Source organism: Caloenas nicobarica, chromosome 5 (assembly GCF_036013445.1).
Source record: "Caloenas nicobarica isolate bCalNic1 chromosome 5, bCalNic1.hap1, whole genome shotgun sequence".
Classification (NCBI taxonomy): Eukaryota; Metazoa; Chordata; class Aves; order Columbiformes; family Columbidae; genus Caloenas; species Caloenas nicobarica.
Window position 1 is genome coordinate 39,518,773 of NC_088249.1, and position 113,055 is coordinate 39,631,827.

General features: G+C 40.6%; 3 protein-coding genes across 4 annotated transcripts; all 3 read left to right on the forward strand.

Annotated features, from left to right (window-relative positions):
- The first annotated feature begins 7,385 nt into the window (after nt 1-7,385).
- Nucleotides 7,386-42,409, forward strand: LOC135989938 (cytosolic phospholipase A2 epsilon-like). The gene is made up of 21 exons (XM_065637068.1): nt 7,386-7,432; nt 7,904-7,939; nt 14,082-14,154; nt 20,190-20,326; nt 21,035-21,166; nt 21,798-21,838; nt 27,751-27,793; nt 28,395-28,458; nt 29,775-29,917; nt 30,075-30,158; nt 30,969-31,006; nt 32,687-32,822; nt 34,293-34,429; nt 35,648-35,870; nt 36,787-36,901; nt 37,593-37,730; nt 38,006-38,113; nt 38,947-39,138; nt 39,615-39,784; nt 40,795-40,981; nt 41,697-42,409. The coding sequence occupies exons 1-21, from the start codon at nt 7,406-7,408 to the stop codon at nt 41,903-41,905; spliced, it is 2,433 nt and encodes an 810-aa protein (XP_065493140.1). The 5' UTR covers nt 7,386-7,405; the 3' UTR covers nt 41,906-42,409.
- A 4,524-nt stretch (nt 42,410-46,933) lies between these two features.
- Nucleotides 46,934-72,422, forward strand: LOC135989934 (cytosolic phospholipase A2 epsilon-like). The gene is made up of 19 exons (XM_065637064.1): nt 46,934-47,003; nt 55,035-55,171; nt 55,503-55,634; nt 56,860-56,900; nt 57,868-57,910; nt 58,454-58,517; nt 59,882-60,042; nt 60,491-60,583; nt 61,292-61,329; nt 61,992-62,148; nt 62,629-62,765; nt 63,327-63,549; nt 64,716-64,830; nt 66,132-66,269; nt 66,942-67,049; nt 68,184-68,375; nt 68,844-69,010; nt 70,502-70,685; nt 71,556-72,422. Exons 1-19 carry the CDS (start codon nt 46,976-46,978, stop codon nt 71,792-71,794), a joined length of 2,397 nt encoding a protein of 798 aa, XP_065493136.1. The 5' UTR covers nt 46,934-46,975; the 3' UTR covers nt 71,795-72,422.
- Nucleotides 72,423-75,933: 3,511 nt separating this feature from the next.
- Nucleotides 75,934-110,336, forward strand: LOC135989932 (cytosolic phospholipase A2 epsilon-like). Of its 2 annotated transcripts, XM_065637061.1 has the most exons (20): nt 75,934-76,006; nt 78,017-78,089; nt 90,773-90,909; nt 94,409-94,540; nt 95,633-95,673; nt 96,099-96,141; nt 96,899-96,962; nt 97,443-97,606; nt 97,877-97,969; nt 98,466-98,503; nt 99,154-99,289; nt 100,744-100,880; nt 101,358-101,580; nt 102,139-102,253; nt 102,797-102,934; nt 105,854-105,961; nt 107,016-107,210; nt 108,318-108,484; nt 109,605-109,791; nt 110,013-110,336. In XM_065637061.1, the coding sequence occupies exons 1-20, from the start codon at nt 75,980-75,982 to the stop codon at nt 110,219-110,221; spliced, it is 2,427 nt and encodes an 808-aa protein (XP_065493133.1). In that variant the 5' UTR covers nt 75,934-75,979; the 3' UTR covers nt 110,222-110,336. The 2 variants fall into 2 exon arrangements, with proteins under 2 accessions (XP_065493133.1, XP_065493134.1); XM_065637062.1 differs by lacking the exons at nt 99,154-99,289; nt 100,744-100,880.
- The last annotated feature ends 2,719 nt before the right edge of the window (nt 110,337-113,055 follow it).

A 113,055-nucleotide genomic window follows, 5' to 3' on the forward strand; every position in this document is an offset into this window, starting at 1 on the left:
TATGCCCAGTGATGTATCAGCTGAATTTTTCAAAGTGATTCAGAATCAGTGTAATTGTTCTATTTAAGACTCAGGTAGGTCAACAACAATTTCTTTTTTTGGAAATACCCATTTGTGACCTGTCACATGAGCTCTACTAAATATAATAGCATGATCCTGAAAGCAATTAGCTGTGAATCTTTACGGCCTCTGTTAGGACTCAAACATGTCTCAGGCTGACTATAAGTGAAGTTACCCCCTTAATTAGCTGGCGACATGAGGTGACTTCCTGATATTCTGGAAATTGGTTCGGATTCAAATTGGCTGTACATTTCCCTGTTAAGGTTCTGGACTGTGTGTATTGCCACATTTATGCCCAAGGAATTATTGGCTAATTAGCTGACATGGGCTGGTGCTGGTATTCCTGACACCTGTGGTCTGACGAGGTTAGGGAAGGGAAAAAGCTGCTTAAACAATTTCTGAAGTGTTGAATGAATCTGGAAAGGTCAGACAACCTCGGACTGTTCCTGCAAAAGCGAAGAGAGATGCCACTGGGTGCTCAGCCCTACAGAGCACAAGGAGAGTCGGAGATAAAGGTTGCGTGCTACTGCTTTTTTGAAACAAGTATTGGAAATTCTGTTGCAACAAAACTGAAGGCAGGATTGTGTATACAGGGAGCAGCTTGGCCAATATTTTACTGATTATTTTTGGATGGCAAATCTGTCAAATTTCTTCCAGTGAGTGAGTAGGAGGAGTGAGATCTTCATCTGTCCAAAATGTGTCAGAGGCATGTGGGATCATTTTTAATCAGGTTTCTTAATAGTCTTTTGAAGGCAGTAGTCCTCCTTCATGTGTGTCATAATCAGAATAGTGCCTTAAGCAAAAATATAATCCACCCTGCCCCACTTTGCTAGTGTGATCTCTCCAGTGACTGATTTTGTACCTTTCATTCTCAGGAATTTAAATTCAAATTCAGATTTAAGGTCTTTCCTGCTTACAAATGGATGATACAAAATTTTTCATTTTCTTCTCTAACCTGTGCCCCTTGTCACCTTTAGATGATTTGAATCATTTTTGTGAATTTGTTTCAGCAGGCTGTTTTGGTTAGAGAAGAAAGAAAAGGCCACACAGTACTAAAAGATCTAAATACTTTGACTTTGAAAAAAGCAAAACTTTTGCAATTTTTTTGCACAATTTTTGATGCAAAATGATTTGTTTAGAAACAACATCTTACAGGCATCTTCTAAATTAAAAACCCCCTTAAAATATCTTCCATTGAACAAATTATTTTGTCACTGATATTTTTAATTGGTTTGTCTCAAAGATTATATCCTTTGCAAAATTATGTATTCAGCTAATGTCTCCCCAAAATAAGTTTTTCACACATTTAGTGTAGCTTTCATCTCTCCTCCATTAAGATACACCTGTGATTCTATGTATTTTCAACTCAGACTTTAGTCCATGACACTGAAAAATCACAGTGATTCTGACAGCTGATTTCCTTTTAGTGAAGAGGCAGCCTTCATATCTCTCCTTTACAGTTGGACATCTCTGTAGACTTGTATGCAGTGTAGCATACAGATCCTAGGCTTCCCACCTGATGGAAGAGGAAACCGTGGACACTGAAGGCATAATTTCTGTGGCCCTCACCTGTTCTGTCACATCCTTCTCTAAGAATGCTTTCTCAAGAAGTCCTTTTTTGCATGTTATGTGATTTTTTTTTCTTTTTGGACCTACCGTGATATAAAACGTCAAGGATTTTGTAGAGTATTAAAGAACAGGTCTACTGAATATGTTGTACGTATAAACATGAAAATAAAATGCCATTGTGTTAATATGAAAGTTAGTTGTGTGTTTTGTTTTGTTTGTTCGTTTGAATACCAGGCATTTGCTTTAAATTAGTGGCAGGCCAAAAAGTACCGAGCCAAAGGTGAATTTTTCAGAGACTGAAATCTGATGCCATGGGGAAGGAAGTGACACTTTTCAACCATGGTAAATCTTCTTGTGTGCAGAGATTATTGAGCTTAGTTCCATTGTTTAACTGGAATTTGACTTGGACTGCTTGCTCTCTTGTTAGATCAGCAGGATGAGGTCTGTGTAGATTTTGTAGCTTATGGATTTTTTTTTTTTTTAAGAAAAAGGAAAACAAAGAAACTGAAAGGCTATAGCCAGGGAAAATCCTCAACTATAGATCTGACACTATATTTATCTGGTAATTTGATTTATTTTTTAATTCTGGGTATTTCTGTCCTAATATGATGTCTGACTATCATTTTATAACACCTCTAGCATGTTTTTTTAACCCTTTTTTAATGTGTTTTTATTTTAACCCTTGTTATGTTCGAGGTGTTTAAATGATGACTAGCTCCCGTTGTCATCCCAAAGGTGGCACAAGGATACTCTCCTCTTGCAATAATATGAAATTCCCCATTAGTCATATATTTCTGGAGTCCTGAATTATCAGAACATGACAAAGTACTACATAAGGTAATTGCGGGATATTAGATGCAGCTATTATTGCTAGCTGCAACCTATTGCACTTAGATATACAATTATCTGAATATCATGTTGGGGAAACTAGTGCTTGCAATAGGGTAGTTTAAATGAATTTTGACTGCCTCTAAACAGCAAGATATTTATATTTGCTCCACTTTGCTTCAATTAAGACACAGACAGAAAATCATGTGCATATAGATGCGCACTACAAAGTAGGTGAAGAGCAGAGGAAAATTGTGTCCTCCCTCTTACTTTCCTTGTCATTGCTCAGAGCTTTAAAGAGGCTGTCGTGTGTTCCCTCATCAGTAACAGTCTCTCTAGTCTTCAAAAAGCAAAGACTATAAGTAGCATGTATATGAAGTACACTACTGGTATAAAAATATTTACTCTGCAAATGTGATTGCTGAAAAGAGCCAATATATAGCTCTTTGGATAACTTCACCCATGAATTTACTTACTGCATGCTTGGTAATTATCTTTGAAATTCTTCCTGAATGGTGGAAGAACTAAGGAAAAATGCAAAGAAAACAGCAAGATACTTAACCTTTGAAGTAGTACTCTTTTTGAAATCATAATCCTAGGGATGTATTTCTACCTCTAAAATGCCAGTGAGACAAACTACAACATCATGATTTATTTTGAAGGAGATTGTCTAGTTGTTGTAGACATCAGTGAAAAAGCCATCAACAGCTAAAATTTTCTTAGTGATGACAAGGACTGCTCTGGGTGTTATGCACTTATTTTTATAATGAACCTACTGCATGAATGGAAAACTGTTGAGATTGTGATTCCCAACTTGCATGAAGCTTTTACAGATACTATATTCCAAAGCCTTCTTGTGTGACTTGACAAGAATCATAGAATCCAGGTTGAGTCTAACCATTAACCTACATTGGCATTAAACCATGTTCCTAAGAACCTAATCTATGTGTCTTTTAAATACCTTAAGGGGCAGTGACTCAACCACTTCCCTGGGCAGCCTGTTCCAATGCCCGACAACACTTTCTGTGAAGAAACTTTTCCTAATATCCAATCTAAACCTTCCCTGGTGCAACTTGAGGCCATTTCCTCTCATCCTATCACTTGTAACCTGAAAGAAGAGACCAACACCCTCCACGCTACAACCTCCTTTCACGGGGTTGTAGATAGCAATAAGGTCTCCCCTCAGCCTCGTTTTCTCCAGGATAAACAGCCCAAGTTCCCTCAGCCGTTCCTCATAGGACTTGTGCTCCAGACCATTCACCAGCTTTGTTGCCCTTCTCTCAACTCGGTAGAGCACCTCAGTGTCTTCCCTCTAGCGAGAGGCCCAAAACTGAACACAGGATTTGAGGTGCAGCCTCACCAGTGCTGAGTACAGGGGGACAATCACTTCCCTAGTCCTGCTGGCCACACTATTCCTGATACAAGCCAGGATGCTGTTGGCCTTTTTGGCCACCTGGGCACACTGCTGGCTCATGTTCAGCTGGCTGTCAATCAACATCCCCAGGTCCTTTTCCACCAGGCAGCTTTCCAGCCACTCTTCCCCGAGCCTGTACCATGCCTGGGGTTGTTGTGACGCAAGTGCAGCACCTGGCACTTGGCCTTGTTGGGCCTCATACAATTGGCCTCAGCCCATTGATCCAGCTGGTCCAGATCTCTCTATAAGGCCATCCTATCCTCCAGCAGGTCAACGCTCCCATCCAACTTGGTGTCATCTGCAAACTTACTCAGGGTGCACTTGATCCCCTCATCCAGACCATTGATTAAACAGAACTGGCCCCAATACTGCACCCTGGCGAGCACCACTCATGACTGGCCACCAATTGGATTTGACTCCACCACAACTCTTTGGGCCTGGCCATCCAGCCAGTTCTTTATCCATCGCAGAGTACACCCATCCAGCCATGAGCTGCAAGCTTCTCCAGGAGAATGCTGTGGGAAACAGTGTCAAAGGCTTTACTGAAGTCTAAATATACAACATCCACAACCTTTCCCTCATCCGCTAAGCAGGTCACCTTTTCACAGAAGGAGATCAGGTTAGTCAAGCAGGATCTGCCATCATACACCGATGCTGACTGGGCCTGATGGCTTGCTTGTCCTGTATGGGCTGCATGGTGGCACTCAGGCTGATCTGTTCCATGACCTTCCTTGACACCAATGTCAGACTGACAGGCCTGTAATTCCTCGGGTCCTCCTTCTGGCCCTTCTTGTAAATAGGCATCACATTTGCCAGCTTCCAGTCAACGGGGACCTCCTCACTTAGCCAGGATTGCTGATAAATAATTGAAAGGGGCTTGGTGAGCACCTCCACGAGCTCCCTCAGAACCCCTGGCTGGATCCCATCTGGCCCCATAAACTTGTGCATGTCTAAGTGGTGTGGCATTTCACTCACCATTTACCCTTGGATTATTTGGGCTTCATTCTGCTCCCCACCTCTGTCTTCTGGTTCAGGAGGCTGGGAACGTGGAGCACAACTGGTCTTACCATTAAAGACCGAGGTAAAGACGGCATTTAGTACTTCAGCGTTTCCCTCATCCTCTGTCGCTGCATTTGCCTCTGCATCCATCAGAGGGTGGAGATTCTACTTTGCCCTTCTTTTGTTGCTCACGCATTTCTAGAGACTTTTTTTTTTTTTACCTTTTACAACAGTAGCTAGGCTCAGCTCTAGTTGGGCTTTGGCCCTTCTAATTTTCTCCCTGCATAACTTGATGGCATTCTTGTAGTCCTCCTGAGTTGCTTGCCTCTTCTTCCAAAGGTTATAAACTCTCCTTTTATTCCTGAGCTCAAGCACTGGTTAAGGGAAGACAACATCAGCTACAAAACTTGGTCGTGGTTGTGAGGAGGAGAAAAAGAATTCTTTAGGAACATGTTTTGGGTATGGCAACGATGACATTATTTTGAGAAAGGGAAAATACAATCTGAACATCAGGAGCCATTCAGTGAGCAAGATGCACTGACGATGGAAATATGTTCTGAATTGTGAAGTGATATCTCATTTAGTGATGTAAATGAATGTAATGTCAGGCAGTCTTGTATTGGCTGTGAAAGAGCTGGGATAGTATAAATGTATATAGGTATATATATCCATTAGGAGAACTCAGAAAAGTCGAGCTGGATAACCCACACCCTTTCCTTTGATAGGACATTTTTAATTAAAGCAGGTTCCCGCTTCTAATTTTAATATTCTTTCAAAAGATGAAAAGATTAGTTTTGCAAGAGCACAAATAAATGATTCTCAGCTGTGACTGTTCCACCTGAATTTGTTCATAAGGATTTAACACAGATACAAATTAATAAAGATGGAAGTTAAGTGAAACATTTTGGTTTTGGGGGGAGATACACTTGTGTTCATTAGAAATATCTTTTGGTCTTTCTTTCAAGAAGCATTTCAGATGCTGCAGGTTTAGATCTATGAGACAATTTGCTTTGATTTCATATCTATTGAGAAGGCTGTGCGAAGTGTGGCTCTGGAGTGAGCAGCAGGTTATTAAATGCTTTAGAGGGAAACTACCAGATAGTAACACTGCATATTTTGCATAAGACCTTCTGAACAGTCATCACTTGTGCATCACATAGACATCAGCATAGAAGGAAGTGACTTCTGTGTAAAAAGAGGATTTTACTCTAGCGAAGTTCCTTGGACAATACCTACTCTCTCCCTCTGTGTAGAATTGCTTTGATACTGGCCTCTGTGGCACAGGAGAGTGCATTTAGGTGATGTCTGCTGTAGTTTGCAAGGTTGCTTTCTTCACCTGCATGAAGTGAATTATTCATCAATATCAACGATATTGATTTAAAAATAAGTGTAAGATAGCAAACCTTTCCCCATCATGTTTCCCATGACCTACTTGGATCTCGTGATGCAAGACTGAGTGCTAGCCATCTCCTGTCATCAAAGAGAAGCAGGAAAGTGTGGTAGAGCCAGAGTATGGTCTTGCACACTCCAAACTCTAGCAGCATGCACATATATGCTAATTTAGGGCTACTGTAACACACTGCTCCAGCAGGCAGTGAGTCACTGCACACCAGAGTAAAGAGGAGGCAGGGAGGGTTTTGTGGCCCCGTGTTTCCCGCATGGTGACTGCTGGCCCTGCTGTGAGGGCAAGCGCACACAAGATCCCTTTCAAATGAGCTCTGAGGATGGGTGAACGGTTTGTAGCACTCCCTGGGCCCACACAGGAGAGCACAACCCTCTCTCCCGCCCCACCCTTCCACCCCCAAGTTTCACCTACTGCTTATAGCTCCTCCCCACCCTCTCATTGCATTTAGACATCAAACTCCAAACTTTGCTGGACACAGATTCATTTTTTTTCTGGATATATGCTAAATGTCCAGGCAAAGAATACTGAGCATGTAGTGCGGTGACTAAGTGTAGCACAGAGATGCCCGAAGTAACATTAGAGTAGCACGGGTCCTGCAGTCACTTAGTTGTGGCACTGCAGTGGGCTCGCTCACCTTGCTGAACTGCGTGTGGCTACAGGAAGATTGCTACCAGGTATTTGAGGTTATTGTTTAGAAAGAAGCTGTTGAGATCTCTCTCAACTACCCTGCAGTGTTATGGTGGCCATATAGAGATGCTCTGACAGCTGTGATTTGTCACAAGCTCTTTGCCTGCATGTTAGAGTTGTTGCCTAAAGGAAGAACTTTTTATTAGCAGTAGTATTTTCAAAAAAGCAATCCCTAGGCTGAGAGGGGCTTCAGTGTTCCCCCCAAACATCACAGCAGGTAGAAAATAAATTGCTCTTCATTCTGCTGACTCAGTTGAGGTGCTCTAATAGGCTGCAGGAAGCAGGGAGGGGACTGCCTAATGACTGGAAATAATAAAGGGGTGGGGCAGGAGAGCCTCGTCATAAAATTGCTATTCCTCCACCCCTAATCTGCATGAGGAGTTCCTGTCAGCTGTACAACTTGGTGTCTTTTGACATTGGACTTACATGCAACTGGGGCTGCAATGGGATCAAATTTAAGTTCAAATGAGGTAAGGAAAAGAAGCCGATAGCAAGAATAAAGTGGGTAAAATTGTCTGATGTTCCAGTTCTGTTGATTACAGTGGAGACCAAGATGTTTAAGGTGTATGGGGAAACCATGGAAAGCGTATTTGCTGTTTGTCAGATCTCATGGTTGCATGGATAGTTTTCCTACTCTAGCCTTTTACGGAACCTTGTGGTATGTCTGCATTTTCAAGCTATGTTTTAGGGCTAACAACATTACTTATTGTGCTTTCTTAAAAAGAAAAAACCCCAAACCAAACAACTGTATGTCAAGGAAATAAGAAGCTGGCACAGAGTTGAGATTGGTTTGGTGATTGGTAAAGCACATAATAAGTGCAGTTAATGAGCATAGCTCTAAGTATGATTTTGAATGTGAGATGTTTTTAAAAGTCAGCCTAAAATAAGAGCTGAACATGTAGCTTAGTTTTCTTAACTTTGCCTTGTGTTGTTTTTCCTAGACTATTACGGGCACCACAGCACCAGCGGTGAGAACGGTAGGTGGTAATTAGCTGGCCCTTCATTAAATGCTGTTCAGTGCTGAATGTAGATCACAAGAAAAAAAAATCTTAGGAATTCAATGGCTCGAGGGAAAACTGTACTGCAATATTTACTGAACACTGAAAAGTTGACCGGTGACTTCAGCTCTGTAAATGAAATATTGCGTTGGCTTTCAGTAAACTCTAAATAGTCTGGCCTCTGTTGGTGTCTGATGCTTATGATGGTGTGAGTAGGTGTTGCACTGTATCTGGGCTGGTTTGTACTTCGTGAATATTCATTTTTTAATTCCTCCCTTTTTGTGTTTCGACATCTTTGGATGAAATACTTGTCTTTTATGTTATTTCTTTGTAAGAAGACTCTGTGTAAATGGATCTTGCAATTGTTCTCAGTGCTCTAGTAGTCCTTGTAGTCTTTCTTTGTGCTGTAACGATTGCTGTAGAGCCTGCAATTCTCTGTTTAACAAGGTGTTTAAAAACACAGTATCAGAACAGGTAGCACTGTGGAATAAATATATTGCATTCAGCCTCCTGACAAGCCCAATCTTATCAGCCCGGTAGGAGTGGGAGCAGTGCCCAAAGTTCTCTGAATGTGAAAAAAGAGGAACAAGGTTTTGTAAAGATTGAACTGAGGATGAATTCTTTGCACAGGCAAGTGAAAACTCCCTGGGCAATTAGCAGACGTTCACATTAACAGGTATTAGCATAAAGGAAAACATATCAGATAAGCTGCTGTGAGCCAGGGAATGGGAACAACGGCAGTGGCAACAGGATGGGGCTGTCTTCAGACACTTGCTATGGGTCTGGAGTTGCCAGTATCTGTTACAGCTCTCTGGGAACCTATAGTTGGAAAGATGGGCTCTTGCGCCTGCTTCAGTGATGTGGGGATTTCCCAGCCTGGTTTGCTTTGGGCTTTGGCTCCACATGTGGTATTGCAGTGATAGAGATTCTTCAAAACGGTGGTGTATTTAGTCTGCCTCAGGAAGGTTTGCTGTTATTCAAAGTATCTGATGCCTGACTGTGCCTGAGCGCCACTTGCCTTCTCTATTCAAAGTGAAATGCTGTGGTAAAGCAAAGACTTTGCAGAGTTTATTCAAGAAGTTGCTTTTAAAATGATGTTTATGTCTCTGTGTATAGTCTCACAGCCCCAAGAAAGTATGCTAGTATCATAAAAATTGTTACTTTTAATCCTGTAAACTTAACCTGTGTTTAGAGGATTAAGCTGTTTTTATCCTTAGTGCTTTATACATTGTTAGTAGATCTCCAGGTGTGAGACCAGTACAGTTCAGTGGCTTTAGTTGTGCTTCTTGTTTTTAGGATATTTAGGGTAGCAGAACAGACATGAATATAGTACATGCCATTTAGAGTAGGACCCAAAGCTCTTTCTTTCTGCCCTGACTCTTCAAGGCTCATAGAGGCAAAAATCAGGAAGGACCTGAGGTTTGTTTTGTTTTGGTGTTTCTTTTTTTTTCTATTTTTTTCATTGAAAGTTGGTATTTATGATGATAAATATAAAACCATAGTATATCTGAGTTATATATTGTTACTTAATGGCTCAGTTAAGGAAATTAGTTTTCATTACCAGAGGCAGTTTGAGTGGAAACCATGGGATGTATGAGATTGAAACTTGAGTGTCCATATAAATTAAAAGGAATATGTAAAATACTTGCTGAGAAAATGTTGGTAGTGCCCTTAAGCTGGCAGACGAAAAAGTAATATTTTTTTAGATTACCCAAATTGCTATATCATATTAAAATAATATAGGCAAGCATGGTCTTGAGAAAAAGCCGCACTGAACTGTAGAAATGCTTGACTTAGTTTCTCTTCTAAGAGTCAAATTTATTCTAACACGCGAGTCCAGCTGTGGAGCCGCAAACAGGAAAAGAAGAAAAATCACATGAAAATGGCAGTCTGAAGTCACACAAATTTTACCTAGCTCTTAGAAAGAAACAGGCATTGAGTCACTGCTGCTCCATTTGTTTTTATTCTAGAAAACCCTGGTGACTTCTGCTGACTTAGTAAGACCCAGCTATCGGATATTTTTAAATGGACGAAATAAATACAAAACATGTAGTACAAGCAAAAGTGTTTCTTAGGCATTTGACCTTGCCTAGAGGTGGTAGACATAGTAATGTAATGAAAACCTGCCTGCCTTGAGGCTCCAAAACTCTTTGAAGTTAAAAGGTGCCACATACCTGACCCAGGTCAGAAACAAGGCAATGATCTGTGTTTTAAAATCCTGCCACTCTTTCTGACAGGGCTGAGTGTTTTCCTTGTTGGTCTTCATAGTTTTTAAAGTAGTAGTGAGATTTCTATTCCTTTTTAAAGAGAAAGCTAAGAGAGGCATGCTCTGCTCCAAATAGATCTGATGCTCCTTTGCTTTGATGTTTGCTTTCTCTCTAGATGTAACTTAGGAATGTTGTATGTGTTTCACTCCTCGAGAAAAAAAAAAAAATCTATAAAAGAATTTTGTAGAAGTATAAGCTTGGAATTTACTGAAATAGAGCAGGTTTAGAGCCTAGTTATGTAACTTTTATTCATATGGATGAGCACTCACTTATGCGAACACTCCCATTGACTTCCCTGGGAACGGATATGTAAGGATTGCACAAGTGTGCCACAGCACTTAATTGAACTTTTATCTGACGTAGGACAGTGTGACCAAGTCTTGCATTTGCAATCTCACATATTTAAGTCGTTTCAACAGTGATTATTAAAATACCTGGCTTGTGTTTCCGGTTTATGAGTTGACAATCATGTCTCAGACGAAATAAATACAGAAGCTGAAAGTCAAAGTGTGCGTAATAGCTGACCTCAGTGTCTTCTGGCCTCAGAACTTATGCAGCCTGTGATATTGTCACATTAAAGGGAAAGAAGTGGATGTCATTGCCCATTACTAGCATATCCAGTTTAAGATATGCCCCTCATTAGTTTTCCTGTGTGACTTTGAGCAAGTCGCTGCCAGCTAAACCTGACAGAGCATTCAGGCATCTAGAAGTTAGGAACCATAAGGTCTGACTTCCAAATCACTCGTATGGGAAAGGACTCTACAACCCAGAGTGACACACTGAGGATTAATTCAATATGTTTGGAGAGCTGGATACACCAGAATGGGAATTGTAACACCTGAGCAGGGAACTGCAGAAGTAGGTACATCCAGCTACCAGGGACATCTGAGCACAGGAGCACCCTTCTTAGATCCTATCACTGTGTGCTGCTTAGGACTGCAGTGAGATACCACTATCTGCTTGAGATACTGGAAGCAGAGGTCTAGATGCTTGTTTTCAAAGAGCTGAGCAAAGGTTATTCCTTTAAAATGGTGTCTAGCCTAGTGGTTATAGCACTTGCCTGGGATGGGGAACTTCTGCTCAAGCCTGTTCTTCTGTATTCAAGGTATGTGAGCCCAGCCCCATCCTTCCTCAGTAAAGATATGCCCCACCTCTTCTGCCAAAATAGCACTGCCGAGGACAAAAACATTTAGGATTTATTGGGTGGGAAACAGAGACCAAGCATAAATGTAGCAAACATGTCAGTAGATTTGGCAAGGACAGACAAGCGTTGTCTGTTGATCGCTATGCCTAGGAGTGCTTCTGTGTTTTACCCAGTTCTGCCTAAGGCATACAGAAAAGCAGTTCTGGCAGTCTGACTATATCGTCTGAGTATGATGTCTTTTGGTTGTTTTTCATTGGAGACTGTAAAATATATATATATATATAATTTTCCACCCACAAAGAACTAGGTTTTTTTCTTTCAAGGTGTGTCTGTTTAAGTTCTCATTTGTGGCCATGTTTGGGATAATCGAGCGGGTAGAGATGTGAAATACTCTTCGAGACAAGCTGAAATGTCCCATGGCTGACAATTTAAGTGCTTGCAAACTGTGCACAATAAAACTGTTCCCTGTGCTAGACTCTGGACAGGTTATAATAATGTAGAACAAGTGTGCCCATATCAGTGACTATTCCAACCTTCCTGCTGCTGTCTCACTGACCTTCAACTCTGCATCTTCAGGCCCCTTGTTGGCCCAAAGGAAGTGCAAGATGACATGCTGGGGATTACCCAGACAGTTTCTTAGAGGTTGTTCTTCATCTCTGCTGCATTTTCAGAGGTGCTGAGGTTTTTGTTGGTGATGACAAGGGCTTGCTTCATTATGCTGTGTTAGCCCCCAGTGTCACGTCATGGTCCCAGTTGCTTAATGTTTTGTCAAAACATTATGAAACACTTCAGGACAAGCCTTGTGCTACAGCTGGAAAGATAAATGGTCTGGCAAAATGTATAGTATGTATGAGGGAAATGGTAGCAAGGTACATCTTATTAGTTAGCATCAGTACATTGTTTTTACTTTTGCTGCTTATGGTTGATACAAGTACTTCAGATACAAAGTAAGAAAACCCATGTGTTTGTGTTAGGGCTCTGTGTTAACTCTACTAGGGTACAGTATGCCTATGAACGCAGGAGTGAGAGGATTTGTGAGTTGAGTTAATACCTGTTCTGACAAGCTGGTATAGATAGAAAGATTAGACAAGTTTTTTGAACACAAACCCTGTTTCTGTTCTAAAACAGAATCGGTAGTCTCAAAGCTAAATATCAATTTTAAGCAAGTGATGAGAGAAATGATATTTGTACGTACATTGGTTTTAAAAAGAAAGATGGTGCCTATGAAACAGATGTTAGTGTGGAAGAGAGAAGAAATATGTTAAGTAGTTATTTCCAAGGTGAAATAGGGAAAGAGTTAATTTCATAGAATCATAGAATATCAGCTTGGAAGAGACCTCAAAGATCATCTAGTTCACCTTTCTTGCAAAAGCACAGTCTAGATAAGATGGTCCGGCACCCTGTCCAGCTGAATCTTGTAAGTGTCCAATGTTGGGGAATCCACCACTTCCCTGGGGAGATTATTCCAATGGCTGATTTTTCTCATCATGAAAAATTTCCCTCTTGTGTCAATCAGAATCTCCCCAGGAGTAACTTATACTCATTACCCCTTGTCTTTTCCATGTGACTCTTTGTAAAAAGGGAGTCTCCATCTTCTTTGTAACCACCCTTTAAATACTGGAACATGGTGATGAGGTCTCCCCTCATCCTTCTTTTCTCAAGGCTGAACAAACACAATTCTCTCAGCCTTTCCTCATATGGTGGCTTCCCGGTGCTTTGATTTTTCTTTGTGTCCCTTCTCTGGGCCCTCTCCAGCCTGTCCACATCTTTTGTGAAGAAACGAAACACAATATTCCAGGTGTGGCCTGACAAGTGCTGAGCAGAGTGGGGTAATGACTTCTTTGTCTCTGCTGGTGATGCCCTTGTTTATGCAAGCCAGTATCCTATTGTCTTTCTTTGCTGCAGCAGCACACTGTTCACTTATATGGAACTTGTCTTGCAGGACCCCGAGGTCCTTTTCCACAGAGCTGCTTCCAATACAAATAAATCCCAGCCTGGCTGGGTAGATCCCACCCTGTGCAATATGAAGTAATGAGTCATGGAAGTTATGAAGTATTACAGAATTAACATTTCTGAGCCCAAGGTGTCTGATATATAGCAGAGTTTTGAGTTAATTCCCAAGATCATGTCTGGAAAGAGTTTTGTAGCTTAATGCTGGCGATCAGAGATGAAGATCAGAGTCTTTACAAGATGTATTTTGTCACTGTCAGCTGCATTTTTTGCCTTTTAGGCTGTGCGTGGGAGGTTGTGCTGGTGCAGGAGCTTTTGCTGGTGCATGGTGGTTGCTTAGCTCTGTTAGCACAGCTACTGTGACAGTGTTTGGTGTCCCAGAGACAGCCTGCTCTGTTGCAGGCAGTGGTGACAAAAGGCGAGGACACCCATGTGTGTACTGTAGGGATGTTTAATGTGCTAATAATGGAGTGGTCTTAAAAAGAAGTGGTCTTTATCAAATCAAATTCTCAGCTCAAATGTGTTTTTGAAATCTGTTGCTTCTCTTTCAGATCTGAAAATGGTTCTGTGCCAAAAATTTGCATATTTTTTCCAGCTGCTGCAGTTGGTTTGATAAATGATATTGGCTTAACCTTAAAAACCTTGTTTTGTCTACATCCTTAGAACTTCAGGCTTGCAACAGTCTGTAAGTCTGTAACTATAGACTGTAATATTCATCTCAATTTTATCTTTTTTTTTTTTTTTCTTAATTCTCATGCAGAGACCAGTATCTCCTTTCAACTTGCTCACTGTAAAAATACTACGAGTGAGGAATGCCCGGAAAGCAGACTTGTGTGAGTATTTCTACTATTGTTGGAAGTTTCTTGTAATTTTTTAAAGTAATGAAAATATTTGATCAATGTTATTCTTAAATTGTATAGGAATAAAAATACATGTTGCTGCAAGTTTACAGTAATTATTTTTATTGTGATGGTGAAGTGTTGCTTTCTGATCTTAAGCGTAAGGAGAATAACTCAAGCAAGGTGGTGCATTTGATCTTTTGCTTTCATATCTTGCTGTATTAGATGTATTTCCTACCCTCGTCACATCAGACTTAGCTGCTGATCAGAGGGCTGCTCTTTAAATGACGAAAATTCTTGTACTTTCGAGTAAGAAACCTGAGTGTTTGCAACAGAATTTCTGTACAGAAGAGAGGAGAGGACTGGTGATGCAAATATAAAATCAGCAGTAGTAGGAAAACCTATGAAAATAACAGAAGTACAAGCAAAAACATTCTGTTTCTTCTGCAGAATTTATAAATATGCAAGAAAAGATGATAAAATCCAGTGTGTCTGGAAATGTGTTTAACCTAGAGAATGGACAATTTAAAAGTCAGAAAACCTTAAACGGAGCACTACCGTGAGAGATTTAAAGGGGTTTAAGTGGGGGATAGGAAGGGGAAGCAAGAAAAGGATACCTAGAATAGAGGCTGCAAGAGAAAAATGTCACAGCCAGATCACAGAACAAGAGTTCCTAATGAGAAGAGACCAAGATAGAAGAAATCTCTGCAGCAGGGGAGTCTACAGAGTCTGGTGATATTCAGCTGTGCAAGCCCTGTAATGATTCACCTTCTCTGCCTCTGCAGACTAGTGGGTATCAGCTTGTTGAACCAGTGTGCCAGCAAATGTAAAAAAGAAAATCTTCGGTGGAAGAATGAGTCTTGAACAGATAGAAAGAACAGTTTGTTCACTGTCCAGATGTGACACTGGGTCACCCAGGGGAGGGACTGGTTTAACTCTGAATTGTAGAATTTCCAATTAATTGAGGAGCTTCCTCACAGCTTCTGTTCCACAGATGTGGGTTCTCTTTAGCCCAGTCTCCTGGGTTTACTGGGGCTTGTCCAGGTGACTTTCAAAATGCAGTTATGTCACTGGGGAAGTTTGAATGGTGAAATGTCTATGTAAAGAAGTCGGACAGGCATGAAAGAAAAAGGCAAAGTAAAGACAAAGAGAATAAGGAAATTCAAATTGAAAGACTACAAGAATAAATTGGAAAGATGTAAAACAAAGAGGAAAATCCCACAATATTTTCACCAAAATATTTCTGAACTTTGCTTGAAATTAAATTTCTTTTGGCACACTCAGAATTTTGTGCAGCATACCATAGTTTCTAAGGAAACAAGATGTAAATTTCAGCTAATCTATATATTTTGATTTTTCAACGAATGTAATGGGTCAAGAGTAGAGGCAAAACCTCTGTCTTCTTACCTGAGGTTGGATTTAGTGGTTTCTGGCAGGAAGAATGTGGTTAGAACACATGGAAGTGGTGCTTAACAACAGTAATTTTGAATGAATTATGATTATCAGGTAACAAACCCCTACTGCACTTGAGATATTCTGGGTTACTCTTGCATCTTCTGCAATGTCATACTACTGTGCTTATTTATATTTTCCTTTTATTTTTTCAGCTTAAAAAAAATCTATGTTTTACTGCATGCTTTGTTTACTGTTTACGTCTTAATATTTCTTAGTCTAGAAATCACAGTTGATCAAACTACTTTGTTTACTGTGTCATTTTGGAAAAGGGATTTGATTCATTAGACAAAGTGAGGGCACCTTATAAGATGTAAAGTTCTGTGTTTTTCAAAGGTTAAATATCTATTTTAATGTGCAGAAACACACTTTGTGGGCTTATAGTTGTATGCACTGACTTTTTATTTAACAAAACCCGAATGTTCAAATGCCTACGTAGCGACTTGCATCAACCAAATATGCAATCTGACCAGGCAGTCACTGCAATTGCGTCTGCAGACCCGCATGCACAATTCTGTGTGCGTTTGTGTGCTCCAGCAGGTCGCCTGCTTATGCTTCAATTCACTGTGGTTGTCCTTCTCAGGAATTAATTGCTCACGGTTTTTCCTTGCCACAGTGAATCGTACAGTCTTTCTTCATGAAGTCTGTTGGCATGTCTGTTGGTATGTCATATTGCCTTACTTCCTGGAGTTCTGGTCTCAAGAACAGATGAATATCATATCTTTACCCCCTTGAGATGCCCTGAATTCAGAACTTGGGCTTCGCAAGGCTTTGTTTAAAGTGTATCTGGAAAGGAGATTTAAAACCTTTTCAGCAAGAATATTTACTCAGCAGAAAATTAATTTTCTGAGGAAACTCAAATTATTGTGGAAAAAAAGAAAATCAGTTTTTATTGGTAGTGGGAAGGATATGTCAGGCAGGCTTTACCTTTTCTGAGGCGTTAAAAAGGCATTTGAGAATCCAAACATTTCAGTTAGTTTTCCTCAAAACATCGGTATTTTCAACTATGAGAAAGTATCCCTTTTCTACCTGTTTGTAATGGTAACACTATGCTTCTTGTTACAATTCTGAGTTATTATTTATTTCCTTCACTTTAACTTCCCTGTTTTTCTGATTAAACCTTGGTGTTTCCTACTTCAATGGTATCCTTTCATATTTTCTTGCTGATGAAGAGTTTGTGCTTAATTTATTTAAGTGAATCTTTCTTCTTGGCCTTTGTCTCCCACATTCCTATTTAACAGTGGAAAATAAATATGCTTTAAAAGACTTTCTCCCCACTGTTGTTCCAGAGAAAAATAATTTTGATAGATTTGAGTATAGGCTTGAAAATCTAGACTGTGTTTTGGACCCCGCCATTGACTGTATTATGGGATCTTGGGGAAGTAATTCAAGTTTTCTCAATTTACTTATTTGCTTAAACCTTATGTTCACAGAATCACAGAATGTTAGGGATTGGAAAGGACCTCAAAAGATCATCTAGTCCAATCCCCCTGCCAGAGCAAGAACACCTAGATTAGGCTACACAGGAAGGCGTCCAGGAGGGTTTTCAATGTCTCCAGAGAAGGAGACTCCACAACTTCCTTAGGCAGCCTCTTCCAGTGCTCTGTCACCCTCACTGAGAAGAAGTTTCTTCTCAAATTTAAGTGGAACCTCCTGTGTTCCAGTTTGAACCCATTATCCCTTGTCTTACCATTGGCTGTCATCGAGAAGAGCCTGGCTCCATCCTCGTGACACTCACCCTTTATATATTTATAAAGGAGACCCAGTTCCCTCAGCCTTTCCTCATAAGGGAGATGCTCCACTCCCTTAATCATCTTTGTGGCTCTACGCTGGGCTCTCTCCAGCAGTTCCCTCTCCTTCTTGAACTGAGGGGCCCAGAACTGGACACAATATTCCAGATGAGGTCTCACCAGGGCAGAGTAGAGGGGGAGGAGAACCTCTCTCGACCTACTACCCACCCCCCTTCTAATACACCCCAGGATACCATTGGCCTTCTTGGCCACAAGGGCACAGTGCTGGCTCATGGTCATCCTGCTGTCCACCAGGACCCCCAGGTCCCTACACTGCTCTCTGACAGGTCATTCCCCAACTTATGCTGGAACCTGGGGTTGTTCCTACCCAGATGCAAGACTCTGCACTTGGCCTTGTTGTATTTCATTAAAGTTTTCCCTGTCCAACTCTCCAGCCTGTCCAGGTCTTGCTGGATGGCAGCACAGCCCTCTGGCGTGTCAGCCACCCCTCCCAACTTGGTGTCATCAGCAAACTTTCTGACAGTGCACTCTATTCCCTCATCCAAGTCATTGATGAATATATTGAATAGTACTGGTCCCAGTACTGACCCCTGAGGGACTCCACTAGATACAGGCCTCCAACCAGACTCCACTCCATTGACCACGACTCTCTGGCTTCTTTAGTCCAGCCAGTTCGCGGTCGACCTCACTACCCGATCATCCGGTCCACAGTTCCTCAGTTTAGCTGTGAGGATGCTGTGGGAAACGGTGTCAAATGCTTTACTGAAGTCAAGGTAGACCACATCCACTGCTCTGCCATCATCAATCCACCTGATTATGTCCTCATAAAAGGCTATGAGGTTGGTTAAGCATGACTTCTCCTTGGTGAAGCCATGTTGACTGCCCCTAATGACCCTCTTATCCTTGATATGCCTTGAGATGGCACCAAGGATAAGGTGTTTCATCACTTTCCCAGGGATGGAGGTGAGGCTGACCGGTCTGTAGTTGCCCGGGTCCTCCTTCTTGCCCTTTTTGAAGACCGGAGTGACATTTGCTTTCCTCCAGTCCTCAGGCACCTCCCCCGTTTCCCAAGACTTGGCAAAGATCATAGAGAGTGGCCCAGCAATGACTTCAGCCAGCTCCCTCAGCACCCGCGGGTGCATCCCATCTGGACCCATGGATTTATGGATGTCCAGATTGCTTAAATGCTCCCTAACCCAATCCTCATCAACTAAGGCAAACTCCTCCATTGTCCTGCCTTCCTCTGGGGCCTCAGGGGTACGGGGCTGCTCAGGACAGCCTCCGGCAGAGTAGACAGAGACAAAGAGGGCATTCAGTAACTCTGCCTTCTCTGCATCTTCTGTCACCAGGGCACCCACCCCATTCATCAGTGGGCCTACATTGCCTCTGGTGTTAGTTTTATCTGCCATGTATTTGAAGAAGCTCTTTCTGTTGTCGTGTGAAGTAAATCATCAGTGCCTCTCAAGCCCTTCGAAAATGGAAGCTCTAACATTAATCAATATTAACCATTTACGATTTCATCTGCCTACGCTTGTGCCTCTGCCAAATGTCTGATCGGTCCTGCTGTTCTGGTCAGATTTGGCTAAGGGAACTTTCTGGAAACACTTTCCTTCCTGCAGTCATTAGCAAGGTTTTGCTGATAGTGATAGCATGGTTGGCTACATTATAAAAGCACAACTTAGGAGAAATACAGTTAATAGAAAAATCTAAATCTGTAGTTGCTACTGAAAGATAAAAAGGAAATACACAAAGATAATTGTACTTATTATGATGTAATAACACTGTTACAGGTTTTAAGCATGATGCAGGGATTGACTAAGGGTTGAATTATTTGAATTTTTCTGACTCACAAGGCTGCATTAAGAACCAGATGACTGGTTGAGCATTGCTTATTTGAAATAGAGAGGATATATATTGCATTATATATGTGAGAGAAAGGCCATCGGTGCCTGTGTCAAGCTCTTGCAACTCTCACTCCCAGGCGGTTCTCCCTCCAAACATGGGGGGTCAGAATATGGAAGGAGACGACGTCTTCAATGGCACTTACGGTTTCCTTCCCCAGACTTGAGTGATGGCAAGATTTTTCTAGTCTGCAGAGACAGTGGTAGGAAGGGATAGGGTGAATTGCAACTTAATCCTGGTGCTGAGACTAATTTTGCTTTCTGAAAGACTTGCCGAGAAAGGCAGAACTTCTAAAATTTAATCAATGAATGAACATTAGATTGGCACATTCTGATTCGTGATAAGGAAATAAAACTTCTCAGCTTTGATGGGAGAGCACTTTACTTTTTGGCAAAAAACCCCTGTCATTCTTCATTGAAACCAGCAGTTTGATAAAGGTTTTCAACTAGTTAAGGTACCCAATCTGGGAAGGAAATGCTAGAAAACAAGTCTCTCTGTAGCCCAGATTGAAGGTTGTGTGGTGTGTTGCCTGAGTGACAGGGGAATCATCCTAGAGCTGATGTATGTGTGGCAGAGAGCATATACTGGTAGATATTACCATGTTTTGGCAATATTACCCTGCCTCAGTCATTTGGATAGTCATGAATATAAAGCTAAATGCAGCATGGATGGGTGTGCTTCCACTGCACGTGGAGTACGGTACTATTTCAAATGCAACTTTATGTTGGGAACGAGCATGGCAAATGTGTGAGGATGTTTCTGTTTTGCCTTGAGTGATTCGTTGTATTATTTATTCCTGACCCTGTTTATTTTAGGAAGAAATCCCCTACTGTGTTATCTATCTCTTATTACAGTTAAACATGCAAAGTTCAGTAATTCTTTCCCTGTATATGTTATCACTCCGCTCATCTTCTTGTTATACAGTCACCCTTTCAGATTGTTATGTGACACTGTGGCTGCCTACTGCCTCAACTGAGAAGGTTCGGACCAGAACCATCAAGAACAGCAAAAACCCTGTGTGGAATGAAGCTTTCTGCTATAAGATTGACCGCCGAATCAAGGTAGTGAAAATAAACAATTTTCACTACTCACTGTCTGCAGATAGTCAATAGATTATGCAAAATTATGATAAACCAATAAGTATATATCTAGTTTCCAAATACTGGCGGTCTTAAAGATTCATCAGAAAAACCTCTGTTGCTTACATCCTCCTTGGTATTGTCCATTTCCAGCTTGTTTTTACTTAAACGTTTGCTATACTGACGCAGTGAGAAGCAACTAAATGGCCTGCAGAGTATGGCCTTACTATCCTATTCCCGATCTTGACACATACAAGTGAAACCCAAGATAAAGATCACATTAAAATAACAGTAAGATCAGTTAGTTCTAGATATGGTGGAAAGGAAATCCTTTAAACATTCTTTCTGTACCTGTGCCTGTTTTATACACATGGAGCCAAAGGCCATTAAAATAAATGTAGAAACATTTAATACAGTTATTTATCACAAATTCATGAATGCTCTGTATGACCTGCCTGTTTTGTTTCATTTCCCCAGGCAGATAAGCCTGCCTCTTTGTGTACTGTTATCAGTAATGTGAAGTCTAATATTCCCAAATCTCTTTCCCTACTGTGTTTCTCGTTCTCCTTTTTCCTTCTTCCCCTAAAACTGGAGGAGGGAGGCAGGAAAATCTAGTCTTGAGATTTTCCTGCCTTATGGAGCTCTTAAGGATATAATGGAGTTACTTCTACATTTAACTTCTTTTTGCAGAATGTGCTGGAACTAAAGGTCTGTGATGAGGACACAATGTCTAGGGATGATGAACTCTGCACAGTTCTTTTTGACATAGATAAACTCACTGTAGGACGTACTGTTCGAGTGAAGTTTCAGCTGAATCCACAGGTGAGTAATGGAACTGGTGAGAACAAAAGCAAATTCTTTCCTTCCATCTAAATATATCCTTTTACTGTGTTTCATTATAGGAAAAAATCTACTTAAACTGTATTTTGCTGCTTTGACAAGACTTAAAATCCCTGTATGAGTGCTTCACTCTAGGTTTTGTTAAGAACTAATCTCTATCCTAAAAATCTAGGATGAAACCAGTTAGAACTAACTACCTGGTGCCTTAATTCTGAATATTTCTGGCATCTTTGTTGGTTCTTGACATGAGTTCTGAATTTTCAGCCACTTTAACCTGTAATAATATTAAAGCAGCTGATTATTTTTTGTTTTGAGAATTAAAATCTGAAAAAAGGCTGTTTCAGCAGAATAGCAGTTCCTATATCTTTATGCTTGTATGGCATTTAGATTTCAAAAAACTAGTTTTAGCAGCTGCTTTTTGGATATCTTAAAATTCAATATCCTCAGTTGGCACCATGGTTTGTTTGTTTGTTTTTTTAAATTATTAATATGTTCCGGTAATTTTCCTAAGTGCTATTCTAAAGATATATTTCACAAATTATGTGTAACTGGTATGATGAAAGCTATGAAGAAAAATAAGTAATATACCTTTTTCTTTTCTCTCTCTCTTCAGGCACGTGAGGAGCTGGAGGTGGAGTTCACATTGCAGAACACGTGAGTAGACTTCTAAATTCTATATAAACTGTTGTATTCAGCATAAAAATAGTCTGGTTCATATGTGACAGTGCTTCTTAAACCTAGTCTCTGAAAGAAATATCTAGAAGTTTTCATTCAAGTATAATAAATTGGAATTTCAGAAGAGATGTTTTTAGACTTTAAATATCTGAACATGTAATTTTACCATTTGACTGTTGCCTCCTGAGCGTCAACTCCCTTCTGTTCCTTTTGTCATTGGATGAGGAAATATGAGGACAACTGCAACACTGAGGAAGTTTTGACCCTTAGAAGAAAGAATGCCAAGCCTAAATGTCTTATGTTGCCCCTTCTTGGGGAATCTGGCTTTTCAAATCCACAGCACTATAAAATGCTCTCCTCTAAGCTGATCTGTTTAGCTAATCTAGCTACATGTGTGGAGCTGTGGTAGACTTGAGTATCGGTTCCAGCAGAGAGAGGAACTAAATGTTTTGCATAAAGAAAGGAGCAAGAATCACTGTGGGAAGCCTGGAACTGAGGAACCAGGAAAACTGGAGGAGCAGCAGTATCTTCACTTGGTGAGCTTGGAAGATGTTTTTGGAATTTGACTGTTTAGGGGATATGTTTGCTTCAGGTAATTCATGCTGTGGAGAAATCTGGGAGCCTGTCGCTCTAACAGCACCATGGGTATTCTAGTCTGTTTCTGTAATATGCTTTATGACTGAGGAAGTTACTTGAAAAGATTTCTGTTACCGATTTGATTGATGTTATTGGACTGGAAGTGTTGTTAAAGCAACCTTAGAGAAGTGATGGTATTGCTGGGACCTTCCCAAGGCATTCAGAGCACTTCAAGAACCCCAGCAGTATAGTATGTTAGTATGTTGGTGGAGAGTTTGAATAACATGTTTATTCCTGACAGAAGGGGAAATTGGGACTTGCTGGAGAAAGGGCAGTAGCTCAGTGTTATGAATGGAGAAGGAAAGATCTCCCAGTGTTTACAAGTAAAACCAAACCAAACAAACAAACAAAACCCAAAAACAGAGACAAAGCAGTCCCAGAATCTCCTATTACAAACCATGGAAGCTCACCAGGGAGGTTTGTTTGTTGTATGCTGTGCACCAAACCTGGCAGAAGGCCGAGTAACAGCAAGACAAATGGTTCCTGTCACAGCTTAGGAGTGTCACAAAATCAGTAACAGCAATGGGGAAGGAAGCCCCAGTAGACCTCCCAAATGCCCTGTCTACAGTATTCCTTTCTCTGCAAGTTAGAGGGTGGCTTGTGGTGTTGGTACATAGAATCATACTCTAGATAATCCTGTCTTCTGATGAGGGGGATTCAGGCAGGTTGTCTGGCTTTGATGTTGTACGTGAGTGGGTTTGCATATGGGTATGGAGGCTGGAATTCATCTTGGAGCACGTGTGCACCGACTCTGTGTCAAACTTTTCTCTTGGACCTTGCAACTAGTTGCATTTTCCTGGAGACACATGCAATAGATGAAAGTCAGGAATTTTGCAATTTCTACAGGTGCTGTCTGAGTAGGAATTGTACTGTTTGGAAAGAGATGGTTGGGGCTGTACAAATAAAAAGTAACCTGGGCAGTGCCAAGGAAGAGGTTTTAAAAAGAATCACAGTTGTGGCTTACTTGCTTCAGCAAGAACACATCTGATCCACTTTTGCATTCATAGTGTGGTACCTGGGTGACCAATGTAATAGTTGTGGCCTGAAGAACTCCATACGCAAAGAGTAGAAATTGCTGTATCATAAGTGAGTCAGAGAGGGAATGTCTCTGTGAGGTCCCAGAAGGCCTGAGAAAAGGGAAGACACCACTCTGGGAAAAAGGACTTCTTGTCAGAAGATGGATTTACATTTCCCCTACTATCCCTCATTTGCATTTCTTGCATATGTGTGGTGGTCAATGCTGTTCTTCCCATCAGTTGAGCCTGGAATAAAGGTGTAAACACATCTGAATTGATTAAATATTGTGATCTTAGTAGCATACTGAGAAAGTGGTGTGTTGTGTTTGTGGGGTTTTTTTTTTGAAACCCCTCAACATAAAAAAGTGTGATATCAGGAGTAATTGATGAAAGGGTTTGTGCACTAGGACTGGAGACAGTGGGTTGCATTACCTATGATAAACTAAAGAGCCCTGAAAGATCCAAAAGACTGAACTGAAGCAGCTGAGATGGGTCAGCAGAAAACTATGGATGAAACCGACCTCTCCTGTGTTGAACAAGCTCGGCAGGTTTTGGCAAGGGTTTTTGGTATTGCTGGATGGAAGAAGTGTTGACAGAGATTAGAGAGAATTTTCAGAGGAAGGGCCAACCATACTGCTAACAAGAAGTACAACTAACCACGCAGGACAATTCCTACAAATCTGGTATTGTGATGAGAACATACTTTTTTGGGGGAGAAATATGGCAGTTTACCTCTGAAATTAATAACTATTCCCACCAGCACATTTTGTCTGACACTATCTGAAGTAGTTTTTCATTCCTTCCTCATCTTCATTCCAGACTTCACCAACTGCAAGATTTACTGTATTAGTCTGTTCTTCTTTCCAGCATTTCACATGAATAATATCACACATGAACTGCAACCCCAGGCCAAGAAAGTTTCCTGGGTCGCACCTACGATAGTGGCTTTGTCACTCCTATTTTTGCTTGCCTATTGACCTCATTGCAAAAAATGTGTTTTGTGCTACTTTTACCAAAGAAGATCGTAAAAATTTCCTCATGATACACTGGTGGGCTGTATGAAATTGGTTCCCACATTCATTCCCACTATCTTTTATTTAAAATGGAAGAATGTCTTCATTTTGGTGGCTTGATTTCCAAAACTGCAAGACAAATACCCTCTCTAGTTTTGCCTCATTCTTACGCCTCTCCTGCAGTACCTGAAAATGCTCACCTCTCTGCTGCCATGACCTGTGGCAGACATTGAGAGCCAACCATTTGATCCTAAGGACATAGAGAGGAAGGCATGCTCCTTCCTCCTTTTCACCAACAACTGAGCCAAGGGATTGCAAACACCCGCCCAATGGTTTATGGGCCCATAACATGAGCCCAACTGGCGTGAGAGCTGCTGCCCTCGAGCAGCAGTGACTGAAAAGGTAAGGTCGTTGTACACAGGTTGCTGATTTGCATACTTTAGTGCTTTTATGTTATTTTCTGGTGATCATAAAAAGTAACGTGGGCTTTCTCCCTTGTATTTCCCCTGATAGAGTCCAGCGTGACCATGAGCCTCTAAGAGTTGATACAGGGACGGAGTCCCGCTGGACTAGGTGGCTTCGCTCACTCAACATCCCCCTCCCTTCTGACTTCTACTGAAGCTCATGCCTGATATTGAGCAGCCACAAAGAGACTTCTGATGAACTAGGAGGTACTTCAAGTTTCCAAGGAGAGGTCTAAGGGCCCCAGGGTATTTTGTGGGTCTGCTGATCTTCTTTTTGGCCTCTTCCTGTCTTTCAGATGTCCCAAGCTGAGGAGGTGCATCTCAAAAAACTCTTAGAAGAATGAAGGACCACTCTTACACAACTTTTCATCTCATCTCATCTCCCTCTCCCTTTTCTTTTTTTTCAAATGCGAAAGACAATTTTTAAAACAAAGCCCACTTAAAACAAATAAATGTAAATAGGTGTACAAAAATGTGTATAAAAGTTAATATTTAATTATTGAAATATGGCAAAAGCATGATTTTTAGAAAAATAAAAGTCTTTTTCTTCTTTCTGTAGTTCTGCTGTGTTATTTTGAGAAATTTCCCCGATGTGTGGGGGGACCAGCAGATCATGCTAGCAATTCAACTTGGGCACTGCTGAGGAAACTCTGAGTAGGCTGAATATCCATCCATTGGGGGCCAAATGTACTGTTTGTATTTGTGTCTGTGGCAGGAAGTGACAGGGCCCCAGAGGCACTGAAGGCAAAAGTTTTAATTCAAGAAATATGACAAAGAATCTTTGAGACAATTACTGTTTTCTTTATTTAAATAGAACCATCCTCCATGCTTCTCTTGGGTCATTAGAAAAGTCAGAAGAGTAGCTTGTGCTATGTGGAAGCTACTAAAAGAAGAGGAAGCTGGATCTGACCTGAAAGAATTAAAATTTTGTACATAGGTGTCAAAAAATCCAAATTCTCTGGTGAAATGGAGCACACTAGTCTACTCCAAATGCAAACTGCAATGTGACAATCTGTGTAACTGTAACTTCCCATACAATATTGCCCATTTCATTGTAAGCCAGGCATGATCTAAAAAGACTTCAAAAGACTTTTAGTGGAGAAGGATGCCCAGGGTCTCTGTTCCTGGCTTCCCCAGCCACAGGCCATGAAATGCTTCCAATTCTCATAGTAAAACTGAGGTCTGTATTGAAAAAGGCCACCAATCACAAACTGTGATGGAGAGGACAGGAGCATTAGTACGTGTAACAAGGGCTGTCTAATAGCAGTTCAGCTGTCAGGGAAATTACCAGCTAGTCCTGAGATGTGGATGTTACTCAGTGTTTCAAAGATAGGCAAAATATTCAAAGGTCCCTGCCAACCTGAATAGTAAGAGCTCTTCTGCACCCAGCTCAGCGTGCCTCTAGCCACAGCTGATCTCCAAAGCTTCAGCGAAAGGGGAGTGCCTTTGCTCTTTATGGATCACCAGGATAAAAAACCCTCAAAAGTAAAAACATCTGTCTTACATGGTGACAAGCAGAAACCTTGAAATTCAATATGTAGAAGTTGGAAGAGCAGTGTGGAGAGTAACCAACAAGTGACAGCAGCTGGGCTTCCTTACAGCAGTGACTGCAGAGGTGACACCTCAAGAGGGACTTCTTGGTTGTCAGAGCTCAATGCCTGTGTTGTCCTGGTTCTTCCCAGGAGCCTTCCAAGCTCTTCCATCCAATAGTGCAGGTTCTTCAACCCCGTTTGAAGGTCATGCCTTGGATCTCCTAACTATCAGTCTACCTTTATACTTTGCTGATGCCAGTGCCTCAAATGACATTACACTCTACTGGATATTTGCCTCCAAGAAGAGATATAATTTCCTGCCTTTCCATCTTAATTTCACTAGGCTATGCAGGCTGAGGTCTTTAACTATCCACCATGCTGTTTCTCTGCTTCTCTTAATTTATTTAATGAAGTATTTGAGGGTAGTGACACCATATGTCATGTAATGTTACACCTATTTGACTACAAAATAGTAATTAAGTGCAAAAATTTTTGTCTGAAACAAGACTTGAGTGGTACTTAAATGCATTTCCCTGCATGCAGGTTGAAACACTGAGTATTTTTTGCCCATTCCTGATCAATGTTCTTTGAACTCTTTAAAATACGCTTTAAAAAAAAAAATCCCACGAAATTCCTAAGTAAAATACTTTTTTCCAATGTTTAACTGGTGTGGTGTGTTTTTTTTTTTTTTTTTGGGGGGGGGTGGTGTCAGATAATTAGAAACACATCTAACCATGTAGTGATATGTTAAAATCTCACATGCATTTTGCAAATCACTTTGTCGAAGTACAATTTCTTCCTCTGTTATGGTAATTTTTGGAAAATTGTGGAAATCTAGACAAGTGTATTAGTTTTTCAAGTACAAAACCTTGGGTCAAACTGTGTAATGATCAAAATAATCAAGATAAATGTAACAGCCTCCAGGTCTCCTCAAACTCAGTATGCCATGTATCAGAATTCATTACATGGTTTACTAAAGCAAGTGTGAAAAACCACAGGACTAAAAGGTCAGCTTCATATTCTGTTGTGGGTGGATGGAAAAACTTGTAACTCAGCTCACCATGTAGATCTATGCTTGATAAAAGCTTTAAAGTATTTTTAAGTGAGAATGTTAAAATCAGAAATTTCAAAGTTGATGTGGGCCACATAAGTAATGTGTTAACTCAGCGACTTAAATATTTACCTGAGTTGTCCCACTCATGACATTATATTTTCTGTTTTGTTTTTCAGACTGGACTATCCTGATAGCATCATTACTAATGGAGTACTAGTGGTAATGTATATTCTTACAATCTTTCCTGTGCCTGCATAACAAGGGTTCATCTTTTTAACTCTGGAAACTTTGAGCTGTGTCCCAAAGCCAGTGCTATCAGCCACACTGTCCTACTGAGAAGAGGGATCTGTCGTTGGCACTAAGAATCCCTGTTCTTGCATCACTCCAGTGTGGTGCCCCCTTCTGCAAAGGCATGCTGTAAGGCTGCTGCCAGGATACCTGTGCCACCACTTTCTTCTATGAACTTGAATTTCCTACCCATTACTTCCACAGTACACCCAGAACTATCAGAGGTTAATGAAAAAAGTGATAAAATGCTCACAAGAAGAGTCTCATATTTCAGTACACCTATTATTTTGAATGTCTCATCTTCTTTACTTAACTGTCTCTCCAAGTTCAAGCAGCTCATGAGTTGTTCCTCTTTACTTTAAAACTTAGAAAAAACGCCATCACTATTACCCTTAAGTTATTCGAAGACATAGTAATAGATCATAATTGTGTTGCTCATTGATCAGTTAGAGCGCTTGGTTGCAAACAGTATAGATCACTTGCAATGTCATTTACACTTTCCTCAATCATCATTTGTCCTCTCTTGCTACAGGCACGTGACGTTTACTGTTTGGAGGTTAGAGTGGACACAGGGAAGCTGAAGCAGCAATCCACAAGTGAGGTTATTGCTTCATTAACCTATTGTTTTTGTGTCATGATTCAGCTGTTATAACAGATGTTGAAAAATTAATAATCTCTTGTGCTTCTTAGTCTAGCTGTATCACATAATACTTAGTTTTGCCATGCCCCATGTTACAGAAAGATTGTATCTATTGAAATTCAAGTTAGTCAAGTATTTAGTTCTAAGGCAAATCTTAAATTGATGCAAAAATAGAGCCATATATACTAGAATTAAAAAATTACAAAAATTATATTAGTTCTCTATTGCTTGTTCAAAATGAAAATTTATCTTATTTTAAAATTATAAATCTTATAATTAAATTAATATACAGAAATCTCATCCTGTACATTTAATTTGGGTTTGAGTATGTACAAAGTTTCTGCACATTCAGCGTTCTGAAAGAGATTGGGTTTTTTTGGTTGCATAAGCAGAAATAATAAACTTATGCTTTTAAGCTTAAATGTAAAATTGTATTGAAGTGGTCTGCACAAAATGCAAACCACTACCAAATTAGGACTTTGCCTGTAAAATGTAGCTCTAGTAAACATATCAGGAGTCTTCACTAGTTTTTAAATTAATTCAAATAAAGAGTAGCTTCTGCAAAGCTGCCCATGGGGCTAATCTCAGAAAAATCATGGCTGTTTTGAGACAATTCCTGAATGGAATATTGACCTTTATGAATAAAATGGTAGCAATGGCTGTGTTGCATTATAGGAAGTTTCAGACTGAAATGTAACATGGGATGGAAAGGTTAGTGACCTAAAATTATATGCCTCTTGGCCCTGATCTTGCAAACAAACAGCATGCTTTGTAAATGTAAAGGCTTTTCCTTGCAAGGAGCACAGCCCGGGGGTTGAACTGTTTGGTTTTTCAGTTTTGGTGACATGAGGGCACATGTCAAGTAGTCTGCTTGACTTTTGGGTTTTAATCATTTTAGTATTATAGCAGACACAGCATACAGTAAAATGTACACAATGAACTGAAACACACTCTCTTATTCAATGTGAATAATCCAAAATGCCTTTAAACTGATGCTCCTTTAAATCTAAATCTTGGTTTTATTTATTCATGGATAGCACCTACCAAATAGCACTCTATAGTATTTTAAAAATATGTGATTTCAGTATGTTAATGATTTATATAGACACACCCAGATGGTTTATATCAGTTTTCAATCTGTTTCTGACACTCAAAATCTACTTAATCATCGTGGTGTAAGGAAAATCAGAGGAGAAGAGGATTTTATTTATTAATGATGTGTGTTTACTTGAAATATTTAAAATCCTCTTTGTTCCCTGCCTCTGTGTTCAGGTCAGGAGCTTACATTTACAGTGAAAGGATCCCATGAAGGAAGCCAGACAATTTTGCTGGACTCTGAGCCCAGTCTTAGGATCATCGTATTTCACTGTGTCATAAATGACCAGACAAGACTGGATATCACTTTATCAGAAGAGGTATGTTCCCCTTCTGTACATTGACATTAACCTCAATGAAATTAGAAGAAGTAGTTAATGTAACCAGTGAACTGAACTAGCCCTCTTAGTAGGAGAAGTTCTAGAGATGACAAACCTTTCATGTGTGTGTCCCTACTAATTTTTCGTATTGTTTCAGCTGGCAGATGAAACAGAGAAGTCCAAGGTCCTTTCTTTTCCTCTGAATCCACTCCCTTTGCAGAAGGAAATAATAGTAGAAGAGGTGAGTGCTGTGAACCTTTCAAAACAAATATTTTCAAAATGTGCTTAATATTGTCCTGCCAGAAATAAAGTTACGAATAGAACAAAAATCACTCCGTAAAATTGTATGGCTATTTATTGAAAATGTTAAAAAAAAATTACGACCGTCATATTCACTTTTAAGGAAGCAGGTGTTAATAATTATAATATGAAAATAACTGCAAATTTGCATCCAAAAATTAGAATTAAATGGCTTCAAAGAACAAAAATGACTGTCATATGCACATGTATTTCAAAATTTCTTTTTTTGTGTATCAAGGTAATTCTTGAATGGCTAATAGTTTAAAACAAACAAACCAAAACCAAACAAAAAAGCACAACAAAAATACAACCAAAAAGCACCCACACCAAAGCCCCCACCACCAAAACAAACCCACAATCCAGAATAGGAGCTTAATTCAGATGTTGTCTAAATATTGATATTGAGAGGGCTTTTGTATGTAATTTTTTCTTTCCTTTTTTTTTTTTTTAATAAGGTAACTTGTCTCATTCCCGTTATTCCTTCTAAGTGTGCACACTGTGAGCAGGTGCGGTGTAGCATGCAAGCTTGTGGCACCCTAACTGCCCCAAACAGACAGGTTTGTTAGATAAGAGACAATTGGATTCCAGAGCAGGGAGTGAGACTTTGGTTAATTGTACCAAAATAATGTCCTTAGCCACATAAATTATTATTTGAGAACCTCCTCTCTTACTGAATGAGCCTTGCGTGAGCTTGAAGGAAAGAAATGTTTTAAAATTTGTTGGTAATTAGCTTTATTTTCTGGATTTCTAGGATCAGTCCTTTCACTTGTGCTTGACAGCAAGAAAATGGTAAGATAGCCTCTTTTTCTCCTGTCATCCAGGATTACTGTAAACTAGTTATCTAGGTTTTTTTCTATGATAGGTGGAGAGATGAACACGTACCACGTGAGTGCTTTGTCCTTTGCTCACGTGGTGCCTGAGGTAAGTGCAAGTCTGTGGCTGTTACAGCATCTTGCAGTTCAATATGAGTTTATGAGCCTTGGTAGGTTTCTTCAGAGTAAATTAACCTATTTTATTACTACTATTCTTAGACATGACTAAAACTGCACTACTCAGGTATTAATTTATTGCCCATTTATGCCAATAGTCAGATCTGTGTAATGACTGAAAAAAACTCTATTCCTCTTTAACTTTGGAAAGTCACCAAGACAAACATAGGGCAGCCTGTCTCCTGCCCCTTCTCCTGCTTCACTGAGCAGAAGGGGAGCCAAGATCCGACCAGCTGCACCACTGCCAGCCTTCTCGCAGGGACAGAATTACACCAGCAATGTGCAAAATTGAAGACAAGAAGGTTTTGTGGTACAGCTAAAAACTTCAGATGGTTCACAGCATCCTTACTCTTGGGTGATATACAGAAAGGAAGCAAGGTAGATTTACAGAGCATGGAGGCAGTTTGTGTAAAAGGAATACAGAGCTTAGGAAGAAGAGCTACCTGCTCTGTCTCAACCCGTAACAAAATGTATTGAAATATAAATCTAGCAGATACAGATTTACAGAGCAAGTGAGCAAGAGAAAAGTTAATCTACCACTAAAAAACAGTTTGCTTTTATAGGTAAGTTCAATCAATTGACCTTATTCTGTTTTCAAAATTAAACTGTGATATACCAAATTTGCTGGAGAACAGAAGTTACTAATATTAACCATTGAAACATTTGTGTTTGTGAAATACTGGTGAAAGTGATGTTCAGAATAGAGTTTGTAGCCACCAGAGGGTGATGTGACCCAGAAGATTCAGTGAATATTGAGTGCTTTTCTCAATAACAAATGTATTTGTGTTTTTGGAGGCACGAAACATTAGTTGCCATTTGATTGGCCTTGTACCTTTTTTTTCCTGCCTTTTTTTTTTTTTTTTTTTTTGCTTGTGTCTCATTTCTCAAGGGGGAAAATTCAGTGTTGTTACCCATGTGGAAAAATGATGGATATTCTTATATATTTGTAGGACGAAGCTTGCAAATGCTTATCTAGAAATCTGTTCAGCATGCAGGTGAAAGGCTGGATTTCACAGGACAGAAGCTGAACAGGGGGTGATGCTGCAGGACTTGCTCTGCAGTTGAAGGTCATTAGGACCTTCATTTTAAATACTGTTAGTGAGCTGTCAAAGCCTGAGAACAGGTGATGGTGATATCACTTGAGTTTTCCAGGATGTCACGGTAACAAAAAGGGATGGATACAGAAAAGATTACTCCTGAAAGTACCCCTGTTGGTGATCTTTCGCTGTCTTGTGTGTCTTGTCTTTGTGCCTGTGTTCACAAGGAACCTAAAGCACCTTGGAAACTCGTCTTCCTCCTCACTACTACTCCTTGCTGGCAATACAAATGCTCCTTTTTCTTCTGTTCCTTGATCAATATGCAGAATTGGAAATGGCTTGTTTTACAGAAAATTTGCGGAGTTTACTGATTACCTGCCCTGTGGGTCTTGAGATCAGCTGTAAATGACATGTGCATTGATTTGTCCCATTGTCTATTCCAGCTCAGGAGACCTGGATGTGCGCTTGGGGTTTAGCTTGTGCAAGGAAGAGCAGGACTTCCTGCAGAAAAGGAAGAAATATGTTGCTGCTGCTTTGAAAAAGATTCTTCATTTGGAGGAGGATCTGAAAGAGCATGAGGCAAGCCAGCACAGTCCCTGGTAGCAAGACCTCTCTGGGGATTGGGGCCTGGCTCACAAATTGAAACCACAAACGAAAAAACAGCTTAATTAACCTTGCTTGATATTGCTTATGGGTCTCAGGAGGAAAATTTATAGTGGGCGATATGTAACAGCTGGGAGATGGTGCCTGAGAAATAGTGTACCTTAACTCAGTAACAGAGGCAAGGTGATGGTCATGGCATTCGTAAATGATTTTGAGGGGAGGGAGCAAAAATTTTCACACAGATATCTGAATAAAAATACTCCAGGTGGTTTCTGCAGCAGGAAAAGTGTATTGTTGGTAAAACTGGCTACTAAAATAAAACGGTCAAGCTGGAAGAGTGAATATTACAACATTGTTGAGTTATATAGATGAAATAGCTGATTAAAACTGTTGTTTTATCACTGTAGCCCCTGCTCCTGCCTCCATAATTCAGTCACAAGTTTTGTAACTGCTTTTGCCTAGCTGGGTTGTTGAAAATCAGAAAAGTGCAAACATAAAACCAGCAGGAATCCTCTTTAGCTGACTTTTAAAAGAAATAGTGCTATGGGTAGGGTACAGATTAAAAAATAAAGTTATGGATTTCAGAGCAGAGAATAATGTAGGAAATAATGTTTTCAAGAAAGCTGGAAAGAACATTTTTGCATAGCTGTCTAAGAGTTTCCTGACACACAGAGAAGTGGCTGAAGTGGTAAGACCAAAGCTGTTTTTTGAAAAGGTCTAATTACTCTGGCTCTCCTATTCATGTATTTAACTTCAAAATTGTGGAAATAATCCCCTCTACCTTGTAAACTGACTTATATTTGAACTAAAAAGAGATATAAATAAACATTTTTGATAGAGCCTGTAAGCATCTGCAGAATGCAGGATGCTAACAGAAGCAAAGGGTGTACTAGATCAGGAAAAGACTAAGAGAAGAATAGTCTGTCTTTTCAATTACATTTGGACCTTGGAGGAGGAGGAGCCCTGTCAATGATTGTGCTTCAGGACATAAAGTAATTAGTGGCCTGAGGCCAGCAGGGCTTCAGCTATTGTGTGGTCTGGCTGATCACAGGGTGCTGTGCATTCTTCTGAGGCACTGGTCATTGTTAGAGGCAGGATCACAGATCCCTAATCTGCTCTGGCATGGTAAATGCTGTATTTTCTATGACAGTTTCTAATAATACACTTTGAGAAGAATTCCAAGGTGATGAGGTTTATTTCCAATTATATAACAAGTAAACAGCCTCCTGCCCACCCAATCTGAGCAGGTAAGACAGAAGCTTTCCCTCTCCCATCAGTCAGGTGGTGGCAATGGAAGCCTTTTAATACTATCACATCCTTTTTCCACAAGGTAACCTCACTGCTTATATCAACACCTGTAACCTGTTATCTGATTTCTGCAGTAAGAAGGATTGCTTGTCTCTAATACATGCGTGGCTTTCACTCCTGCCTTGCCGTGTTGGACAGGTGCCAGTGGTGGCCATCACGACAACTGGAGGAGGGACGAGATCGCTGACAGCGATGTATGGCAGCCTGTTGGGTCTCCAGAAACTCAACCTGTTAGACTGCATTTCTTACATCGGTGGTTTATCGGGTACCACATGGTGAGAATGACCCAAACAAGACTCATGTTTCCACTCTCTTTGCTTAATGCTGTTGACTATTTGCATAGCACCATCAGCTTATATGGCACTTAGTAAATCAAAAGCCTTTCCATTTTCCCCACAATATCCTCTATGTTCACCAAGAGCAAAGAAACAAAACATACTGAATAAGAGATCAATTGTGACTTATATCAGCTGCTTTTGTCACCACATTGACACAGTCCATGCCTGATATTTTCATGTAAATGCTCTATTACCTTTTCATATTTTATCAATTATACCTCAGACTGAATGCAACGAATCTGTCTTTAGACTGGAAATTGAAGAAAGATGGGAAGAAGAATTTATGCCTGCCATTTGCTGGTTATTCTGACTTCCATTTTGGACTTAGAGTGCATCTCCCTCTGGTAAAAGGTGTATTTGGGGCTAGTGGAATTAATACTGTTGCAGACAGTCCAACAAATGATGCCAAGTTACTGACCTCAGCGAAACTGTGGCTATGGTCATTCATTATAAAGTGCTCTCCTCTCCCAGTGGCATATTACAGATAATGTCATATTTAATATAACTTAAATATTTAATAATGTGGATTCCAGGTATCTCCACTCCTCTATACCTGATTGGATGTAGAGACAGGGTTTTTTTTTTTCACTGAATTATGTGTCAGCCCTTTAGATAAGTCCAAACCTTAATGGCAGGTTTGTATAAGTATTTGCCAAAATCCTTGTAAGCTCTCTGTATGTATGCAGAGATCTGAGTGTATCTGTCTGTGTTATGATTTTAAGGACACCAGTAAGAGTGACTGTACTGGGACATGCCCATGACCCAAGTACTGCCCAGTTCTCTTGCTTGTAGGAGCCAGCAGCAGATACTGGCAACAAACATGAGACTAGAGGGAACTAGTAGTGACTGCTCCCTAGAATACTTCCCACCTTTCAAGCAGTGGATTTTCTGAGAACTTGTGGAGTCTTTGTATTCAATAGCCTTGGGTGTTGTGTTTGGTTTTTTTTTTCCTCGCTTGAGTTTCTCAGATAATTTTTGAGCACACATAAACTTCTGGAGGTTCTGTTTGCTCTTGGAAGTATTTCAAGTGCATTTAATTTTCAGTTGTGAACCCCATAATAATTGAGAAACAGGCAAACAGGTTGCACAAAAATTTTTTAAGGCCAAACCACAGCATTACTTCTCTTGCATTATTTTCTTCTAATGTTTCTTCAGGACAATGGCAAAACTATATGAAGATGCTAATTGGTCACAAAAATATCTGGAGGATGCAATCAATGAAGCTCGCAAACAAGTAACCAAATCCAAGACCTGCTGTTTTTCTTTGGATTGTCTTAAGTACTATTATAATGACCTAATGGAGAGGACTAAAGAAGGACATAACACTTCTTTCATAGACCTTTGGGGGCTTGTCATTGAATCCATGCTACATGATAAGGTATTACTCCTTTTCTTCTTTTTTTTTTTCAGAAACCCGATGAACTTCTATAGCTAAAAAGAGGAAAAAAATCCTGGGATGTCATTCAGTACTACTAATGCAAATAATCAGTTTAATGGTTGATTAAATTCTGTATATTCAGATCCTGTATTAAAACACTACTCTTGCTTTAAAGTGAGGTTGACCTTGAACTGAAGAAGCCATGGCATTACAGTCAAAGGTATTCTTTCATCTTAAAGAAAGACAAATCCTGAGAAAAAAAATAATTTGAAATGTAAACTAATCACTTTGGACACGAAATATTCTGACCAGAAAGGGACTTAAAAATTTGGAAGAATTTACTTCACTAGCATAAATTAATATATGCATTTATAAAGTGACTTAGTTATAGATTGCACATGGAGATGATTAAAATAGTGGGAAGACCATTCTGTAAATATGTTATCAAGTTTTAAGAAAGAGTGATAGAAATTTTGGTACTTTAAAAACAGCATAACTTCAGTAGTTTCCTTCTGGTTTGTGTTTATACAAGGAAGTTCTAAATTGTCATGTGCAATAGAATATATTCTTGCAAAACACACCAAAAAATGATGAATTCTGTTCCCTGAGATCCAGCCAAGGAAAGTACCTTACCTTTCACTTAGCCACGTATTTCTTCCTGGGAATGTTTTTTTTCTCTGTTGAATCTACGGTCAACCTCTCTGCATATCTCAAAATCTGAGAACCCATATAGAGCATAGCTGCTGCTTATGGGATACTTGCCAAGTTTAGGATATCCCATGGCAGATGTTTCTGCGCAACCCAGTGAGCTCCGAACAGGAGGAGAACCTGGACAAAGCTCATAATTCACACTACATTATTTCAAGTGCAAGTTGTTTTTGACTTCATTCCATTAACCTTTTTAAATCAAAACCAGAAAGATGACCACAGACTCTCGGACCAACGGCAGGCTGTGGATAATGGTCAGAACCCATTGCCCATCTATGTGGCCATCAACCTCAAGTCCAACTATAGTGCTCAGGCATTCAGAGGTAATTGTTAGGATCCAGATTTCTTAACAACTTTATAATTCTAATACCAAAAAAACCTTCTAAAATTTCACAGAATAGTGACTAACACCTAAAAATAAAAAATCCAAATATGTTTAGTCTTTAGAATTTGATGTCACCAGAAGCAAAAAATATATTTATAACACAGAAGATGCCAAACTCACAACTTACCCTGGTTGCAAAAACCCTGTAACTAAACTAATTTTTACGATCATTCCACATAGTTTTATATTGAATAATAAAAGGGAATACTTGTAATTTGGGGGTCTAGTGGCAGGAAAATCACTATTTCCTCTAGTGTTTATTTTCTCAGTATTTCTTTAAAATGAGCAGCTGAGTACATGACACCAGGTAAATGCTAAGATGTCACTGGTGCCCTAAAGGGAACAAGTTTAACATGGCCAATACATATTTGTGTAAGATTAAATGCAGGCAACACTTCTAGTTTAATTCACACCAGGGCATTTCTGCTGGAGATTGCTGTATCAAAACATGTATGTTCTCTCAGAGCATTAGTGCTGCAGGTAATATGGATACAGCTATAGCTGGTGAGCAGCATATTATGAACTAGCCAGTGTCTTTCTCATTATTTTTTCCTGTTCTCTAGGACTCTTCTGTTTAGCAGTAGTTAACATGTTTTTGCCTTTTTATGGTCTGGCTGATGTTGCTGTAGAGTGGCTGGAGTTCACTCCTTATGAAGTTGGTCACCTGAAATACGGAGCATCTATTCGCGCAGAAGATTTTGGAAGTAAATTCTTTGTGGGAAGGCTGGTGAAGAGGCTCTCAGAAACTCGGATCTGCTACATGCAAGGTGACTATTGCCTAGAGGGAAAGATGGCCTACTCGAGAGGCAGCTGGTGTGAGTGAGCACATGGTCTGTGGTGCACAGCCCTGGGAAGACACCAGCAAACAGGTTGAACAGGTATGAGTTTGCATTAGCAAGGACATTCTTAGGAATATGCCCATGAAGACATCCATCAAGACAGAAAGGAAGTATCCAAGGGGAAAGACTGAAGGTATGTATCAATTAAAATTCTTCCAAGACTGCTCCATCAATCAGTTTCTATTCTCTCTTTCACATTACAGGCATGTGGAGTAGTATATTTTCCATAGATGCGATGTATGTCTGGAATTTGGCTACTGATTCAGAGGACTTCTGGTGTAGGTGGACCAGAGACAGAGTACAAGATATTGGTGAGATGTTTTTGTGGTGTTTTTTTCCTTTACTATCAGTATACACAGCTTATATTCTGTGCAGAGGCCTAATGCCTAAAGGTATGCTGTCAAAGTCAGGGAGAGAGAGATGAGGAAAGTAAAGCAGAGATGTCAGCTAAGCAATTTTTCTGCTTGATTTAGAAGAACGAAACCATCCTTCTTTGGTAAAGCTTTGGCAAATCTGTGCCTTTTTCTAAACAACATGCAGACACAAAAACAGTCTCCAGCAGAGATGTAAAAATAATGTTGTATTAAGAATGCATCTTAAGATTGTTAAGTTAGGATATGGTCCTCCTTGGCCACTAATACTGTCAGCAAATGTCTCTGGCAGAGTGCTGTTTTCTCCACTGAACTGCCTTTGGAGAAAGCTTGCTCTTGCAAGGTTAATTGCACAGAGAACCTGGAGCGGTGGGCCTCCTACCTTAGCTAACATTTGCAGCTGGGTGATATTCACGTGCTTTCTGATGGTGTCCTGTTCAAAGGCCAATGTTGTCCTCCTGTATGTTTTGGGACCCAAGTCTCCCCCACACCACACACTGCAGTAGAGGTGGGCATCATTCGAGGAAGCCTGGAGTGGGAGGTGGTGCTTAGTGCCTGGCAGCTTGCTGCCTGCAGGTAGCTGTCATTTAATTCGCTGTCTAATGCTGAGTTTTATTTGGTAGCATAGACCTTAAGGGCTTATTACTATGTTTGGTTTACCTTCGGGATGGGGGATGGTGACAACTTGGGTTATTAGTTACTCTTTTTTTAAAAAATATTGATCATTTCAGAAAACTGCCCTAAACTCCAAACTTTGTCTTTCCTTCTTACAGAGGAAGAACCCCTTCTGTCCATGAATCCCTACGAGATAGACACATGTCTACTCACTCCCTCGAGCATCCTCTCCTCTGCATTGCGAGATGTCTTAACAGGACGCCCAACCATTGCACAGTATCCCAATTTTATCAGAGGCTTCCAGATGCACAGCAAATACCTGGAGAGTGAAGGATTTTCTACCTGGAAAGGCACAGTAACACAGAATGTTTTTCAGTAACGTTTTGAGGAAGTTTAGGTTCAGGAATCCATTTAGGATTTCCAATGAAGAGGAAGAGACAGGATCAACTTCTTCCAAAATTCCACTTCTCCCTTCCCCAAATGGAAAATGTGGGAGCCAGACTGGAGTGACATTTCATTTTTAGGGGTGTTTGAGCAGTGAAATTGAATTTGGTTGTCTGGGTTTTGTGTTCTAGTGGGCAAGGCGAGCTCAGCCTGAGGAGGGAAGAGGGATTTACCCTTTAGGGTCAAAGCTGCTTGAGGTGTCCAGAAAGGAAGGAAAGAAAAAGATGTAGCATGTCACTCCTGTAAATCAGTGCTGCTAATGAGTCAAAGAAAAGCAGGGAAAATGAGGGGCAAAATTCTTAATTCATACCTCTTTAATTTTCTGAAGAGGAGCAGTCAATCTTCTTTGTTATTTGTTGTAATGAGAAATATTTTTTTTCAGACACAGTGATAGACTCCTTCCCAAATAAACTGATGGAAACAGCAAATGATGACCTCTCCCTAGTTGATACTGGATTTTTCATCAATACCAGCTACCCACCACTTTTGAGATTGAAGAGAAAGGTGGATGTCATTCTGCATTTAAATTACAGTGGAGGGTCACAAACACTGGTAAGAAAAGCCATAGTGTCTGAGATTTTTTTCCTTCATGATCTTTTGATCTCCAGCACTCACCAGTTAAACAAACTAACTTTCCAGTACTGGAATGTGAATTAGGTGATTATTATATGATTTATTATTTAGATTATCAGATGATATAACTCTCAGTAACTAAGATGGATATTTGAAGACAGTGATGGATATAGGCATATTAAAATCATCAAGGTCTTCACTGCAGTGGATCCAAGAGTTTTTGAAGAGCTGACTGAGGAGTGTTCTGGAGCTCTGATACCAATTTTGGTTATCCTTGAACTGAGCAAATTACAGAAGCAATGGAAAATCCTGGCCATATTTTAACAGATTAAATGGGAACACCTATGTGTGTCTCTGCCTATTCATCTCCTGTCAGTCTTAGGGAAATGCACTGCCTGATGCTGGACTTGATTAATAATGAAAAATGATATAATTAGTGTTGCATACATAATAGCATAAAAATAAACATAGGCTTATAGTAAACATAGCTGTTAATTTTTTTTTTTTTATGAGGTCATAAGGTATGCTGATAAATGTATTTGCTAATAAGGAGTCATTAAACAATCACAAACTATGCATTGGACAGAAAGATTGGGAAAGTGGTAAAAAATGAAGAAGTCAAGACAACCACACAGAATAATCTGGACTGATCTCTTCCTTCTTCATTCTTGTGGATTTTTTTGCCTTCCACTTCTGAACCAGTTTCACTGGAATTATAAAATCCATCCTCTGGCTTTTGGCTCCATTTGCAAGCTCAAAGAAAGTGACTGTTTTCTTGTTTTACCTAAAGCAATGCAGACAATAATATAAGCTGCAATTTCTGGGATGGTTATGGCTGTTTCTGTCCGAAACTTAACTTCTTCCCAGAGGAAGATTCAAACCTTAGAATACCCATGTTAGCTGCTGGAGTTTAAAAGAGCCAGGTCTCTGGATCTTTTTTGAGTTTTGATTCTTTATATTAATTTTATTTATTTTATTCATTCATCCAGCCTCTGGATCAGATTGCAAAGTACTTCTCAGGGCAAGGAATCCCATTTCCCAAAATTGAGATAAGTGAGGAAGACAGGGAAAACTTGAAGGAGTGCTATGTGTTTGAAGATGCTGACAGTCCACAAGCTCCAACGGTGCTCTTCTTCCCCCTAGTGAATGACACCTTCAAGAAATATAAAGCTCCTGGTGAGTCATCTGTGGCTATCAATTTTAATAAAAATTCGCTTGCCCAGTGCATCCTCTCTATTGCATATCTAACTTCTCACTGTCATCTGTGACCTTCTTTCCAATGCTGGCATTATCAGTCTCATCACTGACTAAAATAGCTGATATATGTCAGTAAGTCTGAAATGTGGGAACTCCAGAAGCTTTCCTAATACATTTGAGATGAAAATAGGCATTTACTCCACAAGACTTACAAGAGAAAGTATAAAGTTAAAACTCTTCAAATACATATAGCAAGGCTGGCAGGTCCTCAGCACAAGCTGTTACACCTACAAACATGCACTTGTTATGCACCGCTGCTTGCAAACAAAAATGGAGGCAAAACCATCTGGGCATTTCTGTAACAGCCTGTTCATTTGGGTTTTGTTCACATATTTAAAACTAATCTCCCAGATTGAGTACTCAGTAGACAGAGATCTTTGGTTTTAATATGAACTATGTTTTCTGAGTGCCATCATTTCTCCTGAACTTTCAGTGAGAGGGTTGTTATCTCATCCATTACAAGAGTAGCTTGTTTTCCTTTTTCTTGCACTTTTCTGATTCGAGTATCCCTCTGGCATATCATATCTTTCCCTCCAAATCTCCCTTTTCTACCTATAATTACCTAAATGACTGTTATGAGCCACATACTGCAAGAAAATCTTACTCGTGCCTCTATTTCTGGTTTGTCCCTCAGGTGTAGAAAGGACTCCTGAAGAGATGGATGAAGGCAAAGTTGATGTCTCCAGTGTCCTCTCCCCATTCACGACAAGGGAGGTGTGTTTCAGTGAAAAGAATTTTGATAAACTGGTGAAACTGACTGATTACAATGTCCTAAATAACGAGAAGTTGATAATTCGTGCCTTGAGCTTGGCAGTAGCACGGAGGAGGCAGCGGAATTATTAGCCACCACCTGCTAGCTTTAACCTTCACGTGCTATTTCTTGGGTTGTCTATTACCTGATGAGATTAAGGTGTTCGATGCTTGGCAGTGTTACTTGCAGTAAAAATTGCATCATCCTGAGGATGTGCTGGACTCCAATTCATCCAGTTTACGTGACTGTACAGATGAACAGATTGGAATTTACCAGTGGTTTAATTCAAAACAAACTTCAAAGCAACAAATTTGTGTCTAGTTTTTTACCTTGTTACTTTACCAACTGACATACATACACACTGTACAAATTAATATAATGTTGTGTAAGATAACAATGAAATATATAGCCCATTAAAATGTGAATCAAACAAGTATTTATCTGTTTCTTTTCAGTGGGACAGCAATCCCTTGAACTGAAATTTTTCTGGTAAATAGCTAATCCATTGTGTTGGTCATGCTTATCTTAATTATTGACAGACTGAAGGCTATCATCTCTGATTTGATTGTTTGTCCACTATGAGATTTTTATTGAACTGGCTTTCTTCACTAATCCTTGAAAATAAGTTTCTTACATTACTATCAGTGTTGTAGAAATCTATAAATTTTTTGTCATTAATAAAATATACCTGTAAATTAGTTTATCTTTGTTTCATGTGGTCAAATGAATCTTCTGAGCTGCTGTTCACAGAATCACCTATATTCAGCTAAAGTAGTAGTCATGTTGCCCAAGTTTCCTTTCATTTTCTCTTGGAGTTGTGGCCGACTGTCCTGTCTCACTCATCTTCACATGCCTTGACTGTTCCTGAAAGATTACCTTGCAATTTTTCCCAGTGTTTCATGGGAAGTGGCTGCTAGCTGTTTGCATAGAGCATGGCAATGCAAGAGGGCCTTTTTAGCTCCCTTCTAGCCATATTTTTGCAACTGTTCAACACTTGTCTGCAAATGGTCTTTTTGCAGGGGTTGTCCTGAGGGAATGGTTTCTCATCATCAGAAATCCTAGAGGTCTCCTGGGTGAAGGTAGTTGCCAAGACTCTCTTCTCGCAGCTCTGCAACAGGCAGATCACAAGCTCAGCCCTGCACTGTGGAGCTGCGATACACGAAAGGTTGCTCACAGCAGCTCATAAAATGCTTGGGATTATTTTCCTTTTGATAAAAGGCTTCTACTGTTGCAATGAACTTCAGACTGAGTCACCAGGGCAGAATTGGTGTTGAGATCAGAGTCTTGGTTATGCTCAGAAATGACAAATTTCTTTGTATGGAAAAAAGGTTGTAGGAAATGGAGGGGAGAAAAATATTTCTCTCCCATGGAAAAAGCAGCTGGTGATGCATCTTAGATTGATTTGGGTGGTGGAAGAGGAGGAGTGGGCTGTGTTCTTCACCTTATAAGCATATTTATTGTGTTCATGCACCTGAAACACTTGAAAGAGCATAGTATAACTCTGTTTCCAAGTATAGCATTGCATGTTTAAATCTAGATTATTAGCCCTCCATGTGTGAGGCAGCTGCAATGGTAGTTCAGCTCCAGAACTGTAGAATATCAGCTCATGGGATCCCTCTGGGTCTTTTCCAGAGATATCTTTGGGTTTGCTCCCATGTTTTCTAGACCTTTTTGCTGGAAATGAAATGGAGCAGGATGGAAGATATTTCAGTCTGTTTTACAGGGGAAACTCACTCAACAAAAGGATGGAAAAAAGCCACATAGGAGCATGACCCAGCCTGAGCCTGATTAACTCTGCTTTTCATCGGGGCTAATTAGCCCATTTTTTAACAATGACTAATTATTGTACTGACATCGCTGTGCTGTATTCCAAGTCAGCATTGGATATCTCTGCATTGTGTCCTGCTGTCTGATACGAAACTTGCCTTTCCTTCTCCAAGGGAGTTCTTCCTACTCTCAGATCACTCTGTGGCTCTTCCCTTCAGCTTACCTAATATTTCAATATCCTCTGTTTGAAACAGGGTGCCAATAGTGATTTTAAAAAAATTTCCAGATCATTAATAAAAAACATGCAGTAGGCTTAAAATTGAGCTGTTTGCCATCTCTTTGGGAATATTTTTCTCTGAGGGTACCTTCCTTTGGCTACTGGTTTTGTGATCTGTTAGTTACCCATCTTCATCTGTTCAACATCTGGATGACACTTGTTGCATCTAGTTCTTCAGTTAGTGTTTTCAAATGCCAAATGTTTTACAAAATTCAAATTATATAATGTCTGTGAAGTTATCTTTATCAATCAGTTCTCAGCTCATTACAAAGTGAAATGAGATTATTTTGACTTTGATTTTTCTGTTAAATTTCATAATAGCGAGGCTGATTTTTTTTTTTTTAAATCCCATCTTGTTACCTCTGTGTGCTACCTTATTGAGATTGGGACCACCTCACATGATGCTAGTAGTGCCCCACACAGTGAAGCCTTATAAACACGAGGACATAAAGAATAGGTGAGAACATAAAGAGTAATTAACACCGATTTCACCCTCCCAAATATATCATCTTTGAGGTCATTCACTTAAGCACCTTAATTCAGATGCACAAAGTAAAAAAAAAAATAAAATTGAGGAACTGAGTTTTTACAGCTTTGGCATTACAGCAGAAACTCTTATTTTCAACAGGTGACCGTGGAATTTTTAATGCAGAATTTGTCCTGCAATAGCTGCTTGGCTGAAAGACAACTTACTGCTGGAGTCAAGCAAAATGGAAGGTGAGATGGGGATAAAAAAATATTTCCAATGTGTCTTTAAGCAAAGACCCACCTACTCCCTATACGCAATAAAACCCTACAGAAGTATTTTCTATGCACATCTCTTTTTTCGGATGTCCTTGGCCGAAGAAGCCCTTGTTGCACACTCCTGGGCAGCCAGGTGGACCCCGGCTGGCCCCAGCCACCTCCACAGAAGGGGCTGCAGTTCAGCAGCCCTCCTGCGTGCAAAAGCACAGTGGCCTCCTCAAGAAGTGATGGGGATGCTCCGTGCCCATAGCTGTGAAGGGAAGATCTCGTTCAGGTCTTGATGTCCCTCTAACTACAGCTGCAAAGACCATCCTTCTGCAGTGCTGGAGCCTGGGTGTCTTCACCCTGGTGCAGGTGTGCAGCACACACTTACCTCCGGGCAGTGAGGAGGAGGAGGAAGAGGAGGAGGAGTTGGAGATTGCTCAAGTGGTGGTGGCGGGGTGAGGCGGTGCTGAGTCAGGCACTAACACACCTGCCTGCCCGCTCCCGGCAGCTTAAAGCAGGAGAAGCTGCCCGGCCAAGACTCCTCTGTGCTCATCTGCTGCTGCCTTTTGCACCTGGCTCCAGCGCGGAAAAGACCACGATGGGGCTGTTCTACAGTAAGATCCAGGTAACAAATGGAAAGAGGAGGGTCTGAGATGAGCTGAGCTGGCATTCCCTTGGCGGCAGAGGGGACGTGCTGTGGGAGGTGGTGTTCCACATCCTGTATCTTCAACTCTGAGGTTTCTTCTTCAGCACCAAGGCTGACAGCAAAATGAGGCTTCTGCCTTTTGTGCCTGCTTTGTGCTTTGGCCTTCAGGAATGGAAGGATTTTAATGCTGCAGTAATTTGACTATTTTGAAAATCCCCCATCGAAAACAAAATAAAACCCAAAAACCAAAACAAACCCCCAAACCAACACAACAAAATAAAAGGGAACTTTTTGTACACTGCTGTGTCCTTCACTTCCATCCAGCTGGGCTATGCAAAACAATTCACTGAAGGAAAAATAAGGAGGTATCACAAATGTTAATGAGTACATGGGGAAAACCAGGAAACATATTATGTGAGGTGTTAAATATAGCTCTCTTAAAAATTGTGGGAGCTTTTGGGCATAAGAGAATGAATGGTGACAAATTGTTACATACTGATCTATGTATTCACTGCAGCGATATTCCCTGCTTCATAGATAGTGTGCATGAACTGCCTCTTATCTATGTTTGTTGCATCACTACATAGATTTGTCTTTCTTTTCTTCCCCTCTGGATTTTTTTTTTGTTTGTTGTTTTAAGTTTTGGTGTGGGCTTTTTTTGTGGTTTTTCTTGTTTGTTTGTTTGTGGGTTTGTTGTTGTTGTTGTTGGGGTTTTTTGTGTGGTTTGGTTGGGGGTTTTTTTTAGATTTTTGGTTGGCTTTGATGTTTGTGGTTTTCTTTGTTTGTTTTTACATTTAGAGTATTAAATGTGCAGATTTCCCTTCTTTTATTCCTTTAAAAAAGACAATTATATAGAGAGCAAAGTACTTCAACTCCCATGCTTTTGATTAAGTACCATGTTTGTCTGCTCCTTGCTTAGGATGAGAGAGGATGACAAAATCAAACCAGTCTCCTGGCAGGTTTGTTAAATGTCTTTTGATAACCACTTAGGTTTATGTGGTTTCCCAAAATTTCCATTGATACTTTCCTGTGACTTTTGCTTAAAGGAGTATTGGATGAGCTGAATTATTCAGAAAGAAATAATGACAGAGTTGTTGCTTTTACTCCCCGCTTCTGAGAAGTTTGGGATAGGTCTTTGGAAGGCACTTTTCAGGTCCTCATTTTCGAAGAGCCAGCACTTCTCTACGTCAAATGTAACAATGGACTTAGATGGCTACAAACCAGCTGATGAACAGCATCATTACACCAGGATGTTGTTACTAATTCCTGTCCTGCTAGATTGTCTGCTGTTTGTTGTGAAATACAGTGGATATATATGACATCCTTTGAATTTGCACAGCCCAAGATGTGTGTCAGCTGTATTAATAACACAGCAGGGTTCACTATCACACATTTCTCCATGACTGGATTGTAAGAGTGAGACACCTCAAGTTGAGTGTTGCCGCATGTTTCCTCAGAATGGAAAAAGGAGGACATCAGAGGTTTGATCTGTGATTGAATGTACATTTTGGGTGTCTGGCCACACCCAGCTGCAAACCTTCTGGGAAGAGAGAGAAGACAACGCCTGACAAAGAACCTGAGTTCAGAAATATTTTGAATGGTTGTAATCGAAACACTGAATTGAATGCTAACTCAGAGTGTGCTTCTGTTCTTTCTCTCTGCATGCTCATCCCACGCATTTTGTATGCTGTACAACAGACAGAACCCTCTCCATGCAACTTGCTCACTGTAAAAGTCATACGGATGAAAAACGCCAGGAAAGCAGACTTGTGTGAGTATCTTTGCTATACCCCTACGTGCTTGTAGAACTACTCAGAACACAAACAAGTGTCACAAACACTATAGAGTATTTACAAAAGGAGAGAGAGAAAACATGTGCGACTGTGGTAAGCTGAAGATGAGGTAGCATAGAAGATATTATTTATTCTTATATCTTTACCAGTGTAATACTAAAGTCCAGCCACCAGTTGTAGCTCAGAAGATGTTTGCACAGAATGCCTAAAATGCTTCACATCTGAATCTGCAAAGACAGGGTTTTTTAATTCATGGAGAAGACTGCATTAAGAAGTTTAGATGGGGCATTTCTTTCTGTGGTTCCTTCTTGCAGTAATGTCCGCCCTGTGCATCCCCGGGCCTATCACAGAATATTTTACGTAAGCTCAGGTCTGCATACTTGGCATCTCTCATGGCCTGCCAAATTTGATTCAGCCATTGGAACAGCCATGTTTCAAAATTTATTTGAGGTCTCACACTGTTAGCTTTTTCTATTCTTAATTATTTTTACAAAATCCCCAGGAATGACAGTTAAGTAGAAGTTTATTAATGCTTCATAAATATCTCAACTGCAAAGTCCTAGAAAAAAAAAGGTGTGAGTGAAAATCATCTCCAACCTGAGGAGGTGTCTTGCGTTTATTTATTTATACAAATAAGAAGGTCTGAATCCAGGGAGCTTCTATAGGAACCAGACCAAGGTAAATTTGCTCAGTTAAAATTATGCAAGACAAAACACTTTTTTGGGCCTTTCAAAAGTGATTTGCTTTGAGTTCTGCTATAACTTCTCCAGAGACCAAAGGTATCTGAGGAAGAGTTTTTCACTCCAATCTTTATTGAAGGAAAAGTAAGAGGCTTTGTCGTTGCCGAATGTATGGGGAAGAAGTGTCTGAATGAACCTTCCCACTGAAGTACTTCTGAAGTGCAGAAACGAGATTCGAAGCTTGGTTATAGGCTGGAGAGAAATCCCTTGCTAGAGCTAAAACCTATTTGAAGATCCAAATGTGTGCTCTGAACTGAAAGGTTTGGAAAAGTACAGCCCTTCGTTATCTCCCCACATAATCATGTTCTATTAAAACAGCTGCGTGATAATGAGCTTACCAAACTTCCTCTCCACCTTTTTCTCATCTAGATCAATGCTTTTCATTTTTGTCTGAAACTATTTTTATTCTGAAGGAAATTTCCTATGTTTTGATGCTGTCCTTTCCAATACTAGAAAGTTTCTAGGGCAAGGGACAGGAATTGAAACGCTCAGGCATTTCTGCTTCCCAGTCCAAGACATGTCCCACCAGCCCATAAAGCTGCTTAAAGGAGCAGTTTCAGTGACAAGGGGGCTTTCGGAGTGTGGCACAGGAACTGAAGCAGCAGTAAAGCCACAGCACGGGCTTTACAGGCTGAGACTGTTCTGCGTGACACTGTGAAGCACGTACTGGATGTTGCCTGCAAAACAGAACGACAGACATTCACCACGAGCTTTGCCTAGATATTATCTATTTGAAATGGTATTTTATTCAAAATATTGAGGGAAAAAATTTTGCACAAGCAAAACAAAAGCATTACTTGCAAAATACTTTGCTTGTTGTGTACTTCCATCATGTAGTAAAAGAAAATCATACCAGTCATGGCACTGCCTTGCTTATGTTTAGTTGTTGAATCTTGTTTTGATTGACAGCTGCTTAATTCCAGTAACATTTGATTTTGCTGAGCGTAAATTTTGTCAGTTGTATTTATCAGAAATATATGCTTTTAAACCATTTTGGAATGTATTATAGATTTCCCTGCAGCCAGACTTGTAGAAATCACATATTAAAATAACATGTTTGTTATCATATAAAATAAACATATATTTCAAATGTTTTAATAAATTAATTTAACCTCTGGTTAAACTCACTGGCAATGTAAGAGCTAGTGCAAATTGCATGTTGTTAACTGTACGTGACTTTCACTGAGAAACAGCAAAATGGGAGGCTTAAGATAAAAAATGTACCACTTGTAGGAAACTTTGCTTGTTTGCACGTAAAACTGGGGGAGTTGTTTCAGTCCTCTTTACAGTTCCCTAGACATCAGCTTGACAATAGCCTTAGGAAACCCAGAAGTATGTGGATCTCCATCACCAGCAATAAATAATTCTTCACAGTACAAGTTTCCTAACACTGATTTTTTTCCTCATTCTTCTTTTTTCCAGCTGTTTTTATCACTTTCCTTTTCCTGCAAACTTTCATAGATAGTAAAAGCTGGCAAGTGTCACTTATTTCTCAGGCATCTTATAGATTTTTACCATTTAAAATCAGCTCCTTCTACTTTGTGCCAATTGTGCCCATCCTTTTGTTTCTGAAGTGAATCACATTATGTTATTTTCTCCTCTCAAATCCCTTCTTGCACTAAGTTTCTGTAGAGTTTTTGGATCACTTTGTCTAATACTCATCTAGTGTTTAGATGGCACCACAGGTTAACTTCATTATTGGTCTATCTGCTCCATTTTCTGGCTAATGGAGATGGGAAAATGAATCCATAACAATAGACTCTCAAAACCTCACTAAAATCTCCCATGAAACAGACAATACAAGACCTTTAATGAAAGTTCAGTGCATAAGATTGTGTTTTTAACTAAGACAATTTCAGTTGTTTCATTCTGCTTTTTAAACGGTGAATCTTTTTAATGCACCCTTGTGCTATTCTGTCTCTTCTTCCCACTGATCCATCCACTTATTTCTACTTGTGTATTGATGCATAGCTGATATCATTGACAACGCACTTGAATTCAGTGCCTTGTTTGTATTCTCCACATCCCCCCTTAGCATACCCACATCCCCATCAGGCTCATTGGAGTTCTTCATATTCCAGGACCTGTGAACACTTGCCAGTTCCCAGATTTGGGTGTGTGACCCATCTGCATCCTGACCCCCTAACGGCCTGAGATTTGGATGGATGGTCCAACCCACCATTAAAAACAAGGCTTTCTTTGCAGAGAATTTCAAATTTCAAGCTCAGGCCCTCACAGTCCTTGGGCAACCACCATAGCTGCAGAACAAACAGAAGGACATGTCTTTTCACAGCACGTGGTTCAGCAGGGCAACTCCCCACCACAGGAGATCACAGATGATAAAAGTTTATGTGGGTTCCAGGTGGAGACAGGAAAAGTTCATAGAAGAAAAATCCAGTGAAAGTTTTCTTATGAAGTTTCTGAATCTTAAATTGTGAGGGCTGAGACAGCATTTTATGATGCTTGCCCTCTTATACTCTTCCTTAGACACTCACCACAGACTGCAGGGCATATTCTCCTCTGGCACTGATGTCCATTCCTAAGAAGGCCAAAGATGCTTCCCCCCAACCCCAAAAAAAAGACAAAGAGGATAAAGAAAAAGATACTGCAGGGAAACAAAATCATTAAAACACTAACAAATTAAAAAGAAAACTAAACAGTGTTAAGTCTTAAACAAAAAGGTAAAAATAGGCAATTGGGTGGGGACACAGAGATGAGCAATTTTAAGCCATCATTTCATGCTTCCTGAACACCACGCATGGGCCCTGGGCTAAATGGATCTTGACTGATGTAGAGTTAAAAATAATCTTCAGCATTTTCTTAGTAAGAAAATTATATTTTTTTAAGCTTTTGTGGATTTTTTTTTTTAATTAGGCTTGTTAATTTTGGAAACTTCCAAGTTTTGGACTTTTTTGTATAAGACATATTATTTTGGGTACAATATTTTATAAAATTATTAAGTATGTTTTACGTTTTTGTCAACAACCAAATTTTATGGCATTTCGGTAGCAGTTCTGCCATATATGAGATCAATTCATAGAAAGGCCCTTGAGATCCTGAAAAGAAATATAGCCAGTGAAACACATTTTTGTCTGAGGAACTAGGGTCCAATGGGATACTTATTGCAGGAACCCATGGACTTCCTCCAGTATTTTGTTCTTCCACTTTTATTGTTTCATTGTTATTTATTACTTACTTCATCAATTAGGCAGTTGCAATTACGTACCAACAGCCTATTGTTCTAGGTGCTGCTTGAAATCTCATTATAAAACAAGAGGATGTAGGCTGATAAAGCCTCACAAGGGAGAAAACAGGGGGGAAAAAAAATAAGATTATTTAGCAACAACTCAACAAAGGGATGTTTGTAAGGAGGGATGTAATTGAGACTAGTGATACTGTTTTAGGAATACTTGTAGGGTGCTCCACCCTGTGTCAAGGGCAAGGTGGGAGAAAGTGTGAAAGCTTTTTATTGAAGTTTAGCTATTATGAGATTGTGGTTGATTGGTCCCTGGAGGTAGGAACTGATCTCCCAGGACTAAATGAATTCTGATAGTCTGACTGTGAAGGTCCTTCACAACGAAGATGTTTACTTTCATGGAACCAACCCACATTCTTATTTAAAAAGGAATATTAAAAGTTGATCTAAATTATCTAATGTTCTGTACTCTAGAAAACAGCAATGCCTGCCTGTCCACCCAGCCTCAGCCAGATCTCTGCTCAGCTCCACAGTGTGCAAGGAAGAAGCAAAATGCTTTTCTCTGCTGCTGGTGATAGTTTATAATTTGTGACATGAATGGGTCTAAGTGAGGGGAGGCATGATCAAGGAGATGATCTGGGCAAACAGTGTTTGGGACCACGTTCTTGGTTCAGATTCCTACAGCACAATGAGAAAAACCATACCCTAACAATAATGAAAATATCTAACCCCTAGAAATAGCCTCAGTGTGAGAACTTAAGGGCAGTCCAAGCGGAGGAGGATGCCTCTGCCCAGGTTACCTGCGGGATGGAGGCTGAGTCTGTTAGCATAAAAAAAGGAGGTAGAATTAAAATTAAATTTTTTTGGTTTAGCCCTGTTTAAATTTGGGCTGTTTATGAGACAAGTGAGATTTTAGCTTGATCCAGAACAGCTGGTGTCCTGCTCTTTTCTGGGATGCAGTGTGGTGCTGGGGCTGTGGTATTTCTGAGCATGTGTCATGTCGCTGCAATGCTTTCTAAAGGTAACGAACAATTAAGATCCAGTTCTGCTGCTACCCTGGAAGATAATTAGAAACTTAGTGTAATAACTGGCCGAAGAGACCGTGCTGTCATAAACACCTGCTGCCCCACCTGCTTTTGGCAGGATATTGCCCCACAGCGATACCACGGCTGCCACCCCAAGCACATTTGATGGCTGCTCACGTGTTGTGGTCCGTGGGAGGGACACAACAAGTTGCAGCTGTGAAGCTCTGCTGCGTGTACCATGTGTGAGCGTAATTGCCATAGTTAAGTGGTGGTTAGGTTTACGTGCCAGGGTAATGGTGATTTCCCTACATGTGGCTGGCAATGGGAGCCATTTACGTACACATGACGAGGCATTTGGTACAAGGCAATGGGATATTGTGGCACGACTGACTGGCGCGGGCACGGGATGCGCTGCGGAGTTCCACTTCTCACATCTGCTTGCGCCTGGAGCTGGTCGGGCAGAACATGGACCGGCGGTACCTGAGATGTGTAAAAAAGGTTCCTGTGTGTTTTAAGTGCCTCTTTTACAACACGCGGAAAATACTTCATGAACAAGAGGCAATTAGGTTTCAGAGGACAGCTGTGAAGTACCAAAGGCATCACCAAACATGTTCTGCAGATGGAGAGGGAAGCATGCATGTTTAATGGTTGTGTCAGAAGTTCCCCAGAGAAAGTCAGAGATCTGAAATGAGAAGTCAGAGCTCTGCTGTCTGACAAGTAGTTGTTTCTTAAAGGTGTATGATACAGTGCGGTAGTAGACAGTGGTCACTTGCAGAAAAAAAAAGCTGGACTGTCAAAGTAATATTTTGTTCTTTGCAACAGACCTAGTCAGAGCATGTAATGCTATTTGGGAAACGACAACAAGATATACTTTGGATTTCTCAAAAATCTATGGACTCGAGTCCTGATCCTCCTCCTAGTGGAGACAAGTGCTGACAGGAGTCTGTGCTAATGTCAGTCTGGACTTCCCAAGAGCCAAAAAGGATTTTCATTATGGACATTTCTGTGTGCACGCAAAAGTTTGGGAGTGACTAGGACTGTTAGAAACTCAGGTGATTTCTATGTGTTTTGATTTTTTTTGTTTGTTTTTAAGAATTTTTATATCTTTGTGTACACCACAAGTAACTTCACTAGTCAAAGTTGGGTTTTGTTGGGTTTTGTTGGGGTTTTTTTGGTTTTGTTTGTTTGTTTGTTTTTGTTTTTGGTCAGAGTTACCCAAGGAAAGATGACTTAAGCCTCAGGGGGGTCAGGAAAAGAATAGGCTAGCTTTGTTAATTCTTCAGTTACACATAGACTGTGATAAATGGCTGAGTCAATTATTCTGTGTTTCCCAAAGTCAAGTCTACCAGTAACACTAAGCAGGACAAGACCAAGTTTAGTCAGACAAAGATGTGTCTGCTATGCAATGCCAAGAATGCTTGAGTAGGTGGCATTACAGGTAGAGGAAATATAATGCTAGTGATGGGATTGGCATCTATGGGCAATACTCCCCCATGCTATCTTTGGCACTTGTGTGGGTTGTTGTCCCTCACAGATCATGTTCTGTAAGGTGACCATCCCTGACTTTTGAGTGTGGGTGCACAGGATTGTTGATCTCATGATTCATATTTGCCTTTTATTTCTTAATAACTATGACAGAAATGTACTTGCAGGCAGATTATTCTGACCTCAGAATGAAAGTGCTTGTTGATGATATAAACACTACAGATTTCTGCTAACCGCTATTTAATACTGAACCTTTGGTCCAGAACATCCCTCACCTGCAATGGAGCTCAGGTGAGAAGCCAAACTTTACAACTGGCATCTTCACCTGGGGAAGGAAAATGAAAATACTTAAAGCTGCCCTCCCTACTTCTGGAAATATTAAAATCCATAGTTGAACTTTATGACCTGAACACACCTCTAATTGAAACAGCAAAGCCAAAGCAATGCATTTTTTTACAAAGCACCCCGTGCTGGGAAATGCAGGCAAGGTTTCTCCTGCCCATCAAGTGTTTTAAATACCCTTATCCATCTCTGGCTGTGGCTCAGAGTTGCAGGTGAAAATAATAGCATTAAGCAATATTTTTTATACGGCTTTATTGGTGAAAACTCTTCCTCAAGACAGCTGCTTCTCAAAACAAATGTTACACCATCAGACTGTTCAACATTTCAATGCTCTTCTTATAAGTGCTCATTTTAATCAACTTAACAAAGGATTAAATGCAATTCTTCTTCTTCACAGATGATTAATTTATTTTTCTTGAAAATTCCTCTTTTTTTTTTTTTCTTTTAAATCTCTGTTGTTCAGCTCTATGGTGCATGTGTTTTCCCTTCTTTAACTTTCTGAAAGGGAAGAAGGTAGGCTGAGATCAAGAGTCTTGATGGACGACCTGCCCTCTGTGACAGCAATGGGGCTTCATGGGAACCTTCAGCGAAATGAGCTCCTGTCACCACTGTGTTGGCAGCCAGATGTGCTAGAGAACACAAAGGATGCTCCAAAAAGTAGGCAAGATGGAACTTCCAGCCAGAGCTACCACAGAAACACTAAGGCACATCCACGCCTACCTGTGGAAGTCCAGTATGTAGGAAGTGGTCTTCGTTTGTCCAGCAGCCTCTGGTACAGCTGTTAATGTTATATGCTCCGTGTTCCTGACAGGCAGCTGAACCATCAACAGTGCCCAGCCCTGTGAGGCTGTCATGTATGTGCATGCCCCTGTGCATATGGATGGCTTGCCAGTGTTAAACCTTTGAAGTCTGATATATATAGATAGTCTGACTATGCATCTCTTTGAAAAGGAATGTGATGTAACTGCGTATTTTGAATGTTTATTGGTTTTCCAGCAATTAAGACGTTCTCAAGCAGAGCAAACTGCCAGGCTTTCACAAAGAGTAAAGCAAGCTGGCTGTCTAGCACTGGCTTGATGGCATGTTAGCTAGCATCCTGGCCTGTGTTCTACATATTGTCATGTGTACATAGCATAAAAACCTCCTACGGTGCAACGCCTTATAGGGTGCTAGATGTGTTTCCTTGATCCATTGCCTTCATGCTTTCCCTCTCTTCAACAGTAAGCCAGTCGGACTGCTACGTGAGCCTGAGCCTCCCAACAGCTTCAGTGCAACATTTCCGAACCAAAACGGTCCAGAACAGCAAGAACCCGACATGGAACGAAACCTTCCACTTCACAATTCAGAGCCAGGTTAAGGTAGGAAGGGCACCTATGCCCAACAAGTATTCTTACCAGATATCAAACCTACTGTATAGCTCTTCCACACTGCAGGTCTCTCTGATTTCCCTTATGAAGTATTGACATTCTCTTACTGTAGTTAGTTAGCTTCCAACGGTTGGATAAGACTCTATCTTCCTGAAGAGTCAATTACCTGTAGAGTGCAACTGCAAAATTTCTATTTTACTGTTACCTTTACTTTCATTCTTGAACTTCTTTCACAAATTCCTTTAGCTAAAATGAAATATCTGTGGCATCTTATGTTTGTTAAACCTTACACAATTTTTTTTTTTTTTTTTTTAAATTCTAGAACATTCTGGAGCTGAAAGTTTGCGATGAGGACAACATATCTGAAGATGACCATCTCCTCACTGTATTCTTCGATGTCTCCAAAATCCAGCTTGGGGAAAACATTCGGCTGTCTTTCCAGCTGAATCCACAGGTATGGAAAAAATTTAAGGACAAAGCTAAGGGGATGTGGTCAGGTGAGAAGGTGGTTATCTCATCTTTATTCTTGCATGTCCCATATATGAGCCTTTCTTACTGACCATTTAGCCACCTGAGTATGTCCATCTGTTTCAGGGCTTGATATCCAGTGTTGCTCCTGTAATTAATGCAAAATTCAGATGCTGCTTCTACAGACCAAACTGGCCAGCACTATTGGACTTGCTTGTCTGGTTGCTGTCCTTGATGTCAAAGTATCAAGAGTTTAACCCAACAGTTTTGGGCATCCCTTTGCAGTTGGGACTGGTGGTTCTGAGCTGTGCATTCTGTTCTGCTAATATAAAAGTATCGACCTGCAGTCATAAGCCACAAACACAATTTTCATAAGTGAGTTTTTCAGCAGGTCTTGATTTCATAAGGTTGAGACAAGTTTATACCGAAATTTTAAGGACAATGTTTAGGGCTAGAAATACTTTACTTCAGTGAGTGCTGAATTGATTTGATACCTGTTTTGGAAAGGCTGGCTTTCTGTGCTGTGTTTCCCCTAGTGCTCACACTAGAGGCTGACAAGATAACAGGAGCTGCACCTAAACCTGTGAAGGAGGAAGGAAATCTCAGGGGGAGGGAATTACAAAAGACAAAGATGAAGACCGTGCATGCAATGAGACTACATGTACAGGTTCCTCCAAACCAAAGTACACCCTCCAGAACACCCCAGACTTTGTATGCCCAAGTGTGCCACTATATTCAGGTGCTACCAGGCCCACCTGTGCAGGCTGTGGGTGAGGGCTGGGAGAGGGATGCAGGATGACTTGGGTGCACCAGAGGAATCCAGCCTCACTCATGCTGAGGATCACCATGGAACGCTGAGAGCTTGTGGTAGAGGAAGGGAAAGGGGAATTGCAGGTGGCCTGTGAAAAGGTGAGGAGTGAACCTATGACTGCAGAAAGGGGGAGCAAATGCCAGGAGACCCTGCAGTACGTATCACGTTTGGCCTGCAAGGTCTAAAGTAGGAGTCTGCTAAAGTAATGGGTATGATGTTAGAAGTCTGTCGCACTAGAAGTATAGCAGATAGGAGATTAAGAAAATCAAACCTGTTGCATGCTCAGAAACAAAAGGTGGACGCTGGCTTATAGAGTCCCCTGAAAAGCATAGATTCCTGTAGGGTATCTCTCTTTACAGGAGAATCAACCTGCAGTGACTGCGTTTATTTTATTTCACAGGGAAAAGAGGAGCTGGAAGTTGAATTCATAATGGAGAGCAGGTGAGTAAGGCCAGAAAGGCGATCACTAGAAATGTAAGCCAGCAACACAATGTTACTGACACGAAACATTGGTTTCCACTTACAGCCCTCTAACACTGACACCATATGAATAAAGTAGCAGAGAACTTCAGGTGTTCAGGAAATGCTTGTGTAGGGCATTTAATGGGGAAAGGGTGCATGGCAGTGCCTGACATATGTGCATCAACACCGGGCATCCAGACACATGGAGAAGTAAGCACAGATGCTGGTGGGAGCACAGAGATGTCCCTGATGGCTGCTGCTCACCAGGCTGCAAGGGCATTCTGCACAGGAGTTTCAAACCCTTCTTGCTCTGTTCTGTGAGATCCCGGATGTTTGCTTATCATAAGGATGTAGGAAGATGATACTTGGAATTTGTCTTGTGGGAATAGATTAATTTTTTTTTTTTTTACTGTGTTTCTATGCTGACTGTATAGTTAATGGAGAGAATGGGTATGTAAATCAGTCCTAGTGCTGTTAGTTGATTTTTAAGGTAAATGGTACAGTTTTTTCATTTTTTGTTATGGCATGTTGGATGAACTCACCAGCTTTTCAGCTCTGATCCCCCAGGTTTGAACTGAGCAATACAGCATAATAGTGTAATTGTGTCATCCCTGTGTAAATTTGCTTCACTGTGTCAGAAAACAATCCTGTCTGATATAGTGAGACACTCCTTGGTTCGGCAGATCTCCATAGTTTGAAGTTCAGACTCAAGTCTGTGAAAGGCAAATTGGACTGAACGTTAAGCTAGAATTTCTGATGCTGTCTGCCCATGCTGCTTGTCCAAAGAAGGACTTCTAAAGATAAAGATAATGAAATAATGATTAAAGAAGAGTTAAACCAAAACAACAACAAACAAACAATTAAAAAACCCCAACAGCAGTAACAAAACAAAACAAAACAAAGCGTGCTGGTTTTGAATTTATTGTTTTCCCTTTTTGTCTTTTAGTCCGGATCCTCCTGAAAACATTGTTACCAATGGAGTATTAGTGGTAATTTTTATTTCATAATCCCTTCCCTGCCATGTAGCAATGCTTATTGTGAAATTAGTATTAAAGCTACTGAGAATTGCTCCACACGGTGGTATGAAGGCATCGGCCAAGAGGCAGGCTGAAGCTGGTGCTGGCGTTGGCTTTCCCACATGGTCCCCATTAGCGACTCACGCTGGGAGAGGCTGCAGCTGCAAAAGCTGTGAGGTGCTGCCAGCGCTCGCCTCTGCCCAAACTGAGCTGGGCTCAGGCGGACAAAATCCTCCTGTCTGCCCAGGCAGAGCTGGGCTGAGCATCCTGCCCTGTGCTCCTTCCCCTGTGACTGGTCCTCCCCCATACCCTTGCGGGACTGCTTCTCCAGGCAGGAGCGAGCAGATCCCTTCTCTTTCCCAGTCTCTACACGATCTGTTATTTCCTGTGTGGAAACTAAATGCCAACTCCCATCTACCCCTGAGGTGCACACCCTGAGCCCCTTAAGGGACTGGCCGGGGTAGAGCTCTGCTGACAGCAAATGTCTTTTTCTCTTTCCCTGGTTGTCTCTTACAGTCCCGCGAGGTTGTGTGTTTGGATGTGCAGGTGAACGGTGGGAGGCTGAGGAAGGACTCTACAGGTGAGCCTTGATGCAGCCTGACTTATGGAGCAAATCTGGATGCCACTTTAAGGCAAAAGCACCCAGTGTTTTGCACCTGAATGCCTAGGTTTGAAGTTATTTAAGATGTAAGACAAAATCCCATGGAAGTCTGTGGCCTCTACAGGGATCTGTAGTTGGTCAAAAATATACTAATTATTACCGAATGCAGCATGATGAGTGTGTGTTTTGGTTTCCCCACAAAATACTTTCCAGCTTGTCAGATGCTTATAACTTTCCAAAATATTTGCATGGGAATTGAAATTTTCTGACTCTTAAATTGGACCAAATGCCTGTTGTTTCTGGATTCAGAGGTATGGAAATGAGCAGGATGAGAACTGGTCCTCTTTTATACATTTTAGGAGTAATAATATAAAAGATGCCACTAGGTGAAACGTGAGACACACAGTTTATTACCAAAGACATTTGTTTGCACATTTTAGGCAGTGCATCACTATGGTGTTGAGTCCATACTTGTGGACCTGTACATCTCCTATGCAATTTTTAAAACATCACACTCTGACATCTCCTGATGTCCCCAATCCGGCAAACTGCTTTAGCACACGGATGATCCAGTTGAACTCAGTTGTCACAGTGAAGAAGTTTGCTAGATGGGGCTGAAAATGCTTGCATGAGATAATTCTTGTAACGGCTGACTATATACCTTTGAGTGTTTGGATTTACAGCATGTATTTTTGCCTTGAATCTGTGATGATACAATTCTATATAAAGATCATTCTATAATTACTCAAAGAGACATATCTGGGGCTTACTACATGAAGGCCAAAGACTACCAGACATTATTTTTTTAGGTGTTAGAAATGCTTTCAAAAGAAATATTACAGGTTGAAGTAAAGAGAAACATGATAGAGGGACTGTGATTTTACTGGTTCCGAAGAGAACTGCTCAAAAAAAAGAGAGAAAAAAAAAAAGCCTTTCTCCCCAAAATCTGAAATTTTCAAAATACCTTATTATTATACCAGGATAATATTTTAGTGCCACGTACTTTCTAATTGCTGAAATACTTTGAAAATTTCACATTTTCAGGAAAGAGTGCTTTTTTCCCAAAAAAAGTTATCACCTGTGAATCGGTATCTAATGGATAGAACAGTAATATCAGCAATGAAAGTATATATGGAAGTGCAGTGGCACTATAGCAACAGTTACTATCTGTACACGAGCTCTAAATCCAAGACCCAAAGGGCTCAGATAAATGAGTCTGTTTATTTGTTGTATAATCTGGGTATCCACTGAAGTCATGACTTAAGAAAAACATGTTACATTACTGTTCAAAGAAACAAACCATGTTTTTTGAAGAACTTAAGTTTGAAACTCCTTTGCTTCAGAGAGAAAGTTTGCCTTAACTGTGGATGGGTCATACGAAGGAACCAGGACTCACACGCTGAGCTCCTGCCTCTGCCCGACCTCTCCAGCCAGGTTCCACTACATCAAGTACAACCAGTCGGCGCTAACCGTGGCTCTGCCGCGGCGGAGGCGGCTCAGTAGGGTATGTGATCTCCACTAGGAACAAGGGATAGGATGAGAGGAAAAGGCCTCAACTTGTGCCAGGGGAGGTTGAGGTTTGACCTTGGGAACAATTTCTTCCCGGAAAGGGTTGTCAGACATTGGAACAGGCTGCCCAGGGAAGTGGTGGAGTCACCCTGGAGGGGTTGAACAGATGCAGAGATGAGGTTCTCAGGGACATGGGTTAGTGCTGGGGTTGGGTTAATGGTTGGACTCGATGATCTTGAGGGTCTCTTCCAACCAAAATTATTCTGTGACTCTGTAATGCATAACTGGCTCTTTGCTGTTTGTTTCTTGAGGACCTCTAAGACCTGAGTGCATGTGCAGGTGTGTGTATGCAGGGAATTGGTAAGTGTATGTATGTGAGGCAGGGGAAACCTTTTGTTTCCCCTTTTTGTATAACAGTTAACTGTATTATTTTTTTTTTCCAGTCTATATCAAGTCAAAATGAAAGGGATATGAATGAGTCCGTGACTCTAGCTCTGAACTCGCTTCCTATACAAGAGAAAATAACAATAGCGGAGGTGAGAACAAGGCTTTCTTAATAAACACACATTCAGTTTGGTGGGTGATGAGAGACTTAGAGTTCAGTGAATCAGCTCCTGTCAGACAGAACGCATGCTACAGAGCAAGGTGTGAATTACAGTCACTCTGCAACTATGGAATATTTAGTATCTTCTTGGTGTTGTTTTGGGTTTGTTTTGTTTTGTTTTGTTTGTTTGTTTGGTTGGTTGGTTTGGTTTGGTTTTTGGGTTTTTTTGGGGTTTTTTTTCCCCTGCATGTGGTTCGAAGCATGCTGTTCAACCCTGTTCTGAGTTTAATTTCCTCAGGACATTTCAGTTCATCAACGCAGTATGTGAGCTAACAGTAAAGGATATGAAAATTAAAACTTAAATTTGCAAAGCGAAAGCCTGAAGCAAAAGATAAAACAGACAACATCCATATGCCTGTGGTTCAGATTTCCAGAAAATGAAGGTTAAACCAGGTGTTCAGGTACGAAAAGGTGAAGGGCCCTAAGGCCACCTGGCTTGGGTGAATGGCCCACTTCTACCCAACCCAGAGTGTATTGGAGCTTGTTAGATCTCTCGTAGCACAGAACATTGCTGGCCAGATCCTGCAGCTGTGCTGCTGACTGCAAAGACAGTGAAACTCAGCCCATGGATGGAGTGGGAAAGGAAAGTGCAGGATTAATGTCCTGAGCATGCTTACACTGTTTGTATTGCTATTTTCAGGACAGGACAATTGACTTGTACACAAATGCAAGTGAATGGTAAGTGAATTTCCAGCAAGACCTGATTCTATAACTGGGAGAAATTTGCACCTGCATGAAACCCATGCAGGCTCAGTTGTAAGCAGGGGTGTGTTCATCTTTCAGTTGCAGGCTTTTGTTTCTCAGGTTCTTCTTTTTTGGTGATGGAGAACTAAATAATGGGTTCCCTTTCCTCCAAGTTTTCAAGCTGTTAATGCAGCTCAGTAAGTAGATCTCTATTTGTGTGCACTATTATGCTCACAGATCGAGAGAGCAAACTCTACAAAGAAATAATATTTTATATTATACAAATAAAATAACAGCAAGGCTTGGTAGCTATTTCCCTAGTCAGCTGCAGTGCCTATTGATAGTGATTATCTAGTTACAGGCACGTAAGGCGTTCACTACTGAAACTTGAAAAATTAACTATATGAGCGAATAAAACTAGAAGTGTGTTGTAGGAACCTTGTTACCATACCAGGGCAGTATGTCATGTTCTGTTCTGCCTTCCCATTTGCATTCTTGTTGGCAGCTAGAGCAATTAGCAGAGGCCTGTCTGTGGTGTTGCTCTTTCTCATTTAGTACAATATACTGTCCACAAATTGGTCTGTAAACACACACAAGCATAGCTGGATTTGACCAAGGAGAACAACAATATAGTAATATTTGTGCCCTGGTCTCAGGACCCAGGGTCTGTTTTACAGGCCAAGAAACCTAGATGCTCGTCTCGGGTTCGAGCTGTGCCCTGATGAACAGAATTTCCTGCAAAACCGGAGGAAGGTGGTTGCTGCTGCACTAAAAGATGTTCTTCATCTGGAGGAAGATCTGCAAGAGCATGAGGTAACCAGGAAAGGCACTGCTGGGGTATTTTTCTCTGTCCTTTCCCTCAAGCCTGGAGATGAGGAGTGATTTCTCCTGTCTGTCCAGATGAGGAACGAGGACCTCTGTCAGCAGCTCCTCCTCCAGGGTGCTGTTTGCAGCCAGGGTGGACTCAGCCGAAGAGTTCAATAGTCTGTCTGAATGAGCAAAGTCTCTATTTCCACTTGACTTTCCAGTGACTCATTTGGAGGAACCAAGGAGTTTGGTCTGTGTTTCTTAAAAGTCCTTCCTGAAGTACCAGAGTCTTTTAGTATACCCCACTGGGATGTCCAGCAACTTGTATTATTTATAACTCCTAGAGCAATTTTGCTTTATCTCTAATCTACATGTTTATTTTACCATTGTCTGAATATTGCTTCTGCATGTTTGTCTTCTTTGGACACAATGTGGCTTAACATCACTTTGTCACCCATGCTTTCTGATGGTTTTTGTGTTGAACAGGTGCCTATAGTGGCTGTGACCACAGCAGGATGTGGGATAAGAGCACTCACTGCCATGTATGGCAGCATTTTGGGTCTTCAAAAGTTGCGTGTTCTGGATTGCATTACATACATCAGTGGCTCGTCTGGCACAACATGGTGAGGAGTCATTTTGATACTGTTGTTTGGATATTCTTGTGTTAAACAAAATCCGTGCTTTGTCCAGGGTTTTACATCTCAGTGAGGGTGAAATGGGTCTATTGAGTTACTGCTTCCATCTTCGATCTGCGAATCTCAGGGTCATCCATGGAAGGCCTATTGTACATCATACATTTGGTGTCACTAAGTAACTTAACCCGAAGCAAAAGAAGAGACTTTATGGGAAGCGCAAACATCCCTAATCCTACCCAAAATGATCCATTATGGTTATTTACTGTTGAACAGAAACAGCATAGACAGCTGGTGTATCTGCTTGTATTGAATCCAGATCAAGCAATTTTTGACTGATTGCCTTTAGACTAGCATTTCTGCTCAAAGTAAGCTTAAAGAGGAGAGTAACCTCAAGATAAAACAATAGGTGCCCAAAGCACTGAAAAGTATATCCTCTGAGTTTCAGAATCACAGGATGCTTGGGGTTGGAAGGGACCTCTGGAGATCATCTAGTCCAACCCAGCATCTTCTTCATTTCTTTCCACTCTCCATCACGTTTCCTGCCTGCAGGACCATGACAAAACTGTATGAAGATGCTGATTGGTCACGTAAAGATATTGGAGAAATAATTATCGAAGCTCGGAAGCAAGCAGCCAAGTGCAAGATGGGGGCTTTTTGCTTGAGAAGTCTGAGGAATTATTACAGAGAGCTGAGCCAAAGGACCCAAGCAGGACATAAGACATCTTTTATTGATCTGTGGGGGCTCATGATTGAATCCATGTTAAATGATGGGGTAATGTCTATACATCTTTCTTCTCATAAAGTTGGCGACTTGATCTTTATGACAATTATGAAAAATTAAAACCCTAGGAAGAGATACCTGGCCAATAACAAGGTACTTGGTATGTGGGCAGAACACCACTTATTTGCATTAATGACTTGGAGACGTAGTGTATATCTACACTAGAGACTAAAGTGCAGTTGAAAGTAACGTAAAAATGCTCAGACTAGCTCTAAAGTAACCAGCATACTAATTTACATTGTAGCTGTCCAAGAAATTGCTGAGATTCTTAGGTGTTTTTTATGGCCTCATGCTTTTATGTCTCCACTGCTGCAATATTTACACAAGCTGCAATCATAACTTGAATGTACTGCAAATGGAGTTTTGTACTCCATATGGAGTTACTGCACTTTGTGTTGAGAAAGGATATAGACCCAGAGCTCCTGAGACATCCTTACTTTGGATTTTATCTCTCAGGACCTCTCATTCCTCATTTTGTTGTAATGACACAAGCAAAACTTCCCATGTAAACTAGCAGACAGGTGCTAGCTGGAGAAAAAAAATATTTTATTTTAGAATCCTGTAAACCTAGTTTATATTTTGTCTAGGTGAAACAGATAAAATTAAATACTCTCATTTCATATATTTCACATAGTAATTCTGGCCTCAGTGCTACGTAGCAAAATTTGCTAGAATTTAGTTTGGCTGAAGTACACTCAAAATGCCCATTTCACGCATAAGATAAGTTGATAGTATTAGAAAGCACATTCCTCTGTGGATGTTAACTTTCAATATGGTTTTCAAAAAAATAATCTTGACTAGAAAGGCTGTTAACATGCTGCCTTGAAGAACTCATATGTTTAACAGATGAAGTATGTGATAACAGCTGAATTACCCAGATAGTCCCAATTTTTTCACTTATATTTATCAATGCAAAGTTAGAATAACATGTGAAGCAACTCATTACTGTCGTTGTACACTAAATGTAGAACACGGCGAGTTATCTTAACAACAATTATTCCCATTCCCACGATTTTCTTGCTCTCTGTTATTCAAACACACAGAAGTAAATTTAGGAGGAAATTCAGAAAAATGATATCCCATATTCAGACTTTATAAGCTCATGTCTTTAAGGAAATCATTATCAGCTGGTGTTTGTTTTTTTCTTCCAAATCCAGAAATGCTACCACAGACTTTCTGATCAACGTCGGGCAGTGAGCCAGGGTCAGAACCCGCTGCCCATCTACCTTGCCCTCAATGTCAAGGACAAATTTGCCACCAAACATTTTAGAGGTAATGTTTCCATTCTGGAAAAAGAGCTGTGTTTTTATCTCAGGAGATACACCATGGGGATTGTCACAGTTTGATTGCAGGGTGACAATAAACTGTGGCAGATGCCTTGTTAACTCCCTCCCCTTCCCTCCACCCTTCCTCCCCACTAAGTAAAGGTAATAGGAGGGCAAAGAGAGGCAAAGAGAGAGAGAGGACTTCCAAGTTGGAAAAAGTTAAAAATGTTTTACTAACGCTACTAATAAAATAGAGAAAATAATACAAAATATACAAAACCAATCTTGAATTCCCTGGCAAAGCTCAGCACTGCTCCAGCAGCAGGGCAGGCACCCAGAAGTCCTGGGCTGGATTCCGCAGCAAACTGGAACTGGATTCAAGGATGCAGAATCTGTCACTAGGCCTCAGATCACAGGGACGGCAGAGAGGGTCCTCCCCAGATGCCGGCCATAGTCCAAGAGAAACGAGACCCTCATGATCTCCCACTTTTATATGGTGTTATGATGTGGATGGGATGGAATATTTCATTGGTCAGTTTTAGTCACCTGTTCAGTTTGCCCCTCCTTGCTGATGGGATGTGCATTCTTATCAGCAACCTTGCATTCCATTGCTATGTCTACCAAAACATGTATCCAACTTCAGAAAAGTGCAGTTACTAAGAACTTAGCTGAAAGAAAAATTCAGTAAAAGAGAAACTGGTCTTGTTTTCAACAAAACCAGGACAGGGATACTGTAAATAATGATGAATTGTTTTAAATTCTCACTCCAAGCCAGGAGAAGTCCTGTGCAGAGATAGAAAGAGTAACTGGACTGCCATAGGATAGATAGCAACAATTCAGTGTTTTGTAAGATCTCCTGGCATATCAGTGTGCATGTTCAGACATAAACTTCAGACTAGTAAAACAACATAGATCTGTGACAATTGTCTCAGAAATGCTATGAATTCTTGAAGAAAGTGATTCACAGGAGCTTTAAGTTCGCTTAATGTATGTTTTTCATAGTTAGCTAAAGGCAATAAAAGCAACAGAGGTAAATACGTGTTCTAATCTACTTTCCATGAGAAAACTTCCCACTTGCTAAATAAAAAGAAAGAGGAAATTTAAATTTTCCCTTAAAACTGCCATTGTTTTTTCACAAACCTGCAGACAGTGTGACTGACAGCTGATTCAGCTATCAGCAGGTTTTGCTCAGAGTGCTTGCTAAGCCAGCTCACCCATGAGAGCTGACGTCCAAAAGGTTTATTCCATGTCTGGTGACTTTACTGTTTTTACCAGTGGAGCTAAAATTGTTGGTGTGTGTTTTGACAGAGTGGGTGGAATTCACGCCGTACGAGGTAGGCTTCTTGAAGTACGGCGCCTTCATTCGCGCGGAGGATTTTGGCAGCGAGTTCTTCATGGGTCGCCTGATGAAGAAGCTCCCTGAATCCCGGATCTGCTTCATGCAAGGTGACTCACCTGCCTGGGGGAGCAACAAGAATTTAATACAAACACTAATGAGTCTGGAAAACAGTTTCCAGTGATCTGTTGTTCTGCAGGTGGCAGCAGAGGGACTGGGTCATCTTACAAATGGTTCAGTTTCTCACCCAGCTGAAATTCAGTATTTCTCCTGAGAGGTGGTTTTACCATTTGGACTAGGATAAAATGAAACTGAAACAACTTTGTGGGTGCTTTTGAAGCATCACCTTTTCTTATGGCTTGCAAAACATTTTGAATGTTGGAAATCTATGAGACACTGTGGAAACTGAAGAAAATGCTGAGAAGAAATAAATAGGGCAAGAAAGGGGGAATCAAGCAAGGAACTAGCTGAAAACATTTCTCTATCAAAGGAAAGAGCAAAGGAAAATAGGAAAATGACAACGACAATGTGAAATTTCGCTAAAAAAAGAAAGTTATTCCAGGTAAAACATGGTGGAAGGAAAAAGAATTAGAAATTTCTTGTGAAATAAGTTTGCCTTCTAACTCATCTCTACCCCTGAAATAGGTATCTGGGCTCATGAAAAATTAGGTAGAAATGCAAAAAAGTTAGAGAAGAGCCATGGAAGGAAGAGCAGGCAGTTTTAAAATCAACTTCATTTTATTTACCTCAGTACTACTTATTATACATTTCCTGCTTCCTAGGAATGTGGAGTAGTATCTTCTCCAAAAACCTCTTGGATGCTTGGCATGCAGCTGACAATTCAGAGGACTTCTGGAACAGGTGGACCCAGAACAAAGTGACTGAAATAGGTAAATCTCAAGTACCCTTTGACTTGGGGCCTCCTTCCTCCAGGCCCCTCTGATATGGTAGATGTGCTCACATTTCTCATGTTTTGAGCTCTTCTGTCAGACTGGCGCTCTCAGCCTCTGATTATGGGAGTCTCTGGGAAAATAAAGTGATTTGGTATAAGTAAAAAACACTGGCTATTCAGTAAAATAGTGAGATTGTTACTAGAATGAAAGACACCGTCAGACAGATCTTGATGGAAAGGAGATAAGGATGGATGACGGTCCCTAAAGTGTTGTGTTAAAGCACTTGGAAAGAAAAGCTTCTGTCAAAGCCTCATGTCAACTATTTGTTAGCCAGAGACAAGCTTGAGCACTTCATTTTTCAATGTCTGTTTGTCCTGCATAGTGCATTCCTTCTTCAAAATCTTACTGAACGGAAAGATTTGGTAGAGGTCAAATGAAGTAAATGTAGTGGAGCTCTGTTACACCAGGTGAGAGGCAGCTTGACCATTCCTTAGAAATGCTTGTGAGCATCTTAATGTTAAAATTCAAGCAAATCAGGTGATTTCATGGTGAACAGATGTGACTCAGGATGCTGTAGACTATGTTTCTGGGAAAGCAGACAACAAACCCTTATGTTTGGGTTGATATAAATAATTTGCAAGTTTGTGTTGAACTCAGCTGGCTGAACCCAAACCAAATTGAGCAAAAGTAAAAATATCGAATTTAAAAATAAAACATTCACTTTTTAATTTTCATTTTATAAATAAACTTAGAATTTCAGATTTAACCTACACTAGTAGGTTAAAACCAGTAATCCCCTCAAATATATAAATAAAATTATTTTCCCTGTTTCCGTTTGTTTGGAAAAGTGAATTTAATATGTACCAAGCTCATGTTTTTTGAGAAGAAAAATGGTCCTTTAGTGAGACATGGCCAACCAGGGTTTAGAAAACAAAAGCAATTTTATATTTCGTCAAGAGATTGACTGAAACTCACTGCAGACCACAGGGGAAAATAATGCAATGCTGAGAGCTGTGAACACATGATTACTGTTGGTGTAGAGGAGTTGGTGACCCTTTCTCCTCTTTGTGCCTAGCCTCCTCTCAATCGTGGTTATAATTCAATTGTGTGTCATTTACACCATGTATCTAGAGGAACAACCAGACTTGCCTGAGAAGCCCCACGAGATGGCTACAAGCATGTTCACTCCTACGAGCGGCCTCTCCACAGCTCTCCGGGATATCCTGACGGACCGCCCTGCTGTCTCCAAGTACCACAACTTCCTGAGGGGCTTCCAGATGCACAACGAGTACATCCAGCAGGAGCATTTTGCAAAATGGAAAGGTGTGGACAGCACTCCTGCCTACCCACCTCAGCAGTCATGGGGGCAGTCACAGGGGCTGGGATTTAGCAAAGGACATTTGTACATCCTGAAGAGAACTAAGTGGGTTTTGTGATTGGTTGCTGAGAGGAGGAGAGGTAAAACAAAGTAACTCCTCACATCTTTCACTTCCAGTAACACAACTGTTCAATTTTTGGGTCATTTGGTACTGGAAGCCCTCACTGGGATGAAAATCACTGGGGTGGGGCTTTGCACATATGGGGAACCTGCTACAGGTTTGGTACAGTTCATGGGTTTGGAAAGACCAGCAAAACATGAGTGGAAAGGCTGAAGGGAGCTTTAGGATTGCTGCATGCTATCCTAAAGTAAAGGGAAAATCCTGGATGGGAGGGAAGCTCACCTTCATTTTGTTTTCTAACTTGACAGATGCCTTTTTGCAGTTTGCTAAAAGCTCTGAGTCTTCTCTCTAGATACTTTACTAGACACCTCTCCTAATGACCTGAGAGGCAATTCAGAGCACCTGGAGTTGGTGGATGCAGCTTTCTTCTTTGAAACCAGCTGCCCACCCCTTATGAGACCAGAGAGAAATGTGGATGTCATCATACACTTAAATTACACCGGTGGATCACAGACCTTGGTGAGAAGTCTCAAAATTGTTTTTGTTTAGTAATGGCTTTTCCTTTGCTTTCCACAACTTTCAGACAGTTGTCTGTAAAACATGAAACTTAGTGGAATTTAGTAACATGGAGTTTCTGAACCTTAGAAGAAGAATGGAAATTCCCAGAGGGGAAAATTTCTGTATTTTTCTCAAGCCACTTTTGAAATAGTCCTAAGTCCTTCACCAGTGAAGTACAGAGTGGCATAGTGAAATTAGGATGATTGAACTGCGACTGCAATTACAATTATGTGTAAGATTTTATAGTACAAATACAGGTGGAAAAACTTTGTCTGTGACACAGATGCTGAATTTAATCTGCATTTTCCATAAACATATACAATTTTATTTGTCTTTTTATTTTAATATGTGCTTTTCTAACTGTCGAGAACAATCTAGTGAGTAAATAAATTCTTTATTTTTCTCTTTTTTAATAAATACAATTTTTCTGCTTATATAGTGGGCTTGAAGCAGGATACCAAATGCATTTACTATGTTTGCAGAAATCTCATTTAGTTAAAACAGCTATATAGATTTTGAAAGTGGTATTCACCACATAAAAAGATGGGTTTAGACTTCCAAATATATACTTGTAATTTTAAATCTGTCCCCAAAGGGCACCACAGAAAACACAAAGTTCACTGGTTAAGGTTCTGTCATTTTCTCAAGTGGAAGATACTTTAATGGTACTCTTACACTGTGATGCCATGCAAAAAAAAAAAAAGCCTCTGTACTGTTGATGACAAAGAGCATATGTAATAACTTGTACTATGTTTCTTTCTGTAATCTGAAATCTTTTCCAACAAACTGAAGTGAGACTTTAGTGTTTTGTTAGATAATTTAACGAAGTTGGTCAACACAAATGAACTTCTGATGAATGCTTTCAGTGCTATATTTTGAGACCTGAAATGTGTTAGCTTGAAAACTCATATTATTTCTAAACTTAAAGGTATAGAAATGGATAAGTTGGTCTCAAGCTCTGCTAAAGTCTATTGAGGTTAACTTACGAGTTATACCGCTATATAAAGTTGATACAGTTAGACTGCTATATAAATTGCTAAAAATTGACTGTGCATCTTACTGCCTTGGGCTGCAAATTTAGTTTTGTTTAGATCTAAATTTTTATGACTTATTTCTCCTTTAATTAATAATGCTTTATAAAACTCTTTGAATTCCCCTGTTCTTTTCCTAAATCATGTTCCCATTTTAGAGACGTGCCTTGATACATATTTAAACCCTTTTTACCATCTTGATATTGGGGCGGGGGGGTGTTTTCCTGTAAGACTGTTTTCAAATAGCTCCTTGGGTAACATAAGAACAGTCCCTTGGGCTGCAGGTGCTCACATTATTCTCAGATGTCCAGTGCTATGAGTCTACTTTGTGCAACTTGGCATGAATTACTGGGCTTTAGCAGCAGCCTGATCTCGAGTATCTTTTCCATTTCTTACACTGCTGCTGTTGGGCCATGACCAGCCCCTGGAGCAGGCTTGCAGATACTTCTCGGAGCAGGGAATTCCGTTCCCTAGCATGGGGCTGAAGGATGATGAGCAGAACCTGAAAGAGTGCTACATGTTTGATGGTACAGACATCCCGGGAGCTCCTCTGCTGCTTTATTTCCCTTTAGTGAATGATACCTTCCAAAGATATGTATCACCTGGTAAGTTAATAGTACCCAGTTAATTTTATTGACCCAATGAACTTTCTTACTCCCTAGGTGTTTTTCCCTCATACCAAAACAGAAATCCTTTGTTTGCGTGTTTCTACTAGCAAATAAATTGTAAAACGGGCTGATGCAAACTATTTTCAAAACCAGGTGAAATCTTTTGCATAATTTTAGTTTGAGTCTTGGTGCAATTCAGTGAAAGAGGAAATGTGTTGCTAAAGTAGAGGAACAGGAATTAATTTCTTCTTGTGATCTCCAGACATTTACTTCAGGGTGTAGAACAAAGTATATTTTTCGGATTATGTATTTTTATGATGTTCAGATGTAGGAGAGAATTACCTGTACAGTATAGAATGGAGGGCCACTGTGCTTTCTGTTTGAGCTGTTTGATGTGTTGGTTGTGTATGCTAGAAAATCAAAGCAACAGTACATAAACTAATACAGTCACAGTGTCCTTTTGGACCAGTATTTGAGATGCAGGCTTTGTTTTCATGATGATTCCCAAGGCTATTAATATCCTGCTTCCTCCTGTCCCATGCATCTCTTTATTCCTTTTACCATTACTTTAGATTCTTCTCAAGAACCTGTAGGCTAAGATGAACACTGGTGACCACATAAAATGATGTGCCATGAGCTGGCCAGTAGAAGGTGCTGGTTGCAATGGAATGGTGTTTAGTGACACTATTTAATTTTTTTTAATTCCAGTAGGCTTTGTTCTGAAGTAGATTTTTCAGACATCATAGCACTACACTTGTCTTCACAGCAATCACATCTGTGGCCTCTCTAAATTATTCTTGACATAGTCTATTGGAATAATGTAGTTCCCTGGGACTATACAAGCACATTCCTCTTTTCCCTTGACAGGTATAGCACGTAGTGCTGCCGAAATGGAACAGGGCAAGGTTGATATCTCCAGTTTCTGCTCTCCATACTCAACAAGGGAGGTCTCACTGAAAGCGGAAGATTTCAACAAGCTCCTGAAGCTCACTAATTACAATATCATGAACAACGAGAACATGATTCTTCAGGCCTTGCGCATGGCTGTGGCACGGAAGAAACAAGCTCTGAGCCAGCCACTAGCACAAGCACAGTGCTCTACTTGAACAGCATTTTCCTCTCTCTTAGAATTTATCATGACAGCATGGAATTATATATCAAATGCAATAGCTACTTCACTGTTCTTGGCAGGCGCCGTCTCTTTCTAAATAAGTAACTTTCTTAAAAATGAAAACTTGAAGTATTTATTTCAAAGCCACATGGTTTGGTTTACCAAGCAGTAGCTGCGTTTTGATCAGGAGTTTTCATATCAAACATAGCAGTCTGTGTTGTTAACACCATCTCACTGTGGTGCTCAAGAGGTAAAGACTCAACTGTGTGTGACAGGGAAATAGTTTTATCTCTTTCTCTGCAACCTCTTATTGTCTTGGTGACTAGTTGCTAGTATTTTTTCACCTGCAAAATATTCTGGCGTTTCATTGGGACCATTGGTAGCAAATCCATAAAACCGTCTTCAGACACAGAAGGTGGTAACCTTGCAGTATCAGTTTTAATAATTTTGATTTTGATAACTTTAATTAAATGGTGTTCTGCCTTTTCAGCATTTGGTTTCCCAGGTGCTTTTTTGTTGTGAACTGTCATGAAATATATATATCTTATGAAGAATGTTTAATTTTTCAAATTTGTGTTGGATGACGGATGCATGGATGGTGGTGTTTTAGGTCTTTGATGACATCTGGTCTTATATATTAAATCAAACTTATGAATTTTTTTTGAAGGACCATGGCCATTTCCTCTCACAATCAACTGTATTCTCTCCCTGATCACATGCATGTGCTGCAGTTGCCTCCCTAAAATGCAATTTTGCTTCAGCTTCTTCTGGAGCTTGTTCAATGTAGTGAATTGAAATATTGAACCAGCATGTGAGGAGGGGTTGCAGGTTGGATGGTAATTGCATACACAGAATCACACTGGAGAAACGGAGTAAGATACCAATTTTCTGCATCACAGTTGTTAAGCAACTGTAAAATGTAAAATGCAGCTTCTAGGTATGCCGGTACAAAAAAAAATTATATGATTGCCACAGCCTATCTGGTTATTTGAAAAGCACAAAAATATAACAGCTCTCAAACACCAGTGCGGTTGCCAAAGAACAGAAGAAGAAATGCCCATCCTGGGAATGGACTAAACGGTGTGTGCACACATCTGATAAAGAACCTGATAAGCAACCCATTAACAAAAAGCAGCACTTCTCTTCAAACTATACAGGAGACTAGTTTGTAAAACAGGAAACAATCACGTGTCATTCCCAAGAAGCAAGAGTCTTGTCTGCCAAAGCATGGATGTTGAACAACCATCACTGCATACCTGAACATGGATATATAGCAGAATAAACACCTTACATTTCTTCATCTTCAGCTAATGAGACATTTCATAAGTAAATCCTTTGCCCTTTTGGGCAGTTTCTCAGATGTTATGAAAAAAGATTAACTGTTTGGATTAAAATAAACCCCAAACAAAAACTCCAGGCGTTTCAAGGAGAAGGGAATCTACTCAAATACACTGAAAGGTGAGAAAGGTCCAACAGAGGGAGAGGTAGCTTCTGTTTCTAGTGTGAATTCTTCCTCAGAGGTGAGTTGCTGGAGAAATACAGATAGTCTTTTCTGGAACTAGAGCTGGTTAAGAAGTTGCTTTTTAATGTCTTCAGTCACGGTCCCACAGAAGCATTGTGAAAGAAAGGCCGGTGCTGGCAGCTGGGAGTTTGTAAAGGCCCAGCCAGGATGGGACTAACAGGTGTCTCTCACCACTGTGTAGCCTGGCCTAAAAGAAGTAGGCAAGAGCTATAGAAGAGTCTTTTCTCTCCACAAATTTCCCAACAAGGTACATAGACAATTTCAACCTTATCTTCTAAAATTCTGTCCACTCTTTCATCTGAGAAGCCACTGATAACCTTAAAATAAGGCACCAGAACTGTCAAAATGGGCATTGTGACTGAATCCTTAATGTCTGCCAGGGAGGATGTCATCATGTTTATCAGAGTCCTCCTGTTATTGCAAAGATCTAGGTATTGCATCAGCTTTGGAAAGTCTGTAGGCTCCCTGAGGTATTCTGTTTCAGTCCCACTCTTCAGCTGCTGGCCCTGTTTGGGGATTTTTTTGGTCAGGATTAGATACTCTGCTTGACTTAATCTGCGGACTTTTTGATAGTACGTGGTGCGCATCTGCTCTTTTCTGTTTTCTCCAGCCTGAGACCAGTCAGAAAACATGTATTTGTGAAACAAGGGAAACAGTTCTCTGAGGAGCCATCCTGCAGCCTGCTCCACGTTCTGCATGTCCCTTGTCAGAATTTGCGATGCATCCTAAAATCTCAGATAATCTGAACCAAACCAGAAATAGAAGTTTGTCAGACACTGGCACAAAGTTTTGGTTTACCAGGTTCTCCATTTTGCTGTACGTTCACACTAGACATCTTGTCCCATCTTGCCTGTGCTAGGACAACAACTAGGTCGTCTTCTAACAGAGGCACTTGAGGGCCAGTGTCTGGGACAGGCTCCCTCCAGCGCCATGCTCTGCAGCTCTTACTGTGGAGGAAACTCCAGTAAGAGTTCCCCTTGGGTACACAGGGTGATAGAGGCCTGGAGATCAGGCCACCTTTTTTCTTTCCTGGAATTACTCAAGAAGCAGCTGTTTCTCAGCTGTTTTCAGGGCAGCGAGCCATTTTCTACTCTTTCTCTACCTCAACTAGACACTCCTTAGTGTTGTTTAGTTAGTGTTTTGTTGAGTGTTTTGTTTTGTTTTTCTTTTTTTTTCCCCTGTGGGCAGACATCATCTTCAATAGTCTTGGTGCTACCACAGCCTTTCAGCCCAAGCCAGACTTTCCTAGGGGAATGGATCAGGAAACATTAGTTCAGCCTCTGCAGAAGTTAAAAAAACTGTCCAAATTTAGCAACTTTCAGAAAAGTTTTCTCAGTTTTGGGCCAAAGAGCCAAGGTTGTTTGCCTGATTCAGGGTCTGTCTTTGCCATATACAATGTTAATGGGAAGGTTATCTTGTGTCACCTCACATCTTCAATCAGAAGAGTATTGAGGATAGATTCCTAATCCTAAAATTGTTGATGGCAAAAGAAATTTTCACTCAGTGAAAAGTTGTAAGTCCAGAACTGACACTCTTTATTGTGCATTTTCCTCGTATGTGTGTGTAGAAGGGGAAGACAGGTCATGAGTAGAATCATAGAATGTCCTGAGTTGGAAGGGACCCACAACGATCATCGAGTCCAACTCCTGTCCCTGCATATGACAACTCCACAATTCACACCACGTGTCTGAGGGCATTGTCCAGTCTCTTCTCAAATACTGTCAGGCTTGGGACTGTGGCTGCCTCCCTGGGGAGCCTGTTCCACTGCTCCACCACCCTCTGGAGTACTGTGAACGTACAGCGTCGCCTCCTGAAGTTGTTAAGCGGTCATTTCATATTAGTCATTTGGGCATATTAGCAGCTAGACCTGTGCGAGAGGTATGCACCTGCATATCTGCTGCTGCAATTTTCTTCCAGAAAATGGAAAAGGTGTGTGTCATTTTTATATCATAATTTGGTAACACTGTATTATGTTTAAAACAGCCTGATGTTAGAATTTAAGATGAATCAATGTACATCCTAATTTGGAAGAGACTTTTTTATTTTTGTCTTGGTTTACTTAGAAGTTTTGTGTTTGTGGGAGGTTTCTGAAACAAGGAAAAAGTATATCCACCTGATAAGTATATTAATGGAAGTGGGGAAACGTCTACCAGCAAGCTACTCAACTTCCCCTACCTCCAAGAAAAGGAAAATAAATAACATTTTGTTGAAATATAAGGCCTTTTGAAGCTATTTTGTCCACAATAATTTTGGTTGTTGATTGGGATGCTGTAGAGCTTTGTTTTCCTCCAGCCTATAAGTGGCTGCTATTATCTTCTCTGATTTGTGCATTGCTTAGGCTGCCAGGTCATATGTATCCATGCAAAAGTGCTGTGTGTTATCACTCCCTTATCTTCAATAGCTAATAACTCTTGGCACCTTGGTGTGTACAGCCTTCTCTCAACACATACATCTGTTGTTTTGCTATCAAATATCCCTACCCTTCTCTCCTCATACTTTCCCTTTCAGGCAGTGAGGAAGGTGGGGCATGGATAAGCCACTTGCTCCTCAGCAGGTGCCTCCTTAAAGTCTGCAGAGGTACTCTGTGAGTCACTGCCAGCTGTTGCCTCTAATGCTGAAGTGACAGCCGTATCAGACTTGTGTGCAGCTGGGAGCACGATGGGATCATACTGGAGTGCTCATGAGGTAAGACTGAGGAAATTCAGACCATAATTCACCAGAAGCTGAAGATGACCTAAGGTGGGTTTGTGACTGGGATTCTGATGCCTAGAAGAGGACTTGGGAACTGTTAGTCCAAATTCATGTACGTATTTACTTATTTATGTCATGCTGACCGATAGTGTTGATGATATTGGCTGCCTTGTGGAAGCCCTTTTGGTGGTGGAGGGAAGTTCAGCTGCAGTGAGTGATCCACATGGAGGCTGGGAAGCAGTTTGAGGTGCCTCAAAGGAGCTTGCTATGGATTTGAGCTGAATGTGTGGTTTGATAAAAGTATTACGTAAATCGGGCTCTTCCACAGCCCAGCATCTGCCAGTGATGAGTATTGTCACAAGCGGTGCCCATGTAGCTGTGCTATGAGCTGCCTGGTAGTGGTGTACACAGGAAAGACGCTGACTAAACCAGTCATTAATCATGGAGAGAAGGATGGTCCTAGTTTGCCATTTGTGTGATCTGCCTTTGTCCATAATCTCTGAGATTTTTTTTTTTTCATTATTGCTTTGCCTTTTTTTTTTTTTTTCTGGAACATAACCAGGCAGGGAAAGCCCTAAAACTGTCTGTTGGGCTTCAGAGAGTCACATCCTCTGCCCTCTCCTCAGGTCTACTGGTTCATCCTTTTGAAAAGAGGGAGAGTAAAGTACAGAGTCTGGCAATGGTCTTTGTGCAGAAACTTTGTGTACAAAGCCAGGAATGGGACTGTCCTTTCTCCTCATCCCCTTGCCCTTAACCACTGAAGCAGCCTCATGAATAAAAGCAGAGGCTTCTTGGTGACGGGGAGGCAGGACAATTTTTCCAATGAGAACTGGAATCCAGATGGAAGACATTAAAACATGCTCTTCTGTTTTGGAGTGAGACATAAAATACAGACCAAGGTCAGCGTATCATAACTCAAGAGTGATAAGGCAGTTTGCATCCAACTTCTCAGCTGGCTCAGTTCCTAACTGGAAAAAGAAAGGGAGTGACAAAATCCCCCTGAAGGATTTAATGGAGTCATTCTGCTAGCAGAGAGCGGAGAGCGGTTAGGTAATGACTTCCAGTGAAGCAACAGCTAAACTTTCAGGTAATAAAATCTGCAATAATTAATAATTTGTTTGAGTTGTGTCTAGTTATTTGTCTTTCCTTCTGTGCTTGATGTTTCAGCTGATGGTCCTTTTTGCAAATATCCATCATCTGGTTTGGGTGGTGAAGTTTTGTTAACATCTCTTCCTAAGTTGTTTCTTTTGTGGAGATTCTGCTGCATTTGTGCTGGTGGTGCCGACCCGAACAGTTTCATTTTCCTTCGGGATCATGATTCTCTTGAACATAACTAAGACATTGAAAACTGCAGCATCATGATTATGTGTTTTACCATGGATTGTTTCTGTTTCCTAATAGTATTTGGTATCCCCTCATTCTCTTCTTTCTGACCACAATAGCTGAACAACTCACAGCCTTTCATGTATTCATTCTCCACCATTTCTGGAAGCAGTTCCTGATAAAGATTTTAAAAGGGAAGTTGGAAATTTTACTAAATAAAATCATCTGTTTTCCATGTGAAAGTTCAATTGTTCAAGAGGACTGATTTTTTTTTTTTCCTACAGATGTTTAACAGAGGGGTTTCTCATGCCCACTCATTCTCTGCTAGCTTATTTTTCCAGCTTAATTATTGATGAAGATTTACTTTAAATTAAAATATTCTGTCATATAATGTAAGCACTAATTTTATTTTAAACCATTTTATTGTGCTATGCACTCTACTGTTATTTCTCCTGTCAATAGTCTACATAGACAGAGGAATATTTTATCTTTTTCTCTCTCTTTTTTTTTTTTAACTCTATATAGACATGTTTTTAATTTCCAAAGCAGTGTGAGTAGTTCATGTTCGAATTTTGCTGCATGGCTTTGGAAATAGCAACATGCACTTATGGGAGGGCATGTTTTATGAAGCATAAACAAGTTAATATTTATGCAGGTAATAACTTTGTCATTTTCCTGCAGAGTGAAGAATGCCCGTGCTGCTCACTCTCTGTAAAAATCATAAGAATGAGAAATCTGAGAAAGGCAGATCTGTGTGAGTATCCCTATCTTTCCTTGCGATTCCGTAGTTCAGTTCTGAAAACAGAGAGTATGAGCAAGCAATGCAACTTGTATCTGTAAACAAAGCGTCACCATGGTTTCAAATATTGATGCATATTTGGATTTGGACTGTTCTTAGAATACACTTTTGTATAAACAATGTCTTTCAGTTTACAGAATGTTACTATTAATGGAAATATCAAAGGTCTACTGTGGTATCCTGTAAAGTATCTTAACAGCTAACAAGCTTCAGAGCCAGTTTTGATGAAAAATCTTAGTTGTTAATTCTCATTTTCAATTTTTGCTGTGCTGCAATGCAGGCTGCACCTCTGCTTCTTTACGAAAGCACCAGCACTGATGTCAAGTGGCTGCCAGAGCCTGTGGGGTAACATGGAGCTTTAGTATCATCTTCTGTACCTGTTTGTTTTTTGCAGACAGTAGAAATACATACAGGCACTTCTGAATTTTTATTTGTTTAAAAACAAACTAAACCAAACAGAACCATTTTCTTTTTTTTTTTTTCTTTCTGTTAGGTGTTTACTGAAATGTATTTGAAATATCAGGCTTACAAGGCGAAACCAGGACTATTGAAATGTTTCTGGGGATTTGGTAGAATGGGTGGAACTGGAAGGAAAGAGAGAGAATCTCAGTGGTTACTTAGGTATGAGAAAGAGAGCTGACGGCCAACTCAAATATCTGCTTCAGAGAGAAAGAACGAGGCAGGAATACAATGGAAAGGAAGTGAATATGTATGTACCTTTTAATATTAAGTAAGACCAAGTGAACTCAGCAAGAGTATTTGCCTCTGTAGAGATTAGTATTAAATTCTTGCTTTTCTACTGTTGAGCCTCGCACAGGAATATTGCCTTTTCTTGAAAACAGCACATTTCCAGAGAAGAACGAAAGGATGGTTCGGTTCTGTCTCTGTCTTTTTAACCTCAGCTGAACTATTCTCTGGCACAAACAATACCAGCCAAGTGGAATGCCTACATTGCCCTGAAAGCCAATTGCATCAAGATAACCACCTACAGAATTGATAACCTGATAATCTGTCTTTGGCATTAAAATAAGGGATGTTTATTTCTTTCTCAGCATTTTACAATGATTGGAAAGGGCAGCCTTTATGTTCTTAAGGAGCAAAGAACTTCCAGAAATCCATAGTTATTTATCTTTGCTCTTTATCTTTTATTAGTCTTCATCCTTTATCTTCATTTTGAGCAGAAGTTTGACTGCCTGATTGCAGGTATGAAGCTATATCACTGGGGATTTGTTTCCAAAGCCAGATGTGGAGGAAGGTCTTTGCTGACAAGAGCCAAAAGAAACAGTGCAAGGTGCCAGGATCTGAGAGGAGCAGTCTCATCCATTCCCCATTCCAGTTGCCTTCCCTCATTGTGCAACAGAGCACCATGATTTATTTCCCCCTGAGAATCAGGAGCAAGTTGCCTGTGGCACAGCAGAGAGCCAGTGAAACTTTGCCTGCACTGTACTTCTGTGCTCTCTCAGAGCAATTAATTTTGTTAGTGGATCCATGCCAGGTGGTGTGGTACACATCACAAGAAATGAGACTCTGTTAAAAAAGCATTAATTGGATTAGAAAAACAGCATGAGAGCGTAGTAGGAAGATTTACATGGTGGCTCTTCCATTCTTGACAAAAATGTTGTGCACAGAGCTTTAGTAGCTAAACAATGAGAGAAGTCCTCAGAGAAAGAGATCCAAAAGCACGCATTAAAAGGAAGAGAGAGGTATTGGCATGTACAGCAATGTTCATTTTGTAGTCTATACCAGGTTCAGAGTGGTTCAGGCTGAAGTATATTTATGGGCAGCGACACAAGTGGAGACTTTGAAAGCAAATTGAGGAATCCTAATCTATGCATATAATTGCACATGAATAGAGTTGCTTGAATGTACCAACCATGATTTAAGAAGAAAGCAAACATAACTAATTAGACCCACATATCCACATTTCTGTAGATATTTACTTGCCTAAAATGAGTCTTTGCTCAAAAATTTTTTTTTTTAAATAATGTTTTTGGTGGGAACGTATTTGTCATGTAATTTGTATATTTATTCAAATATTTGTAAATATTTGGAATATATTTTGCTCAAAATATATTTTTGGAGAAGAATCAGTTGTGTTTCCCATTCACAGTTATTTGTTTTAGTCACTACTTCTGTACAACTTAAAATTAGGAGAGACAGAGATGAGGGACCGAGAGCTGAAAGATGGCACAGAAATAATTCAAACTGCAAAGACTCGCAAAGAGTCATCAGTGTTTTGCTGGAGTCAGAGTCTGATTCTCAGAGGCTGCCACTGCAGTGACAGCTGGGCATGAGCCACCTCACACATCTGGCAAATTTGGTTTAGTGCAGCCCTTTTCTTGGTGGCAGAGTTCACCAGTCTTCCAGGAGGGAAAATAAATATCTTCCATGCTGCAAACTGGCACTTATAGGAGGGAAATCTGTTTGTTTCACGGGCTATGAGTAAAATATAAAGTAACATTTTTTACATATGTGTACTTCACAGAAATATTCCCTTAGGAAACAAACAAAAAAAGTCTTTTAAAATAGTGGCTTGCCCTACTTTGTATTTAGTAAATTCCAAGGCTCCAGAAAGCTGGAATAGCCTGCAGCAACTTTTTTTTTCTTTTTTTTTTTTTTTTTTTTTTTTTTTTTAGTTTGACAAGCTAATCTCAAACAGCATTCTCATCAGATAAACACCTTAGACTCACCTTTAAGTTTGGCTAGACTGTTACATCTGTCTTGTTAAATCTGGGCCTTGCTGCTTTGTAATTTTATAGCAAACTCCCAATGCTACACTTGCCATTGATTTTAAAAGTTGGAAAATGGCATTACTAATTTTTTTCCTTATATCACCTAAATCCTGTGTAACACCATCGTAATAATGAATTCCCTTTCATTGCCATGTTCTCCAAGGGAAAATATGGTGTGCAAAAAGGACTGATTGGAGACATGCACACAACGAGCTGTGTATACTTCTTTTCCACCGCCTGCAGCAGTGATGTGAGGGAGAAGCAGCAAAGGAGGCAGGCAGGCAGCAGGGGCAGTGCCAGCAGGCAGCTGCCTGCACTGGCCAGTGCTAATGGCACGTTTGCTTTTAGGGTGAAATCACTTCCCTGTCAAAATGGATGTGGTTACTGACTTCTGAGAAATCCTAAAAGCAGCCCAGGACAAATGCTTGGCCATAGGAATCTACGTGAGGACAGAGAAGCAGCTACGTGGATACCCGCCAAGTTACAACAAGGCCTGTAAACAAGGGTTTCCTCACTGATTGAGAAAATGAAACAAACAGGTATAAAAGCAGTTGTTAACCAACAGAAGCTCCTCCCTGTGATGTCATATCCTGAAGCGGGGCTTTTCTTACCGTAATTGTAAGCTGGTTAGATCAAGATCAAAAGCTAATTGCATAATTACTAAGATACCTGTCAAAATGGAGCCCTGGTCCTGAATGATGTTTATAATAACAAAGTCATAACCACAGTTAATAATGTGAGTAGCAAATTAATGGGTAATCTCAATGAATATGATGTGAATCAGCTTCACAGTTGCAGCTGCTAACAATCTCTGCTCCTTTCCGTTCCATCATCTGTTTGGTTTTATTCGCTTATGTTACCCAGCTCTTCTCCCACTCTTCCTCAGTTCATTGCTACCATCTAAATACACGTAAAGATGTAGTTTCGCTCAGATCACCCATTTTGTATTCTCTAGTCTAGTTTTGAGCTTTTTCCCTTTCTCAAGTCTATAATGTATTGTTGGCAGAAAATCTGTGATGGAGTGTATTGTATAGACCATAGTGTATATTGTATACAATTCTATCCTATTGTATATGTAGTAAGAAGTGTGGAGATGAAAAGCTTGTGCTGTTCCTTCATAGTGTTGTAAGTTGCCACTAAAAAGGGCAATGCTATGTATAATCAAGGAGTTCATTAATATGTTATTTCTTTAGGGATCTTGGTCAGGGCACCTCCTTACAGCTGTGGAAATAATTATAACTCTACTGCTTAGATATCAATGGTTTATATGTAGGTACACATGCGTCTTCTTGCAACCATGCTGGCTTCTGTGTACTGTGTGCAAGAAGAGAAAGCTGTTCTGGTGGTTAGAGGTACTATGTGCAATGTTGCCCCATGACTTTCCTCCAAACTCTTGGTGTAACCTTGGAGAAAATGAGTTTCCTTAAAACCCTAGTTCCTCATCCCTAAAGAAAGGAAGCCAGCAAGGGCATTAGACACCCCACAGAGGCATTAAGAGGAAGAAATTATTACTGGCTCAAGGACCGGTAAAAGTAGTGAACAACCTTAGGTAAATGTTAGGCTCATCTCTGTCTCAAAGGCAAAGGTGAGGGCAGCTACCATGCTCTAATACTGTACCACACAGGTGGTATTGCAGCTGTAGTCCTTCACTGAACAGACATGATCTTGAAAGCCTTTTGTGATGGTACTATGTGTTCCTAGTAGGCTGCATTATTTTCTTGTGTAGAGGAGGCTTCTACCTAACAAGTGGTTGAAATAGGTTATAAAATGTTTTATAACTTTTTTTAAAAATGCCAAAACCTGTTTTAAAACAGGTTTGAAAAGGGTGGAGGCAATGGCAATGAACAAGGGAGAAGCTTGGGTGGAGAAGAGAGGCTGGAATGAGTAGGTGACATCGGCAGCAATGTAGAACCACATGGTGCTTTCAGAGGACAGAGATCCATGCAGCAATTCATGAACCTTCACTCCTCTGCCATTTGGCTTGCAGAGTTAAAAGGCAGTGGCAGACTCTGCTGAGGGCATCACTTTCTAGTTTGTACTTGGAAAGTTCCAGCAGACCTGGATGGATGTTTCTGCAAGAGCTGAGACATTTCATGAGGTGCTGTGCTGGTAAATATCACAGCAGAAGACTAGCCTGCAATTTCTTTCAAACGTAATCAAGCAACTTCAGCAGTTGTCAACAGATAATGACGATGAAGTATATGGTTTGATTCCCGAATAGGCTTTCTTTATTTACAGATTTCTTTGGGCTGAGCTATATAACACCTTCTCACCACTTACAAAACTAAGCTGAACATTGCCTTTTTCCATGCTTACCATCTCCCACATCTTTTTAAAAGTTATTGTACCTTGGCATTTTCGATCATCCTTGATAAGGACCGTATTTTACTCTATATCCTTCTTACAAAGATGTATTGAGTTAAAGACCAAAATATCCTTTGCTTGACACTGAACATTAACCGCAAATTGAATACCAGCAGATCTGTGCTTTTAGGACTATTAATGGTTTTGTAGGACATTCAAAGAAGTTCGTAAACAATATGAATATTGATAGAGACATTTACTTATTGCAGGACTTGCTTCAGGATTTTCAAGGTGTTCCTTTGATGAGGAGAAGCAGCTACAACTTCTCATCTTTGGTATTTTATTGTGAAAAATACATTTAAGTGCGTTTTTGTTCTTTGATTCCGGTAGATTTTCTTATCTGCTGTTAATGAACATGCAGGATCTGTTCTAATTCTATCCTGGCTGTTCTGGTTTCATCAAAACAGCCATATCTGCTCTGCATCCAGTTATGCATTAAGCAGTGTGACTGATATCTGTAATCAGTGATTCATTCTTTCCCGTACTCTCTGAGCAGAGACCTGTTTTGTTTTATGCATCTGTGCTATCTTTCACACGCATCTAGATGGGATGAAGTGTGCTGCTGATATGAGCTGTACACTAAAGGCACTAAAGGCACAATGTGATAAGGCCTGTGCTATGTCTTAGACCTCATAGAAGTTTATTCTGAAAACTCAGAAAAGTGCCAGGGAAAGCCTTACCCACAGGCTCCATTTCCATGGAGTTTGAGGACCTTTATCACGAATGGTCTTCAGAGAAGAGCTTCAGGCAACCTTTTTGCGGAACCAAGGACATTGATTACCTTGTAGATAAGGACCAAGAACAGAGATGTGGTTTGCTATTATGTGGGAGGCCAATGTAAAGTAGAGAGGCTAGATGTAACATGGCTGTGATAGTCCACATTGCTAAAAGGACATGTGAGAGTGTCCATGTGAGACTATAGCTTCTGTCCCAGGCACTTTGTATGACTGTATCCTCAGCAGGAGCCAGTAAAGTAGTGCGGCAGTAGTGGCCAGTGAAGGTTAAAAGTTAGATTCACTCACAAATGGTGGTGTTGGTGCTTGTTTACATTGTATTCTGCTATTCAATTGGCAGTCTTCTTGGATGTCTGCCTGGAAAAGGTATTTTCCTTCTCCTGTTTGTTCAGGACCAATATTTACTACTCTTTTTTAAAGAGTTCCATTTCAGTTCCAGAATGAAAACAAGACAAAAGGGGTCTTGGGTATCAGTGTTTGTTGTAAATCATATACATATCTATTCTTATTGCTTTCATCATTCTTACTTGCAGGAAAGTTCTGTAGACTGCTAGATTAGTTGGGAGTCCTGTAGGACTCCAGCCAGAATATGAGCTTGTTTAATTTCACTGTGAAAACAGGATTAGCTACAGTCTTGTGATAAAAGAGAGTCTGGAGGCTGTGTGTTTATCTGTGGCTTACTTTTATGTGAAAGAAGCTGATGGTGATGTCTTTGTAGAAAAGACGAATAAAATGTGAGGACTTGGCTCAAGCAAAGCGCATGTTGGCAATGCATTTGTCACAGTATTCATGTCAGGATGAACCATTGCTGCAATGTAAGCTTTTAATCCAAGCTGAATGAGCTCCTTCCTTAGCAGATAAACCAAAACAATCAAACCATAATCTTCACCTGCATGTTATGCCCTGTAGGTCTAAAATTCAGTTCACAAAATGGTGATTGACATTTAAGGATTTTGGGTTGAATTCGCAGGCGCACGAAGACCCATTTAGTGTAAACACTCTTGCTTCCACTGAGTTATTCCTATATGTTATGGAATTTTTCTTACCAAATTAACTCATCAACATTGATGTCCTTACTTTCATATTGGCTGCTGCAAGCCATCATGTGAGGGAATGAGATGACCCTACCCTAGTTTTGTTACTTAGCTATAATGATGTGCCTTACTATTTCCATGCTATTTCCTTTGCATAACTCTTCCATTCCCACAATAGAAAAACCAAAGAACCTCTACAGGTATCTATTTTAATTTATGTGTACATAATCTACAGAAACCTCCTATGGATTATCGATGCTAGGTGTTTCCTGTAAGTGAGACTTTGGGATATGTTTAACCTCACTCATATTGCAGAACGCTTTCTGGTTTTCAGGCTCTCCAAATCCAACAAAAGAGTAACATCCCATGCTAGTCAGCTGACCTTGTCCTTGCTATCATACTGAGCTATAGCCTTTTGGTAGCTTCCCATTCAGTACCAAATTTTACCTGAAAGAAATGATATCTGGAGGAAGTGTCCCTGCCATGAAGTTCATTTATTTAGTAGCAAAGTTTTGATTTCAAAACTCTGAATCTCAATTAAAAAATTCAAATCGGAATTACGACTGCAGTGCACTGTCAGTGCTGCAGCTTAGCCTCATGTCCTGCACAAGATTACATCTCTCATGTTATATTGGTCCTGCTTTTTGAGAAAAATCCTACTGGAGGAGAGAGCAACAAGAAGCACCATAATTAGATGTTTATATAAAGCATTTCAGAGGCATTTCTGAGTCAAAATAATGATGCTTGAGCCAAAAAATATGTTAGTTTTAGCAACATGTTTAAAACTTTTTTGCTTTTATTCCTTTACTGGTTGAACAACATTCTTGGGAGTACTTGCTGAAGAAAGAAAATTTGTGAGTGTTAATCTGTTGGTTCAGCTGCTTCTAGTACTGATTGTGTTCCCACTCCTTCTTTCTTTGAAATCCGAGGCACTTCTGTGTGCTGCTTGCAGCCTGTTTCCAAGTCTGTTTCCATGATGTTTCCCTCTGATGATGGTTTCTTCAGATGCTCAGCAGTTCTAACTATCCACAGTGTCTGCATCAACAGTGTCAAGGTCTGGCCGACACCTGTTTTTTGACTAATTTGTTTTTAAGTGGAAATGAAAGAACTGCCTAAAAATATTTTCCAGTGATAGACGTGGGGTTGCACCACACATCATCGCAGGAGGGTCTGAGGTGGAACAAAGGAAGTCTGACCTCTTAATAATACCTCTTGGCCAAAAATATGTCATTTTTTGGTTTCCACTGGCTGACACTCTGAGAGTGGGAACAGTGAAAGAGTGGCAATGCTTATGAAAAGTTGAAAAACAGGTGTACCTGTGCATCTACATGATTTCTAGTTCCACTTCATCTAAAGAGAGCATATATAGGGTGGTCTAATGACACGGGTGCCTCTGTTAGCACATGCAAGTCTTCCAATCTACCCAAAATGCCATTTAGGTAAGATAATTCATACCCTGTTGCTTCAGGGAAGAATTGGGGTCGATAGGAGAAGTTGTAGCACAGCTCTCCGTGTTCATCTCTGCACTATATTGTGTTGCTTTTTGTATTGTTTTCTTTTGATGATTATGCTGGGATGGTACACAGAGGCTCTAGATATCAATTTGGGCCTTGTGACTTGGACCCTGTATGTGTTTAGAAAGGAAAGGTGGCAACTTTTGCAATGAACTTGCAGTCTTACTTTATACATGTCAAAGAAGGAGGTTTGCAATTGTTTTGGAGACAGCACCCAGATATCTGGGAATTGATCTCTTGGGCTGGTGTACAGTGTAAGGATGTCCCATCACTTCCTTCCCCGACAGTCAAGGCTGGCACAGAGACCGGTTAGTTGGTTTCCATGCAATGTAATTGATGTGACATGATTATTCTGTTTATTGCTTTCCAGCATGAACATGGGCATCACGTGGCAGCAATTCCATATGACACCTTGTAGGTTCACTTGGACTGGTCCTCTTCTCCGGAAGCAGGATCAAGTTTACCTTGTCTATCAATCTTTGATACATATTTGGGTACCGGTACCCTCTGAAATGAGTTACCTGGAGAATGTATAAAATCTTTCTCACTGGAGCTAACTCTCTAAGAGCTGGAGTAGTTTTCCTAGTATTTGTCTTTGTTTATTTCTCTCTGGCCACACAGAGCCATTGATCATTGCTTTCTTTATATCGATCATTTGGACGTTACAGAACTGACTATTACAATACTATTTGACAGCCTTTGTTGTTGAATTAGCAAACTCAATTCTTTCAGCTCCTTCTCATATGCCAGGCTAAGTCAATCCTTTTCAATCTGGACATGTTTGATTTTAATATCTGGTAAAAGTTAAAGCCTTTTATGGTGGAGGGAGGAATAGAGCAGAAGAGAACTGGAACGTGGAGGGCACTGACCATCCACATGCTCCTGTCCAGGGCTAGGAGTGTATGCAAAGAGATGTCAGTGATAAATCTCACCACCTGCACCTGTGTCTACGATTGTGTATTTGGGATCTGGTCCAAGATTTATCTAAATTTGTATTGTATATATGTTACCAGATAAGTTCTGCAACATTGTCATTCTGGGGCATAATTTGTTATTCTTCATGCAGTGGCCTTGCTGTGATTGCTTGTTTTCAGATCGAAATATCTTTGTCTTTATCTGCATCTATCGGCCTCGAGTTGGGCCAAGGGAGGTTTAGATTGGATGTTTGGAAAAAATTCTTCACTTAACAAGCATTGGAACAGGCCGCCCAGGGAAGTGGTTGAGTCACCATCCCTGGAGGTATTTAAAAGATGTGTAGATGCGGTGCTTAGGGACATGTTTTAGTGTGGTGTACTTGGCAGTACTAGGTTTATGGTTGGGCTACATGATCTTAAAAGTCCTTTGCAACCTAAATTATTCTATTCTACTCTGTTCTATTTGCATTCTTGTCCTGGGCTATGTTGAGACATACACCTTGCTGGTTGCTAACTGAACTGGAGTTACATGTGGCTCATCAGGTTGTTGAACTTTGGTGTTATGCTTATTATGGGTGAACAGCCTTGCTAAAGACTGGACTAACTTTTCAAGTTGGCTATAGGTCTTTTGTGTTCAGAGAGGATGAAGGACTGAACAGAGATCCCACCAGAGCTATATCTAGATACAAGATTATAAACCACAAGTATAGAGCTTCTTCAATACTCTGAAAATATCAAATGCCTGTTTTCTAAATCAGGAATCATAGTTTATATGTAAACAAAGAGATAGCCCACACCATAAATGAACAAATTCTCTAAAACACACATACCAGTACTCTGTAACTGGCAGATACATTTGCTGAAGAAACAGATATTCTGACTCTCGCTTGCTTCTCTGGCACCATCTGAGGAAGTAACTATGTGAAGTTAATATGATCTCTGCCAAATGTTAAAAATCAATGGAAATACTGTGGGTGAGAGAGTGAAAGAAACTATTTTATAACTTCTGTTACCAAGAAATTGCTATCTACAGGTACATGTCATATATTCTGTATTTTTAAATTGCAGTAATAAGTCTAAAAATATCCTAATATTACTTACAAGAATTATAGACATCTGCATTTGTGATATTAAAGACATTTCTTCCCTGCTGTGGACAATAAGGGAGAAACTATCAAATTCATGCTGAAAAACTGGAGGATGTTTAATGTTCAGACAGTATCAGAAGACTTGAAAGATAAATCATACACAACCAGATTGCATAAATTGCTTTGAGCAACACCTATTCATTGCCACATGGGTTACTCCACAAGTTTAAAGAAAGTGTGGAATAATAACCAAGAGACTGCTAGAGAAAGAGTCACATAATTACTGGTAAGGCACTCGTGGGTCATGTGGAAATATTAATAACAGTAGCTATTTTTTGTATAAAGTTTGTAATCATGGGATGTCAAAACAGATTACAAAAGAGGAAAGGATCATTATCATTGTTTTATTGATGGGCAAATGCAGATAAAGAAGCAAGATAAATTTAAATGGAAGCAATTGCCCAGAGTGACTTAGCAGCCTGGAGCAGAGCTGGGATTGGAGCCAACATGTCATGAAACCTTTTCCAGCAGGTTACCCACTTGGTCATCCTGCCTCTCAGTATGTATCCCACAGTATCAAACTGCCTGTTATTACACGCAAATCCGACCTGTTACTGTAATTACCAAACAAGTTCTTAGAGCTGGAGATATTAGAGACAGCTGTAGTTGCCCACCCTAAAGCAGCCCACATATATTATGAAGATTTTATGCCATATTTGAAGCTAACTGAGCAACCCTGTGTTACATTAACACTTTTCTCAGAAATGAGAAGTTTCTTCACTATCAAGGCTCATAGTTCAAATCTGTAAGATAAAAGTGCATTGCTATTTTTGCATCTTTGTTGATGGTAGAGGGATGTGACCACATGTTGGGTGAGGCAGTCAGCTCACTACATGGACTGGGCTGCAGCAATGTGGAGGCAGCAGACCAGAGGGGGAAGATCCTTCATACCCAGATACTCTTTGGCTCTTCTGTTCCTGTCTCAAGAGCAAAGGACAAAGTTAGCCACTTGTCTAAACGGTCAAAGTATTAAACAAGTATTTTGCCCTTTAAAAAGGTTCTCTTAAAATGTAAACCTTTTTCTTCTCCATCACAGAAATCTGCTGATTTGCAACAAATGGGTGACATACCAATAACAGGTTTTGTTAAATAAAACTGGCTCTGCACATTTTTTTCTTACCAGTTGTCTCTATTGCAGTAGCTTTTTGAATCTCCATTAATGATGTCATGGAGGCACCCCAAAATAAGTTTAGGTGGACAACGAGGTCCAAAACAAACTTTATTCTGGCCAGAAAAGTACCGCAAATAAACCAACTAGAAACGGGGTTTATACATTTTGTTAGCACTCTGATAACATAAGATACAGGTTTGGATATTAGGTTAGGAGATTATTTGGGGTGCAGTGAAATAAGAATAATGAGAATCCACAGCGTGCATACACGCACTCACAAGAAAACAAACCAGAGCCCTCTCTGCCCCATTTTGCCCCTAAGAGATAAACACTTGCTTGTTCCAGCAAGGACTTTACACTTGCCTGTCTCAGCCAAGGAATTTACAGTTGCCTGCCTCAGCGAGGACATTTACACTTGCCTGTCTTGGCAAGGACTTATTAAAGCATATATTCAGTAATTTATCACTCACACACACACGAAGGTGAGGCGCTCCCCATCCTGGGAGGTTACCTTAGACGGCTTCTCCGTCTAAGGGGAGGGACTCCGGCAGCATGGCAGACCCGCAGCTCCGAGGAGACCACACAAAGGGGGTCTCCGGCAGGAACCCCATTTATAGTCTGTTCAGATCTGGCTGTGAGCATTCCAGAAGCTTCTCGGCTTCTCTGCGCCACCCCCCCCTGCCCTGACTGTGGGCATTCGAGAAGCTTCTCAGCTTCTCTGGGCTGTGGGCGCTCTTGGCCCCTCCTCTGCTGACGACCCTGCCCACCGACTCTGGGTCTCCACAAAGAGCCATTAACTGCCCCATTGAAGGCGCCAGTTCTGAGAGGGAGATGTGCAACTGCCACACCAGTTCTCAGGGCGTTGAGGGGGGAAGTGCAACTGCCACAAATGATCAGAGCTCCCACCTACAGGAGGGAACAAATAGTAGCGAGTGCTATTGAATAAGGACCTGTAAGAAAAGTAATAGAAACAATAACTCCTTTTTGCAGCCTACTGTCTATATGGTGCTTTAAGGCTATGCTCTAAGATAATTAGTTATTTACATATCAGTAACTTGTTATTCACAATATATCTTTTCAAATACAGTTAGTCAAGCTGATTGCTATGTAAGCCTATCCTTGCCTACTGCTTCCCCTGAGACTGTCCGGACCAAAACCATCAAGAACTGCAAAGATCCAGTGTGGAATGAAACATTTTGCTTCAGGATCCAGAGCCAAGTAAAAGTAAGATGCAGAGCACATCTGTTTTTCTTTTGGGCCAGAGATCTCATTGTGTAATTGGTGTGTAAGGTACCATAAAAATAAATCTCTATGAGGGACTACAAGGATGTGAGTAACGGGATGTGGAGTAGCATAAAAGATAGCCAAGATATTTCACAACTCTTCATGTAATGTTCTTTCGTTTTTCACTTTTTCATCTCTCTTTTTTTAAAAAATCGCTGCTTTTTTATTTTTTCCTTAATCCCTGCTTTTCAAGAGTAAAGGTGAGAATTTCAGAGTAAATTGAACAGCATAAAAGACATGTATGAGCTAAGTAGTGGAAGCATCACAGTGCTGTACTTTTTTACTATTCCTTTGAAACTACTTGAAAACAAAACAAAACAAACCAACCAAACAAAAAACCCTTATAACCCAACAGGAAACAAAGTTCAAATTTGCAAAAGATCAGCTGAGCTTTTATCACGACGACAAATGTTTGAGCTCAAGAAGATTTGCTATTCCCTCCAAAAGACAACATCATCATCAGAGTCCAGGAATCCACACAGAGAAGTTTACTTCATACCTGGGGCAATCAAACCCCGCTTTACAACTTGCACCTTTCATTTCCTAGGACTGGCAGCAGAGCAGGACAAAAGCACTTCTGCTAGTTACCAAACCAGCAAGCTAATCCAGCGGCTCTCTTGAGCATCAATAAATTTCTTCATCAATAAACTCCTCCAACAATACACTCCATCAGAATAGTGCAAAGTGTTGCTACAGCAGAGGGTCTCCAGTGAACTAGCCTTCTTGTCTTTGTCTGTAGAAGTTTCCCATGATACAAGCTCTCAGGCTTCCTTCCACAGAGTTAGGTGGTGCTAGTCCTGTTTGGTACAGCTTTCAGCTTTAATATGTCTGCTGTCCTGCAGCCTACGTCCTGTGCTTTCCCTGCAGATCTAAAAAAATTCTGACTTCTTTCGAAATACCAGTGAGGCACAATTTCACTGAGCCCTGCAGGTTTAACAGGGAGGCGAATGGCAGGTATGAACATTGCAGCACGAGAGCAAGCACCCACTGATCTGCAGCTCTTGCACCAGAACACCTGCTCCTTGCAATCATTCATGGCTGACAGGTCTTTCAAAACTTCAATACCACATGTAACAGCTGAAAAAAATATTTTGGCTACAGGAAGCTGCTTGAACTTGTCCTTCATGGAGTAGTATTTGGAAATACCTTATGTTTACTTTGCAGTAAGTTCGCAGCAGGAAACAAGACGCGTGGCATTATCCCAAATCATTTTCATTGTGTGGCATCAGCAGCATGGCACTGGTCACCGTGGCTTCAGTGTGGGCTGGATAAAATGTGGCCAGGAGATCTGGGACAACCAAAGTGCTCTGGCGTGTCTGTCACTGCTGCCTCGCTGCTGTCTGGGCTCAACAGACCAAGTTAAGGCTCTCATAGGTTTCTCTGCATACACCTCAATTGTTCTGCTCATTACCCTCTGAGCAGAGCCAGTCTGCTGGTCTGTTTATTTTCTCCTCGTCTGTCTTGTGTGTGGTTAAGGTATTCGTCTTGCTAAATCATAGGAGGCAGAGCTCAGTAAAATTATACAATTCACTGCCACTGTGGTAGAGAAAAACTTGTTTGGGTGTGTCGGGCTGGTTCACATCAGGAACAGGAGTGTTTACTGAAGGACATCTTTTTGATGAACGTCTGACAAAGCACAGTTGGCGAGGAAGGGCTTCCCAGGCTGGTGCTGCGGGCCCTGCTCCCCCGGCTGCAGGAGGGCCACGCCACCTGGCCTGGAGCTGGCAGCACGCAGCCCTGCCAAGGGCTGGTTCTGCTTGACGCCCGGCCCCTGGTGCTGCTGCCCTCATGTCCTCTGTCAGGAGCAGATACCAGCGCTGAACTGCCCACAGAGCCCTGGCCGCTTCCCACACAGCATCCCAGCAATGCGGCCAGCCAGCACCACATGCTTTCCACTCTTGGCTAGCTGGGAGAAACTGAGGAATTTCAAACAAGTCAATCACTGAGAAAATAAGCCATTTTAGCCAAAAAAGGACAGTCTGTTGCAGTATCACAGCTAGGAAATCCGATTTGCTCTTTGGTGCAAGCCCTCCTTCTACAAACTTCAAACCGTTGCCTTTCAGCATAACGCCTCCATCACCTTCTGTAATCCTTTACAGGATATTTATGGTTGACCTGTAAACCAAGTTGCTGTGGCTGCTTCTCTCTGCCTCTTGTCAGTATGTTTCTCTCAGCAAGTCTGGTAGGCAGGAACCCACTGCTGACCCTGTCAGCCTCAAGCAGAAATTTATTTCTGTATGAACATAGTACGATGCATTTATATAGATGCTCTTAAAGGGCAACAGCCTTTTTGTCTTCTGACAGCAAACTGCAGACTCAAGTTACTACAGCTTACCATGTCTCATTTACCAGTTTCTCACAGAAATGATAGATTTCAAAATCTCCCTGAATACTTGGACTCTGGATCATCTTCCTTTCAGTATATTTGTATATTCCATCACCTATCAAATTTAGTTATGGATGTTCCTGTGATTTATTCTGAACTTTTAAGGCAGCAGAGCTCACATGCTCACTCATTCTATGCATGTGTTGTGTGAGACCATGTGCCTATTAGTGTGCCTTCAATAAGCATTGAACCTCTTAGGAAGTTTCAGTTAAATATGATGGACAAGTAGAAATCTTCCAGATAAGAGGCACCTGTAATTTACCTGAAAATGAGATGGTAAATATATGGAGAGAGCTTGAATTATTTCCCCACTGAAAAAGCATCCATCAGCTCTAGGAGGCACCTCTGAGCCAGGCCATGTGCAGCTACAAATCAGGCAAAGGGAGGTTGTTTCCCCTCCTGTCCATCCAAACAAGGATATAATAGAGGAGGGAGTGCAGGAGCTTTGTGCAGTGGGAAGAAGGAAGACTGAGAGCTGTAAGATATAATCTGATGCAAACAGGCCTTTGTTCTGATGCTTTCTGTGCATTTTGTCACCAGTTTAACAAAAACACAGCAATTTCTGTAGATTCCATGGTAATTACCTCCATGTGATCTGTTTAATGATTTACAGGATATAATTATGCAATCATGCAGTAGTTATATGGCTCTTTCTTAATGTATTTTCATCACTGTTTATATCCAAGGATTTTTTTTTTCATGAATAGCAATGAAGTCCTGACCACTAGATGGTTTCCTGCAGTTCAGGGAAAAGTGGTGACCTCAAACCAATTTAAAGGTCAAACATGCTTTTCTATATGGGAGCTCTGGATTCAAGGATTCTACTAGCCTTTGTTATTTAAATTACACTGCAGGGGAAAATCAGCAACAAACCCAAGTATGTGTTAGGTTCAGAATACATTTCCTCAGCTCTGTGTGGATGAAAAGTTTGTGCATGCTCTCTCACTTCTCCCCATCTTTTCTCTGTCTTCCTTAACATGCTGAGCACGTCATCTTGTGCCTCCAAAAGGTCTCAGAATAGAGATGTTCCTAATCTTGTACCTCGGTTCACAGAACATTCTTGAGCTGAAAGTCTATGATGAAAATACAGTCACTAAAGATGACCTCCTCTTCACTGTCCTCTTTGATGTTGCTAAAATCCAGCTCGGAGAAACTGTTCACTTGACTTTTCAGCTAAATCCAAAGGTGAGGAATAAAACTTCCTTGACCATAGGAAGGAAACACATTTTCAGTATTACCTCCTAAACAGCTTACTGTAAAGCAATTGTAGGTGGGAGGGTTTATTTCCTATTGGTTTGCACTTCATGTATCCTGTAAAATACCTCCCAGACCTCGTTTAGCAAAGTGGACAAGGTTTGCCTCCCTACCTTGGACATAATCCTGAAGGTTTTTAGTAGCTCCCCAAACCTCTTAGCAGGGTTTTTCTGACACCAGAGTTGCCTTTTTTCCTCTTTACTGACTCTGTTGCTCAAACAGGTTTTGTTGGAGATAAAAGACCCTAATTGCCGTTGCACAGAGTTTCTGTTAGAATTTATTTTCCTGGGGCCAGTGCTTGTGGCATACTCTGGTGCTGATGTCGGAGTACTCACTTAAAAACGAATGCCCTGCCTTGTAATTCTTTTGTGTATACCTGAGTATAATACAGTGATCCATGCTGAGGCACTAAACCCCGTTGATGGCCAATTACTGTAATTATCTCATTACTTCAGTGTGCCTGAACACATGCAGGTTGACTTCAACATGGTATTTAGATACTTTTATAGATATGCTGTTTCATTGACTTTTCTTATAGGGAATGTATTGATATTCAGCTCTATAGTGGTATCGGCAGAGAGCCTGTTAACTTGTCTGGTGACTGGTCAATGGATTGTCTGTGTTATAGGAGTCCTTCCAACCAGAAGAACTGAGAATGCCTTCTGCTATCCATCAGTATCAGTCTTCTGATGATGTTGCCCAGAAAAAACCAAGACTTTAGACAGTTTTAAGTCAACAGTTATTGTAGGATTAGGACTGGGAATTGTCTATGTTGTCGTTTTATTCTGCTTCACCACTGAATGGGCAAGTGCAGTCAGCTTGAGGACTGATGGTTAACAAAGGAGAGAGAATACTTTCCAAAATCACTCTAACACTATTGCTTTCACTCATCTGAGCATACCCTGGAGCAGGAGGGAATTTGGATTTTAAGATCTGTTTCAGGAGCCAGAATAATAGTTGGCAACCATAGCTAGAGAGAAAGAAAATGAGTTTAAATGCTTAGAATGAATTAATCTTTTACAGACACAAGAGATGCTGGAGGTTGAGTTTGCATCCGAGAGCATGTGAGTAAAACTCATACAGGACTGAAGAAATGCACTTTGCAAAAGCAAGCAGTCAAACACATGTTAGCAGTTAATATAATGTAGTTTAACATGCTCAGCATCACTGCAACAATGTTTATCAAATTAGCTCCATATTGGCTGAAACACTGTGTTCCTTATCTACCAAGAAGCATCCTGGATACTACTTTATCCCATTATTTGCTGGAAGAGTGAGAAGGATAACAAGAACTGCAGCAACTGTGCCGTTATCATTAAAAAAATAAGGAAGACACATTTCAGATGTCTCCCAAAATTAAAAGTTGGCGACATATTTGAGACTATGCTGGATGAGGCAACCTTTAAGGAAATGTTATTCCTTGGTATTGATTTAAAGACATATTTAGGTCATATTAGTTCTGATTGCTTTTTTTTTTCCTCTCTTTCAGTCCAGTCCCTCCTGAAAAGCTTGTCACTAACTGTGTATTGGTGGTAATTTTAAACTATTTCTCTTCTGTGTTTGTTTTCATGCTAGTGATGGGAGAGATGAATCTGGCAGGTGCCCCAACACCTCGCTGCAGGCAGGGCTGGAGGGGAGGGAGATGGGGCGGTTGGACACTGGCAGCCATCCTGTTGTGCTGCTCACTGTGGGAGGATGTATTAGGAAAGAGTGAACATAGTCATGGGGGATACCCAGAGACCTGTCCACCATCAGCAGCTGATACCAAGCTTCTTGGTAAAGCCTGAAGTGCTCTTTCATTGACTTACTGCCTCTGCACCATTCCCTCTGGGGACTTCTCCTGGGACACCCTCATAGCCACCCTGTTTTCCCAGTCTCCATAGGATGATATGGAAGTTGCTTTCTCAACTGCCCCTAACTCACTATTTAGAGGAGATAGCACTTGGCTGTCCAGCTTCATCAAAGCAGGGCTGTGAGGACAGCCCTGTGATTCAACTGACCTATTAGTCTACCCTGGGAGACCTCAGCACACTCCCGTTCCCTCCCTGATTATTTCCCCTCTCAGCCCAGCCCCTGAGGTTGGACCACAGATCCACAACCATTTTTCTTTCAGCTGAAACCTGGCACATCTTCAGTGTCAAGGTCTTTCTCTTATCAGCCTAATAAACATAGGGTAGACAGTTTTGCAGAACCCAGGGACCCAGGTGACCAGAGATAGGTAGCAGTGAAATGCCTCAGATATGATGTGTTTTGTATACTTAATTTTCTCATCATTCATCGCTGCTGCAGTCTCGTGAAATTTCCCGCTTGGAAGTCCTGGTGGACAGTAGACGGACAAAGACAGAACCTTCAGGTTAGACTTTAACTAGAAACAAAAAATATTATTTTATGGTAAACTGAACATTTCTCTTTTTTTTATCCAGTAATTTCTCTACTTTGTTCTTACAATTAGAGCACAATTAGAGAGTTGGATGGTTAGGAGTATTGTGTGTCTATGCTAACTAACTATAAAAACTGGACTTGGAAATTAGAGGGAATGATCAGAGTGATAATGAGTGTTATTAGTGCTGTAAAACAGAAATATATATTTCTGTCTCAATAATTTACAGTTTGCCCAATTTGCCTGTATGTCTGAGTTTTTAAAACAGCTACTGCTGTTTTATAAGTGCTCTCTTTTTTTCTTGCTGTAGTGTTCCTCGTTCGGATAAATATTGTTGAATGATTTGTAAATTAAAATGACAACTTCTGAATGACCATTTAATGTTCTATTTCTGAGATACTGATCATTAACTTCTCTGTAAGCTTTTTTTTTAATATATTTTTTTTTTTTCAGAAAAAGACTTCTTATTTTCAGTGAAGGGATCCTATGAAGTGAGCCAGACCCTGTCACTGGGCTCTCCGCAGCGACCCACAGAGCCCCTGGACTTCCACTACATCAAGTACAGCCTGTCAGAACTGCGTGTGGCTCTAGCAGAGAAGAAGCTTCGTTCCTGCTTGGTATGTGATCATTAGCTTGAGTAAGCACAGTAAACTCATGGTTTTCCATACTTGGTTGAAGCAAATGGGATGAATTTGTATTCGTAATTTAAAGCCATCTTTCACAATCTTCTGCTCTGGAAGAGCACTGCACCCCCTAAGACACTTAAATATTAGATGCCAACTTGGAAACTGCTCAACAATGACACCATTTGAAAAAATAAGTTAGTGACAGTGCTTTTTTGTGGTATATACTTTAAATATTTTTCTACATTGTAATTTATTTTTCAGTGTACCTCAGGTGAAGAGAAAAAAGACTGCCATGCATCCCTCACCATTCCTCTTGATTCGCTTCCCTTCAAGGAGAAAGTAGCAGTAGCAAAGGTGATTGAAACCAGCTTTTTAGAATAAATGTGAAGCTATGGACCAAAGATCAATGGGCATGAGCTAAGTAGATCAGTATGAAATAAGAGTTTACATATATAACTGCTAATGCCCTTACATTCCCAAAGGAGATGGTTATGGACCTGTACATTTTCATATGAACTTAGTAGAACCAAAAACCACAGCCACACGTTTGAGAGAGGGATTTCTGTGACCAGCTGGGGGGACTAAGGCAGGTTAGAGCAAATACGAATGATGAGGTAAGACGGGGCACACTGGCAGAGCTGGTGCTGGTTTTTTCTGTGTACTGCTCTGTGTATCTTTAGTATGAAACAATTTAAAGAAAGTAAAGTGGACTTGGGGAAGTTTTAAAAATTGGATGGATTTTCTGGCTGTTGTGGCTTTGTGACTCCAACATGGCCCATAGAAACAGTTAAGGGCTTCAAAGCTGACTGAAAGGACATAAAATCATCTCCAATGCTTATATTTTTCCTAGGATGAAACAATCAATTTACATGTGAAGTCAAATGACTGGTAAGAAATTCTGTCTTTGGGTTTTTTGGTTCTAAAAAAAGATGCTGCCCACCTTTTTTGCCTTCTTACTTTTTTCTGTAACTAAGGGAGAAGGTATTTAGTCAATGATTATATTTACCACTCTTTACCCTGTATTAATTAGCCATGTCCAGAAGGTGAACATTCTTAACTGTACTGGGTGAAAATTCCTGTTGTGCTACTATGCAGGTGTTCAGTTTGGAAGGGGAGAATAACATTTTCTGGCTGCAAAATCCATGGAGCTATGAGTTTAGAAAAATATGTGTTTATACTCCACTTTCCTTACTTGTAAAGAATCTGGAGTATTTGTATTTATAAAACCTTGAGGTCTTCAGGCAACAAATCCTAAATATTCCACTGTTTATAGTATCTGTATATGGATTGCAGTATTTCTGTTAGACACTTCATGAAAATCAGTGTAGCAATAAACAAGTTTTTTGTTTGTTTCTGTTAAAATTTTATAACTTTTTTACTTTCTCAGCCCTGTCTGTATCATCTGTGATGTGCTTTTGTAGGGCCACAATAACAGTTTTTCTAAGCCTAATAGTAGAGTTTGCAACTTGTAAGCATGGGTCCAGACATTAATTGTAAGTGATCATGCACATCCTATTTAACCCTGGACTCTGTTTGAGGTCAAGAAACTTAGATGTTCGCTTGGAGTTTGATCTGTGTATGGAGGAGAAAAATTTCCTGCAGAAACGGAGGAAGTTTGTGGCTTCTGCTCTGAAAAAAGCACTTCATTTAGAGCAAGACCTACAAGACCACGAGGTATGGAGAGCACCATAGGGATGGGACTGTGCTGTGTAACATGAAAGTCTTATACTTGTAGCCATTTGGATATTGTTCCTTAACCAGCCCTGATGTTTTCAGCACCCCATGTAAAGCTTCGAGAAATGTTTAGATGAAACAATGTGAGAATGTGGGTAGTATCAAACCCACTTACTACATGTTTGCTCAGAAAACAGAATGCCATAAATGAGCATTTTTTCCCTGCCTGATTTATTTTTTAATCTGTGAATTATAAACCTGCATAGTCCTACTCTCTTAGCTGAGCATTCAGTCACTGAGGCCCCATAAGGTATTTTATATTAGATTTATAAAAGATTTTGGAGGGGGAAAACCTAACACTGAAGGTGATACACAGCACTGACTGATGAGGATATTTCTTATCACAAACTCTCTCCTCCGGTGCTCTTCATCTCAGCTATACTGTCGCTCTAACAGCACCAAGACATTCAACATTTTTCTCTCATCTCTCTGACTGAGTTAGGGTTTGTGTTTGTTCATGTCCATGCTGGCATGGAGGTGGTTGGTGTTTTAGGGAAGGAACATGGTCTGTGATCAGGCACATCAGAAATGAAGAAGTTTTCGTTTTGAGAGGGGGTTTTTTTATACTGATGTGTCCAGCATAGGTGAAAAAACCCACCACAAATATATTCATCACATCAGTATATTGTTGCTCATTAGCACACTAGTTTCAGTGGAAAAAAGCAGTATAAGAATTTTTTAGGGGAAGTACTTCCAACTACTAATTTCAGATTTTCCAAGAAAAGAATGTTTTTTCTTAGACAGGCAAACCCAAATCAGAATACTTTGCTTTGGCCTAAAGTGTTTGATTTAAATCAAGAGACTGCTGAGTGTTTCCTTGATGCAATTGCCTGTAAATGTGTATGGGAAATGTCATTTGGCTCCTCTTCTCTCAGTGGGATTCCTGGGGGAATTTGTCTTCCTGTAGCACAGTTTAGATTTCCATGCAATTAGGCTTTGTGGCTCATCACTGCAATTACTTACTCTAGGTACTTTACAGGAAATGTAATCTAGTCATTATACTTGACTTGCAAGAGAGGATGAACTCTGCTTGTTCTCAAAATAGAGCTCTCATGAGATGATGTACCACTAAAGAAAATGCATTCTAATATTGAAATGCCTTGAAACAACAAGTTTTGAGCTGTTTTGGTAAGCCAGCATGTAACAATTTAGAATCAAAATTGAGGTATTTTGATTGAAAGAGGCAAAAGTAGCTAATTAACAATTTTAAAAAATTATTATTATTATTTTTCTGTGCAAAATACCAGGTTTTTGTCTTTTTTTCTTCTGCTTGGGGAAATGGTGAAATGTTGGAATTTCTTGTGTGACAGAAATGCTGCAATTCACTCAGCTCTGACCATATGTGCTGCTAAACTAAGTTGTGGGTTACTACTGCTGTGGTGATGTTTGGACAGGTACCAGTTGTAGCAGTCATGACAACAGGAGGTGGCACCCGGGCACTGACATCTCTGTTAGGCAACCTGTTGGGTCTTCAGAAGCTGAACCTCTTAGATGCTGTTTCATACATCACTGGTTCATCTGGTTCAACGTGGTAAGGAGATCCTGAACAAAGACATAATTCCTCACCTCTGTAGTCCGCTGGGTGAGGAGATTTATTCTCTTTGTTTTGGTGAAGGAAGGCATGCTACTTCAGTCGAGCATTTTTGTTGCTGTATTAGGAACACATTGCCTGAGCCAGTGTATGGCCCAGGCACTGCTTGGGAGGAATAACATTTTCCTTGACCTTTTGTTTTGTCTCTAGGATCTTTCCTGGTGAGTCACCCTGGGGCAAATCACAGCCCTGTGCAGAAATGTATGTAGCATGGAGGGGCTTTTTTCAAATCCTCAGGTTTCGCTATGGATTTGAGGGATCCTCTAAATCAAAAAATCTTTTATCTTCCATAATAAACTGAGCCCAAAATATTTTTTTTTGAACCTCAGCAGTTCATTTGATATGGTCCTTAAGTCCAAGTCAAAAAAGTGAAAGCCTATCGAGCATAAGATAATGTATTTCCTTTCTTTTCCCCAGGACCTTGTCCCATTTATATCAGAGTGCTGACTGGTCACACAAGGATCTGTCTGGACAGATTGGTGAACTCCGCAGACACATGACCAAGAGCAAGCTAAGCTGCTTTTCCCTGGAGAGCCTGAAGTACTATGACAAGGAGCTAAAACTGCGGAAGCAAGAGGGATACCAGATCTCTAGCATTGATTTTTGGGGGCTTCTGCTGGAAAAAGCATTAAGTGATGGGGTAGTGTGTCTATGTTTTCCCTGACAGCTCCTGAATACTGTTGTATGGAAAATGAAGCTCCAGGGACAGGTGCTGAGAGCATGTCAGCATTATCTAGCAGATGATTTCTGCTGAATAAATCAGGGGATTTTTCCCCTCATACCTCTCAACACATAATTAGCAGCCCAAGGGGTATTCTGTAGAGCAGGAAACTTATATCTCCTTCTACCAGTACGAGCGTCTGAGCACCTAACAGCATAGTCGTGCTCTTGGTTTCTTTTGCTATGTTCTCCTATGTGACAACTTAAATAATCCATGTAGAGTGGGTGCATTTACTGAGAAGAACGAAAGACCACTGTACCACAAAGTTTCCTACACTCACTGGTAATTAAATAAGCTTATGTGGATGTGTAAATGTTTAGGTCATTCCTTGGTTAAAAAAACTTCTGGACACAAAATGAGTGGAGGCAATAAGAAAATGAGGATGGAAATGGGTATTTATTTTTTTCTGTAATCTTGCAAGCCCATACACGATGCCAAGACATTCTCTTGGTTTTGCTCTTTCTGGTCAATTCACAGAAAAATAACCACAAACTCTCAGATGAACGACAGGCATTGAATCACGGTCAGAATCCCCTACCTATCTACATGATCCTCAACATGAAGGAAGACTACAGCCTTTCAGAGTTCAAAGGTGATAGCAAAACTGAGGTGCACCTGGACTTGCTGTTCAAATTATCTGCATTATCAGTTACTGCATGTCCTGCAACCCCTTGCACTGCTGAACCATAGCATTCATAAACAGTTCCTCTTCCTGTTTAACTTCTGCTTCTTCTTCCATTTCTAGACTTTGTCCCCAGGATCTGAGAGGAACCCATCTTCTATGGGGCAGAAATAATTTGGGGGATGGTTCTAAGGACAGCCAAGGTACTCCCAAGTCAAAGCCTTAGCTCCACATTTGCAGTAACTTAGGCTGACCCCTTTTGGTAGAAAGTTCATTTATGTCCTGTCTGAAGAGACTTGTTTGAAAGTTCTGTATGAACAAGTTTGGGAAATGCTACTGAGCAATGGGCTGAAACCAGCTGAATGGTAACTCCTTAACCAGAGGAAGGCCAGTCTGTGGCCACTCTGCTGACAGGGTTTGTCCTGCAGCTGCTTCATTGTCATTTCAGAGCCCTTCCTGCAGGGAGATGGGGAACAAGGTTAAGATTTAAAAGTCCATTTCGTGTCTCTACAGAATGGGTGGAGTTCACCCCTTATGAAGTTGGATTCTTAAAGTATGGCGCCTTCATTCGCGCAGAGGATTTTGGCAGCGAGTTCTTTATGGGCCGCCTGATGAAGAAGCTCCCTGAATCCCGCATCTGCTTCATGAAAGGTAATGTGTGTTTCCACTAGGAAAATTTGAATTGCATAAAAATATACTTTATTTTTAATATAATGCAGACCGTGCATACTGCAACCAATGCCCCTGCAACATGCAGGACTGAAGCAAAGCATACAACATGTTCTCACTTCTAGGTGAATTCCTTAGACACTGGAGATGGGCTAAAAAATACTTAGAGGAAATTTCAAATAACACTATTCACTGTTGCTTTTATCTTGAATGGTGACTCTCATGCCTGAAGTTTCAGGGCTGCTTGAAGAGGTTAGGTTTATTTTGAATAGATCAACAGCAGAAGTCTACATGGGAAAAAAATCGTATTTTGAAACTGAAGTCTTAAAACCAAATTTGTCAATAAATGGGATGATTTTCTAAAAAAAAGCAATGTTGTTACTGAGTTTGCTATAAGATATGTCAAATTTGAATATTTTTCTGAACTACTACTGATATTTGTGCTAGTTTAATAATATTCTAAATAATTTTAAATTTTGCTAGTATGATTCAACCAGTGATCTTTGTCATCCTTATTTCAGTAAAGTGAGTGGCTCCCAGTAATGCATGAAAGACAGATTTGCAGTTTTTATGCAATTCTTATTTTAATTTTGCATAATGCTAGAATTGTCTGCCATGCTTCTTGGTATGCTGGTTCTCTAGAGTGAAGCTGTCTGCAGAAGAGTCCATCTGCTCTTAGACTGTGAACAAGAGATTATTACATGTAAATAAGCACAACACACAATGGGACACCAAGGACACTAGTAAGAACAGATTTTCTTATAAACTGAAAAATCCATACAACCAGCAACACTGTGTGATATTCCTAATTTGGTGCACAGAGAAGTTGTGCACCTCAATGTATGATGCAGAAGGAGTCCAGATTCATAGTGGTACAGACAATCTCAGAGCTTTAATGGCTACATTTAGAACTTTTCGTGGTGTCACGAGTTAAGGAAAGAGGTGGCTGAGGGAGAAGACTCAGAAGATACCACAGGATCCCAGAGTATAAATAGGTCTAAAGTGGGGAGGACACATTCATGGAAGGTAGACCCACTGGTGGCTCTGAAACACAACAGTTTGGATGCAGCCACCAGCACTGGACAAACCAAATCAAGTACACTGCAGAAGGAACCCTTTCATACTTTCCATTTTCTTATATTCTGTGCTGACTGTCAGAGGTGGGAGGTAGATCACAGAGCTAGGTGGAACTATGGAGCCTCTGTTGCAGTTTTGCAACACCAGCAGTGTGGCGTGGTCAGGTAGCAAGCACACCCAACACATCCAGTCTGGGATGAGCTCTGGGTTCTCACTCCTAGTACCTGAACCAGGCTGGTGACCACTCAGCCATAGGTGTATCTTTAGAAAGGATGGAGAGTTAAAGCAATGTTGCCATCTAGTGATACAACATGTAATGCCCTCTTTGGTTGCAATTAAAATGTGCTGTTTATTGCAGCGTGATGGTTTAAGGATAAAAGCAAGGTGTCAATTGTCAGGAGAGATGAGGCCTTTTATAAGAGCAGTAGCTAAGGCGGGAAAGACTGGATGAGTTTATGGTGATACAAGACCATCAGACTTCCAGAAGAAAGGCTAGGGTGCATGAGAGCTTGTCTGCCATTTTCAGCTGTTAGTCTAGTAAAAGATACCATCTCTCCTCATGGTTCTCAGTTCAGCAAATATAGGTACCATGAAAAGTCAGTGCAAGAGGTTAGGGAAACACTGCTATGGAATTATGACCAAGTCCTGGGGAGACACCAGTGTTTGGAAGATATTAAAATGCATGAGCAGTGTATAACTCCTGGTGCTCAGGGAGCTGGAAGAGTTATGGAGTGAAGAAGCACGAAGTGAAGACAGGAGAAATGAAACGAGCTGCCTTCTCACAGCAGCCCTGCACAGAAGCTTCTCAAGCTGCAGGGAGATGAGGGTCTGTTGATGGAAACTGGCCAGTAATTATCTGTAAATTAACTCTGGTTGCCAGCTAGGTGTAGAGCCAGAGAGCCCCTATCTGATTTCTTAACTATGTATTTCTAACGCTTCTCAAGCAAGTCCTGTTCTTATTACTGTGAAGCAGAAGACCCTTGGCTTCTTGTCCCACTCCACACATAAGGCAGGTTTAAAAAGGGATTGTGTTTCTGTTACTAATTTAAGGAATGCATAATTATTGTATTGTGAAATTCAAAAATATTGCATACTTTGTGACGTATGGCTTTTGCAAAGCTTTCACGGGTAGAGGTTTTCAAGGCAAAGCTCAGCACTGCCTTCTCTGGCAGAGTTCTTCTCAGGGCCTGCAGCACAGCTGTGGCAGAGGAAATAATTTTCAAGATCCAAGAGGGTTTTGGAGATTTCTGCACTGGGGAGACATTTTTAGATGTTCCTTTAAGTGGGAGAGCAAAATTAGAAGGACTATGGGGATTATCCAGTTGTGACAAGGGAGATCTTACAAGGAACATGATGTCTTGTTTTAGAGGACTACCCTGGAGACTATCTCAAATTGTGTTTTAACCACTGGGATCTTGGCTGTTCAGGAGCAGCCCCCAAACCTTTAACTAAATATAGAGTTGTATACAGCACACTTTGTAAACCAAACCACTACTTCATATGAAATGGCATGGTTTTACTCTCTGATGACAGTTGCTTATAGGACAGGAATATGCAGCCTGGAAAACGTTGGTTTGCAGTTTATCGGCACTAGCTGGATGAAACAATGAATTATAGTGTCTGAAGGCCTGGCGCATTGTCTAAAACTATTTAATTTCCTCTTTGAGGAGAGAATGTGAGTTGCTACAAAAGAACTTAGTACAGTTTTTGGAAATCCGGAGGCATTCCAATACTCCTTGCAAAGCTGAAAGGTTATTTTTTCAAAAGGACATTTTGCATTAAAATGTTTCCAAAGCAGTTTCCCTGTTCTCTGCCATTGCACAGGCCTGTGGAGCAATGTGTTTTCCTACAACCTGTTGGATGCGTGGCATTTGTCGGATCCTACAGAAAGGCCCTCACTGAGGTGTACCCAACACAGGACCGTTGATGTTGGTTAGTTAAATTTCTGTTTCTACTCTACCTGTTGTCTTATTAGTTTTTAAATGAATATTACATTCAGACACACACAATGTGAAATCTTTATCAAGGCTTTTTAAATCTTGAAACTGAGGCAAATTCAGCACTGGGGTTTTTTGTTATTTGTTTGGGTTTGGTTTTTCGTTCGTTTGTTTTCCCTGAGGTCTCCTGTTGCCAGTGATATCTAATTAGGTTTCCTCTCTGAATTCATTCATAGCAACATTATTTCCATTAGTCTCCCTTGGATGAATTCATGCAAGTGATGATTTGCCACCAAATATAAAAGTACTGAAGTTTTTTAACAGGTCATCTTTGCTAGGGGCCTTTCAGCAAACCTATGCATTATAACAAACATCTCAGTGCTGTGTTCTCTGTCTGCCTTGGCAGATCATACTTTTTGCATGTTGTTATTGAAGACTTGGATATACTAGTTATGTGGAACTCCATTTCAATTATCTTTGATCTTGTATACCTGTGCAGGGTATTGGCTGTCCTCCCTGTGTTCAAAAGTGGTTAATGAGTGTGGTTTATGGGCTTTTCATCACTTTATCTAGGGAAGTGTCACAAAACCATGAGCTCAACACGAAGTCATTTGCCCTCTTTCCCAATCTCATGAGGTGCCATTTAGCACAATCCTTTTTCTCAGCTCTTTTCTGGGTGTTTAAGGTGCCTGACAGCACTTTTTTTTTTTTACAAGCTGGTTGGGACCAATTTTGAAAGAAGCTGGTCCCAGTTCTCAGCCTCCACTGCCCTTCACATAGGGAATCCGTCTGTGACTTCTGTTAAGCAGTCGATCACTTTTTCCAGCTTCAAGAAGTTTTTTGCCACTCTGACTTCGTTTTTTTGTCAAATACACTTCACTGAACATTGATTTTCTTCTTGTTCCTACTTTGATATTGATTTGATTATATGTTGCCGTATCCTATTAGGATCTTCTTTCCGCTACCTGATATTAGATACCTTTTGGTAATTCAAGTATTGCAAAGAACTGTATCAAAACAACAATTTGTTGATCTGCTCTACCCTCCAGAAGCAGATCAGCCTTCCCTACCAGCCAGGAGCCATGATTTGGACACTTATGTGGTCACCCCCGAATGTGGCATCATGGGCATCATTCGGCAGGTCCTGACCGAGCGAGTGATGGTTTCCAAGTTCTACAACTTCCTGAAGGGGTTCCAGCTGCACAATGAATACCTCCAGAGCAAAAGCTTCTGTAGATGGAAAGGTAAACATCACAGACTCACAGACTCACAGAATGTTAGGAATTGGAAGGGACCTCGAAAGATCATCTAGTCCAATCCCCCTGCCAGAGCAGGAACACCTAGATGAGGTTACACAGGAAGGCGTCCAGGCGGGTTTTGAATGTCTCCAGAGAAGGAGACTCCACAACCTCCCTGGGCAGCCTGTTCCAGTGCTCTGTCACCCTCACTGAGAAGAAGTTTCTTCTCAAATTTAAGTGGAACCTCTTGTGTTCCAGCTTGAACCTATTACCCCTTGTCTTACTGTTGGTTGTCACCGAGAAGAGCCTGGCTCCATCCTCGTGACACCCACCCTTTATATATTTATAAACATTGATGAGGTCACCCCTCAGTCTCCTCTTCTCCAAGCTAAAGAGACCCAGCTCCCTCAGCCTTTCCTCATAAGGGAGATGCTCCACTCCCTTCATCATCTTTGTGGCCCTGCGCTGGACTCTCTCCAGCAGTTCCCTGTCCTTCTTGAACTGAGGGGCCCAGAACTGGACACAATATTCCAGATGAGGTCTCACCAGGGTAGAGTAGAGGGGAAGGAGAACCTGAATTTTAATATTTATCTGCTTAGATGATTGGTGTTTTCATTAGTGAAGAGAAAGCAGAAGATGAACAGGCTTTATTTTTCACTTTGGAAACAAAAATTTTAAGATAACTAGTTAAATTTCATCCTGTCAAATCAGCTGCACAGGGCTGAGTATCTTTAACAGAAGGGAATTGTTAGATATCAGTACTTCTTTACTGGGATAAAAGTGAAACAGATCAAATTTTGACACAGCTCTGTTTTTACTGAAATTGAAGTGTTAACAAATACTCTAAGAAGTTCCTTGATTCCAGGGAAAGGCCACTGCTGTTCACCAAGGACAAAAGAGGAGCATGAAAAGTGAAGGAGTTCTGTGTTTTTACCTTGGACAGGTCTTTCTTTTCTGTGTCAAAGCTGAGCTTCCATAGTGTGGCTGAGTCTTGGAAAGCGAAAGTGATAGGGAGACGAGAGGCCTTTTCCCCTCCCATATTAGCCAAACAACAGACATCAGACATATTAATTCTTCAGTGAATCACTCATTATAAGAAATATTTCCTTTTAGATACTGTACTAGACAAATTCCCCAACCAGCTGACAGAAACAGCAGAGTTCCTGTGCCTGGCAGACACGGCGGGATACATCGATATCAGCTACCCACCGCTCATGAGGCCGGAGAGGAAAGTGGATGTCGTCCTACACTTAAACTACTCTTCTGGATCACAGACGTCGGTGCGATGACCACTCTGTTTTCTCCAATAATGACCACTGTCTTTCAGCCCTTTTAGCACTTCAACTCCTAAGGAGTCAGAATAATTTATGTAGAAGAAACTGATTCTGGGAGAAAGGGATTCTTGGTGTGTAGCTCCCATTTTGTAGATATGCAGGTCTCTTAGTGATGCTGGTATACCATGGCAAATCCCTTAAGGAGAACAGAAGTAGTATCAGCTTTCTAAACCTTTTATTTTAATTAACCCTCTGATAGGTAAATGCTGTCTCCTAGACCTATGTGCTCCTGGGATCTCGATATGGCTGTTGGGGCTACACTCTTCATGGAGTGTTTCTTTGGAACTAGTACCACCACTGATTAACAAATTTCATTTGTCTTGTTATATTCATCTAAAGGTATCCATATATCCACGTGAAGTCGAATTAGAAGTAGTTTGTTTGGTTGCCTTTAGAACAGAAACTGAATCTTTTTTTTTCTGTTTTTTTTCTGGCCTATAATTCCTGTTACCAGATATGGATAAGATGGAAGTTCTTGAAGATGAAAGTTTTCATACACAACAACCAGATTCAGGAACGAAAATCCTATTTTCAAAAATGACTTAGACACCTGCAAGATTAAATTAACATTTCAGTCAAGATGGTGCTTGCTCTCAGATACCTGCATCATTTTTCACAACCATGTTAAGGCTTTTAAATATTTCATGCCATGTCATCAAAAAGTTTTTACCTTTATGAATCTGTATTTAAAAAACATACCACTTTGGATTCCTGTCCATTCTACTCATTTCAGGGTTTTCTCCAGTAAAGGGCATGTTTCTGTGTCCTAAGCAGCTAGGCTGCCCCTGCCTGGAGCCATGAACATCTTGTTTACCTTGCAGATAAAGGCTGAGAAGGAGGAGAAGGTAGGACAACAATCAGGAGTGCAAGCTGGAGGCTGGGTCTTGAAATGTTGTTCTGTTAATAACTAGTACTTAATCTCTCACGCAAGAGACAAAGGCCAGAAGAAACACTGACAGTGAATGCTACTCCCTGATCTTTGCAAAGTCTTTGGTGGATGCATTGTGCATTTGGAAAAGCTGGGGGGATGACAGAATTTCTGACCCTTTTCTCTGTCTGAATGCAGCCTTTGGAAGAAGCCTCCAAGTACTTCCTAAAGCAAGGAATCCCATTTCCCAAAATCCACCTGAGTGAAGAAGAAAAAAAAAATCTAAAGGAATGCTACATCTTTGAAGATGCGGACATCCCAGAGGCACCAACAGTGGTGTTTTTCCCGCTGGTGAATGACACCTTCAAAAAATACAAGGAGCCTGGTAAGCTGTGGGCACAGGCAGTCCTCCCACCACCTGGCTGCCCTTTGGCTGCGTCAGGATGGGAGGCATGGTCTAGTATGGTCCTCTCCCTCCCCTACCACTGCTCCCATGGGAGAGAAATGCTGGTGTGTGGGTAGCGAGGAGCAATGTTGTGCCCCATATGGAAAGTGGGAGGCGGGACCACATCTAGAACCCATCAATGACCTTTCTTTATTTGTCAGGTGTGGAGCGCAGTCCTGCTGAGATGGCGCAGGGCAACGTGGACGTTTCCACCATTTTTTCCCCATACTGCTTAAACAGCTTTACCTACACAGAGGAGGAGTTTGACAAGCTGGTAGAACTGACCAGCTACAATATTCAGAACAACAAACATCTGATCCTTCAGGCTTTGAATTCAGCTATAGAGCAGAAACGACAGCACAAAAAATAAAACACTGTCCTGAGTTTCAGAAATATATCCAAATAATATTATTTTCCTGGAGAAGAATCAAGACCTGTTTGTGAACAAACATGACAGACTTGGGAAAGTACAAAGGCTTGTCTCAGCTTATGGCTCCTCTCCACCATGTGGCGATCCTAGATAAACCAATCAAACAAAATAATCACTTGTCTCGTGCTTTATTTATCTTGGATTTAACTGCTGGTGAACATTTTTTCCATATACATACATGTATATGTAGTAAAACAAAGCTTAGGGAGTACGTGGCTTATTGATGAGTTTCGTAAATAATGAATGTGAGACAGCAATAACAAATACTTTAAAAATTACTATACTAGTAGAAGTTACATGTGAAGACAAATAAGCTAGAAATATTTAATGTATTCCAAATCTAGTGCAACAGAAATATACATAATAAACATGGACCATGTCAAAGAAAAAAAACCTATATTTTCCTGTAGTGTCAGCAAGAAACATTGTTGGAAATAAAATGCAAAGCTAAACATAAAAAAAATATATAGCAAGTATGAGATTTCACATGGAAAATACAAGTTTTCCATACTTCTGAATTTACGAGTTTTATTATACCAACAATATTTAGGTTTGGAAAATCCCTTGGAAGTGACCATTGCAAACCCCGTTGTGAGTCAGGATCAGCTCTTCTGGTGCATGTGTAAGTACCTGACCTGGGGTTGTGCTTTTCTCTGAACGCTCACAGTATTTACAGGAATCAGCTCAGCACCTGCACCCTGCTAATTTCAACAGGTTCAATAGTACTTCTTTTTATTATAGGATGAGATGCTGGCTGTGAGAATAAAAACATTGAAAACAGAGAGACATTCAGATTTTGTGGTAAGAAGGCAAGCTAAGTGCATTACACTGGTACGCATGGGTAATTGCATAACTTTGTCAGTCTCTGGCTGTATACAATCAACACACCATCTATGCAACTACTATAAATAGCACAAGGCAATTTGTTAAAACTGCTTATTTTTGAGATGAAGACCAAAATAATTATTTGCTTTATGAAGGATTTTAATAACACGGATACTCTGTAAACCTGTTTCATCACAGCAGAGATGCTAATCTAAAGCAAGACATTTCAATCATTATCAGCTACCCTTAATTACTTCAAATTTAAATGAAAAGCAGTAACTTGTCTGCACTGAAGTAACATGTATTGGCACATACAGAGCTATGCACAATGCAATCATAGTCAAAATAGAAAATGAATCCTTACTTCAAAATGAAATGTGAACCTCTAAAAGGTTGAAAATTTCTCCTACCTCTTGCTATCATCATTTGTCTCTCTTCATTCAGGCATTCCTTGATGGCTTTAATTCTTTATCATCTTTAGTGTCCCATACTCACCTCTGATGACCTCACTCCCCTTAGGGATGGTGTGTCCTTGCCCCAGCTGCTTCTCCAGGCCCTCACACCTCCATCCAATTTATAGCCCTGGTTCAAATCTCCAGTGTGCTGAAATGGCTGTTTACTTGGCAGTGCTCATCAAGGGCTCTTCTTTGTGATCTCTGCTGTTGAGTCATGCCATTCCTTCCGGTATTGCCTCTCCTCTGCCCCAGCCATAACTCCCTCTCAGCCTTCCCTGTTTATCATTATGGCAAACTCATTTGGGGTGACACATGTGTTTGCTACTTCTCCCACCTGCCCACCTACCAGCTAGCATTTCAGGCATCTTCAAGAGCTGCCATCCAAGGCTGTCAATAACACCAAGTTTGAAGAACCCTGCCTCTCCCTTCCCATCCCTGCCCTTAACTGTACCCTTTTGCCTCCCACACTGTCTTTTTGTTTGTTGGTTTCTTTTTAACAGAGGGAAGCCTCATTGATTCCAGGTGTGCCACCAAGGCATCCCTTGCCCTACTGTACCCTCTAGGGACTGAGCCTATCCCAGATATTGGCAGTTTGGCCAGGCCCACACGATTGCTCCTAGTTGTGCTTTCAGTGTGGGTAAAGCTCTTGGACAAAAGCTGGATCTTTTTGTCAATTCTCCCCCTGCAATCCTTGGACATCCATGACTTTCTTCTTTCAGATACATCCATAACCACCTGACTCCCACAGCAAGGTCCCTGCTGTGACCGTGAAAATACCTGTATGTCCTGTATTACTGTAGACCCTGAAAAAGGTTTGGCTTAATCCTCCATCCAGCTGTCCTTCTCCTGGGGCACAGGGACCTTCACTCATAGGTAATGTTCTTGAGTTGAGGGGAAGGACACCAGCCCCATCATGCCATCTGCAGTTGGTTTCTTCCTCTCTGAGACACTGTAGAGTTGTCTCCAGGTGACCACTCCTAAGCAATTGCCTGTTCTCCTGACTTCCATCTAGTCAGCATGCCTGTCTGTGCTTAGTAGAGGTACTTAGTTTGTGACTTAGGGGGTTGGTTAATTCGTTTGGCTCAGCTTGCTTTTAATCATTAAATGTATTAATTAATTGCACAGAACACTTGCAGAAGAGCCTGGCTGTCAGTTTTTGCAGGCTTTGTGTGCCTTTGTCTTCTGGCATTTTTTGTTCTGGTTCAGCTGCTAATGGGTATGTTTCCTGTGCTCAGCTTCTGGGCTGTACTGAGGCATTGAAAGAATGTAGGTAACAGCTGTGGATGTGGGTATTTAAATGCCATTTTGGTTTTGCAGGTTAGGAGAGTACCTTTTTACAGAAAATAGGAGTAATTTCATGGAATTATCCATTCAAGGGAGGAAATAAACTAGAGGGGGAGAAGCACTGCAAAAATCCAGGCCTACACTTGTATCACAGTGTTAGCACGGACTTAAAAGCCGGAACTCTTCATAGCTGTAATAGGAACTACAAAA

Excerpts from the sequence above, each read along its gene's own strand:
- LOC135989938 (XM_065637068.1), top strand. The coding sequence starts at position 7,406 with ATGGGATCAAATTTAAGTTCAAATGAG. Across the intron at positions 14,155-20,189 it reads TGCCCGGAAAGCAGACTTGT|TCACCCTTTCAGATTGTTAT; the intron begins GTGAGTATTTCT and ends CTTGTTATACAG. Across the intron at positions 34,430-35,647 it reads GGTTTATCGGGTACCACATG|GACAATGGCAAAACTATATG; the intron begins GTGAGAATGACC and ends ATGTTTCTTCAG.
- LOC135989934 (XM_065637064.1), top strand. The coding sequence starts at position 46,976 with ATGAAAAACGCCAGGAAAGCAGACTTGT. Across the intron at positions 60,043-60,490 it reads GGCGGAGGCGGCTCAGTAGG|TCTATATCAAGTCAAAATGA; the intron begins GTATGTGATCTC and ends TTTTTTTTCCAG. Across the intron at positions 62,766-63,326 it reads GGCTCGTCTGGCACAACATG|GACCATGACAAAACTGTATG; the intron begins GTGAGGAGTCAT and ends TCCTGCCTGCAG.
- LOC135989932 (XM_065637061.1), top strand. The coding sequence starts at position 75,980 with ATGGGATCATACTGGAGTGCTCATGAG. Across the intron at positions 76,007-78,016 it reads CATACTGGAGTGCTCATGAG|AGTGAAGAATGCCCGTGCTG; the intron begins GTAAGACTGAGG and ends ATTTTCCTGCAG. Across the intron at positions 78,090-90,772 it reads TCTGAGAAAGGCAGATCTGT|TTAGTCAAGCTGATTGCTAT; the intron begins GTGAGTATCCCT and ends TTTCAAATACAG.